Source organism: Daphnia pulicaria, chromosome 4 (genome assembly GCF_021234035.1).
Source record: "Daphnia pulicaria isolate SC F1-1A chromosome 4, SC_F0-13Bv2, whole genome shotgun sequence".
Lineage (NCBI taxonomy): Eukaryota > Metazoa > Arthropoda > Branchiopoda > Diplostraca > Daphniidae > Daphnia > Daphnia pulicaria.
In genome coordinates, this window is record NC_060916.1 from 18,314,011 (window position 1) to 18,417,680 (window position 103,670).

Below are 103,670 nucleotides of genomic sequence, written 5' to 3' on the forward strand. Positions count from 1 at the left end.
GTTGTAACTGTGCTAATTATTGCGCTACTTTAACTTTTTGTAAGCCTTACAATTATGTATATAAAAAGACCCCCGTGCATGTTAATGTACTCGACTAGTACATGAAACTTAAGTAAAATTGATATGTGACGAAATAAATTAATATACCTTTGCATGTATTTCAAGAAATTTGCATATGCCAATGAACGCAACAGATTCTAAATTGGGAATTTTCGTGGTTTTTATTTGACGTGGCGTACAGTTCTTATAAGTATGTCAAAAGGGTCAATAAACATCTACCATGGAATAACACCAACGGACTTGAGAATATTGAAATATCACTATGCAAAAAAAGAAAGGGTACTGTCCCTCTTCGTTGGGAAGTCAAGAAGGAAACGACTGATGCAAAGAAAAAACAAGCTTTTAAGTGTGTGGGATAAAATAAGATGAATAAGTGAACCCCCAACCCCCTCCCCCCCCAGAAACTCTTCCACTACAGGAAACGGAATAACTGAAAAAGGTGGATTTTGTATTTTGTGTCAAGATTTTTCAAAGAAATTACGCCTAATGAAAAGTGGGTACTAAGTGTGAAATTTCAATTATTGTATAAATTGTGTGTCAAAGACTACACGGTTTTTGTGTGTTATGGTGATTAATGGAAATTTGTGATTGGGATTTTATATTCATTTATTCTTTTATTTGTTAACATGTCTACCAAGAATATACATTTGAATCTTCAGAATCTTTATTTATTTAACGAACCAGTTATGAACTGTCACTAGAACTATTAGTCTATAAGGATACATGGGTCATCATGCCTCCATAGAAGAAGTAATGTTTGTCACTTGGCTAGCTCCTGGCTCTCAGCCCGTTCATTATCTCCCAGATCATTTTTTTATTCAAGCGCGGTCCCAAGCGCGACAAAGGTAGATCTATCAGTAGTTTTCAGGTGACCTTAAGGGAGAAACAAACCCCTCTGGTTTCTGACGACTAGATACTAGCGACAATTAAAAGTACAACGCCCTACTCCGGTTTTGAGTTAAAGTAGGTGGGACCTACGTATTCATCACCATTCGACCTATTGATGGCAGATCGATTGACACCTCTTTTGTTCATCGGACAAGTAGATACATGTCACATTACGGAATTATGCGCGCAGCACCACCGTCACTGTCGTGTTTTGTCCCGAGCTAACGAGCATGCTAGTGAGCTGGATTGACTTCATCAAGGTGCTGGATATTCTTCACGAGCGTTAGTCACAATCAAACTCCAACATCAGACTTCTAGTTTTTGCCGATCCGTGTCCCATATTAGATCGCCATATCCATCGCCAGAGAAACCTTTCCCCGGCAAGATGTTTATCTTAAAGGATCAGTCAAAACAGGTTTGTCTTGCATGATAAAGCCGACCTTGGAGGATTTGGTGACGAGTGGCGTCAAAGTGTCGGTTTCTGAAGCAACAGAGTGAGGGTCGCGTTGGTCGTGATGAAGACGATCCGCACCATCTGGATGTGCATCAATCAAACCCATCCGAACAAGCGTGTATTGACCCATCCATCCCGCACCAAGAGATATCGTCACAAAAATCAACAACGAGGCGAAACGGCCACGGGGAACACGCAGTCGGCTACTTCACAGTGAACGGATGTAGAAATTTTGCGTTGTATTTGATTGGCAACCTTCTTTTTGTCCGCAATTCTCTTTCAGAATCAAAAAATATTTTTGATTGTTGATATTTGATTGTTGCCATTTCCAAAGTTACTTATTTGGCGCTGCCATTTGCGTTATACGTACTTTTCGCCTCCCCTCCCGTCCAGCCCTTCACTTTTTCCATTGTTTTCTATGTATAAAATCCCTTCTGTATCGATATACAAGCCATTGATATATAAGAAACGGGGAAAAATAGATACATGTAATAAGGTACATTTAAAAAATTTAAGCTGAAGAAAAAGATACCAACCCCATTTTTTCCCAAGCCTTATCCCAAACCTATCAGTGAAACCTACTGTAAATGAAAATATAAAGTAGTATTCGCCGGTAGGGGTGGTCCAGATATTTAGGGAAGCGAGTGTATAAAATACATATGGAATCTGAAAACAACATGAAATACATTCACTAACATCACCAACATCATTGGATCATACGTATAGTTGAATAATTTTCTCAGGTAGTTCACACAATTCACAATATGGTTTGACAGATAAATAAACTGTATCAAAAGGTTTACTAGTTAATTCTAGATTGGACTTTAGTAAAGTATTATTAAGATGGTGAAAAGTATTTCATTTATGGAAAGTTAATTCACTTTTAATGAATTCTATGGAAAATTACGGAATTAAGTAATTGTTTTGTTAAATCAGTCAAAGAATTTTATCCATAGCAGTGGATTTCGTATATTTTTATAATCAACCAATTCTTTAAAAGCTTGAAAGTTAAATAAGTAACACCTGTTTAAACTTGCAGTTTCTTCTTGTGGACAAAAATTATTTAATGCTTTAGTTAGAACAAATTAATAAAGGAGTACGAGGAAATGTTATTCCTCTTTGATTTTTAACGTTAATTGCAACATTTCCGCTTCCATGATATTTTTTACTAATTCAATTTTACGATTGCCAATATCTGGTTCATTGATTAAGATTACTCTTTTTCCAGAGTCCCCATTTAATGGAAAAGAAATTCTTTCGTCAAAGTCCATAATGTTACAATAGAATCAAGCTGATTTTACAATGCTATTGGCGATTTAATTTTTTCCAACATTTAACTGCCCATAAAACCAGAGAGTATTAGTTAATTAATTTTGATAAACAATTTGTCAATTACGACTTTTTTTCTACAAGAAAGGATGTTTTATATCTTCCATTAAAAATTTAAATCTTATTAAGCCATATGACAGACGTTATGTATGTCATGTCATAAGAAGCATCATGTTTGTTGATGATGTTAATTACCATATTTTCCATAGTAATGTTTCCCAGTTAGACAACCTTAAGTGTTCACTACTAAACCAATTGCTTCTTACTTACTACCAAATACTTCCTTGAACTTCTTAGAATATAGTAACGCTTCGAATATCATGATATAACTCTAGTTTTGCTGTAATCCACTGTGGTAGCCATGATACGCCAGCTTGGCCTGACTCGTTATTGCAAAGTGCGTTCAATAAATGAGGATTTGGCATCGTAAGCTTCAAACGGGGTCTAACTTGGGAAAATAATTATCAAGGTTCAACTATACGTAAAACTGCCATATCTTCTATAAGCAGCTTTATAGTTGGGATAACGAAGCCAATGGTCATTATTTCCTCATCCTGTAAAAGATCCAGTTCTTGGATAAAGGGTTCCATTATACGGGCGTATTACGATATATAATTCTTTTTCCGTTTCCGTTAAAGGGAGAACTTTATCAAATGTTTGTTTTCGTATTGATACATTTGTGCACGCAATGCGTCGAAGAATGCATTCCATCTTGTTTCATTGCATAAAACGAAAAGTGAGCCCAATTTTGCTTCTATAAAGTCAGAGGCCAGCAAACTTTGAGCTTGCTTGTTCCAATTTTTTGAAATTATATATATTCAATTATGTTCACATACTGCACTGTCGTCAAGTTTCCTTCTAATCGACTTAGCCTTGTCAAGCCAACAGGACACATGCCTCCCTAAACCGATATGGATGTTAGGTCACTTCTCTTGATATTCAATATATTTCTTTTATATAATCTTTCCTTCTTTAGCCAACGGACTTGAACACGACCGCGAGATAACGACGACAAACTATTCTCGTCAATAAAGATAACTTGCCTCTAAAAATCAACGTGGTTGATGATTAGCATTTGCACGAAGGTTTGTCAGTTTTCCTGCCAACTTCAACCCAACGACGATAAATGGTTTATTAATGAGAGCACATTACCTATCCAGGCTTCAAAGGCAATATTGGTGCTGTTATGAAAGACGCTTTCAAGCGCTATTAAAAGAAGAAAGGAAAAGGATTCAAAATGTGAAGGGAACGGGAGACAACACAAAATCTTCCTCTTTGTCGGTTATATAAGGCCTTCCGAATTCATTAACATGACGTTTAATTCTTTACGATATAGAGGTGGATCCAACGCTTTCCAGTTTCTGGGTTTACTCCAAATCTCCGCTTTATTCTTATTTCTTAAGAGTTTGGACCAATTCATCTGGCTTTAATGGATTATTTTCATTCATTTAGCGGGCGGTCAGCGTTTTCCACTGTTCTAAGCTAAAACCTCTGCGCCAATTTCTATATCTTTCTCGCTTTCAGATGCGTCTATTTTAGATAAAATACTGGCATATAGTGTGTCAATTTTTCTGTAAAGATCATTTATTAATAATTGTAGATAAAAACAAAACAAAAAATTTGTTTACTTTTCCTCTTACATGTTTCTACATAATATATTAAACCCTTCTCTCAAATCAAACCCGATACAAACAACAGGGCAGTATACCATTATGGCTAACACAGATGCGTTGCGTTAGGCGCTTTGTTCGGTATGGATTACGTACCTCCAGTATCTAGTTCATTCCAAATTTCCGCAAATATTTTTTTTTATTTTTAAAATGGGCGTACCCGACACGAGCGCTGCCCAGTTGTATTTCCGGCATATAAGTTCATAATATTTACAATGATACATTCGGTCGGCAAGACTGGTAGGTACATAAAATTGGGGAAACTGGGCCTATCGGCCGTGTGAGTTCATGAAGTTCACCCGGTTACCACTCTCTCATTTTTCGCGTCTGCCCGGCATGGTTAGATCTTCAAGGCCGCCTCGGTGGCGGCCGCCGGTGTAGCCGAGAGAGAGAGGCACCCTGAAGCCCCCAATCCCTCACACTCCGATCTGGGGAATCTGACATTGAATGAGGAGTGTAAATAAAATACGAGAAGGAAGAAAGAAAGAAAGCGTTTGAAATAATTGACATGGAGGGCATTATTTCTTTCGTGTAAAATATAAAAAAGCAGTATTTCCAGTTGCTGAAATCAGATCAAAGACTCAAGTGGCCTAACGCGAGCACGGTTAAAAAGAAGCCTTTTGCTACGAGAAATAAAACGCGTGAATTCAGCCCACAATATAGGACTCTGAGGAATGGAATGCAGTGGAGGCGGCCACTGGGAAATCTCAGCCAAGGACTGTGTTTTGAAACCTGCTCGATCATAAAGGGGACAGACGAAAAGAAAGTGTTCCACGGACTCTGACTGATCACCACAACGACAAGCAGGATCAGCAAGAAAGCCGAAGCGATATTGATGTGCATTTAAGGCGCAGTGACCAGTGATGATTGGCACCATCCAAGGTTTCAAGTCTAAAGCCCCAATTACATGTGCGGATGCCACATCAGGAAAGAACAATTTAATGCAAGTTGGCGCGGATGATAACCATTCCTCATCCCACTCAGAGCTTAGAGATTGAGAGATTTGAGACCTGGCTACCTAGCCACCATTTGTCTGGCAAGCAAGACTGCTGCCTTGAATCCGTCGGACTCCGAGCGCAGACCAGTGAACACTGTAGATAAAGATTGAATAGAAACAAGCAATGAGAAGTTCTTGATTTCCATATCATGAAGCCTCCTGTTAGGGTAAGAAAAGAAAGGAGCTGTAGAAACAAAGAATTCAAAGATTCTGTCAGACGAAGAGCCAACGACTTCATGAGCAAAAAGTAAGGCTGAGTTAAGAGCGTAAGCGCTAACTCTACGTAAAGAGCATTCTAGTGGAAAATGACCATAGCTTGAGAAAACCAAACCGTCGACATTGAAACAGACCACACCGAAACTACAGTGCTTGACGTCTCGGAAAGCAACGACCTAAAAACGGAGCACCCTGTCATGAACAGAATAGAGAGAGACTGTACCATCAGACGGAATGGCTATGCGACTAAGTTCAATATTCCAGGGAGGATGACTAGAGAGTGGGGGTACGTAATCAGCTCAGTTCTTGGAGAGCACACAAGCAAGGGTAGCCTTTTATTAATGACACGACGAGAAGAAGGTGAAAACATTTGACATGAGACTGACTCAGCAAAGCAACAGAGGCTAAATCAAAAGCCTTTGCCTTTACAGGTCGTAGAGATTAGACAAAATTAGAAGGGGGAGCGTAGGTGCAGTTTTAAAAGCTTGTGTGGCGAGAAGCGCCACTGAGCGTTGGAAGGAGCGCAGTTTCTTAATCACACTTTTCTTACGTTCAGCAGAAATCTAGATGCTACAGCCATATAAAAGAACCGGTTCAACCACTGTTTTGTAAAGAAAGAGAATCCTCTTTCTATCGACACCCCATGTCAGTCGCAAGCAATTGTTAACATAGAACAGAGCCCTCTTCGCCGCAGCACATTTTTGAATTATATGTTGTTACTAGTTTAACTGGGCATCAATAAAAAAACCAAGATAGGTTAAAGTTTGCGAGCAAGGGATCGAGACTCCATTTATGAGCACTTTGAAAGAGGGTAGAGGGGCAAAGCGACGAGAGAATAAAATGACAACAGATTCAACAGCATTTAGAGAGAGCTTAACTCCTTCCAGCCATCCATTTATAGCGTCACAAGCTATTTGAAGGCGAGCAATTGCCACTGCCAGATCCAGGTGTGATGTTATGATTGCCAGATCGTCAGCATACGCAATAAGCAAATAAGGAAAAGGAAAAACGATGAGAAGAATGTCATCGATCATAACGTTCCATAGGAACGGCGAAAGTACACCGCCTTTTGGGCATCCAACTTCCACTCTCTTTTCAAATGACGAACCATTATGAGATAGAATTGCACAGCGGTCGCTAGGAAGCTGCTTACGATTTTTAAGAGGTATTGGGGGCAAGATCTTTTAGACAGAGCAGCAATAATGGCAGGATGCCAAGCAGAATCGAATGCACTCTTAATATCAAGGAAAGCGGCAACAGAGAAGTGTTTGATCGAGAAGCCATTTTCAACAAAAGAAGTAAGTGAATGAGTAGCAGTTTCAGTAGCTTTACCAGCCAGAAAACCATGTTGCTCCTCACTCAGCCAGTCGCAGTCTCTAGCGTGCCAGTTAAGACGTCCAAGTATAATTTTCTCAAGAATTTTAGCCAGATTGCTCCCCAAACTGATAGGCCTAAAGTTCTGAAGAGAATCATAGGACATTTTGTTTGGTTTGCCAATGATGGTTACCTTCACAGATTTCCATGATACTGGGAAGTAACAAAGTAGAAGACACGCATTTAGGATCGCAACAAGTCGAGCCCAAATCGAGGGGATACAAAGAATCAAGAGTTCGGCCTGAAGTCCATCGTTTCCAGCCGAGGAATCAGGGTTGAGTGAAGAAACAGCAGAATCAAATTCCCAATCACTTATTGGGGGAATAGGAGTCAATACCGGGCAAGAAAGCGCAGTCTCAACTAAACGCTCAGTTTCAGTGTGAGCAGCCGTGGACGGGCGTTTACTAGGAAAGAAATGATCCGCGCAGTGCTCAACAATAACCGATGAGTCAGAGACCGGTTCACCATTTATAATAATAGTCTCAGGGAGAGAGATAGAGTTGCATTTACCCGTAAAAGAAGACAAGGCTTTGAAAGTGTCACTTTTGGATGCCGTTTTACGGAAACAAGTCCATGTACGGTTTTTTGCCTTTCTTAACTCTCTTTGATAAATAGATTTGGCAGTTTTGTACGATGCACGGTTTAACTCACATTATTCATGCGACCAAACTTTAAAAGCCTTTCAAGTTTTCGTTCGAAGAGCACACAGCTCCCTGCTCCACCAGGGCATGTTTTTGGCTGAAAAAGACTTGGGCGCTGTTCGAATTCTCGCTGCGCGAGCACACTTCACAATAATACTGGTTAGGGTCTCAATTTCAAGGTTGACCGAGCTCTCGGACATAAGGTCCAAAGAGCCCGACAAGGTCGAAAGCTCATTTCCCAAAAACTTGTGAAAAAGCTGTTTGTCCAGTCGTGCGACCTTAGGAACCGGTCGGAAATGAGGCTGGTCAAGAGGATGAACATACAATTCAGTTTTGGATTCAACTTCAAAATAGAGAAAAGGGTGATCGGAGAGAGGCGAAAGGAAGGAAAAGCCATCTTGGCATTTTCACCAAGTCACCAGCAAGGGTGACATCAACAAAAGAGGTGCCACCAGGAATAAATTCAAGATGTTTCTTGTTGACATTTATAACGTTAAGCTTGTGCATCAAAACAAGAGACTCAAGTTCCACACCTTTTTGGTCTGTACGGTTGGAATTCCACAATACACTTTAAGCATTGGCGTCAATACCAAAAATAGAGCATGGGCTGGCGAGTTCAGTAAAAAGTTCATTTAAAGAATCAGAGAAATTGACCAGAGAAGGTCGTAAATAGAGGGAAATAAAACGATAGGTTCCAAAACGGGAGGAAACTTCGATACACGCACAGTGGTTGGCTCTGTGCATGAATTTGACACGACCAGAATCGGCAATGATCTGTCGTAGGAGAATAGCAGCACCATAAGCATGATCTGAGGATAGGGCATGAAAAGCAGCATACCCAGTGGGAACATTCGCCAGAGTTGGAGATGGACCGGAAATGGCGTAAGGCTCTTGAATTAACACAATGTCGATAGACAGGTCTAGCACTAATTGAGAAAGATTGGCAGACGCAAGTTTTGAGTTGTGAAGGTTGATCTGCAGACAGCGCAGATTGGGGCAAACAAGAGAAGAAGAATGCGTTGGAAGAAAATTACTCTCCATTTACTTATCGAGGGATGCGCGGTATCTGTCAACAACTTTAATCTGCATAGGACACTGTCTATCGCCGGATTGATGTCGTCCATTACAATTGACACATTTCCACTCTTCCTTCGCAGCATCACATGTGTTTGTTCGATGCCTTCCAGCACTTTTTCCACAAGCCAAGAGCTTAGCTGTACAGCCTTGTTGAAAGTGACCGTATCTTTGGCACTTTATAGCATCGTCTCACTTCTCTATGAAGATCTACTTCAACAACCCGATGAGGCCCATTGTCGCAAAATACGGTCCCTTTGCGCAAAATAATTTGTTTTGCCTCCTTAGAGATCAAAAAGATTTTTACATGACCGATTTTAGTGTTAGGTTTCGTATAGATCAGCTTGACAGACTGCATCTTTTTGGAAAACAAGGGATAACGATACTCAATCTGAGCCTGAAGCTGCTTCAGATCAGAGACATCAACGAAGTGGGCAACAACTGGGTAATAGATGTTCAAAGGAGAGACAGATTCAAACATCTTAGAGCACCCAGCCTGCTTTTTCAGGACATTTGCAGCCTTGGCTGCCTCTGCCGTATCATTAAAAGTAATCAAAATTGTGTTATCTCTTTCTCTTACGTTTTGGGGAACTAAACCGCTTGACTGAGAATCCATCATTTTCTCAACACTGGCAATGTTTAGAGGAACAGCTGGTTTTTCACCTTTGGCATAGCTGGCTACAAGAACAGCACCACGTACTGTGTCAGCATAAGAAAAGGTTTGAGGGGCAGGTGGGACAGAACCTCATTTAAAATTACTGATAACCTTGTCTGCGAATGCCAATTTGTTGTCAACCAACTCAGTTTTCAGCGTCTCAACAGTGCTTTCCAGTTCACTGATTCTATCGAGGTAGACAGAGTTATCGATCTCCAGCATATGAGACATACAAGATTTGAGATTATCAATGAGATCAGATTTGTTAAGAGAGGATAGGCTCACTTGTGACAACGTGCTAAGATGAATGCTCATCTCATCCGTTCCTTTCTTGAAGGAAGGGCCAGGCAGGGATGGTGACGAGGTAGGAGTAAGAGCTCTCTCTCTCTTGTGACCATTTTGCACAGAAGCTGTTGGCAAGGGAGTGCTGGGCTGCGAAAGTACGGTGATTTGACGTGTCACCATCTGTCTTGTTTCTGTTGTTGCAGTTGTTGCAGCTTTTTGGGTCTGATCGCTTTTAGCCAGCTTAGCCTGCTTGGCACAGTTTCTTGTACAGAATTCTAGATTTTGGCTGTTTAGTCTGGCCCTGAAAGGCATACAGCATCTTTGGCAAACAGAATCAGTTGTTTGTTTTGTTTCTTGATTGACAGCTGAATCATCAGCCAGAAAGGTGGCAGCGCCACCACCAGCAGCATCCATAGAGGGGAAACATCGATCCAGATAGGAATTTAAAACTAGATAACCACCAAAAACGAGTGGCTGACTGGATGCAGGATAAAAAAACTGAACACGGTAAGAAGACCAGGGATAAGTTGGCACAATTTGAGAATTAGATCTGAGGGAAATAACACAGACAGACTTTTTGAATATCAGGCATTACTCAAGGGAATCGTTTATTTGTTTCATATTCCTGAAATACCAATATCCGTTGGCACCAGAATTCAACAGTATTTTTTCTGTCAACTTAATAAACTCCATTGTTTCAAATTAAGATGGAAATAGATGCGATTCAGTTAACTTTCTAAGACCGGAAAGCGGTTTTTTGAAATTTTGCTGGAGATGTAAAGTGACTCAATATCGGAAAATATGACTACCTTTGTACGGAAACATAATAACATATTAAAAAGTGATTAAAAATTGTGAAAATGCGTATAGCACACGAATAAGTGACTTGCTGATCTTTGCCTAAGTAACACACATTTTTGGGCCGATATCGGCCTGATCGGATTTTTGGTCGGCAATATGTGGTGCAACGTTATGTTGCACCACATATTTCAACTTGCACCCTTGCACCCAAAAAGTTGTGATTTAATCATGTTGGCATGTTGGTTGAGATCGGGCCGATCTCACCTTTAAAAACTATCCCCTACTCAAAAACCTCAATATATTTTTATGACACACTAAGTATAGTATTAAAGTGCAGTCAGGAATTTCACCAAAAGAAAATTGTATTTTAAAACAAAAAGGTAAACGATTATCATGAACAATTCAATATAACATGAAGATTCCAACATAAAAATGTTAAACATGGTTGACTGGCATGACTGCTGGTCGGGCATTTCGGCAAAGCGTCTTGAAAATTAAAAAAATTAATGTTAATTTACTTTATGTAGTAAATCGTAAATATATATATACTTTCCTTTTTTTAATTGCCCATCCGTGTTTAAAGATTCTAGAAAAAGAAAAATATATTTAGTTTTTTTTCAATTTAAATCGTTTCAACTGTATATGTAACTTACTTTTTTTTATCTAAGTGTTGTAATAAAATTTATGGGAAAAATATTAACCTAAAATTGATGAAATAATGGCATTATGACAAACTTTGTGCAAAGTTTAAAAACCAAACATTTGTGAACAGAAAGCAACCGAGTTTTGGGAATAGATATTATCTCCCTACTCAACCAAATTGTCTGGAAAACTCCTACTGAACGAGATTTAATTGGTTCAATATAATAATCCGAAAATTCTTGAAAATGTTGGCCAAAACATGAGTATCAGTCACAGATGTAACCCTGACAAAAAATGTTTCTCTTAATGGAAAAAAACTGCTTTTGAATTAAGAATTATCGATCGCCAGCTGAAACCTTCTTTTCGTTTGTTATTGATAGGTTCATATTCAAATGAGTCGTATTCTGAAAGTCGGCGAGTTAGTTGCGTTAGCTCGTCATATCCTGATCTAACAATACCTTTAATGGATCCTAAAAAAGATTTAAACGGGTATGAACTGAATGATTCCAATGAACCATGGACTATGCAGCATTCGTTTGCCAAATGAGAAATAGAGTGGACATTGTAAAAGAATTGGTTTTCACCATATAAAATGCTAAACTGATCGACAAAGTATTTTAAGAGTTCATCAGCATACTGAATCTTTACTTTGGTAAAATTTTCAGATGTAAATAAGCAAATAGCAACATGTAAATTCAAAAAGTGTTCCTAACAACCTCCTTTTCCTAACACTTTTTTTAACAATTGGACCGACGTACAATAGAAACGAGCGGAAATCTACCACGTTCCATTTACTCAGTTTTTCCATGCTTCTTCTTTTTCTGTGAAATTCAAAACGATACTAATGTCTTAGTTTCAGTAAAATCCTATTAACCCTTCTTCTTTGAAAAGATTTCAAGCGATAACGACTTTTATTTGACCTATCACCTCTGCGAAATATAGTCACTTAGTCATCAAGTTCCGTTTGACAACACCAAGATAAACGAGATGCAGAGGATCTAGAGGAAAGTCAAAAATCATATCAAGACCGATCAAATCAAGGAGACGATACGTACTTATGATGTTAACTGTCATCCATTGAATGGAAGGAATCACTTGTTCGGAGATTCTTAGGGGGAATCAAAATATCGGGATAAAACCTTCTTTTCAAAAATTGAATGTCACGTTGACAACATCGTTCACAAGCACTATAGCCACCATGCCAACGATCCCCTTAACAAAAATACGTGCCGGAGCATCAAAAATGAAAGAAATCATTTTATTACAATAATGTTGCAAACAACCATATTCGATATTGGTAACATTTTGTCAGCTATTATGTTTTAGCAAATGAAATCAACCCTTTTATTGTGTACAGGTGTGTATGGCAATCATGGTGAAGAGCTCTTTGATAAAGGCCAACAACACTTTAGATCCATCCATGGAAAAGGCGTCCACAACAATTGTAAATTGTCATTTTTCATAATTAATTTTCTCTAAACCAAAATATTTTTAAAAATATGTTGCTTGGGTTTCTTAGATCATCCGTGACCGAAGACACCCGATAAATTTCACCTCTCTCAAGCACTTCAATTCGAGGAGAATATAATTTAAATATTTCGTTAACATTCTCGTGCCTTATTTTTTTAAAGACTCTGATTTACTTATTCGGAAAAAAACAAATAATTTCTGCCCTCCTAATGTTGTCAACAATCCTCAAAAGAGGTTTGCTGAGGCGATGGTGGAAGGTAAAAACCTAAAAAAAATAGAGTTCTATGTCTTTAGTTCTAAATGCTTTTTTAGAATCTGGTAGGCATGTGCAACCAGCCAGCACAAATTTTATGCTACATAATGAAATAATTCATAATTGAATTCTGTATACAAGATCATCTTTTTAGAGTGGCACAATCAATTGCTGCCAAAGGACCACAGAGCTTTTCAAAATGCAATGGCTTTTTTATTTATTAAAGGTCCGTTATGTGCAATCTTTAGGCTGTTGTAACCTTGTCGATTCCGCCAAGCTCTTATTTAAGGCATTGCATCGTCAAAGAAGTTGCTATTGAGTACAGCCAACAAGGAAAATTAATTTTTTTAAAAAGGCCTTTAATTAAACAAAACAAAGCTACATTTAAAAACTTAATAATCACTAAGTTTTGATTTTTCACATTTTTTTATTAGTTTATCTCCGTAAGTGCCATCTTAAAATATTTGACGGTTCTTCTGTTAAGACCCTGCATTGTTAATTCTTTAAGAGGTGCAAAAGACCTTAAAGGAGAGGGACCAGAAGACGACAGAAATTTGAAAGCCAAAGAGGGGAAGATAATGGTGGAAATGAAAGTGATGACAATGAAAATTATGAAAATGAAGACCAAGAAATTGAAGAAGAAACATCTGAATTAGGATTATAAGATTAGGTTACATCAGAGGAAGAAAATTAGTATTAAAAACTATAATTTGAAGTTTGTTGTGTTTTTTTTTTCTTTTTGGGTTTTGTTTGAAATATCTGTGTTAGAATGAAATACAAAGCTGACTGATCTCTAATTTATCTCCTTTATTGGTTAAAGTCTATTTTAGCCGACTAGATTTACTTAATTAATTACTTTATTCTTACTTTATTCTTACTTAATTAAGTACTTTTCACTTTACTTTCAGACTTAGTTCTTTTCCTTGTTGGCTTAATTTTAATTTTCTTCTCTTTCAAGGAAACATTCAAAGCGTTTTCTGGTACTGGCGCAATTTTTGACGTCTTCTTTGATGATGGAGTTTTCTTAGTGGAGAGCACTTCTTGGTTCATTTCAGCTGTTTCTTTTTTCTTCTCGGACGACAGAGCTTTCAAACTCTTCCCGGACGATGATTCCTTCGCGTTCTTTTTAACTGATGTGGCAGATTTAGTTTCCTTAGCTGGCAAAGATACTGGCGTAGAAATCGGGGGTTTCTGTGCTGTCTTTCATTTCTTTTCTGAATCGACTAGTTTGGTTTTCGACATTGGCGTTTTATTCTGTTTTACTGGTTTTTCTATAGCAGTCGAATCTGGAGAGAAAGCAAAACGACTACTGTTCAACACTTTTTGGATAAGAAATTCGGGATCAACATCAGAATCAGAGTCTTCTACAACCGCCTTCTTCTTTGATTGTTTTTCGACAGAAGTCTTTGATTTTTTATTAGAAGCTTCTTTTGCAGGTTGTGATGCAGTCTTCTTAGCCGGGATCTCTTTAGCTGGAGTCTTCTTAGCCGGAGTCTCCTTAGCTGGAGTCTCCTTAGCTGGAGTCTTCTTCGCTGGAGTAGCGACAAGTTTTCCTCCACATCAGTTTTCTTTGCCAATTTAGACTTCTTTTGTGAAGGGGTCTTCGGGGAACTTACAAAATCCTCATCAGAACTGCTTACTTTCTCAGATATAACTTCCGGTCTCTTTATCAATTTAGGCTTCTTTTCTGACAAAAGTATTTTTAGCGAACTTGTAAATCCTTCATCAGAATAGCTGCCTTCTTTTTCAGATTCAACATTCAATTTCTTTGAAAGTTTCGGCTTCTTTTGGGATGAAGGGATCTTCTGTGAACTTCTAAAATCTTTATCAGAATTACTTTCCATCTCAGATTCAACATCGTCATTTGGTTTTGAAAAAGATTTTTTGGGCGACTTAATGGGCTCCTCAACTTCGCTATCGTCTTCTTCCATCTTTCTTTTTTTTTTGAGGCTGTTTTCTCAGGTGACCACTCTCTGATTGAGCGTTGGCCAACATCCTCAAGGACTATTGTAGATTCTTGATTCTTTTCGGCTGCAATACAAGCCGTGACCAATATGCTTGCATCTTGATTTTTCTTTTGTTTGCGGGAAGGTGAACCACCAGAGTTTTCTGAAAACTTTGCAAACAAGTTAGTTGCCAAATTTAGCACTGGAACAATATCTTCACTGGCAGGTTCTCCAGTTCTATTATTAGCTAGTTTAGCTCTTTTGTTTTTGGGTGTCTCTTTTGTGGTTGAATCTTCAGAAAGGTTTCGCTTTCTCTTCTTATCTTCCTCAACGGCAACATTTTTAACTTCAATGGCAACAGTCACTGATGTCTTCTTTTTCTGAGATATCTTTTGGGTTAAAGTCTTTTTTAGCCGACTAGATTTACTTAATTAATTACTTAATTCTTACTTAATGAAGTACCTTTTACTTTACTCTTACTTAATTAAGAGAAATTTTTTACACAACCGTTCAGTTCTCTACCGTGTAGCAGACTGGCTTACTGGCATTTGGCAATATTATCTAAAAAACATTGTTGCCATAATTTCATATTCAATACGTTTACTTTAAATCTTTGTTATCATATTCTTTTCTAAATAAAAGCCGGAAAGCAGTGTTATTTAGTGCTGAGGAAGAGCACTGGTTTCCGAATACTTTAGTCAGTGATTCAATTCCAGTCTCTAATATATTTTACAGATGTAAATTTTAGTGTAGATTTTAGTAAAGTATAGTCGGGCTTAATGTTTATACTTTACTTTGTAAAACTATGTAGTTTAGTTAAGTTAGTTAATGATCAACTAAGTAATTTATTACTATTCTAAAAATAGTATTTATAAAATTATTCACGTAGTTGCATTTGTGAGTAGCATATTGGTAGCGTACTAGCAGCTTAGTAGGCTTACTGGTGTTATTGTATATCATACCAAATATTAAATGTGCCTTTGTTTTACTTTACTATATTATACTATATTGTAAATACTTTGTAATTTACTTAATTACTTAGCTTAACTTTTCATTTATTTTACTTTAAAGTAAAGTGAAGTGAAGCAATAAAGTAAACTACAGTTTACTTTATTTTTCTGTTAAATAAACATGTTTCATGTTCAGTTGTTATGTAAACTAACTGACTTAACTGTACTATGAAAAGATACTTAACTTGGGGGCGTATTATGCTACGTTATCGCAGAATTTGTTCAACCATTGCTAAAAATTGTTCGATGTTTATTAGATTTTTAATTTAACAAATCTAAGTGAGTGTAGAAACTTCAAAGAAAGCGTAAGTTGAAAAGGTGGGTTAATAATGAGGGATAAGAAAAAAAGAAAAAAAGGGGGATTTGGGCAAAAAAACCCACAAAAAAAAACATTTTTACTGTGATTCATTGCTAAACACTGCACATTGATAAAAAATCAACTTTCGTATTTAAATTCAATTTCATATATTGCGTGGAAAACTTATAACATTAAATTTTATTATTGAAAGTATAATGGCTTACAATGTGATGCATGCAACGTCGGAGAATTTCTGTAGCAGATGACACTTGAATTAATTTGATTACTGGCGGTAGTACTGAAACATCTCACAGAAATTTGACAGGTGGAATTTGATCAAGGTATTTTTAGCTAATAACGACTCAGTAGGCTAATCCGACTAGTATATTACGGATTGTTTGTGCATAATACTCGTCATCTCAACTGCAGAATTTTGGATTTTCTTTAATATGCAACTTACTTTATTTAATTATAGTTAAGTAACCAAGCGGGAATGAGCCCGAGCGTAGTGAAGAAATACAAGATTTTTGTGTGGGTAAAGCAATACAAAATTAAAGTATAGTAGCTATATACTTTATTTGCAAAAATATTTTGCTTTATTATACTTTACTTACCCCCTCTATTTCCTCGCTTCGCTCGGGCTCATTCCCGCTTAGTTACTTAACTAGAATTAAATAAAGTAAAGTAAATTACATAAGTAAAGTAAAGTGAAACTGTTCAGGTAAAATATTCTTTTACCCCTTTATTTATAAAATATAAAAGAAATTTAATTTTGAAAAGTGTTAGGGTGTAATGCATGTTTTCGATATCTGTAAGATATCGGTGGGGATATCGGACCAACCGTGATATGTGCGCCAATCTGAGCACCAGCTGGTATCGGTTTAGTTTGGCAGAGGATATCAGTTAGGTGTGAATGCCGACACGGTCCAATATCAGGCCGACATCATGTGTTACTTGGTGATTGTGAAGATATTATTTCTTATTGGTTTTTTTATGTGAGGTACATCAATGTCGAAAAATATTGCCTAATCGTCTAAGGTGGGGTATTCAAATGAACTTGACTCGTTATTGAAGAAATTGCATGCAAAATGCAATAGAAAAAATACAATATTCAATATCGTCATATTTTTTCTGTCACTATGGGGAGTTTTATATTGCCATTCTTTACTCTGCGCTCCATAGCAGATAAAAGATTTCACAATGGCATCGTCTTGATGAAGAGAAGAAATTTCCATTGACATGAGCTGCTGTATAACACTGATGCCTTGGTATAACAAACTTAACATTGTTGGTATAACAAGCAATAGGCTGAATCCAAATGTAACGAATTCACTGAACTAATGAAAACATTCGCTAGCAAAAAAATATTTTATCCAACCAGAAATACAACTATCACACGAGTTAAGACGAAGAAACATTATTCGATGTGAAAGCTGGTGAATAACTTGAAAATTCACAGACTATTAAGTTTAATTTAAGTTGATGGTTTCAGAGTACTAACAAAAGATGTGCGATGCGGCCAACATGGGAAACCCGATTTCGGGATTGCAGTCACTACAATTAAAATTTATCATAAACACGATAATTTAATTGATTATTACAGACGTATTTCCAAATGTCAAAAGAAATTCACAAAGGCTCCAAAAATTATGCAATGTGGAACCAAGACGGAACATTATTATCCCAATTTTATACTAGCAAGAAGAACGAAGCCGCTGAGGTTGGAAATCAAATTATTATTAATTTTAATTATTATTAATGTACATCGCTTCTGTTATGTAAAGGAAATCATATTAATAATAGGTCCAGAGTTCTTTTTGTGAATTATATCTTATGAATAACTGTGGTATGCTATGTATAATCCGAAAATCATTTTTGTGGTGCGCGTTATTATACTAGAATTTATAATTTCGTTCAATAAATATAAATAATACAGGGACTGCCCAATGAAGGCATTGAGCCATTATGTAGAATTAATTGAGGGAACTGATAAAAAATGATAAAGTTTTAGAAAAAGATAGACGAACTACAAAACGAGAAAGAAGGGGTCAAAGAGAAGCTTATCGTCATGGGCAACAGGGAAAAATGAATTTGTACCAAACATGGCGGATTCTGCAAAAGTGCGTTCACAAAAGTCGCTTCCTCTATTAAAAGAATTTTTAGTTTTATGTTTCAGTTTTTTCTCTTATAAAAAGGAAATGTAGCTTCCGACAGAGAAGGTTATGCATGACATGACATTATGCATTTACGAATGTTACTGCCAAAAGGGTCAATGTTTTAACAACGCGACAGAGAGTGTTTAATGCCACCCAAACAATATTGGAGAAAATCTTGTTTCATTTTATTTAATTTTTTTTATGATCATTCAAAAGCAGGCGACGGGCCCCATTCACTACTTAATGCTTATCAAACACATCCCGCTTATAACAAACCGTATACCACTTCCCTTTTGTTTGCATATTTCTTAGTTTTCTATTCTATTTTCTTCAATTTTGTTCTAAAGTTTCTACAGCCTTTTCATTACTTCAGGTTGCTTGTGTGAATTGCGTGTGTTTGTGTGTGTCAGTGTCAGTTGGCGTTTCTGTTAGTTGTTTAATAACCAGGCAACATTGAGGCCGATACCGATGCGCATAATCTGAGGCTAACTATTGTAGGGTCAGGAGTCTTATCGGAATGCCTACTATGACTAATCGCTCCATGGCGAGCAAGGTTAAGGTTAAGGTTAACGAGCTTAAAGGTAAGGTGGGCGAGCTCGAAGAGAAGGTTGGCGAATTTTAAGTCCAGAAATCAGCTTTGAATGAGTTGGCCCTGCAGAGCGAGAAGCAACTGAAGAAAAACTTAATTTCTCAAATTTAAACTACTGACTTGGTAGCACACTCCTACCCAACGTCCATCCTATGGGCGTCGCGATGTCCGTTCTGGATCCATCCCGTCCGATACGTAAATGAGACAATGCATGACATGATTACGACTACATTAAGCCCTTTTTATTTGGGATATCCTGTGGATGTACTTATGTGATCCGCAAGGACATCCATGACTGATTCAAAATCGGACGTTTATCTTCTATCTTATGGAGAGACGTACTTTTCTTCTGTTGTAAGAATAGTCGAGGGTAATTAATTTTGAATGAGGAGATTGAATGAGTTGTAACATAGTCACAATAATTTGTCATTATTTGTGAATATCTTTCGTTTTTAGCCCAACACAATTGGTGAAGAAGCCAGCCGCCATCAATCACAAACGTGAATTCTTCGTTTCCCGTCTTCGTGAGTCCTTCAGCTACCGGATCGTAATTTGCTTGAATTGCAATTTCTTTTGCAAGTTCCGACTTGTTGGAGTTTCGTAAGTTGCAGTTACTGTCAAAAAGCGAAAGGGGAAATGAGCAAAGCTCATATTTGAAGTACTTCACTAATGATTTTCTTCTTGATTTTTAGACGCCAACAAAACCATTAATGTTTGGAAAAGAAGATTTGGATCTATGTTGCAGATATTTTGACTTGCATCAGCATTAATGTTTTGACTCATTAACACACACTGGTCTTTTTTCCTGGGTGTTAACTGCTGAACGGAAAGCCCAATCATTTTCTTCATTATGTCAGTTCCAATATGCAGTGCGTCATCGACATTAACTACAGCCACTGCTGACACGCCACTTGCAATGTTAAAGAGTATCTCATTACCACCACTAAAAGGATTCTGGCTCTTCAAGTAAGTGATTATGATATTGAGGTCCAAGTTATCTCTTTTTATCCTAGATGATTTCATTTCTTGGTGTTGTTCACTAGTTCTAAGTTGAATGTCTTATAAATCCATCACTTGTGAATTAATCATGGAACATATTGACCTAGACAAAACCCATGTAAGTCTTTGGACTTCCCCATTCCTTTACGACGAGTTATTCAAACTTACAACAAAGACAAAGTTATTAATTTGAAATTAAAAATTAAAATTAGTAATTGATTTACCAGAAGCTTTCATAGACCGCATAAGTTTTTGCTCAAAGACTAAATCAGTGGACAATCCACCCCAAAATCTATCTGTTCTTCTTATAACGTGAAAACCGGGCATAAATGTTTCGTAAATGGATAAATTGTTGTGTCCAGCACTTTCAAAGTAGGGTAGCATTTTAACTGTTGTTTTTAAGTGCAATTTCCAGTTTCCCGTACGTTCAGATTTAATAAAAGACTTCAGAATATCAACCATTTCTTGATACAAATTAATCCATAGATTCCCTGTTTTTTTCGATTTTTTTACGATGCTGATTCTCACTAAATTTTTCACTTTTTGTAGTGTCTCAGATTGATTTATCTCCTTAAGTTTTTTGGAATCGATACCAGAAGACATCTGTTCAAAAAGACGCTGAATCTCGTCACCATCTTCTTTTCGTAAACAACTTGAAATGCCATTGGACATCAAAATCAAAACATGAACCAAAACTGAGCCATGAGGCCTAGTAATACATTAAAATCAATTAATTAAAAAGGGGCATGAAAAATTAGCTGCACTACTTGTTTTGTGCTGCTGCATTTTGGTTCAGACTTATAGACGGTTTTCTTATTAACATTTGTGAAGTTTGTTCAATACTTGGGATAGGATTTTTATATACTAGTTTTAGGGCATGTTCCACTCCAAGTGTAGGTTTTCATGAGTTCCTTCTTCATCACTTTCCGCCATATTCTTCTGATCATATCGTCTACGTTTTTTTTTTTTTCAAAGAAAGAACGTAGCATTTCCACCTGAAATTAAGAATATTAATTAGAAACAGTTGAATCATTTACGAGGGGTTTCACTACTAAAAAAATCTTTGCACAACTTGCCAAAAGGACGCAAATCTTGAGCGCATCTAAACGCATGTAATTTAAGCAATTACGCAAATTACGCAAATTTTCGTACACCCAAAACCTGAGTGGTGAACCCCTCGCTCATTTACAACATTTTGTAGGACAAGATTGTTTCGAACTTCAGATTTCATCAGTTCTTCCTCAAATGTTGAAAGTCTTGCTTGTTTTTTTCACGAAAGGCGAAAGACGAAAGGCAAAGTTTTCATACTTGTCTTAAGATTTCATTACTAATATGTACGGTATAATTGAAACTTTCTTCCAAACCGGAATCTGAATCCCCAGAATTGTTAGTCGTTGGTAACGAGGATTTATCCTGATTACTTTTGTGGGTGTTACACGCTTTGGTACTCGTTCGACACCAGCGTCATTTGTATCAATTTCATCGCTAACTCTCTCTTCAGAAACGATACTGGAAGTAGAAGATTTAGTTATCTGCTGGACTATTTTTCGTTGAGTTTGTATATTTATTTATCCTTATCAGATCTCATATTTTTCTTCAAGCTACTCAAAAAAACCCTGCTGAATACGAAATGCCAGATTCCTCTTTTATGTTTGTGGGTTTTTTAAATAAATCTAATAAAAATAAAAATAAATTATTTTTTCAATAGAGTTGCATACATAAATCACAAGAATTACCGTTACTCGAAAGAATTTAGCATTCATATACTATTTCCGTGACATCTTCAGAATCGACAATCCTCAGCCAACTTGCGAATTGATGGTAAGGAACATATTCCATCATGATACCATGTGCTAGGTAAGACTTCGTTTCCTCCATTCGTGTGAACTAATTTTACGATTAAAAAGGTAGTCATTTTAATCGTCAGAGAATTAGAAATGCAAAGAGGAAAATGTATTTGGGCTTAAGGAAAACTTAAATACAAGTTTTTTGTTAAGTAAAATTAGATCGAAAAGATGAGTATTTATTAAATGGTTCGGGAATCTCGCTTTGTTGCGTTACTTGTTTTTTTACCAATGTTGATATTCGTGATCTTGAAAATGTCGTCGGATATCAGTGTAATTATAAGTCATGTATTCTTTCACCAATATTATATAGATTGATATGTGATGTTTATACGAGTTTATACCGCAATAGAATTTGCCAGACATCCTCGATCCATTCAAAATTTCCTCTTTACCCAGGCCTCTGAATTTAGAATTTTCCTTTCCTTGGAATAGTAATTCTTAAGCAGTTTTTGTCAACTGAATATGTTACAATCATTTTTTTTTGCTCCATGTTGCTATAAAGTTACTATAATATCCGTCACCGATAATGCGTTTGATAATGCATATTCTCTCTAATCAATCGCAACCTCTCTATTCATACTTTAGTATGTACAACGTTCATGCATTATTGAATTTGTTTTCCGGCGTCTTGAGGTTCAGCCCGCTTGAAAACTTCAGTGCCTATCGCTTTGGAAGCTATTACGCGGAAAGATAAAAAATTACAGACAGACTTTCATTTCCCGCGATAAAATATTCAAGCTTAAAAATGTGTTGGGGTCTGTCAAATGTTAAAAATATTACCCCTAAATCCGCAAAGGCTCTCGTACTAATAGAATTTCTTGATAGACACAACATTGAATCCATCTTGGAAAAAGTTCTCGGTTTTCAATTCAGTTTAGTAAACATTCTAGGTGTTGGTCACTTCAAATCTAATCTAAATCTAATAAAGAGGCCGAAACTGTGTTATTAAAGACATGCATGTTATTTATTTTCTGACATTGTTAAGTGCCTTAATAACGGGTTTTTAATTGGAAAATATTTGAAAACCAACAAGATGCCTATGCATATCCCTATTGTTCGTCTGTATTCCAAGAATAAGAACTTTGTTAACTTCCAATTGTGGAACATAAGAAAACATTCCATGTGAGGCAGTTAGATTGCTTATTTTGGTATCTTTGAAATCATTTGTAGTTTTCCCATTAAATAAATTAACTGTTTTTGTCAGAAATTGAATAAGAAATAGTATAGTACGACGTTCAGGCCCGGTCATTCAGGCCCGCGTCTTTCAGACCGAACGTTGCAAAAATTGGGCCTGAAAGGCGGACTTGGACGGAAGACAGCTTGGCGACCAAGGTCATCTGCTAAGAATCAGAAAGGGGTCGATCCGGACCAGCGAGAAGTTCTGGATGGATAAACACCGATACAAATCGACGGTTACGAGGAACCTTCGGACGGCAGGTTGGGCACATGTGCCCGACCTTTCACTTAAAATGGGCCGTCAAACCATGACATTATGCGGCGGAACATTAACTACTTTACCATATAGGGAAGACCCCTTTTAACAAAATTCTTAGAGTTGGGACTTAGAAATATTTCAACGGCTCTATCGAAATGCTACACCCGGAGCTCGAGACCAATCCGATGTAGTAAACGGCTATCAACTCGGTGAGATAGCTGGAGAAGACGAAAGTCGGGCGGAGCACATCCAGCCGAATAATTAAGAGAGCAGGGGAGGCGGAGAGCATTCCGACGGATGGCATCCGTAGTCCCAGGATGGCCGGAAGATTGCAGCGTAGAAGAAGAAGCGGTTGCGGATTTTATCTATTGGGACTTGGATCGAAAATTGTAAGTTCCGGCACCGCTGAGTCCGAAATCACCCAAGCCGACAAACGGCAAAGCGATAGCCCGGCCGAAGCCGACGGCAAAAGAAGCGCCAGCCGCTAAAAGCACGCCCGCCAAAGAGTTGAAGTTGATTCTTCAAAGGTTCGACGAGGGGAATCCCGGTGTAACGCTGGTGAAACTCCCGAAGTCCCGGCAAAAATCAGCCATCAACCCTCCCTCAAAGGAGTTGGTTGAAACGGCGGCAAAACAGACGGTGCGGCGCAATAGCCTCAGATCTGCCAAAGATACTGAGCCAGGCTCCCAGGGAGGAAGAACTGAGGAATCCTCCCAGAACCGAGCCTGTGAACTTAAGTGGCGAACTGAATGGGCTGTTCGGTGATTCGGACAGCGCTGAAGAAGAGCTGCTTAAGGAAACCCCAATCCTCACTCCGGCCACGACTCAAGCCCCAACACTGGTGGTTGAACAAGCAGCCACAGCAGCGACGATCCAGCTACCCGGCCAGACCACACGAAAGGCACGCCGGAGAATCGACTCAGCAACCGAGTCGGAGCCGGAGTTAATCCTGACGGCCGAAAACGAAGAAGAGGAGCTCAAGAACGTGGCCCTGAAAACCCTCCCGCAAGATCAGGCGGTTGAAAAGATTGAGAAAGCGGCCAAAAAATTAGATTTGGCCGCAAAGCCTATGATTCATTGAAGTGTATCTTGTGTACGATCAAATACAATAACGCTGGTAAAAAAAAGTAATAACTGTTTCTGTTCTTTCAATTTGAATAAATGTTGCACTCAGATAAAAAAAGGGCCAGGCGGAAGATAAGTAACGATTATATACCCCAAACCTTCTGACTCTGCCGAAAACGCCAGGCAGGACTATGTCAGATCCGGCGATAGAAACGGAAAAATCCGTCAGGCAAATCTTAGCCGATTTTGAGCCCACTAAAGATACTGGAGCGAGGTCCAGGAGAGCACCAAAAAAGAACCCGGACGGCACGATGAATGTTTCGCGGAGTAGGCCGTCGAGTAGGGCCTCAGATAGGAATCTGAGTGGCTCACCACCGATAATAATAACAGAGGAGAATCCGAATAAACCCCAGTCACCGAAGATGACTGGGAGGGAGCACGGTCTACCAGGAGAGGTACCCAAACGCCATGGCAGCAGAATAATCAAGGGACTCAGAAGCTTCCCTAGTTTGCCGCTTGGATCGCGGGCGTAGCTTGGTCAGAACTCTTCAATGCTGCCATTGCCGCCAATTGCCGCTGGCGGCTTGGGGTGGGATTCCACGAATATATCGAGGGAGGGGGGAGAGGGAGACTGTGCAACACACAACAGCTGGTGGCCAAGCCACGCCCGCGATCCGAGCGGCATTTTGAGGAAGCTTCTAAGTCCCTTGATTATTCTGGCTGACGAAAGGGATAGGGCGTTTGGGTACCTCTCCTGGTAGACCGTGATAGGAGTGACGGTAGACGAATTACTAGGAGAAGCAGGCGCTCGCCAATCGCCAGAAATGCCACCCCCGAACTTGGAAGGATTTGGTACAACCCCAAAAAGAAAGACTTATCAGAAATGGTTAGAGAGGAATTTGCCAAGTATGACGCAGAGATACTGGCGATCGCTGGGTGACAAACGACTAATACCCAAGTGGCGGAGACGGTCACGAGACTGGACCGCCACAGAGACCAAATAGGCGTACTTAATCAGGAGATGCCGAAGATAAGGCAGAAAATAACACATCTCAGAAACTCGATGATAGAGGACACAACCGCACGAGTAGTGGCCGTAGAGGCAAGCGTGGCAACGACACTGCTAGCGCAAAAAATGCGACAGAGACACTGGAGGCCCGAATGGCCGCGCACATCGAACAGGCGGTGGGTCAGCTTCAGAACAGCTTGAACAAGCTACTGCTGGCTGAACCTTTACCGTTTGGACGCAGAGCTAAGGCACGTGGACTCAACGTCTACCTCTTTCGAAGTAGCTGCCTTTTTTTCTGCTCGCTGCCGGACGCCTTGGAGCCACTTTTGGTGTTTGCGCCTGGCTCGTCGAGGCCGATGGCGAAGGTGTTTGTGCCTGGCTCGTCGAGGCCGATGTCGAAGGTGTTTGTGCCTGGCTCGTCGAGGCCGTTGGCGAAGGCTGATTTACTGGGACTGAGTGCTTAGCGAGCACTGCCAGTATATCCCAGGTAACCGGGTCACTCACCGTGCCTGGTATCGCAAATTGGCCTGAGACGAGGGCCGTTCTCAGCTGGCGGAGGAGGTCGCCTGCTTGTATCGGGTGCCCGATTGGTGTCTCAAAGGGGTCCGTATTCAGGGCTACCGTGTTACTCTGATCGTCACGTGTAGTCTCAATAATAGATTACCGGACGTTTCGGCACCGACTAGTAGGTTAGTCACATTCGGCACTACCTACTATCATTTCGGCACTGTATTATTACAAAATACAAATTCGGCACTATGGAAAATGGTTTAATTTTAAGAAAATAAAATAAAAATTATACCAGGGGTACGCAATTACGCCTGGGGGAATTTGCAGCGGCAAAAAAATATCCCACTTGCGGGTGTGTTGTAAATTATTTAGGAAGATTGAAAAAGGGTAGCTTTTTATAATTAGAATTACTTTTTTGCTTAATTACTAAACTTACTGCTTCTACTGCTTAATTCATAAAAAAATAGTGATTCTTTATTTAGCCATTCAAATTTGAAACACATATTTACTGATACATTAACCCCCATTTCTCATTTACAAATTTTCAATTACAAATTTCTATACGATCCCACAAACCAATTTTGTCTGTTTTTTATTACTTACTTAAAAAGTAAATAGAAATAGTGCTCATTTTAAAAATTTAGAATTAAAATTTTTTCTAGGCATAAATGATAAAATGACTTTAATTCATTTGAACAGTCAAAAATTGACACCTGGTTGATTGGTGCCGAATCGGTAAAAAGACGGTGCCGAATCGTCACTACAAAGTGCCGAAAGTTTTTTTTTTACAATTCAGTGCCGAATCGTCCGGACACCCAATAATAAATAAACTACAATGACTATCGAGGGGAAATAAAAATTAAAAGATTACCTGATAACTAAGGAATGTAGTTATCCAATTATGAATGGAAACTAAAGACGACTGAAATGGGAAACAATAAACTAAGAATGACACCGCCGAAACTCCATAAGCCGCCATGCAAGAGTTCGTGTCCAAAATTTTTTCTTTGCTTTAATCGACTTGGCAACTTCGGACGTTAGCCAACTCTATTATTAACTTTGGGAAGGGTACACGCTAACCACTACGGCATATCCACTTGAATTTCTAAGGTCTTCTTAAACTAATTTCAAACCAACGCATTATTAATTTTAAAAAAGGAAATACCTTAACTTTGAACTGGGTCGTGAAGAAAATATGTTTTCTATTTTTTATGAACTCTTCTTTAACCGCAAAAGTGACCAACAGATGACATTTTTCTGTTTGGTTGTTTTTTTAGGATACGGTACGAACTACGATGTTGCGGTAAATAAAATAAAAAAAGAACAAGGAGGCAACGTCGCAAAAAAAGACGGACTAAAAAAGACAAAATATATGTCATTCCTCATTTGGGAATGAAATGTTATAATCCATCACTGTTATTTTTAAAGATATGAATAACAATTTCTAAAATTTTATTATTTTGTCCCTTTTTTATAATATTTATTGGGATACGACTAAAAAGTAAGTCCAAATTTAAATGTAAAATGTTATCGAATAATATCCCATCCCTTTACCAGTCATTTTAATTGCTAAACCAGACATAGCACGACGCTTTCAGCATTGAGGCATTCGAACAAAAATTTTCCTAAACTGTTAATTGTTTAACGGACACGACTGTTCCCGAGCGTTAAACCGTTAACATTATTTTTACTCAAATGCCCCACGGTAGATGGCGATAAACTCGAGGTACTGGAAAATTTTAAAACAGAGAAAACTACAATTGAATGAACCATAGCCATCAATTGTGGCTTTGCATGAAGTCTAAATAATTATTAAATCCTGCATGCTTAATAAATTTTATACTAGTCCCCCCTTTTAACAAGCGATCTCCGACCCTAAGCGTCCGAAAAAACCTTTTTGGCGGAGGCAGTTTTCAGGAAGAAATCCTGAAAGGAACTAAGAAAATCTGGATTCAGGGCTCTTGTGCAGAATCGCAAAACAATTCCAACCGGACAAAGTCCATATTCTTATCTTTTATAGTTCGCGAGATAATCAAGAACGAAAATCGTGAAATATCACGTAAACCCCAAGTCTCTCCCTCCGTCCACATCGCTTTTCGCCATATATTCAGCTCGTTTTGCGTATTAATAGAAATTTTTATTTCCAAAATTTGTAATTAAAATATTATAACATTTTTTGCAGTCACTTCCTTTTTTATTTGAATTTTGAATATTAATAAGGTTATTGAATATCGAAACTGTAATCAAATTGATTTAAGATTTGGAATACAAATGGGCTCATCAAAAAAGAATAAGTAATTTTTATCTTGTTTTTTATAATTATTTGAAAAATTTGAAAAAAAAATTTTTTTTTTTATATATCACCGAACAGTTTGGTCCCATAGCCTACCTACCCATATCTATCTTTGACGAGGGGTGATGAATAGCGATGAAAAACGAAAAGTACCATAGTAAGATGAACGAGAAAAGAGAATGAACCTCAAACTATGGATGAAATAGGATGAAATACGATCAGATACAACACCAAGCCGCTAGTTCTACAGTAAATTCGAACACTTTCGGGGAAAAGGGTTTGAAGGGTTTTAAATGACCTTTCTCGCGTTTACAAGATCGCATTTCAAATATACAGTATATCACTGTAATCTAGACTAGTTGTACGCCCTTTCTTTTCTTTGTTAGCCTGTTTGTGTGCTTCAGACCGCTCCCCTCTAAGTGCTTATTTTCAGCCCACCTTACAGTTCTTACACAGCAATCCACAATTTCAAACACATATTATTTAAAACTAAATAAGTCTAAAACGCGAACGTCGTTCGCGTCTGTCCTTCATGCAAATTTTTTTTACAGTTATTCAAACTAACTATACTTTACACAATCTATAGCGCTATTTCTATTAGATCCAAAATTAGGCTATATCTAAAATGAAATGCATGATATATGAGGAAATTTGGCATTGCCATTGGTTAAGAATCTCTGAATTTTAATAGCAAGATGCATAGCCTTTGCCTTGCATCCAAACTGCACATAACCCTAAAACGCATTAAAACAAATGATTTTTTACAAACATTGTGAATATAGGCTACATAGGCCTATTGATGCCTGTTCATTCTCTATTATCAAAAAAATAAGTTTAATAATTAGGCCTACACGTGATACAAAGTAGGTAAACAATAACCTATGTATATATCGATGATGGGATTAGAATTGAATAAAAACTGTTGAGATCTCTTTGATAGGCCTACTTTAAATTTGATCCTTGCCCTATTAGCTTGAAATCATAGTTCTTTATAAATATGGGAATAATTATTCCCCTCGAATCCCCTCCGATTTGTCCTGGAATTATCTACATCGTACGTAACCGTTTCAATGGAACTTAACCCATCATTGCTGGTTTCCCTACAACAAGTATGTTTCAGAAACTAATTTCAAGCGTATACATCCTATAGACCAATAACAAAGAAAAGCTAATAGAATTCATACTTGGAATAAAAATCTGGATGATACGGGCAGTAGTAGGCCTATGATATAAAAGTTAATTACTCCAAAATACTACGAAATAATGCATATGCAGCATATATTATTTTCGCAAATTGTTTTTTGTCTACATTTTTAATGTTTATAGGCCACGTTCTGTTTAACTTTCTAATTCAGGTCTAATAATCTTACCTATTTTTAACAATTAACAAATTGTATATTTACCAATCAAATCTAACCAATTGCCGATGCTGAATAATAGCAAGTTAGAATTCCTTAGTTGTATTGTATAATATCAAATAGATATAGAGAACTATTGGGCCACGTTGTTGCTTGCTTATTCGTAGTTTATTGTTTCGTTTTGGCCTGTTGAAATTTAAAGGTTGAATCGGGTTGAAGATACACAAGCATTGCAGTAAGAAAGAATCTTGAGTAATCTAACGAACGATAACGAACTCAAAAGTTAAAAATACTATTAATGATTTCTAAACTTCTGTCAGCGCTGTAATAACTTGCGCGTGCAGTAAATCATTGTAGAAAAGAGTAGCTATGGCACACACCAGTTGAACAAGTAACTTGCAAAGTTAGACCAATCAGCGGCGTCAAAATAGAGGATGAATTCCTATTGGAAGTCATGGATCACTGGCCCGCCCTCTTGGCCGTTCTAGCACGTTCTTGCGGGTTGGGCAATGGAAATGAAACGGGTCAAGCCTAAAGGAACAAATTCAACTTCTGTAGTGTGAGTAGCTATGTGCTCGTCTTCGGTTCATTTTTTAAAGAGAAATTTCCAGATTTCGTTAACAGTAGTGAAGTGCGTCGGATTATACCTGCATGCCTTGTCCTTACGGCATTTTGGAACAACACCTTGAAACAATCGCATCTGCGCAATGGGCAAGTAATCTCCCTTGGTCCTACTTCGCTTCCTTTTCATTATAGGCTCTACTTTACTGTGGATAAGCTCTCATCGAAAAAACCGGGATTTTGCCGATCGCTGATTGGGAGTAGTAAAGATTACGGACACATTTTACTTTTGCCTCACACCCAATTTGGACAAAAGGAAATGTTTGCCTTTCATTGAAAAGAGAAATGTTGCTGAGCTATCAAAACGGCGAGGGTAAAAGTCGTTAAAAAAAAAACAAGCCTTAACCGGCATTTCCTTTGAGCTAGTTCGTGACCTTTCCATCGATGGTTAGTGTTGATTTTACCATTTCGTCGACCACACGCAGCTTATTCTCTGTAAGATGTCACGACTTATCGTATGGCGCCTAGTTTATGTCTGTGTTGACTGGTTGTGTTTATCAAATCAGCAAATCCCGTTCAATTAGATATCTGGTTTAAATGTGCAGATGTTGCGGGTTACTGCGGTCTCTTGGTTAAAATTTATACACGGTTTTTCTTCTATTTTGGCCGCAACTGCCACAGTTGCTTGTTTGTAGATTTTGTGAATTACTGTAATTATTATAAGCACTTAAGCAGCGTGTGTTTAAAAAAATTACTTTTTGCTTTTTTTAAGCTTCTTAAAGAAATGCCATCATCAAGTCTTTTATTATTATTTATTTTATATTCATTACTTATTATTATTCCGTCTGCTAATTGATAAAAATTTAAGAAAATCAACCATTTTTTTAAATTTATTATTTTCAGTCCAATAGTCATCCATCATCTGTATAACTTTTTGCAGCAAAACAATTATATGTTGCCCAATGGTTACACTGAAAAACCTAAAAACATTTTCTCGTTAGTTAGAGAGTATTGATCAAGCATCACACTTAATTTCATTACTGTAGCTCACTTGAAAAAAAGAGAAATTTTATTTTGAGGTGATGGAGAAATAACTTCATCGCGAAGGTCATTACATCCACTTTCGCCAAAAACTCGTGACTAATCCATCGTGTATCGACAAGCGGCAATATAGCGGCATGGTATACTCAGGGATTTTTTACCAATAAAATTAGATAATAAATTAGATTTAAATTAGATTATTCATTTTCAAACGAGCCCAGTTGTAAAAATATAAAAATATAATTTTTTCAAGATCCACGCGATTACGGAAAATTGATATAGGGAGCAGGGAGCTGTTATAAGCAGCTGTTAGCAAGTCTTTATAGAACAATAACGATGTGTTAATTTTATTTCTTTTGTGAGAAATGTTCTCTCAAAAAAAGTCTCAAAAAAAGTCTCAAAAAAAGTCTATGTTTTTAAACAGCTTAAAATAAATATGCTTTTTTCTGAACTCTGTTACGAATTTCTGAATCCATAGCATTAGCAAGCATCTTTACTTTGTCTCTCAGTCAGTAGCACTCTTTATTTCCTTCCTAAAAAGAATTTATCCCGCAATTTTGTCTCTGTGCTTTTGCCAAGGATTTCGGAATGTCAGGATCTTTTGAACAAATCCCATCCACGACGACGACGTTTGCCCGTCTCATGCAATGCATTTTTTAGTTGAGTAGGACGAGAAAAGATTTCTTGGGAGCACGCGGCAGGGAGCACGTCAATGTCATGCTCGAAACTGGAAATGTTTGAAGTGTTACTTCTAAGGATATCCGCCACCCGACATTCTTCTAATTTACTCTCTTTTTCTTCTACTATGTGAGATTTACCCGGCAGGAAAAAAAAATAAAAATGTAGGCAGTTCCCATAGTTTTTTACGTGATGCCTTAGATTTTCGTCTATTAGTCGATATTTCGACGTCGAGACTTGAGACTAAAAACTGTGCGCGTTTTTTAAATTGTAGGAAAGTCCAATAATTTACTGCGACAAAAAATGTAAGAATTCTGTAGTCTCCGCTTTGCTATATAACCGTATTGAACCAAATTAGTCATTGTCATTTTCAGATAAAAACGAATCATAAGCCAATCCTCCGTATTCAAGAATGTGTACGTATAGGCCCAAAATACGGAAGTTTGTTTTTCCTTTGTACCGTAAAAAAAACGAGCACGTCAGCATGGTCATAATAACGCATAATATAACTATAAAAATTTATCTGTATGGAGAAAGGTGAAACTTGTATTAATATTTCGCATTTATTTTTTTATGTTGGGTAATAGGCGACACGCAAATATCGCAGTACGGCGAGGTAAATCAACTCGGTGGGGTGTTTGTGAACGGCCGACCACTGCCCAACGCCGTTCGATTGCGTATTGTTGAACTGGCCCAACTTGGCATCCGCCCATGTGACATATCGCGTCAGCTCAGAGTCTCCCATGGATGTGTATCCAAAATACTTGCTCGCTACCACGAGACGGGATCTATTTTGCCTGGTGCCATTGGAGGATCAAAGCCTCGAGTCACTACTCCCAAAGTAAATTTTAATTGAAAAAAAAAATATGAATCGTATTCTGAAACTAGTTTCATAGCATCCAATTTGTAAAAAAATAAAAAAATGCGACGCCCTTTTTAAAAAATATTTTCTAACATTCGTAGGTAGTTGGATACATCAAAGAGCTTAAGAGTAAAGATCCAGGAATCTTTGCATGGGAAATTCGTGATCGACTTCTGGCTGATGGCATTTGCGACAAGTATAACGTCCCATCGGTGAGCTCCATTTCCCGTATTCTCCGGAATAAAATCGGAACCATGGCGCACCTGACAGGCAAGTCCAATTTCTTTGTAAAATTGATAAAAGTGACCGGTAAAGGATATGCGTAGTAACGGTGCAACAGGTATACATGATATTACCGTGACAGGCAACGGAGTTGTGCATTATGACAAGCACCACCATCATCACCATCAAATGAGTACTTCTGGCGTGGGCAACCAGACTACTTCTTCGGGTTCAGCTCTGTACAATCCCTTGTATCCGCCATATTCCCCGTACGGCGGAGTCAGCGTCGGAGTCGGTGTCGGCGTTCACCATCAGTCGCCTATCGCCACGACAAGCATCGGACCTCACGCCTCGTCACGCAATAACGCTCCTCTGTCACCCAGTCGCCCATCTCCGGCCATATCTTGGCCTAGTTCTCACAGTGTCACAGACATCCTCGGCGTCGGTCTCAACATCAACGTCGGTCTTGGATTTCGACCACCGCAAGGGCCGCCCATGACAATCACCGCGCAATCCACTCCCATGTGCAACAGCTCAGAGCCATCCACCGCGCATAACTACAACTATAATTACAATTACTACATGTACCTTCAGTCGTGCAATTCCGCAGCGACGGCGCATCAGCACGGATCGTCCAGTTCCTTAGTGAACTCTGGCCACATGACGACTAGCGGTTCCGGACAATCCATCGTCAACAGTGTTCATGGCATTACAGCCTAAGATACATCTATAATACGGCCGTTTTCCAATTCAATGACGTTTTCATGTTCTTATATGCAATCAAGTTCTTGTGTCGGTCAAAAATAATGCTTTCAATTTTTTCATATTTGCACATTTACAGAGTGCAAAATGAAAATGTAAATTGCAGTATAGCATAGCTAGATGATTGCTTGTCGCACGTGACTTATAATGTTGCATAATGTTATATTTAACGGAATTGTTACTTTCTAATGTGTTTTCGAAGAAATTCATTCAACCCAAATATATAATATTGTGTATACGATCAACGTGTAATAACCGAATTTTCTATTTTTTTTATTGTTCTCACTTATAAATTGGCCGTCTCTTGACGTCTTGGCAATCTGTTTTTCAAATGTTTACGTATGTGTTTTTGTTGGATATGTGATGTAATTGAATATGAGCTCAGAAGATACATAATATTAGAACTGATTTGATTTCACATTGCAAATCTTCTTCATGTTTCTATACCCAAAGGAAAAATAAAGTTGAGCTGATGTGATTTCATTATAAAATCTCACTACTGCTGTTAAAACTCGTCTATTTTGTCGCTTCACACCAATTGATTTATTGGCTTATTGCCATTACTCACCAGCTTTAGTTTATTTGATAGTATAATTGTATATTATACTGGTTGATTGTTGTGGTGATTAAGTAAGTAAGCCTTAATCATTAGTAATCACTAATCATCAGTATTTAGGTACCTATACTGCTGTGCTACATGCTGGAAAGTTGTTCTTACTATAATATAGTTTTAGATTATTTGTACATTTTATTATTTTTATACCGGTACCATTCTTCTTTCAGACATTAGAAGTAATAGTTCAAGAATTTCACCAAATCTCAAACCGGTATGGATGTAAATTAATATTTTTTTAACAGAAAGTCAAAGTCGATTAACTTGACATTAGTTTAGTCACTCTTCTCTCGTAATAGCTGTTTAAGCTCTACAAAGCTAAGACTCACCATGAAGAGAGTTGAGATCAGAGTATAATCACAGCAGTGTTTCTCAATTACACCATTAGCGAGGTGAAGAAGCCGTTTTGGACTGCGTAATTGTTATTAGGCAAACGAATAGAGAAAGAGTATAGAGAGAAGGAAAATACCCGGCACCGCAAATTTGATAGAAAATGACCAGTGACGTATAAAGACAAAAATGATATCTTCTTTAATTGTTTAAAAACTTAATTAAGCGCCTTGAATAAAAAAACATTGGTTACCGGTCAGCTATCTGTAAGTTGACAACCAAATAAAAAGCAGAATCATATAACCCTAAATGAAGAGGCACATTTCACGAACAAGGATGCATTTCGGTAAAAAATTTGTAGTTCAAGAAATTTGTTTTCCCCTGCGTTTTTGTTTTACAGGCTTTGCTCCCATCCACGTTCAGGTTTTTGACAACGTTAATCATTCAGCCTGTCAAGAAAAAGTCGGAAATATCAAACATTGAAACGAGTCCTCTCCCGCCTCCCTCGGCATTGCTTTAGATAGCTCATGGCTGTGTAGGCAGGAACGAGACTGTAAGACGCAGTTGTGTTGAGCATTTTCTCTTTACGGTAAAATGTTTAATTAGTCAGGCTTGCGCTTATAATATCTTGAAGCAGACGGCGATTGAGCTAGTTCTTAAATATAGGTCGTGTAAATTTTTAATTAAAAATCAAATCAAATATTCTGCGTTTGCATTGCAAATCTGCTATTTGATAATCGTTGGTAATCTGGGTGGCAATTTCTGCTTGTAGCGGCACCAGAAATCTTGACTGGTCACAGCAGGTTCAAATTTTGAAAATTCAAAACGAATATTTTCTAGAAGCTAGCGGCTAGCCACTATGACTAGGAAATGATTAAATAAATTGAAATGAACGCAGGTCTGCGCTTTAACACATCCTTATAAGATATGCCTTATTATACCCTACATTAATAAAACGAAAAATAGCTCCCATTAATTATATTTCTACGAAAATATGGGAGGGAAAATTAGAAATTTATTGACCACCGTTGCGAAGATTTTAGCCTATCCTAATACAGTACGGGAACTTTCTAATGTGCATCAATCATTAATTCGTTCCTTCCAATATGTTGTAGGCATCACGTAATTTATTTTCCAACTTGTCGTCCTATTCAATAGTTCGTCCTAACCTCGTAGGGTCTACTACACATTGTATGTTGAATTGTTCTTAGAATAATATTTTTGGGCAAACTGAATGCATATAGTAGATCATAGAATACCTCGAGTTATAGTTTTGATCTGGTAAGTGGTAAAATGCAGTAAAATGATTTTTTTTAAGGCACCAAGGATGTGTTTCTTCGACCCTTTTTTATGTGCCGCTGCGGAGACGCTCGGATTACCAAAGAGACACCGTACAGCTAACTTTACTTTCTCGTGAGCTGTGGTAGTATATGGCGGCACGAAGGAGCGCACCATCAAGATTTGTTGCACCAACGATTCCCGATGATCGTCGCATATATTTTTATCTCTCGAAATATTTGTGTTTTTCTTCTTGTATTTCTTCTTGTATTTAATAAATCAATGTCCCCGAGCCGCTCGTTGGAGATGATCGATAGCTACGCAGTATACACAGTTACACACAGCTTCCTATTTTTATTAATAGTCATGCAAGCGGCAGCACGTGTTGTGTAGGAAGCTTCGAGTATTAGAAAGAGTGACGAGTTCCAGGCATCCGAAAGACATCGGCTAATATGAAATGCTAAGAAAATAGACTAGACTGTTGGCTCATTAGCCAGCCGTTTTACTCATATTCTCCTCTCTTTTTTTTGCGGCGCCGTTCAATTTTGGTGGGACCCCCTAGCCTCATTAGGCCTTGCCGCAAAAGGCATCAGTCCGGATGTGGGGATCAATTCCAACTCTTCAAGCACACACGCAGCATACACACCCTCACACACACCCACATGTAAATATGGAAGAATGTACTGCCAAGAATATTAACAACAGAATCTCAAATGCACTAAAAACATGTAGACGACGTAGTCGGTACTACAGCATGCTGTATACTAGACCCTTTGCCATCAAGAACAAATGCCGACAGAGTCAAATGTACTGTCTGGAATCACAGTTTTTGCTGGGAAGGAAACAGCGCGCTTCTCTTTGTAATTTGAACTTGCATAATGAGATCCGATGAGATGGAATTGTGGGGACTGATCAACACATGAAGTGCATACACCGTATCTATTCTATTCTAGACTCGCCATATTTCATTAGCTCCATTTATTCACTTTTGCCAAGCGACGTGTAACGAACCGTTTTTTTTTTCTTTAACCGTTCGTATGTTTTTATAAAACAGGGAATATCAATTTTGGGTGCCCGTATTTTTATTTGCAGTTGGTCGATGTTTCCTATCAAGACTGGAATCAAGTTGAATGGCGTCACTATTATTAATAAATCAATCAGCAACCTGCCCAAACGCAAACTGAACCTATTTTTCGGCATTCTACATCCTTATATTTTAGTGGTATTTACATCACATGTAAAGAAATTATGACTCAACAGCAGCCCTCATTTCTAGAGTTGTCGTAACCGCTGGTGTTCTTAATTACTCTACGTGCTCATGGGGCCAAACGAGCAAAGAGTAAAACGAGTGCTAATATTAGGCGTTCATAAAATGTCTTGAAAAATGCTGTAAAACAGGAAAAATATTGCAATTTTATGCAAACATGTTTCTTTGCTCAGTTCTGCGTTCAGTGCAGAGTTTATTTGGTAGGATTGCCGAATTTCCTATTTTCAAAATAAATTCAGATTCGATTTCGTGCCTCAAATCATTTGTGCATATTTCTGAATATGTCTTTATAAGAATGTGCAATCGTGTGCAGTTTTCTAGTTTGGCAATAGTGTTTGAAAATACTCAGTTTAAAAGCTGTAATTTACACGATTTAGAAAAAAGACTAAAAGAGAAGCAGCTGACAATTGATGAGAGGAAATAACAAAAGCCAACTATTTTTTCGGTGACGTTATGAAGTGCAGCAGTGTAGCTATTACAAACTGCTGCATGTCGGTCACTCCCGAACGTGTTGTTTTGCTCTCGTTTGCTCTCCAGCTATGAACTAGCTACTCGACAGTAAAATAAAATAAAATAAAATAAAATAAAATAAATTAAAAAAACGGCGCTGCCAATTTTTGTTTCAGTAGACACGTTAGGTTTCAACGTGTTATTGACTGACTGGTGTATAGTGTACAAGTTGGAAACGTGAGAGTTAATTTCGGAACCGGGCGATGACGGCTGAAAACGTTGAAGGCATCAGAGAAAGAAAGAGAAAGAGAAAGAGAAAGAGAGAGAGAGAGAGCTAGGAGAGTTGGCAGCTGCGTATGGCTGTCGACTTTTGGTATCGTGGATCGTGGGTAGCGCAGGCGGCTTTGATTGAAAAAAGATCACTGCCTGATAACCCTGGCATTCTTGCGGCGGCTGCGACAAGGAGGCCAGGAATTAGCGCCGATAAGACTGGCTGCCATCTTGCATTCTCACCAGCCCCTTTTCCAACCCCACCCTTCACCCCCCCTCCCCTTTTGAAACAGTCTTATACTCTTCCCCTACTCTTACCCGTATTCCATTCCTACATTAGCACTCACGTTCTATTTGTGTTATCTACCTCCAGTGAAATAATCAGAATCCATCAAACACCGGAATATATTCGCGAGTTAATTCATTTCTGACTCTTAGTTTTTATTATATGTCTATACTACTTCAAAGAGAAGTTAAATGCTCGTGCGTGCGTATTGCTGGCGGATCGGTTCACCAATTCCCGTACGTTTTTGGTTTTTATAAGTGAAAACTGTGGATAAAAATAATCAACAACAAAGTTCTATTTATAGATTTTAGATATTTTACAGACACAAAATTGGGCCCAGCGTTTATAGAAATAATCAAGGGAGATCGCAGCATATCTTAGATACTTCCAAGTTCAATTCGTTAAAAAGCGCAGCCAGTTCCGGCCAGTTTCCAAATGAAATAATTCATTAAAAAAACAGACAACAGAAATTTTACGTCATCGAATTATCTTAGAGAATTTTCTACTATGATCGCCTTCATAAATCATAAGTAAAGAGTCCGAAAATTATGAAGCATAGATCACTTTCTTCTCCGATATTTAAGGTTGTTAACGTGAATTCGTTTTGCTGTAGAAAAAGTAGATTCGACGGATTGGCTGTTACTATAATACTATGTGACTATCTTGTGTACCGTACCGTGGGTATAGCTATACAAAGCTCTTTCGTATTGAAACAATTTGTCCCAGCAGAAAACATTCAAAAAGTAAAATCAGTAAAATTGTTTTTATTTTGTTAAGTCCCTAAAGTGAGAGTGTAGGTGTATTTGATGACCAAGGTTTGGATAAGCTGTTCGTGGAATGGAAGGACAGAGAGACACGACAAATGTCACAGAGAAAGCGTCACGCATGGAAAGAAAGCCTTTCCATTTCACGCTCTGACTTTTAAAGCGAACTATCCCCCTTTCCAATCAGTGAATATACGCTAACTGTATCCAGGGTTGTACAGACAACTAAGTTCGGCCATAACAGTTGAAATCATTGCACGCGCAGCAATCAATTGTGAACAGATAAAATAGCTACATGCCAACTCTAGAGAAAAATATTCGGAAATGAAAACAACACGTGAAATATCCGAACGCAAAATAATAATTGTTGTAAAGTATTGAAAAAGCCACAAAACTGATTAGCACATTATGTATCGGACTTTATGAAGCGGAAGATTGAACGGAAACTAGTTAAGGTTCGACCCATTTTCCGAAATCAGTTCAATGTTCATGATTCATGATTCATTATAAATTGAGAGACAAGGGTGGCGGTCCATTAGAATTCCCTCCATTTTTTCTCTTTTTGTGCATTCAAAAGTTCATTGATGGCATTTATGCCCGCCGGTCAACTCCAATTCTCTCACGGACCCATTTCCGACTTTTTATATATTAGACTGGCGGTCCATTTAATGGCATGCTGACGCAATTTCAAGTTGTTCGCTACAGTTTGGGTGATGATGAAGCCGGTGGGGTCGGGAGAGAGGGTTGTTGGTGTCCATATAGTACCAGCCCCCCACACCGAAGGAAACACAGGTGCAGCACGAGTGGTCGAGTATTAGTCAGCTCTCCGACGGCCAAATCTCAAACTTATGCGTGGAAATTATTGCTCGGACACGATTCGGAAAGCGGCGACGGGAAAATTTCAGACGACATAATTTCACCTATTGCAGGCCGCGGCATTTGAAAATGTTTTTTCCTTATTCTTTTTCTTCTGTTGTACTACACAGTTTTTCACAGTTTGAAATACATTGAATATTAGAGCGATGTTGAGCGTTGCGTTGTATAATGCTAGCCTAGAGCCCTATTCAAGGTGGGGCACCTTGATGAAACATTCAAATGTACACCCAAGTTTCAAGTTTTCCCTTGGACTCTTGGAGACGAGCGCATAGAGGCGTCGGGAGGAAAAGTTGATGTCAGCGGCCGTCGAAAAGGGTAGCCGGTAGCCGGTAGTCCACTATATTCATGAGGGAATGGAAATGACACATTACCGAATGAATGGCGACACTGAGCGATTCAACATGCGCGGGAACGGTTAGAAAATACCGACAATTGGTTCTGTCACCAACTTCGCCGTGCCGCCGCTGCTGTGGTATGGTAAGAAATTTACTTCCAATGACTAGTGACTAACATTCTTCCGCCTCCCCCTCGTTGACTTTCCCCCCAGCATGGCATGGCTGGCTATATAGCTGTTTGACGGTATATAGTTGAGATTCCGAGATCCAGATGCTGAAGATTCCAGGCCGCTCGTTGCTGGCTGCGCTGGCTGAGCTAGCTGCGCTGGGGCTGGAAGTTGGCCCCGAGTTCCGTCCTGGCCGAGTTCCGCAGCAGCAGCCCAGCCCAGCCCAGCAGCAGCCAGTTTCCTGCGGTCGGAAAAGAAAAAGAAAAACCTACGGAATATACATCAACGCCATTCTTCAGAATAACGAGACACCTAAAGCAACAGTGGCTCACAGCGTCGGCATCTGAATCTTCCGAAAAGGCGAAAAGCAAGTCAAAACGAACATTTAAGGGTCATTTGAGATCCTCCTAACACATCTGAATATTATACACGTCAAGGTCGGTAGGGGTTTGGCTATTTAGCGGTTTTGCCATCAGCCAAGCAGCCATAGCGCTTACGACGTGATAATAAAGAAACGGGCTCTCTCCACGATATCGGAGGCTGCTAGCAGAGTGCTAGCTGCTCGCTCGGCTCGGCCTTTGTCAGGTGGCAACTATATAATATCCGCCACATCGGCAGTGTTCTACTGCGCACTCTGGTGGGCTATATTTAGTTTCCCAATAACTCAGAAAGAAAGCTTGTCCACTATAGAAATGATTCGGAAATTAATGAACGATAACGCCTAATGCTGTTGGATCACAGTTTCCTTGTACGCTTCGACATATGATTCGTTCATCGTTATTGCCGGAGAGACTAACATCAGGAACGTGATGTGTGAGCGATCATAAGCAGCGCACAAACACGCTGTGTGACTAGTAGGAAATATTTCCAGCGGGACGATAGTCGTCAAACAGAGAATCAAAAGCGGCAGCTGATGATGGTCTCAACAGACGCCAGTGAAGGCAGCTGACGCGTAATTGATACGGTGACGAAATAATATCTAAACATTCATGGGAATAAATGAAAGGGGTAGGCACGGTCGACATTTCTTTGCTTGCAGCGATCAATCCGTGGTATATAAGGTCTAAATGTGTATTGTAACCAGTAAAATACAAACAGCGTGGAGGAATACCATTACCGTCACTCATATCTTGAAGTAATATCTCAAGAGAAAGAACAAACATTACGATATTGAAGTGTGGATAGAATGGTTGCCGAATGGTAGAGAGGGTATGGCGAGGGGAGTAAGAATAGAGCGATAATATGATTTTGTCGGTTTTGTAGTGGCTAAAAGATATTCTAGATGAACTATAGTCAACATCTAGACACAAGTATAAATGGATATAAATGAGACACGCAATTCAAAAAAACAGACTATAGGAAAAAGAGACTATATATGTATGAAGAGATGAAAACAGCCGACCAGAAATCTCAGCGATAGCAAGACCACATCCAACTGGATGAAACTTCCCATTGTTCTTCTTTGTTTTGTTTTGGTTTTTTTTTAAATAATTTTTATTCGGTTCTTATTTTTTTTTATTTACCACATAACGATTCCCAAATTTCGATGTAATGAATAACGAACGCAATGCAGACGACCCAACGTAAAGTCATTCACGTGTAACTTATTACTTCTTTTTTCAATTATCACAACGAACAAAATAAAACGAAACTCCTCAAACGCCAACTTAGACCCCGCCCCCTCTCTCGCTTTGCACACATAGGATTTTGCAATTTTGCGTTCATTGACTTTTGTTTTTTTTTGCAAAGTTATTACGACTATCGGACCCACTTTTCCCCTGCCAATCATGGACACGGCAGCAAATTGTGATGGACCAGACTTGTTATTTTTCTTCTTCTTCTTTCTATGCATTTCGAAGGATTGTGCGTCCAACCAGAGAGCGAGTTTCAGGGGATGGCGCAAATTAAATGCAATTCCGGTATAAAATCAAAAGGAGAGAAATCAAAAAGGAAGCGAATGCAAGAAAAATCGAGTTCCCTACAGTCGCATTCCATTGTTGAAAATGTTGAAAAAATAGGAAGGTATAAAGCGATGGACGCACTTGTGAACCAAAGAAATCCAAAGTCAAATGTATCAAGTCAAACGGAATTTTGGATCCATTGAATCGGTTGGAGGAGAAGCGAACGAGTACGAGAAGAATAAGAAAGAAAAACCCAAAGTAATAACGAGAAAGGGGGGAGAAAAAAAAAATTAACCACAGCAAAAAAGAAGCATCTGTTGTACAGCCACAAGAAAATACAAAAGCACAGGAACATGAACTGTACATGTTAAAAAAAAAAAGAGAAATTAGATAACTTAAATGGCAGACACCATATGGAGAAAAAACGAAATACGAAACGGCTACGACGGGGTTCACAAGTGAAGAGTTGCTTTTCTTTTTTAGAGGGGAAGGAAAGGGAAAGGGGTGGGGGTGGGTGGGTGAATTATTGTGATGATTTTTGATTTCTGAAAAATTCGTGGTCGGAAGCGTTATTGCAGCAATGTGGACAAAAAATTCGAGAAGAAATCGAGAGCTAGAGAACGGGAGTAGTAAAGAAGTTGTCAAGCACGCAACTTAAGTTTTGTCGCCGAAACGACATGCACGAATAAAAGAAAGAAAAAAATTGTGACATTTTTTGAAAAAGTGAAACAAACACAGTCGAATATCCTTCAGTCTTAATCCACATTTTTCCTTCCTGCACCGACAGACTGATAAAGACGGTTTTCTGTTTGGTTTTGTTTTTTTGTTTCTTCCATTTTTTTGTTTGGTTTTTTTTTTTTAAAGTTTATTTTGCCAATCCATTCAATTTCATTTAGGCCTTCTTTAGTAATTGTCCAGCGCGCTGGTTGGCGACACCTATCCTGTTCTCGTTAGATTCACCCTGTAAATGAGAAGAAAAAAGAGAATATTAACAATCAATAGTAATTACGTCTATTGCCGCTCTAACAACTGCAGCTCTAAAATGGTTTCATTTTTCTGGCGGAAACGCGATTATTAGGCAATAAATAGCTAAGGACATGTCTAAATAGTCAGATATTCTGACAGAGAGCGTTTCAAAAGCGCGACGAATAATACGCAAAAACCCAACCCAACCACACCCTCCCTCCCCTCACCAGGAAAAAATGAATCAACCATAAAATCAAACAGCAAAGCCGACAACGAAATGAGGAAAACAACAAAAAGGCAGGGATAAAAATGTCAAATGTGCTTATTGTCCGTACTGCACATATTCATCTCGTCAATTGGAGCTTATTTCAGCAATTTGTCAGCAAGCTGGCTTGCTTCCGTGACGTGAGTGACGTTTGAATTTCCCTGTACAAAAACGTTTTCCACACAAATCACCAACATTTCAATAATTCAATAATCAAAAGATCATCCACCACGGTAGACACTGAACGAGTCCCACACGACAGCACGTGCTTGGCGCATCACAATTAGCCTAATTACCTTGGCGTTGATTCGATCCAATTGCCTGTTCTGGTTCTCAATTTCTGAGCCCATGTCGATGGCCATGTTGCGCAAATTGCCGATCATCGTGCTCACTTGGGTCATATTCTCTTCCATTTCACCTTCTCGGGCGTCCTTGCTGATCCTGTTGGGAGAGAAAACGAAATCGCACAATGTAACAAGACGACGACAATTCCACTCAAAATCGCCGTCAAAGCCACTCGAGTGGCGGACTTTGAGGCGTGTGGGGTCGACGCGTCTTACTTGGCAATGTAACCGCCTGCTGGACCGACTCCGTTGCGTTCATCCATAACTCTGGTTGGCTGATTGTTGACTATTTTGCCATCGTCGTTGCCTTTCCACGTCCCTTCGTCTTCCTTGAATTGCGACGATCTGAGAAAAGATGGAATAAATAAATAACAATCATCGATATTTTTAAATTCAACAAGTTTTCGTCCTGATTATTAGAGAAATCAGTTCCTGCTCAAACGGCTCGCTTCACTTGAAACTGAAAAACGAAAGGAAAGAAAACAAACAAACAAGGTACTCACTTGTTGCAGGGTAGGACGCAGAGTCCGCAACATTTCTCCATGCCCGCTAGATTACTCTCGGCTTCTTTCATGTCGGCATTGATTTGGTCCATGCCCTCTTCAATGCGATCCAGTTGCTCTGTATTTATTTATTAAGACATCTTGAATTACCATCGAATCAATAACATGTGTCTATATCAACGATTGGGACCGGCCTCATATCAAGAAACATGAAGCAAGATCGTGAACGAAAAAGGAAATAAAAATGGATAAAGATGACTATGAACAAAAAATCATTGAGAGCAAAGATTGTCGAATGGCACTGGCAGTTGTGCTGTAATTATGAATCAGACGAGGTGCTAGGTAACAAAGTGGAGAATCTCTCGGAGCGGTTAAGACTGATATAGGCAAGAAACGACAAGCTCCATAAGTGATCCGAGAGTTCAAATTACAGCAAGCAAATTACAGATGAAATCACCAATTAGCAAGTTTCCAGCATTGAGGATCACCGAGATTTCAAGTTGCTCAAAGCAATTCGAATGCAACACGAGAAACTGAAAATAAAAACAAGTCTTACCGCCTTGTCCGTGCAAATTCTCAAGAGTCTTGGCACCAACATCTTGGCTCTACAGTAAAACAAAATAAGAAAATAAAAAAAAAACTCAAAAAGCTAGAAAAGTGAAACCGAAAAATACAAGCAAAACCCAAATAACGAGCTCAACGAAAACGATAGTGAGACTCTATGGAAAAAAAAAGGAAAATAATATCAACACAAATATACTAAACAATTTTGGAGAAAAAAATAAATTAAAAAGACAGTTGCTTATTCTAGTGAGTGTAGTGTAAATAAACTACGCGATGTTGAAAGAAAGAGCGGGAAATTTAAAATTGGCACCCAATCAGGCATTGCGTTTTTTAAATTAAGCCAAAAATGATCCAAAAATACAACCTTTTTAAAAATGATAAAGAAACAAAAATATCGAAGATAATCTTTAAATAATTTAAAGTTGATTGTTTCACCACATCCTGGCTTTTGTTTTGTACTGAAGTTGTTTTGATTAATTTTCTGGATTGGACACCTCGTTCGGAGATTTTCTTTTAAACTTCATTCCAACAAAATAGAAGCATCCGATGATAAGATGGAACTATCACTAACAGTCCCATCTGCTAGCGTCTAACAATTTAATAGGATTTCCTCTACATCCATACGAAAAAAATAAGAGAGATCAGCAAATCAGAATCAATTCTTTCATGCACGAAGAGACTCTTTCAAGCGAGTAATGTACAGCTAAACAACAGTTAAAAAAAAAAAAAGAACTGGCGTTGTTTGAAAGCGACGGCTAATAAATCACGACCAAATCGGTATATGAAAAGTGATAAGGAGGCAGTATTGACATTTAGACGACAATAAAGAATGTTGTTGAAACCAATAAATATTGTGTTTGTTGCACATCAATGTACCTCCTTGGTCATCCAACGCCACAAGTGTCCGAATGCCGGCCTCTTTGCTCTATAAAAAAAAACAACAAAAAACAATGGCGACACGTACCGTTGATAGAAGATCGCCACCAAAGTTCAGAAAGAAAAAAAACACACGGATTCTAGACAATAAGAAAACCCAACATCGCCCAAGACCTCCTACGTGTCTGACATAGTGTCGCCTGTTGCTGTGCAAATTAGTGCACACTGATTGACTTATAAAGTTATAACTAGCGAGTCGGATGGGCGTATATTGGATTAAAATTAGAAACCAGAGTTTGCGTATTCAATGGCGACTGAGCTTTTGTTATTCGTAAATTATGAGAATAGTTCCAAGTCCAATGTTTTAGCTCGATGCGGAGGATGTTTGCGTTACGTGAATACCAAACCACTACAACGCACAGGCACAATACGAGTTGTGAAAATCAATAAGATCGCAGCGCTGTGCGAAAAAAACGACGATTACAATCCCGCACATCACTCTGCTTGGTTTACCCTGTGAACTTTAGCTTAGCTAAGAAGGAATTACTCATCTTGGGTTGAAAACTTTATATTTTTTTCTAGCGAAGAAAACACTAGACTTACCACACCCATCCATTCGCACATGTCTCATATAAACTCGTGTGCGACGCAAATATATTAAGTCAATAACTTCGGTCTTACCTCTTCGCAGAGCAGCATCATCCGGCGAGTACTCTCCAATGACTTGAAAAAGATTAAGAAAAAGAAAATTTAATTAAACTGATCTTGTATACAGTACACTGTGTGACCTACTAAAAATTAAAAAAAAAAAAAAATTAAAAATAAAGAAAATATAAAAGGCAGACGATAGTTTCACTTTCCACAGATTAAATAGGAATAAAGCCATTTATTTATTCGAGTGCACTGTAATTGAATTTTTGCCGGGAAACATTTGAGCTAGAAAACTTGATCTGGCAGGCGAATTGGGGTCAACAGGAAAAGGTCAGAGCGATATTTCGAAATAATTCAAGAGAAGAAGCTGAGGAAATCGAATAATCATTCCACCAGCTTCCAGACCAGAATATTTATATGCACATACTTCATTCTGACGTGACTAAGGATAGCTCGAAATAACCAAATAATGCTGTTTTAAAAAGAAAAAAAAAACGAAAATGGAGATCTGAAGGAATCGAACAATGACCCCACGGTTGCTGCTCGGCTGTTGACTGCATGAAAGTCGCCCGAAAATTCAAGCGACGATTAAGAAAATATGAAAGAACGTCGGTGAGAAACGTGGGCGTCGTCGGTTGTGTACCGTGTAGGAAACGACGGTACATTCATGAATATAGATTAATAAAGGAGAAGGGCGTCGGCCTCGAGAGTAGGCCAACAGCCCAAGACCAGATTAGGAGTCTTTACGTGCAGCGAAAACAAGATGATGATGGGAGGTAAGAGAAGACCGGCTCGGCGTCATTTCGCGTTTTAGGTACAGACAATAAGACCCGACAAGGGAGAGAGAGAAAAAAAAAACGTGTTAAAGCAACCGCAGAATGAATTTCACGTGTTCCCAGATAGAGAGAGAGAGAGAGTGGATTGCTTTTAGTGTCCTGGCAACGCCAGTTCATTGAAGTCTGAGGGGTTGCCGGGCAAGACTATTTTTTTTTTCTTCTTTTCTTTCTGACAATGACGAAACAGACCGCGGGAAGCCAACAAGCCTCAGCGACGGCGACATTCTGACGTGCTTGCCCATGCGCATCTTTCGTCTCGCGCCGTTATCGTCGCTACACCGGCGCCTTTGATGATCGGCACAAGGTTATTCCGGCCGTCCGGCCGAGTCACAACAAGACCAAGAAGAAGAAGAAGAAAGAAAGAAGAAGGTGTTCTAAAATTGGAAAAGGGGCAGCAACCTGGCAAATGACGCTAAGAGGCGGGTTTTCGACACACAAACTCGTCCACAGCTGCATGTTTCTCTATCTGTTCGGCATCTTTTCTGCAGCAAATGGACACAGCTGATGATTAGCACGACGCTAAATATGTCTCTCTGTAACTGCCCCCCCCCCCCTATCCAGTTGCCTCGGTGGCGTTTATCCATCTCTCTTTCAGTTCCGTGCTCAAGTATCCGCTGAAAGCATTGAAAGCCTTTCTCGGACCTTTTGAATAAAAAACGCTAACACGGACTGATGGATTGTCTGTCACCTTATGACACCAACCGACGTGTAAGTAGAGACTATGTGACACATCGACTTGAATCTCGCTATTGCGCACGAAGAATGTCCTGCCATTTCTTACTCTGTATCAAACTATGATATTTATTGTTTTATTCGTTTTTGGGTGAGGGGCGAGGCGGGTCGTATACATGATATATTCACCTCTACGGTAACATCTTCGATATCTTGTTGGAGTTGATTGGCAAACTGGCGGACTGGAGGGTTGGCCGGCGGGTTCTTGCCCGAGTTGGGTCCAGTAGCAGCCGCCGTCGATGAGCCTTTACTCTTGTTACCTGGCGCCGTTTCGATTCCCATGATTGCACAATGGTTGGACGTGAACACAACGCAATAGACAACAGCAGCAGCACACACACACACACACACGCTCAAGTTCTCCGACGATGATACGATTATCTCGTCTCTTTGCCTCCCAATAGCTTTGGCGACGGCTTACTTGTTTGTTTCTCCCCGATAGAATGTCGGCGGTTGGGTTACCTCCTGGAGTTCAAGTAGTTGGTTGTTGGTTGTATCTATTTCAGTGAACGAGTTGCATGGTGGAAGGTGCATGACGGCAGTCAGCTAACATACCGATACCAGTGACGTAGTCGGCGGAGTCATCGTTTCCCATGGTAACGCGATCCATACCTACGGGCGGCGGCGGCGACGACAGGCACCTCTAGACGACCATTTGTAAAAAGGCCTGGGAAATTGGTAGGCACACGGGATTTCCGATCTTTGCCTTTGGCGTCGATTTGGCACAAATTGTCGTCAGTTGTGCATTCCGATTGGGGAAATTCAGACTTAAGGCTCCGCCACTTCTCGACACTCCTCACGAGCTTGCTATCTTTCTCTTACTTTCGGAAAATCTTCCTTTTCCTGTCGAACGACGGAGAAGAAAACGCCGAGCCGCGCAACGAACGGATATGAAAAAGAGAGAGAGAGAAAGAAAAAAAGTACTGGGAATCGAAATAAGGGCAGGAAACGTCCGTTGTAGTGAAACGGTGACGTCCGGCACGCGACCAAACTATCAACTTGGGGAAAATGTCGGAGCACTCGTGCAGTCCAGTTTGACTTGTAGTTTCTTATTCGGCGCGGAGGATAGCCATCATAAATATCGACAGACGAGTGCGACACGCACAGATAGGACGGCGGTCGGGACTCTCTCTCTCTCTCTCTCTCTCTCTCTCTCTCTCCGATGATCGAGAGATAAAAGAAGCGCACACGTCAGATGGATGATGGAAGAAAGAAACGAAAGAAAGGCCAAGGAAGGGGCACTTGGGCGACGCTAATTACATCAACAAAACCACTGGAGAAAGGGGGGGGGGAGAGTTGGAAGTAACGTCAGCCAACGCGCGCAATCCCTGTGGGCAGATTTGACGAACTCCAGGGTTATCCGACTTCCAGGTAGTTCGGCGTTTCTCCACTTCCGCAATGCTTTCACCAGTTCAAATAGACTGAAAAAGGCACGACAACGATCTCTTCCGGCAAACAAACAACCACTCAAGAAGTGCAATAGGATATGATGAGAGTAAATGATGTGCAATTGGAAGATTCGATTTCAAATGTTCGGATGAGGGTGTGCGACGCCGTTACGTCGTCTATTGGCTCTCGGCTGGAATTAGAAGCCAACCGGGACGATGGAGTTTCACGATTGATCTAGGTGCTGGTGGTGGATTTGTCGGAAGCTCCGGTTGCTGCCCTTGGGAAGGGGTCCGACGGCAAAAAAGGACCGGTTACAATCACCCCCAAAAAGGAGACGGGAAGAAATGGAGAGATGTGGAGATTGGTCGAGCACAGCCACCAGCGATCGTTCAACAGCGTCGCCGAAAATAAGTTGCCACCTGATCGAAGACTGAGACGCAGCAGAAAGAGACTAATGAAGAAGACATTGGGGCCGTTGTTGACTGTGGCTGTAGAGGAGGAGGAGAAGAAGAAGAAGAAGTGACAGAGCACGTACGTCACGGTCGTCGAAAAAATACGTGACAATCGAGCGAGTCCGTCAATGAGCGAGTTTACAAGGAGAGGGGGAGAGCAACTTTTCTCGCCACTTTCACTTTCTGTTTTGCTTACTGTTTTTCACGATCGATACGTTGACACAGACAGCGTTGAAAACAAACAAAAAGAGGGTCAGACGTTACTCGGCTGGATGGCAGGCAATCGAAATCTCGGGTCGTCGGCGGTTCCAAGGAAAAAACGCAGGTGTCACGAACAAATTTCGGATTTACAGATGAGACAACTGGGAGGTCGAGACGGAGACTCGGGTGAGAAAAACGAAACAGCACCGCTTTTGGTCAGCTCAGAGTGCTTTCTGCCAGTGGGGGAGAAATAGGAAAAAAGGAAAAAAAAAAAGAAAAAACCCGGGATGAGCGGATCGATCGGGACGGCGGAAACAGGCTGCTCTGTAACGGCGCACCTGTCCGATGACACCGCTAGTCCGTTTCCGTCGCCCTTTGCAGACGAATAATTCGCACACACGCCAAAAGTGTTCCGCTCCGTGTGACTTTCTCTTCCTTCAAATTGTTCTCGACGAGGCTCTTCCTCTCCGGCCGGCCGGGCGAGTGCGGGCGGGAATGAGGTCCGGGCTAAACTAATTGACGCGATTGTGAAGATGCTGAATGAAAGATGCCGGAAATGCGGTCCCGTCTCCCGGAAGCGGACCAACAGCAACTCGCAACGGCTCGGTCGATCTGTCGAGATGCAATGGAAAACGCAGAGCTGAGCAGAGCTGAGCAGAGCTGGGTGTTCGTCAAGTAAAGCGGCGCGGTTGCATCAAGTTGAGCCCGTTCACGCGCACAACAATGACGTGAGGACCAAGTAGAAGCGGTAAGCGACTGGGAGGCGAAAACGGCCCGCTCGGGCAGGCACAAGACTTTGATCAAAAACGCTGGGGCAGCGCCGCACACAAAGCGCCCGCGCGCATCCGGTTTGACGCAGTTATCGAATTTCGAACTACGGTCTCGTGCGCTCAGTCTGTTAGATTCTCAAACATCCCCAAGTACCAACAACGAATTAGTTCCACCTTTACGCAGCAGCAGCGACATTTCCACATTGGCTGGCCCAGTTTTATGAATACCAAAATAACCAAAATAAAAAAAGGGCATTTCGCAACATTTTTCGCCCTGCCTTCAGACATAAAAACACACAGCCCATCAAACATGAATCCATTCTTGGCTTGACTCACTCCAATAAATGGATTTGATTTGCTGACATTGGCAATATATATACCGTTACGGCCAGCGCCAGCCTTTATTCAGTACTTTTCCGTCAATATTTGCAAGTTAACATATTCCAGCAGCAACTGGGCATGGCGTTGACTTGTCGACATCAACAGACCTGACCAATCAGGCACACACTCGCCTCTCGGATGTCGGAGACACGGGTGCTATCCGATGTCAAACGGCAATCTGCTACGGCTAGTTAAGAACTAGACGTACGAAAACTTGGCTGGCTGAAAGTGAAACGATCGTCTGCCCTCATCTAGAGAATGGAGTTGACAGGCTTACCTCATCGGTGACTTGGTTTGATTTCATCTGCAATTCCTGCAATTCCGTCTTGGGAGCACCACCATTTTCCACTGCGGCCGCCATCTTCGCTTCCTTTTTGAGTTAGTCACCTGTAACGAGAAGCGAGAAATTCGTACGTTAAATAGTAGAATAATAAGAGATGACGTAAAACGGGAATTCGACTATAGTTATGATGCTCTCAACATAATCACTGCGACACTGAGACACACTTCAACTCTGTCGCATCAAAGCAAGTGGTCTACCATATCCCCCCCCCCAATCCTGCTCTTCTTTCTCAGACAAAAAAATGGGCGATTTGATTAATCCATCGAGCTCCAGTCTGCGTCCGCAGGCTCTCGGTTCGATCGGTTCGGAAATAACCAACGATGAAACAGTGAGCTGACATGGTGACATTCGCTTGTGGCCGACGACAAATGCTACAAGAGTTGATCAGGTCAAAAGGGAACTTGATCTTATGTCTTCCTTGTATCTTCAATACAATTACCGCATTTCTTACATCTATGTTATTGCCAGGTTATGGCTATTTCAGCCACACAGATCCAACAGTAGAGATTCTAATGGACTTGTAGACAGGCAGGTTTCTTTATCGCTACGGGATGGTCAAATGTTATGGGTCAGCAACATGTTAAGATGGACCCACCATTACTCGCCGCTTCCTATTGGTGACAGACCGAGACGTTGGGAACAATAAGAGACGGACGGAGCGGAAAAGAAAAATCAAAAAAAGAAAATGTGGCGCTACAAAAGGCCACCTAGCGATAACAATAAGCATCGGGTTGAAAAATCCATGTACGGCAGCATGGCGCCGTTATAGATCAATACTGCAAGCACAGGTTACTTCCTACTTTCGCAAGTATGTTTTGCTACGTATTTGTGTTACAAATGTGCACGGCGTCGATAGAAAAGACATTCGGTGGCTCACACCATCTAGCGACAAGAGTTGTCACTAATGTCGGCACACACTACGGGGAAAGAAGAAAGAAAAAGTGAAACCCCAAAATCCCAACAACTAAGTGATTTTTGTTGCGAGTTGGCTCGATCTCCACTTTAGTAACGGGTGATGCGCGAACGGGAGGACAGCCACGGTTGGTTCACGCGGGAGAGTGAAGAGGGAGGAGGGGGTCGGTGTGGGCAATGGGGGCTGCTGCTACTATTGATTTTCAGTGATCCCGTTTGGTTCATCCTTCTTTGGCATCGGGTGGCGTCTACATGAAGGTCGCCCGCATCTATCCCGAGCCCAGTCTCCACCCACTGCGGTCTCTCTCTCTCTCACTCTGTCGTTATCTTGTGGCCCAACACACGCACAGTCAGACAACATTCGATTCAGTTTCGGCGGTTCTACGGTCCCGACCCGGCACAACAACGCAGTCTAGTGGCTGACTAGCCAAACGTTACGACTGGCGACGACGAGCAGGGACACCCGGACCACCGATAAGCTTTGCTGGACCGGATCCATCTGATCAAGAACCGTGACGACGACAATCGAAATAAATCCACCATCGAGACGGAAGAATGAGACAATCTAACATCAAAAGAACAAGTAAAACGGAGCACAGCAGAGTCAAAGAACCCCGGCAAACGAGAACTTTTCGCTGGCTAATTTTTGGTTAGAACTGCCCATCCGTACAACAAACCACTGTTCTCTAGACAGACAGTGTCATTATCCAGCATTTTAACTCGTGATACCTTCCAGCTCCAGCTCGCAAGCTGGCCAACTCTCTCCTTACAACAATTGTTCAAAAGTAAATTGGAGGAACAAAACGTACTTGGTAATTGCTTCCCGGAGTAAAACAAGTTCAATAGGGGAAAAAAAAAAACTTTTCGAAGAACCGCTATCGGCACTATGTGGAGTCTCTCATCCGGTGAGCGACACGCGTCACTAGCGGTGTAATCTCTGCCTCGCATACAACAACGCCAATTTTCAAAGGGAAAAAGAAGAAAAAAAAGGGGCAGAGGCGGGACCAACGTCATCATCTCATAGAATGGGTTCTTCTTTAAAATTTGCCTATTGACAGGCAAAGTCGTTTTAAGTCTTTTGACTGACACACCCGTCTACTTCTAGGCGGCTTCCGAGGTAATCGGGTTTTGTTAACTTATACACACAAAAAAATCTATATTATTATATCTTTGAAATCTCATTTGCGTTTCTGGCCGTCGTCTCTTATTTCGGAAGAGTTGGGTTCGCACGCAAACGATAATTTTAATCACGCAGATGTTCTAGGCCGTGGGAGGCAAGTACTGAAACCCATGACGATCGAGTTATGCATGAACCAAACAAAAGAAAAAAAAAGAAGAAAAGATTGCAAAAGAAAAAAAAAGAATGGCGTCAGCTGGAAGGAGGAGCAGCCGCCCGAAAGCCGGGTAGTGTACAATCTGGATCAATAGAAAAAAGCCCAGCCTTCTCCCTTCTCCTTCTCTCTGTTATTGCTTCACGCTGTTCGTTTGCAGTAGGTCCAACGAATGGATGATCCAGATCAACCCACGTCTCTTACTCAGAGAAAACAAAAGTAAACTGTCATTAAAAATTCAAGAGACGACCTAGTCAAACAAAGAGGTACAAGGCACATTGCGTGAGGGGTTTTACTTGTGCATGTGACGCCGATAACCTCCAAAGTATCACACAACGTTACTCATCGATCTTTCAGCACCGTTATCCTTTTAGAAAACTAAAAAACAAATAATGCTAGAATCAAAGACGATCCGTGAAGCTCGAGAATGGATGGCCTGAAAGTTAAACACTAACCATCATCGACGAGATGTGTTGAAGAAGTTGATTATTAGTCTTCAAAGATTGCAAAGTGCACTCGTCTTTTTTTTTAAGAGTTAGAACTTGATAAACAGATGTCTGACTTGTCAATATGGTACGAATGAGATAAAGTCAACATTAGGAATCAGTGTTGAGCGAGATATTAAGACTTTGAGGGACGGTGAAGAGCGTCAACGCGTCGGACAATAGAATGGACAAACAATCGGTCAAACTTCAGAAATGGTTTTAGTATTGATGGAAATAGGGTTTAGAGTTTTAGTGGATGCAAGAAGTTAAAGCAAAGAAACTTGACTTGGCGTCACCACTCAATGGTAAACCGTCGAACAAACAACTCCCCCCAACCACACACACACACACACACACAAATAAACAAGTATTTTCAGATGCAAACAACCCAAAACACTTCCTTTACGCGGAAATGATATACTTAAGTAGTTAAGCCTACCATTACGAAAGATATTTCAACTTTAAATTTGTTTTCAAAAGCCTGTCATTTCCCTCATCACCTATTTCGAAAGATCAAAAATCGAACAAAAAAAAAATCGCGGCAAACACTATGGTGGAACAAGATAATAAGCGTAGGCTTTTTTTAAAATTCCCACCAAATTTTACACTTCATAAATAAACCCTTTACGACTAAAACAAGATTTCAGTTAATCAGCAAAGAACATCCCACCTGGAATATTAAGCATTGGACTGACACATCTCTCCACAATATGCAGATAAATGGGAAACAAAATTTCGTCATTTTCGATCCAAAATGTAGCAGACATACTGCTAAGGAACTGTCAATTCAGCCATTTATAAACTGAAACATGCTTCGTAGCTATCATATCGCTTTGGCTTTCCATAGGCTGCTGGGATTTCATCTGGAGGGGGGGGGGTCTCCTGGCAACCAATTAACTCTAGAAAGGTTTTTTTTTTACTCTTTTTGAAAGAAACGAAAACGTAATCTGGTGAAAAAATTCTTTCTAATATGATGGGATATTTCGGTCCTTGTTTAGTTGCTTGATCGGTCACCACTGACGCGGCAGTCTGTAGGAAAGTCCCTAGAGGATTTATCTCACTGATCGACGCTTCCCTCAACGCAGATGTGATCCATCTTACAACGACCAGCGTTCATTCCCATTCCTATTCTCTCGCTTGCTTTACGGAAGCCTGTCCTTGCCATCCCCTTTCCTGGCGACGCTGGAACAGGTCCAATATGTCCGGCAAAATCTCCTGCCGTGGAGCGATTTCACTTTTTCAGCGCCTTTATATTGTACAATCAATTGAAAGAAATTATTTTGTAACAAACTAGAATTTAAAACATAATCTTGGGTTTTCCTAAAAATGGGTCTCCCTGAATCGTGAAATTCATTAAAAGCTCTACGAACTCACGTCTCACAAAAAGAATGAGTTCGATCATCAGAATAATGGAACTGTGCAAAATCTTGTTATCCGCGCACATGCATGAATAAACATTTAATCTATTTGGTATCACCATGAATAGACTACATGATTCATTTGTAAGAAGTAAACACAATCCTGTGTGTTATCCAAACAAAATAATGATGTGGACAAGAAATAATAGTAAATCATGTTTTTCATGATCGTAGTAAAATAATCCTGCATATGTGAGGTTTTTAATATAGGTAGAAACACGAATGTTAATGATACATTTTTATGAAAAGGATGCATCCATTTTTCTCTTTGGTGATCTAAAAAAATGCTGAAAGTTCTGTGGTAATGTTTGCAACTGGTTTTCCTTATGATAACAAAACGTGATTAAGTAAACTGTGTGTTTTTTTCAAAATGTTTTTGAAGAATAGAAAATTATTTGTTTGCAGTTCGACACCCAAACACTTATCCTGTGATACAAGATATGTTTTATAAGTGAAAATTGAATACTGCGATATCTGTATGAATTTAAATGACAGTACTATTGGTGTCCTTTTTCCCAACAAAAACTGTATAATCTTCAAGTAAAGCTCATACAAAGAGAGGCAGACTGCAGTGCTGGCTCACTCTTACTGTAACTACATAACTTTCTCACAAAATACTCCAAATATTGGTAATGTGCAAATTGAAATCTTACCTGTGTTCTGAGTCAAATGTATAAAGAATAACTTCCCGGTTGATCGGTTATCTCACAACTAAATATGACAGCTCGAAGTAACAACGTCCGACCAGTACGTCACCGCCCAAGCAGACGTAATAGTGAAGCGCCATGAAGGAGTAGCTAAGGAGTGTTAAAAATATTGATTAATACATTTTTAGATTAATCGATATGCAATGATATCGATGCTTAGTATTTAAGTTTCATTTGTGACAAATTTAAATACAGTATAATCTGTACAGTTGAATTAACAGATTAAGCACCTTTCATTGCTTCGGTATTAATGCAAGTTGAGAAAAGAAATTTTCAGAAGGTCGTGAAACTAGGTGAAACTGGTGGAACTCCCGCTGTCATATAGCTCCTGACACAGCTCCTTACATTTACTTCCTTGATAGGAGGAAAAAAACCCCGAAACATGAGATATAGCGCTCGATTGTTTCACAATGCAAAAACCCTCTTTAACAATTATTATGACAATTATTTATGCCTTAGAAACAAAGAGGCTGCTATTGCGTTGTATTACAAAAATTAATAATTAACCTGTCCATTTATTCGGACGCCGAACAAACTATGTATACGAAACCTTGACAAACACGCAAATAATCGCATTCACCATGTGTTCTCTAGGAGTTCCTGCACTTAATACTATATATTCCTTTATACATTATCAGGCTACAAGCACAAAATTTCAAAACATCGAAGGCATTGCGCTTGTTATTATTTTATTAACTGTACTAGTCATCCGAAACCAAGTTCTCTTAGCGCTGAAAAAAATCGTATAATTATACAACGCTTGATGTCATTCCATCCGTGAATTCTAAATAAAAAATAGAGAAACAAAAAGGGAAAAAAAGAACGTTTATTCATGACACTGAAGCAAATTTTAACTATTAGTTTTCAAAATATTTGCGAACTCCGAATTCTGACTTCGAGCCTTGATCAATTCTTGTAAATGTTTCGGTAGCAGAGAAACAATTAGCCTGTCGTTATCAAAGTATCCAGCAATAAATTCCACACAGCATCTATTTTCAAGATGTTTACAATCACATAAATTTATAATAATACATTAAATAAATGTACTAACCTTAGAAGAGTTTTAGGAGTGACAGACACCGACAACAGATTATCAGCATATATCTGTAAGACCTATAAATATTACCATGAAATGAATTAAATTTAAAAAATTAGTAAATTACTGTGCCGTCTTGCTGGTTGTTGTGTATGTTATTCCTAACTCCTCCTATGACGATCCAATCGCTATCGATTTTAACACTTTGGTGCCACAGTCGTTTATCGGATACCTTTAAAGGCATTTCCGTCCAACAATTGCGATCTATATCGTATATCCAACAATCTCCTGTTACAAAAAAAGGTCAATTTACATGTTTTTGTTATCACATTATAAAGCGTACGTTCTTTTTACACTATTTCATGTGAATTCAACAATGACTAGTACGTTCATTTTCTGATATTTTAACCTGCGATTTTGAGGCAGTGTAGGGGATTTAAGAATATTTTAATTGATTCAGGAGTTACTTCATGAAATCCTTGAATTAACACTGCCTAATAGCGACAAGCAAAATTTAGTGAAAACAACAATTTACAAATTAATTTTTGATTCTGACTGTTAACTCGATACTTATATAAAACAAAAATGATAACTTAATATATATTTGGCTCAGGAAATTCATTAAAGATTCAATACCCATTACTTCTCCTTCCGCTGACAGACCACCGTATAAAATTGCTTTAGATGATCCAATATACGTGAAAGAATGCCACGATCGACCACACGGGAAGAACTTGCCTGTATTTAAACTAGATTTGTAAACAATTAGTTGCAGTGAAACCAATGAATTGAATTTTGGATTTACTTTTCGCTCCACGACATAGACATTAAGTCTAGAACGTACAAATCATTTAACCGTGCTCCTTGAAGTCTCCCGCCGAATACATAGACACGAGATCGGCATTGAAATCCAGCTAAAGCTGCACGAGGACTAGGAGTCTGTCCATTCGTTTCTGGCCTCTCCCATTTGTTGCCGTCAATATTGTATGCAATTAACTGATTATTCCATCCTCTTCCCATATACCACTGATGGCTTCTATCAGGAACGTATTCGTATTGATCAGCATTGCGATCACCGTCCGCAGGAGGGGTACCAAATCCTCCAAAAAAGAAAACCCTGAAACTCAAAAACTGGTATGATCTATTTAATGAGTGCAACTATAATTTTGGTGTTTACTTGTTATTGTAAGCCCAACCAATTAGCTTGTCGCGATGAAGTGGTTTGCATCTTGTTGAATCAGGTTCTAGCCTTGTCCAAATCCAGGTAAACAGATTGAGCTGATAAATATTATTACTATTTCCTTCAAGATCAGGGTCTCCAAAATATCCTTTTTTTTAACAAGAGAAAATTATGTTAACCAAATATTTATCAAACATTTAAATCAAGTACCAAGTACCTCCATAAATGAACAAAAGATCCCCAACAACAACTCCACAAGCACCAGAATTTGCAGGAGGTATGTGACCCTTGGTTGATTCTGTTGTCCTAGTTTTTTTCAATGATATATATACTGAGAAAATGATTAATTTTAATAAATTTTAGATTTACCATTTTGCAATCACAGGATCAAACAATAGGATTTCACTTGGATCATGGTATTTTTGTTCAACTGTGTTTTCAGTAGGGTTTTGCTAATCAAAAAATAAATTCAGTTCAGTCAAATATAGATGTTTACTCTAACACCTTATTTACCATGTAACCACCCCATACAAGCAATAACTGCCCATTGAATCTTTGAACCTCCAAAGCTACATGACCAACTCTCAGAAGCTTATGATCAACACCATCATACATCTCTTCCCTAATTCTATAGAAAGCTACCAAATCAGTTGCGTCAGTCAGAAAGTTTTTTGATTTCAGATCAGTTATCTAAATAAAATAAAATAATATTAATTTTTTCACATACATACAGGATACTTATTTTTATATTATGATTTAAACTCATTCATTATTCCTACCTAATTTTGCAAGCAAATTTTTGCTTCAGTCTTCATATTGAGAAAGAATTGATCCAAGTTATTTAATCGGTATCGAATGACATAGATTCACATACACGATAGATGGTACAATTTCAAGAATGATATGTATTTACTGATTAAATTTCAGACAGTCTAAAATTTTCCTGTATAAATCAAATACTTTGTACGAGATTTTGAGATTTTGCTTTTAATTTGTAACTTTTGAGACATCAAGCAGACGACTATATAGTTCCGTTTTCTTCCACTTCCACCAGAGTGCTTCCTGCTGTGTGTGCAATACGGGTTGCGATGAGCGAGCTCAGGCGGCGTTGAACGCGCGCTATACCATCCCGGTTTCAGGGTAAACGTAAGCCGATTTTCAGAGATTTTAGGGCGGGGCCTGTCAGAATTTTGAAGTGGAAACTGGAAACAGAGCCATCTAGGCTCTCAAAAGTAGCTGAGCGTAGTAGCTGACACACTCACTAGAGCGCTCATTCCAGTTTCCAAATCGGCTTACGTTTACCCTGAAACCGGGATAGGGAAGCCAACACAGCCGAGAACCGACCAGGCATCTATTGCTCTGGCTCTGGCTCTGCTGATATTTCATTTTTTTGTTGTTTTTTGAGCGATCTGGCAACTACACTCGTGGGCCGACAGTTCTTTGCTTCCGTTCTTTATCTTTTAAACCGTTCTTCGCAAAAAAAATGGCGTTCCATTAAACGGCGTTCTAAAATTATATGGATATTTTTTTTTTGTAAGTGTTATTTTTATAAATAGCTCAGCGGCACCAGCTGCCTATTCAAACAGAAGCTTGTTAAAGCTATAAAAATAAGGTTGGGCTTATTGGCCCCGGAATCCGGGGGAAAGCTATTGGCCCCTGCCGCTAGGGGGCCTACGGGGAAGGGCCGCGCCTACCAGCAGGCTTTTGACAATTGACACATTGAATCAAGCGTAAACACCTTAAATCTGCCATCTTGTGTGAATGAACTTCGTTTGGTTTGAATTGTAATAGTGCGGGTCTTTATCCATTTTAATCATTTTTCTTTGTATTTCCTAAATTTTTAAAATGAAATGATGGAATGCCTAGATTCTATGCGAGTTTTTTTTTTCATTTTAACCAAGGACTTTTCTTTGGCAAGGACTTAGAAAAAAAAACAAATTCAGATTTTGTTTAAAAAATGAGAAAAAAAAAACTAGCATTTTTTACAGAATCTAGGCATTCCATCATTTCATTTTAAAAATTTAGGAAATACAAGGAAAAATGATTAAAAATGGATAAAGACCGTCACAGGTTTGAACCTAAAACTACTCTAATGGGAATCCACCGCTATACCCAATAGGCTACTAATTACTTACTCAGTTTGTAAAAATTGCTAACGTATGAATTCGAATATTTCCTTCGCTATCCCCTTTCAAAACTGGCAATGCTGTGTCAGAAGGACAGGATGCCTTCTGGCTAGGTTGGGTGGGTGGGTGGAAACTTCCCCAACTTTTGCAGCGGCGAACGTACGTTCGCTGGCCGTAACTTACGTAGGCTATGGTTTAAAGGCACAGGCAGTGACTTCAAAAACAAAAGACTGCTGTGAGGCGCGATCCTTTCCCCGAGTCCCCCTAGCGGCAGGGGCCAATAGCACTTTTGGCTATTGGCCCCCGAAATCCGGGGGCCAATAGATTTTTCCTAAAAATAATTTTGTTATTCTTGTCACATTGAAGTTTGGTATCCTTAGATTAACTTTTCCATAAAATTTATGTTCTTTCAATATCAATGTTATTTTTCTTTATTGTAATGTGTTTTTCTTTATCTGTGGTTTATTAGGTAACAATCAGAATACTACCATATCACTAGAAGGATGTCAAATTTTCAAGATTTCTTATTTCATGGAATACCTAAATTCTGCAGGAAAGAGTTCGAAACACTTCATTTTTACAACTGCCCAAGCACTGGTGTTGATAAAAGACGCCTGTTTGAAGCTGTAAGTTTAAGAAAAGAAGGTACTGAAGCTCACATTGGATTTGGAAAAAAACTGTTTTGTGACAAAATTACTGTGAATCCTTTAAAAGTTGACAAACTTGGAGACATTCCAATTCCAGTTTCTGTTCAGGTATTTCAGGTGTTTCAAAAAGTAACATGGCAATTTTTTAACTCTTTGTAATTGAACAGGATATTGAAAGGCTTAAAGAAATATCTAAAGTAGGATATTGTGGAAAAGGATACAACAGGGTTTTGGACTGCTCTAAAAAATTCGCCTTACAAATAGATGCCTCAAAACTTGTGTCAACAATTTCTGATGACCTTAGCTTGACATCTATGGTTATGCATCATCTAGACCTGCCTTCTGAGTTGATGAATGTTCAAGCAAAACTTGATCAGTTGATCTTGTATGAGTCTGGTGGTCATTACCAGTGTGTCTTGGAATCAGGGAAAGAATATGGTATGTAAGAGATGTTGCGTTTTTGTTGTTTTAGGATATCGATTTTTTTTTTTTTTTTTAAGGTTCGTTCGGTACTATGATTCTTCAATTACCAGTGGAAGGTGGTCATGAAGGTGGACGTTTCAACGTGGAATATCAAGGAAAAGAATTATTGTTCGAAAATGAGGAGGACAGCGATCGAAGTTTTTATACTTGCGTATTTTACGAAAACTGTAAACATTCAATGGAACCCGTAAAATGCGGGGCAAGATTAACACTTCAATTCAACCTTGTTTGGTCTAATGCCAAGATTGTCATTCCACAAGATTTCCCTTTTTTTCTCACCGCCCTTAAGGAGATAAAAGAAACGCTCTCATCTTGGATGTCCGATGGAAGTGCCGACCCCCAAATCAAGAACATGACAAATATGACTATATCGAAAGAATCACATGCAGTATCCAATACGGAAGCCATCGACATCGACGACGTTTTGCATTTTGTTCTCGAAGAGAAATATGACGCAAAAGACTTTGGATTTCGTCGACTTCGTGGAAAAGACCGGGAGTTGGCTCAGCTTTTTCAGTGTTGTTGTTTTCTTGACGTGCATTTAGCAGTCGTTACACAAACTGTTGCAACTATTCGTGCTGTAAGGGATTGGCACAGTCCCCTTTTACGCCATTTGTGCAGATGCCAGAATTACAAGAAAATCAAATCTTCTACAAAAATTTCGCGATGGTTGGACTCGGAGGATGTGCCCAGAAAGTTAAGTTGTGATTTTAATCTGGAGAAGCATGGTGTTGGACTTCGTCGGAAACTTCCAACATCAAACAGCATTGAAAATTACTTGGAAGATGAACGTCTTGAGTGTGGTGAAGATTGCTATGGAAATTTCAACACCATCTCTAGCAAAAAGTACATCCAGCACTTCATTTTGGTTATTTGGCCTAAGCGTGAATCGTTTCGGATGTATTGTCGCCATGGCCTTGATGCGCTCCTGAAAGAATTGGAATTTAAAAGTTCATCTAGATGGCTTGAAGATAGCGTGCAAAAGGCCACTGAAGATTTAGGAAAGATGATTACACTCTGTTCTTCTGATCCTTGGCTTACTATATGGAACCAAACAGCATTAAGAGAAGGCGAATTGACAGAAAGATTACTCCGTCTTTGTATCGACTTGCAAGCGCGCGAAGAAGGCCTTGCTCTCTTAAAAGTTTTAAGTTTAGACTTCCAGATACCACAAGCAGAACGAACCAGCGACTGTCAAGAAATTTTCGAAGGAATCAAAACTGAACAAGTTGCCGAGGCGATCGTTGAATTCGAGTGTCGAGTCACTGGTAAACATTATTTCGAATCCACAAATTCTTTTGCATTTATTAAAAGTGATCTTCTGTTTTGTAATAGGGTGGAATGACTGCGCCGATGCCATTGAGAAAATTCTTTCTCCTAATCGAATCTTCCAACAGCTTGTACCTGTAATGAAAATGGCTCGATCCTTCTTGAATGTCGATTGCTCAGAAGGAGCCAAATTAGTTGGCGACTGCATTTCTTCCGCATTCAGCGGCATCGACAAATCGCAAGCCCTGAGGATGGAAAAGGCTGATATTCATGATTGTATGGAGTTGATCATTTTACTGGAAGCAGATCCCAAAACTGCCAATCAAGAAAGACAGACGTCGGTAGCATCTTTTTTCTCCAAATTGGAATTATCAATGCAGTGCGACCTGGTGCTAAAGTTGGAAGCTCGAACTCGCCCGCAATCCCACAATTCGGAATCTCGCAAAATGATGTTCCAGGCCTTATGCAAAGCTCTGACCTATTGTGAGCTTGGTTCTCCCCTTATCAAGGAGAACAATGTAGTTGACTTGATTTTCTGTTACTCCCGCATTGGAAATGCAGAATGGCTTCAATCTTTCCTATCCAACGTCGTCCGTGCTCAAGTCACCTCTGAGAAGAGTAACGATCTTCCTACGAAAACATTATTGCAAAAAATTATTTCATCTCCTCGAATATTGCAGCTAGATCTTTCGTCTGACCTAGGCGAGTCTTTAATGAAAGTGCTTGTTGATAGCCAGTTAACCTTGAATATTCATCAGTTAACCACCATCTTGATTGATGTTTGGTATGATACCAGCCCCATATTTTTGAGAAGGCTTCCTTCCACCGTCACGATTATTTCTCATTTTTGCTCTGTCATCATTTTGCGATTGAAGAAAAACACAACCGAAATGCTCAGCCAGCGAAGAATTCTGGAGGTGATCAAGATTTTTATTGAGTTGGGTAACGCATCATTAACAAAATCTTTACTCAAGCAAGTATGTGCCACAATAAGTACTTGGGGCAATCGAGAAAAGTACAGTTTGTTTGTTGACCTAATTTTTGTTTCGGACGTGTGGGGAGCATTGAGTTCCAAATCGAAGCTGATCACCATGCAAACCTTTAGTTCACTTGTACCAACTTTGATCATGGGAATGTGTCGTCCTTGTCCCGCTTCCAAATCACCAATACGGATCGAAGTCCTCTTCAATTGCATAAATTTTTTTTTCTTAATCGAATTGAACGGATTTGAAATTGAACCGAAGATCAACGCCCAAACCTTTGAACCGTTAATTGCCAAACTACCAGTTTCATTGCTCATGGAACTTGTTTTGCAGCTCTACAAATCGGAAGCCAAAAAAAGTCAAAATATTAAGACACTTCCCGTCTGCTTCAATTTCTATCGCGACACATCAAGGCTCTTCTTTACATTGGAATTTGTACCGCTTGTATCTTCAAGGACAGCAACCCCAATTTTGGACTGCCTCTTGTGGCTGGAAGATGAACAGTGTTGGCAATCATTTGCCCTGAGTGTTTCCGCAGCCTCCCCATCTTTTTTTCTGCGGGTCTTCTTGGAAGATCTTGCTATCCAGCGAGCTCTTAAAGATTCTTGTCCCGCTGTAGCTGCTTTCCTACTCATCGTGGATAACTGGTCACTCAAATCAGCGTCTTGGAAGGAACCGCTATTTAGCTGGAACCAGCCTAAAGCTGTTCTGCCGGATCATCCTGAAGTGGAGGCTTTTCTTCATTCGTCACTAAAGTCCATGACCTACAAGAAATTTACTCGAATCGCTGAGGCTCGTGATTTCGCCAAGTACCTGTCTTACAACTTTAGTGTTTCGGTTGTTACGTCTGCAAGTGGAAAACAGTCGCAATGCATCATTACGAAAACCCGTAAACAGTACGAACGGACTCTATTTCTCAGAAAAGCACAAATGGTAGAATTGGTGAAGGAATGCCTTGGTCAAGCAAATTTGAAAGCAAAACCACTGCGCCGTCAGCTGCCCGATTTTGTCCGTAACAGATGTAACCGCTTTTAACCGTAATGATTTACTTCTGGTAACAGATGATGTTGTCTGTGTCGTCCCTCCACCTAAACGCCCCAAGCGCGACTTACTTCTATAGTTGACACTTGACTTATTGTGAAAATTTTTTGTTTGTTTTTAACTTGAAAAACTTTTGGTTTCTTTTCATCTGAATTCACGTCACGTCCTATTATTTTATTATCATTACCATCGAGTGTATACCAAGAAATAAAAGAACCCCTGTTGCGAAGTTACTTTTTTTTTAAAACTTATATCGTCGATTTCGATTTGCTGTTGATTTCTACCGCAATTATAGCCACCAAATTTCCGGACCGCCCGCTAGAAGGCGGGGGCGAGAGACTGAGAGAGCACTTATTTTTGGAGAGCACGCTGCTACCTAATGCTAACTTTGGAGTTTGGAGCAGTTAATTTTTTCTTTTTTGTCCCTTTGGCGTTCCATAGTTTTGGGCTCCCATAATATTTTTTGTTCCTAACTTTGACTTAGACAATCATAAACAATATTATCCCATCGTTTAGTACAAGTATCCACCGTTGCCAGTTTTTCAAGGACTTGTTTGAAAATGGGAACAAATGAGCATCGATGTCAACAATCAACAAAAGGTGAAAAATAGCGTCCAGTGCTTTGGATGGTCTTCCTAAACAATTTGTAGCTTTCAATGAAAACTCTTTTAGATGTTATGGACGACAGAAATACTGGATTTGTTAAACTTACAGGTAGGTGTTTGTGTGTGTGTCATTCAGAATTTGTCTGCATGGCTCTTTCAAGTCTGCTTTGTATGTGTTTGTTTTTGGTCACGAAAGCATGATTTTTTTCATTTCTATATTTGCTTGCCTATTTGCATACCACCAAAGATTTGGAGAATTTTTTGAGTAAAGAAGGCCTTGCTGGACTTCCTAAAGCCTAAAGGTGTGACTGAGAGCTTACATAAAGTGACACCCTCATCTAGCTTGCTTTCATTTGAAAGGTTTTGTGCTGGTCTGAAAATTTGTCTGCTTAGGTATCAAGTAATTTTCAGATATTGAAAAGTTAAGATTCACCTGTACTTAATAATATGTATTTTATGAAGCATTTCTAAAGTCTTCTACAATTCTAAAGCGTATTATCAAAGCCTGGCAGACGTCAAAACACCGAGTTGCGGCCCTTCGCCGCTAGGAACGCTGGAAATAGGGTGCCGTGTACGCGCTCACCCCCGCCTGAGCTCGCTCACTGCAACCCGTGTGCTGTGTGTGTTTTTTTTTGTTGTTCCGCTATTAACTTCTGCTTTTTTGAGGTTAGACCATGTCCGCTTCAAAATTTTGTTGTTTCGATGATTATAAAAAATGGGTCATTACAAATCCTGAAAGGCTGTCACAATTGGAAACAACTGGACGCTTCATTTCGTATCTAATAGCAGGTTTTTAAAATATTAGCTTTTTGAATATTTTGCAATCTTAAAAATGATAACGTTCTCTTAGGTCGAATAAAGACATCACCAGCATTTTCAGAGTTGCTCTACTCGGCTTCGAATATAATCAGTACCTTTAACAATTGTGTGGATATATTACTAAATTCAAACTTCTAATATGTAACTTTAATTCATAGTATTTTTGAATGACCAAATTCTACTAAGTGCAACACGACAGAAAGAAATAGGAAGATTGATTAAAACAAACTTGGAAAAATTTAGAGTATTGTTTACAATATTGGAATATCTTCAAGTTTTTTTGGAGATCACAGCAACAAAAATTTGGGGTTCACATGGAAAATGGACTGCCATAACTATTATTCAGTCAATCAAGTATTAAATTGAAGACACATACTCTGTTTGAGCTCAACAGTTTCATTTCCATTGTTACTAGATGTTTATGGCGAATTGTTTTGTTGTCCCAGAAAAGTGGATTGGCAACATCTCGCTCAATTCCACCTCTCAACAGGAAAAAACTTAAACAAAACAACTTGTCTGATTGGAAAACTGGTTCAGATGAAAGACACAACAGTCTTACGTTCTCTCTAAAGTCTGGACGAGTAATTCGGCAAGTGAACGGGGCACCTCATATTAATAAGCGGAATTGGAAGCTCCCCGTTTCCCATTCATTTGAAATCAATGATTCATCAAAAACCAAACTTGAAGGATATTCTTTATTGGGAGAAGTTAGTCATTTCTTTTTTAATATTTTGAAATTTGCGTTCCCTAGCATTATCTCACTTTTATTATAATTATAAGTGAGCATTTATGCAGCTAAATTAAAATATTTTGTTGTGGCATGCAGGTACTCTACACGTTAAAACCTCTTTGCCATCTGGCTGCAATGAGCCGGTTTGGAACAAAGTCATGGATTCCTACATCTTTAGCATTCGTTACCGATATCGTTAGTATAACGCTCGTAAAATCCAGCCAGTTAAGTAGCAGTGATGCAAAAGAAATTCAACGACGCCAGCTAACTTTACTTATGTACCTTCTTCGTTCGCCAATCTACGACCGATTTAGCCGAAATGTGATTTTACAGATTTTGACTTCTCTAAGAAAAATACCATTAATCGGAGTTTTGCCCCATCAAATTCTTCAGTACATGTTGTTCTGGCAAAATGTATACTTTTACACTTGGGATTAATTTAAATGACTCGGAAGAGATCATCGTGAACAAGTTTAGCTCTATATGCCTATAAATTGAATGCATTGTGATTCAAAATTTGTGTGGGATACTTGTGGGAATAATTCTAAAATACAATTTCGTTAATGTATATTTGTGGTGTACTTTTTGTATGGCTTAAGGAAGGATAGATATTAAGTTGCAAAAATGATTCGCACAACAAATTTTAGTCTTTCCAATAATTTTGAACAATTTTTCCGCTATTTTTCACAGCCGAGATTTTATTGTGTTTTGAAAGGGTAAGAGGCTGAAACATGGACGTGAATCGAATAAAAATGAATTTTTGGTTGTCTGTATAGTATTTACAGCATGGTACTTTGTTCATTCGCGGCGTAGGTTGTTCAACCTAGCCTGTAAATCCGCATCAGCATCGATTGTACCTCCTGCCGCAGCAGCTGCAGCTTGCGGACCCCCTTTGGCGGCAATACCAGTAGTTGAAGCCAATGAACCGGAAGCGATTGGTAAACCAGTTAACTGATCAGTTAACTGAAGACCAAGTTCATCCAAGACCTGTGATACGACCGCGTCACTACAGAATACAAATATTATACATTTAAAAATACTGTCGAACATTTAATTGAATAAATATTAACCTTTCTTCCTCATCCGCTTCGTCGCCCATCGCATCATCAATCGCATCACTCATCATTTCTTCTTTCATATCCATTATCTCTGATTGTTTTTCAAACTCCTGCATTATTTTTTGAATCTGTGGCAGTTTTAATTGCCTGTCAGATTTCATACAAATTAGTAAGAGCACAGAGATGTAGAATATATACAATTATAATTCTTATACTTGTTCATGCTCTGCATTGCTTTGGTAACACCTTTCATGGCTTCCGCCATAGCATTTTGTGATTTCAGTGTTTGAATCTTCAAAGAGACTGCCTGAATGTTGGCTCTCATCAAAATAAATTTCTTGACATAACGTCGTGTCCTCACCAAATCTAAGGCCATGATTTTAACAGCATCCTACAAAAAAATGGATAGATATATACTGATTACTACTATCTTAAATCAACAGTATGTTTATGAAGAAAACAGTAAAATAAGGAAAAATTTGTAAAGAACACAGAAGTTTTGATTTATAACTTAGCTGGAACACAAATTTTGTGGAAATCTTTACCATTTGATTATCTTTAGCCATTTTTTTAATGTCCGCTATAATTTTTTTTTCCTGTTGTTCCATCTTCATTCTCTCCCTGTCCAAATCCCGAATAGCTTTGTTCAAAGACCTTTGGTTTCGACGGAGCATCTCCTCTGGAGTAAGGCGTTTACCGAATAGCCATTCCATGTTTGAAAACTAAAAATGTTTATCCTTTGAAACACTTTTAAGGAAATGACTGATCAGATGTCTTTTCAGTTGGTTTTGAATGGAATAGAATTCGAACAGCGATAACTATGTCTTTCTCTGGACTATCAGACCATCAGCTTTACGAAAATGTTATGACTTATGAAGAAACAATGAAGATTTCAACATAACGTAATCAGGAATTGTACAAAAGAAAAAAGTCAGTGTGTCAATTGTGAGTCACTTAGAAATCGATTATTTTGATCAAGTATCGAACGTCCTCACGTATCGCGATTAAATTTCGAATTATTTTTTAAGGATTCAAGTCATTCAACGCATTCAAGGTTTGCAAAAATGATTTCCTGATATGTTACTGAATATTAAAAAATTTTTAAAGCAAACTTAGAACATATTTTATGGTTAAGCAGTTAAGGTTTTATGTTCGGCCACTAAACAGCTTAAATCCAGTACAATACGCATGATTGTCGTCGAACCGACCCGTATCAGACAATGCTGCTGGTGATGGTAATTTTTATTATGTATATTATACAGTGAAGTCCTGCTGCGTTATTGACGACATCAACCTCACTGAAACAAATAATACGGAAAGATGGGGGCAATAGCAATACTGTGTCCCCATATGTCAAAACCCGTATGTCATCCGCATGATGTAAAATTAAAAAATGGAAATGGGGAAAATCCTTTATAACACGGTTAGATGGTAGTTTTGCGTTCAGTTGTCACGCTCAGTTGTCGCAGTTGGACAGAGATCAACTTATTCCTGTTACAGTGATCATGTATCGAGAGCTTATAATGATAAAAGGTTTTTATATTTGAATTTAATTCTTGCTTTACAGTACAAAGTGAACCAACTAATGTCGTTTTGTTAAATCAAGGACTGTTTTTAACGTGGCTACTGCTGGCGTCTGCCTTATCAGATCCCAGCCCGGAACCGTTTAATCCGAATTATAATAGGTTTCGACAAAAGATTCCTCGAATCGGCCGACGAGGTGAAGGAATCATCGCTGAATACATGAATTCAGAATCTTTTCCTCACGAAGGAAGTCTCTCTAATTTTTTTCTGAAGGCATCAAAGGCGGTTCCTCGTTTGGGTAGGCGCAAGGATATTTCCACGGAGGTGTGTAGTCCACAGTAGACGTAAAAAATCAGATAATTATTTCTAAACTTAAAAAAAATATATATATCTTTCGAAGTCTGGTCGGGCGGCAATGGTTGGGGAGGAACCTTTTGGCCGTATATCCAATGAAATTCCCATTATGAATCAGAAGCAAGATTTGTGGCCTAATATGAATATTAGTAAATATCTTTTTTCATTCAAATACCTTACAGTGTCTAAAAAATGTCAAACTTGGGAATTTCCTGTAAACATACCAATTATTTTACTTGTTTAGATGAACTAACAGGCGCATTAAATAAAGAATTGAATTATCCGGGACCGCGGATACCCAAAGACCTCCAAGACAATTACATCCAAGATTTGATTCATAGCTGGATCAATCAATATGAAAATCTCAACGAAAATTAAAGGACCCATGACGTTAATGTTTTTCTTTTGTTTTTTTTTTTTTTTTCCGGGAGGGAAGAGGGTTGGAATATACTGTAGTCCAATCAATTTGTTTGTTTATATTTTTCATGAGCACAAGACATTGGTCATTAAACAATGTAGTTAAAAAAAGCTTCTTTTATTCATGTGTTACAATAGTTCTCCACAGGCGGACATAATGACTTTGTCAGTCGGTTTACCAGACTTTGTTCCGTACTTCTCCACTTTACGTAAAACATCTAGGCCGGCAAGAAGTTGACCAAATACGACGTGCTTGTTATCCAACCTTTGAAAATATACAGATGCTATTAGCATTATAACTATGTTATTTTAACAGGGAAAAAACCTACCATTCTGCTTTGTCAAGGGTTAGAAAAAATTGGGATCCATTTGAATTTGGGCCTGAATTCGCCATAGACAGAATACCAGGACCGTTGTGCTTCAACGTAAAATTTTCGTCTTCGAATTTCCCGTTTCCACCGAAAATTGATCGACCACCGGTTCCATCACCGTTAGTAAAATCACCACCTTGACACATCTTTTGCAAAAGGACGTTAATAAAAATAAATATTGATTAAAACTAAGCTTTCCGCTTACAAATCCTGGAATAATACGATGAAAACTGGAATTCATGAATCCATAACCTTTTTCATGAGTGCAGAGAGCAAGAAAATTTTCAGATGTTTTAGGGGCGACATCAGCTCTCAATAAAATAATTATTCTGCCTAAATTGATTTTTCCAGCTTTAAGATCCATGTACACTTGAGGGTTGCCGCGAGGCTTTTTAGAAACTGCTGACTTAGTTTCAGATTCAGAAACATTGTCTTTCCCTTCAGTTGATTCCTTATTGTTTTCCTCCACTGGATTTTTATTTTCTTCTGTCTTTCCAGCATATTTTTGCAACCAAGAATCCTCTGACCAAACTGGTCTAGAATATCCTTCCTTAATTTTCCGAGGTCTTGCAATGTTTACAGTAATTGTTTTGCCAAACAACTCAGAATCATTCTGAAAGAAAGGCATCCATGATGGCAAGTAATTAAATATTTGTTTACTAGATAAACTGTAAGAAATTGTGAGAATACCATGTTATCAATTGCGGCAGCAGCATCTTCAGCTAGTTCATACTCAATAAAAGAGAAACCTCTATGTTTTTCATGATTTTCATAATCTGGAGGTATTTCTATATTAACAATTTCTCCGAAAGGAATAAAGGCTGCACGCACTACTGATTCATCTGCCTCATCAGGAAGGCCACCTGTTAAAATGAATCACAGTAAGCATTACATTTCGTAAGACTGAAATATGTTATTTGATCTTACCGACATAGATGTTTCGCTTGGCATTGTTAGATGACATGTTGTGGCACAAATTTGAATGCACCACAAGAAAGATTATCAAGAATCGAGGTTTACGTGTTCAAAAACTTTACGTAAAGTATTGAAATTCTCAATGTTCAAAGCATCCCCATAAGCTAATGAGTAATATATAAATATCACTGTCTATGCCTTCCTTATTATTATGCACAGTGAGGACAATAATAAAATACCGATTCACAGGTTGCAGACTAACTAATCAAACTGAAAACTGGCGTGGGCAAACAGTCAAACACGTTCGTCAGAGTGCAGAGACTGCAGACAGCATGTTTCGCTTCGTTATACGATCAGTAGAGCTAGAACCAAAGTGGCTGTTCCGCTTTTTAGCGACTTTTTGGAGATTTTTCCAAATTCAAATAGCCCATCAGATTATTTTATTTGAATCAAAATAAATTCAAATAAACGCAAAATAAAAAGGCTACTCCAAAACTAGTAAACTTGTTGCTTCTTCGCTGCTACTTTAAGGTATCTGATGGGAGAGGATCACGGAATTTTTTAAAAATTGAGACTAAAGCACTAAACCAAAAATTTAAGAAAAATTTAACGGAAATCGACGTGAATCTGACTGTTGGTTTTGCCAGTGATATAGGAAAAATATACATCTCTCTGGTATACAGTATAATAACTACAACAAGGAATTGGATCTAATAAATCCATTGACATTAACCCGCGGATTTTATCTCAAAATATATAATATTTGGGCCGATTTTCTTTAACGACAAAAGAGATCGCATAAATTTTAGAAGTAGATCTTAATAACGCGCACTTCTTTTTCGTTGACGTCTGGTTGTCTCAAATGCAAGTTCCGCATTTATTTTCAAATCTTTCTCTTTTTGATGAATAGCGTTTCAGTTATTCAATTAAAACCGAACCTGTTTTTTCACACTTCCGTTAAGGGATAGTGTACCTGCGTACGAATAACGGTTTTCTTTTTAATTAATTTGGAAAGTTAAGGGCTTAAGGCTAGGCTATCATAGAAAATGATTTATGTCAAGTAAAAAAATTATTTAGACGTATCTACTGCTACGTCTCTACTCTCTAGGCTTGGGGGAAGGCAACGTCCTTTTTAATGCATTAGGGAGTGCTGGATAGCATTTAGTATAAAAAGAGCTGTCAAGCGACAAGCATTAGTTCGTTCACTTCGTGGGCATAGCGCCTCTAGTGGCGTGCATTTTGCCCTAGGATCCAAAAGATGTACTAGAAATCAAGCACTTCCTGGTGCGTAAAGGGCTACATCTCAAACCATACATATGAAAGCGGACTAGCCACTTCGGATTCAACCCACCCGTCCCTATTCCTGTCACTGTCAACTCATAGTCGTCTGATCACTCTGATGTAAACAAAATGTGTTAAGTGTAAACTCAGTAAGATTTGAAGTCAAGTGTAAGCAGCCGTAAATTTCATTTTAACCAATTGTTTCATCTCTATTCGAAAAGAAAACCGCCGTGAGTTTATTGAAAAACTGTGAGAATATGAATGTGGTATAAAGTTGTGGTGTTAAATTAAATATATTTCCATTATAAAAAAACATGGGACGAACATCTAGAATCCGAAACAGGTTGGTTCGAATTGTGCATTCTCGCCCACTTCGGATTGATTCACATTCAGAATTCGTTGAACTTTGTAAATGGATGAGTGCGAATGGTTGGAATGCTGTGTCAAAAAATTGTTTAGTTACAAAGCCAGCTCTGTTTAATAGCACTGGACGAGGTCTCATGGCTATGTCTAACATAGCTCCTAACCATCTGCTAGTCCAGATCCCCCAAAGTCTTCTTATCACTAAAGAAAAAGTTTTGGCAGAGATTCCTGACTTACTACAGTTCAGTATGACTACAGCAGAATGTCTAACTTTCTTCATTTTGAACTCCAAGTTTAATGGACTGTACTCTTCATACATTTCAACATTACCAAAGAGCTTCTCAGTTGGTGGATTGTGTAAAAGCCAAGAAATAGCTGTCCTGCCCAGCTTTCTTCAAGAGAAAATAATGTGTAATCAAAACTTTGTCTTAAAAAAATATGAAAAAATCTTTGCAATATGGAGAAAGATATACGGCTCAACCCTCTCACTCGAACTTTTCCAGTGGGCTTGGTTTTGTGTCAACACAAGAGCAGTCTTTTATCAAGATTCTAAACAACACTCACATGGATTGAACAAGGTGGATGGAATGGAAAATAACATGGCCTTAGCTCCATATTTAGACATGTTTAATCACGACGCAGAAGTAGTCGTTGAAGCTGGTTTTAACAAAACTACCCAATGTTATGAAATACGGTCAGATAGACACATCAAGAAATATCAACAAGTTTTCATAAATTACGGGCCGCACGATAACATGAAACTTTTTTTAGAGTATGGATTTTTAGCAACCAAAAATTTACACAAAGCTGTGGAATTCGATATCGACGTTCTCTTCGATTTGGTCCTTGGTTGTCCTTCCAAACCATGCTGTTTGCAGACTAAGCAGATCGCCCTTCTCAGACAACTCTCCAAGATGGGGAATTTATTTTGCAGCCAAGAAGGATTCAGCTGGAATGCACAAATAGCACTGACGATGATCTCCTTCAACGACACGCAATTATCGAAAAAATTTTGTTCTCCTCTGGAGATTATACCTGATGAAAAACAAATCAACGTGTTAGGTCGGAAACTAGTCAATTATTTGATTGTGAAACTTAGAGAAAGTTTGAACCAAGCTCATCAGATTCCTCCAGATTATTCATCTTCAAGTTTTAATGTTGCAAAGTTATTAATGGAAGATATGATCAATATACTTGTAGATTGCATTTTGGTAACTGAATAAATTTTGAAATAAGTTTTTTTCCTTATAAGGTTTTTTTCTAAATTGTTATTTAATCTGTAAGTATACAGCTACGTATATAAGTATATATGCACTTTCTTGAATGTTGATGTGACTTGTTTAAACTTTTTAAATCTAAGCGCTGTCACTCGTAAGTGACTGTTTAAATAATTTTATAAGCCACGGGTGTCATTATGGGTAATTAGCTTTACATGTGCTAATTGTGCTAGGTCTGACCGGTCTGATTTGGATGGCCAAGGTATCCTCTGAATTGTATGCAGGATTCATGGAATACTACTTAAAAAAATAAAATAAAAAATATACTAAAATAAAAAATGCCAGCTAGGTACGTAAGTAACGACGATGTTCGCACTCTCGCCAAAGAGACGAGTTAAGTTATTCGTACAAATAAAATTAATGCTTCAAATATAGACGATAGAAAAAATGTAACTTTCTTAAACTTAAAGTGAAAATTTAACCGCCTAAATCCTTAGTTGTCGCAGCGCATAATGTATTAGTGTTTTCATATAATTTTTTTTTACTCAGTGAGTTATGAGGAAGAAAACTAAGTGCAATGTGTAGTTTACTGAAAGATAAATTCTATATAATATTAAACAACAAACGCAAATGGAGGAGACAATCCATTTATTTTTAAACGTTTTAAACTGATGATTAGGTTACAAAAAAGTGAAAAAGTGAGTAAACATAAACAACTATAATTTGAAAATCCAATAATAAATAGGGTTACGAATTTAACTTATCAAACAATTTCGCCCTGGGTTCCGACCGGAACCGAAAATGAAAACGAGATTTCAATATTTAAAAAATCCAATTTTGATTGTGTGTTGGAATATGATGGTATGCCAATATGATGACGTTCTTATAGATATGAATCACAAAGCTATGTTGAATAAACAAAGGAACTAAAGCAAAGTACCGGTACCGAAGCGTACCGAAGCTTGTTGCCTGCGCCCGATTCTTTAAACGCATGAACTGTTCCCTATATTGGCGATGTCATTAGCACTTTTTCGTGTTAATCGAAAAAAAAGCTTCCGCAGTTCAAAAGGGAAAAGACCACAGCTGTTCTTCCTGAAAAAATTTAAGCAAGTGTATTAGGAACAGTTCTGGCAAAGTTCCAGCAGTAAACTGAACAGTCCATTGTTGGATTGGAATAGAATCAGCGGCGGTTTTTCCTGCCCGGTCAAGTTATATTACCCGAAGCCAAAACAATTCGTACATCTTCTCGCCCAACCTAAGTTCACCATCACTGATCAATTCATTCTGTTTCATGATGCACATGATGCTTCCTGGAGTTCCCCTTTTCCCTTGTAAACAGAAGGTGTAGTCTTCAGTGAATAAAAGAGGAAAGGAATCGCAAAAAAATCAGTTCGTCTACAACAACTATTAACAGCAGAAGACTTGCAGCTGAGAAAACTGCCTGAAATTTTTGCGCTTCTATTTAACAGACTACATAGACACAGCATGGTATGTAAAATATAACACAGTAAAGATTAGAGAGACACACATAAGTTTCCTTTGTCCGTTTAAAATACCAGTAGGCCTAATATTTAACGTTGAATACAATAAGCTAATAATCGAAGGCATGTATTAGCCTTAAGTTTATTAGTAGACGGTAAGCTGAACACATTATAAAATGGATTGTATTCATTTTTATTGGTAAATATACCATGAAGACAGAAATAGTTATGCTGATGTGCCTGGTGACTCTGTCAATGAGAGATATTTTCAAAGTTCACCAGAATGTAATTGATGTCGCTGTGAGAGAAGTAAATCAACCATCTGTGACCGAAAAACGCCAGCCAGCGTATGTTGCGGTATGTTGAAACAACGGTAGAATCCGACAGGTCGGCGGCCGAATCCGTTAAATTCGCAGAATCCACCGAATCCCTTGAAGACGCTGATGACACGGAAACTTCTGCCACCTTCCATAAACGTTACTAATACGGTAATACCAAAGATCTTATTATTACCCGCATTATTATCCAACATATATTAATCGAGGTATCACTACCCGCAATATTATCATCAGCCTGCTACCAGAGATTACACTCGTCCCAGGACTCAATACAATACCAACCAGTAGGAACGGGGTCATCTTTGACAAACATTTTATTTTTCGATTATTTCGTTTTCGTATTTATTTTTTATGAAATATTTCTTACATCCAATATAAAGCATCCTCTTGGCTACCTACCCAATTTTTTATTAATTTTTCCGTTTGAAAATAAAGGAGTTGTAACGGTTTTAACAAATTCAATTTTTTGTACCTTCGTGAAAAATGGTGGGGTAAAATTTGACAGGCTATACTATGGGGCTCTTCAGGATCTGTTTTCTTTTGCCGTTTTATCTGGCAACGCAGCATGGCTGTGCACTTTTGTAGCGCGAGAACGGGGAGAAGAGGGAGAATGGGACGAATGGGAGGGAGAGAATATTCGTCTGGTGGTGGCTGAGGACGGACGTAAGTTCTATAGAGATATGGTCCGCTATCTCAGTACGGAGAAGATTTTTCTCCAAACACCTGCCTCACGGTTTATCTGGGTAAACGTTGAAGAGCCTCTGAAGTCCGATTTGCATCTTTGGTAGTTGAACTTTTCCTCTGACGAATTATTTGCGGTTGTTGGAACTGATTTCAATATACTGGTCTACCTAGATAAGTCTCTGGTCTTGGGTAATTTCCTTGAAGTGGCTGCTTGGTGGCGGAGGCTCTTGCAATCCAGTCGATGGTGCAGCGTCCCAAAGACATCGTTAAAGATCCCCAATGTTGTTGTATCCACTTAAAAAGTTTCTTCAAAGAAGGAAATAGTGTCTAGGTGTTCGAGATGGATGCTCTGAAGGGGATAAATTCTTCTTCGATAAAGATCGACCGTTGTGACACATGCGGTGTTGGAAACGAAACCCGTTCCCAACGGCCGACGACAAGATCCGGCCGTATCACTATGTCTCCCTGCTCATCTACGGGAATATGATCTGGGGGGCCCCGATAGGTGGCCCCTCGTACAAGCCGCCCCATTAAGTGTCTCGTTGTGTCCCCCCTTCCTGCTATGCTGTCATGGTTAATGAGAGAGTTAACGGTCCTAATACTGTAACTGTGTACTACGCAAAACCTTTCCATGGCTAGTCTAATACAAACAATCGGGCGCAAATCAATTCTCCTGTCTCTCTTCAATTCTTCTCATCAAAATTCGGTATAGTTAATAAGACACGTAACCTATTCCGAAAATGCGGTGTAGGTGTTTCTTGATGTGCAAATTGTCCTGTTGAAGTCGATGGCGTAGATTCTTTGAGAATGGGTTGCTCTAAAGAAGATGGTGCTGCTACAGGTGAGTCGTTTTTTGTTCAAAGTGATGCACAAGAGCCAATTGTAATTTCTGCACTCTAAAAAATCGACGCATCTTAGGCGTCTTCGCGAGGTAAAGTGGAGAGCCAGCTTTAATTTTTCAGTTTTTTTTTCAGTTTGTTATTACTATTATTAAAAACTAGTAATATTTATAAGCGTTAGTGGTATAACGGTTAGCATTGTTGCCTTCCAAGCAATAGACCCGGGTTCGACTCCCGGCTAACGCACGATATTTTTTTTTTCATTTTTATAGAAATAATACAGATTAAATACCTTTTATTTAGGCCTATCTCCAATTATATATATATTTTTTTAAATTACACACCGGTATGTTTTCATCAAAATCTGAAACTTGGCTCGAATTTGATGGCATTGTTTATACTTAGATTATCATTAGATTTATATGATAGACCATTATTATTAGACGATAGATAATGTAATGAACCAATATTAGATAATCTTTTACCAAGTCTTTTACTTTATTATTTCGCTTTATTTAAATAATAAATACTCGGGTAATAAAAAATAACATTTAGAATTTGAATTGCTCAGCTTATTTTTAAGGGGACGTTTCCATTGTTGATAACGGCATTTTGCAGGGTGAAAATGGTTACCCACCTGCGTCTGGTCGGGATCGGGAACCTGATTTTTTCGTCCAGTCTGGGGGGGGGGGGGCATCAGAAAAAATTTTACGCTTTCTTTTGTTTTTATCCCTGGTAAAAAATTTATCCTTTTGGGAAATTCCTGCCGACTTCATGAGCCGGTACCACCCAGAGGAACCTTTTGAGCCACGGCAGACTTGCATTTCCCCCGATTAACTATTGAGACTTAAATATTTTTCGGGGTCTGCCAAATGTTAAAAAGCTTACCCCTAAACCCGCGCGGGATCTCGGACTATCGGAATTTATCGGGAAATTGAATGGTGAGTCCGCATACAAATTGCGTTTGGTTTTTTGTGGCTGAATGCTGAGTGAACTATAGCGGAAACTGCGATTTTTAAGCTTAGCTAGTCCCATTCAAAGATACGTTGAGAGTCATTCTCCAAAGGTGCGACGAGGAAAAAGCTGGTCCCACGCCGGTGAAAACCCCGAAGCCCCGAAGGAAATCGACGTTCAGCCATCCGTCAAAGGAGTTGGTAGAGGCAGATCCGAAACAGGAGGCCGGGCAAAAAAACCTCCGATCGGCGAAAAGGGTCGAGGTGAATCTAGCAGACTCGGCCAAAAATCTCTTCGGAGAAGATTTAGAAGAGCTGCCTAGTGAGAAGGAGGACGAACTCCTCAAAGAGAAGGCCCCAGTGCCGGAAGCAGCCCAGGCGGAAGACGATCAGCAGCAACGCCCGATCCCAAGACAATCAGGCAAACGGATCGACTCAGGCGACAAGTTAGACCCGGAGCTGCAGTTGACAGCCGAAGACGAGGAAGCGGCACTCAAGGAGGCGGCTCTCAGCACCCCCTTAAAGCAGCCAAATAGCCGTCTTAAATTGTATCAATTCCAGTGTTTGTCGAAAATAAAAACACTTGTAAAAAATTAAACTGTTTCTGTTTTTCATTTTGCGATAAAAAATGTTGCACTCTGATAAAAAACAATCAAAACGGAAGGGAAGTAAAGACGATACCCCTAACCGGCTCGCGCTACCAAAAGCCAGCAGAAATCTGTCAGATCCGGGTGCAGATGACGAAGATATCGTAAAGCAGATACTAGCAGAAAGCGAGCCCGAGACTAGAGCGAGATCCAGACGAGCCCCCAAAAAGAACCCCGACGGAAAGCTCGACCTAAGAGGGAGTAGGCCGTCGAGTAGGGCCTCAGATCGAAATCCGAGTGGCTCGCCACCGGTCTTAAGACTAGAGGGAAATACGAACGAACCCCAGTCACCAAGACTTGGATTAACGGTGGATGAGTTGCAAAGACAGGCAGGCGCTCAGCCTTCGCATGAAATACTGGCATCGAATTTAGAAGGGTTCGTCCTAACCCCAAAACATAAACTCTGTCAGAAATGGTCAGAGAAGAATTCGCTAAGTATGACGCGAAAATACTGGCGATCGCTGGGCAACAGACAGCGACAGACGCACGAGTAGTGGAGGCAGTCTCGAGACTAGACTTCCACAGAGATCAAATTGGAATGCTCAACCAAGAATTGCCAAAGATAAGGCAAAAGATAACGGGTCTCAGGAGTTCGATGACGGAAGACACAACCGAACGAATCGCGGCCGTAGAAGCAAACGTCGCAACGATTATGATAGCGCAGAGAGATGCGACAGATACTCTGCAGGCCCGAATGGCCGCGTGAACAGGCAGTCGGCCAGCTCCAAAACAGCCTGAACGAACTAAGGCTGGCAGAACCTCCGGCGTTCGATGACGCGGAATTAAGAGACGATCTAAGACACCTGGTTGAAGCCCAGGATGTGGAAATTACGAGCGAACTAGCATAATCGCTAGGTCAGCACTAAGATGGAGTAAGTCGTGCCATCGTAGACATCAAAGTAAGATTGTCAGGGATGGAAAACAGATTAAGGGCGATGAATAGAAATCAGCAGGCAGAAGCCCAAAGACAGTAGTCTCGGCAACAGCGAAATGTTAGCAGAGCGCTTTGGGACGAAGTCTCAGACGAGGAGTCAAGTCAAGCTTTTTTATCGCAAAATGAAAAACAGAAACATTTTAATTTTTTACAAGTGTTTTTTTTTCGACAAACACAGGAATTGATACAATTAAAGACGGCTATTCGGCTGCTTTAGGGAGCGTGCTGAGAGCCGCCTCCTTGAGTGCCGCTTCCTCGTCTTCGGCTGTCAACTGCAGCTCCGGTTCCGACTCGTCGCCTGAGTCGATCCGTTGGCCTGATCGTCTCGGGATCAGGCGAGGCTGCTGATCGTCTTCCTTCTGGGCTGCTTCCGGCACTGAGGCCTTTTCTTTGACGAGTTCATCCTCCTTCTCACTAGGCAGCTCTTCCAAATCTTCTCCGAAGAGATTTTTGGCCAAGTCTGCTAGATTCACCTCTACCTCTTCCACCGATCGGATGTTGTTTTTTCCGGGACGCCTTTTTCGTACCTGCCCCTACCAACTCCTTTGACGGAGGGTTGAACGTCGATTTCTCTCGGGGCTTCGAGTTTTCCACCGACGTGGCACCAGCTTTGTCCTCGTCGCTCCTTTGGACAATGACTCTCAACGTATCTTCGAATGGGACTACTACTTTTTTTAGCCCTAAAGCGTGGTGTTTTGTCACGGACCTCGGCCGGACTAGCGCAACATCCTGGCCTGGCATATTTAACTAACCACGTGTAAAAGTGCTTTCTTTCTGTTAACAGCTGGTTCTGGTCAGCAGCGAGTACTTCCAGTTTTTTTTATCTGGGACAGAATTTTTTCGATACCAGTCACGGTTTCACGTAATTCTTGTTCTTTTTGGTCTAGCTTCTCGGATCCAACGCTCAGTGAAATATACTCTTCTCTTCCTGAAGAATGAAAAACAACAAAATTAAACAATTTACAATTTGTTTTATGGGACTCTCGTGGATCCGACTGTGTTCGATTGCCAGGTTTTTCTTTTCACGCTCACTCAGCTTTACTCGCTAGGTAGCGAGTCTGAACTCGACTTCCAAGGTGGAAAAGATGTTAACTCTAAGGTACTCATTGGAATATTGGTAAACGAAACGCAGGGTCCTACTGATGAACCAAGTGGACACTTTTTTACATTTAAAACAGGGACTTACTAGTGTCCCCCCTCTCAATATGCAATATCCCATTGCAATTTGAGGCGACAACAGCGAAGCAAAAACTAGGGAGTTCTCCTGATAGTTGAATACATGCCACCAAAATATGTAGCGTATCCATGCCACATGGAAGCGGAGAGACCACCAAGTTTCTGGGTAAGAGCTTACGCCTGAAGTTAAACTGTCATGGGGTGGGGACTAATAGAGAAAACGTCCCATTGGCCTGATCTCTAAATTTGAAAACCTGGACTCCGGTATAACATCTTTGAGAAAAGTCCTGACTTGAGAGCAGAAGAGCAGCTAGACCGATGTCGCAAAGCGCAATTGGCATCAAGTTCACCAGAATCAGGAGTGACGCTGTAGCAGTACGTGGTTTTGAAAGCTCTGGTCAATAGCAGACAAACGGTTCTTTGGAACGATCTTACTTGCTTAACGATGGCCTTTCTTTTTAGCGCTGAAAACCAGACAGAGCAGCGAGCAGCCATATGTTAAAATAGTAATAAACTGCGGCTGTATAGAGAAAACATAAGTCAATTTTGATCGGCTCCCAAAGAAATCCGAATACAGCTGTTGATGGAAAAAAGAGCCCGTTTTTCTGACGTGTATTTGGCTTTGATATGCTTCGTCCCTTTTAGATGGAGGTCAATTATGAGTCTCAGGAAGGATGTTTTTTGCGAGGGGTGGATGAGGCTACCGTTGACAGTAAGAAAAACTGGAGGTAGCTTAATTTTCCGTTTGGAGAAGACAAAAAGGACTGTTTTGGGCGTATAGATTGAGCTTGATATCACGCAAAACCTGATTAATAGCATTGAAATAGTTTGCAGGTTATTATGAACTGCCTGAACAGGGTCGAGATGGGAGGTTGCAATCGTTAAGTCATCAGCAAAAGCAAGGATAATGAATGGGATTGAGAAGGTGGTTCTCAAGATATCATCAATCAGGATGATCCACAGAAAAGGATATAAGAAACCCTCCTGAGGACTGCCCAAATTGACAGGCTTAAGGATAAAGGCGCCGTGTTAAGACAGGTAGGCCAAACTATCGTTTAAAGTTAAAAGCCGTTAAAATCCCAAACTATTACTACTAACCGAATTGGACAGTTTTTCTTCAGAAGAGAAGTAATGATGGCGAGAAGCCACACAGTATCGAAAGTGCTCTTAATATCAAAAGCAAAAGCGCATAATTTCTTTTCAACAAATCCGTTTTGTATGTTGGTGATGAGAGAGTGTGCTGCTGTTTCAGTGGATTCGACATCACGGAACCCATATTGGTTGGAGCACACCCAATCATTGACCTTGGCCAGCTACTGGAGACGGCCCAGTATACTCTTTTCTAGAATTTTGGAGAGGTTTTCCAAGCTGATCGGTCTGAAACTCTGGAGATCGTTATAACACTGTTTGTTTGGTTTCTCAACGAAGGAGACTTTTGACATCTTCCATTTATTGGGAAAGAAGGAGGTAGCCAGACAAGAATTTAGAACTAGCAGAAGATGAGGTTTAATTAGTGGTAGACAGTGAAGGACCATCTCAGCCGAGAGCCCGTCAAACCCAGCTGCTCAATTTGGATTAAGTGAACGGATCGCTGCACCAAACTCCCAATCCGATGTAAGTGGAACCTCTTCGGCTGAGTTTAGCGGCCAGTTTGGCCCTGCCCTGCCATGCATTTTCAGCATCGTCATGAGCGCTGTCAGATTGGGTGGGAGAAAGAAAGAAGAAGTCTGCGCAACCTTTTAAATGTGATTAGGGTCCGAAGTGATATTTCCGTTTATGTGCAAAGAATCTGGGAGCAAATTTTTTTTTTTTATGAGTGAAATTAGAAAGGGCATCAAAAGTGTCAGCTGTAGTCGCCGACTTACGGAATTCTGCAAACGATCAATTTTTTGCTGACCGGGGGGGTCTTCTGGTAGGTTTCATTAGTGATTGATTTTGATTGAGAATTGTCTGCAGCGGGGTTGAGCTGAGCTGTGCAAGTAGCGTAGCTCATCTGACCACCACGGCATGTTGCCTTAGGCTTAATCAGTGGCAACACGAGGTTTCCTAGCATCATTGGCGCACTTCGCAATGGCCAACATATACTAGACTTTACGTCTCACAGGTGGTTGGGAGATAGTCCAGAGAGGGCCATCGTTCAATTTCTTTTGAAAAACATTATACGTGTCAGTGAAAAAACTGCGATAGACTGAGCTTAGTTTGGGAATGCGTAAGACAGATTGACGACGCGTACTCGGCGCTGGGGAATTAATGTTGACAAAATAGAAAATGTAAGGATGGTCCGAGAGGGATGGAGCTGATAGGAAAGACCAAGAGTCGATGCCTACAAACCTCAAAGCGTCACGTCCACAAAGGATGTACTGGTTGGGACAAAATTAAGTGACTTGGTGGGCGCGTTTGCCACTGAAAGTTTAATGCTACGCAAATGAAACTCCAGGTCCGATCCTCTGCTGTCCGCCTTTGCGCTGTTCCATAATGGATTGCGTGCATTGGCGTCAAGGACATAAGCTGTGTTGCTGTTGATTGCTGTTGATGCACGCAACGTGATTATCAATATACCTGGCAAACAACTTATATTTCACAGCAATTTTGGTCACGAACAACAATGGACGAGCCGAAAGCATGCTCTATGTTTAGTTTGTGATAGGATGAATAGCCACAAGGAATTTTGGGAATGACTGGGCACACAGAATGAACGGCATAAGGTTCTTGTAACAAGATAAGGTCAATGTTGAGGTCGATAATAATTTGAGCAAGTGAGGCAGAGGCCAGCTTAGAATAACGCAAATTGATTTGGGAGCGTCTGAGATGGCTTTGCGATACGGAAGGTTTGCAACGTGATGTGTGATCTGCAGCAATAATACAAAATAGGGAAAAATAGTGCGTAATAAATATAGAAAACATTCAGTCTCCAGAGGGCTCATTTCTTATCGGCGACGCCATTCTCCCCCAAGACTAATCCAGCGTCTCCTTCGGCGAGGTTGCTCTCAGCTAGTTCAAGAAGACAAAGTCGATGGATTGGCCGAGTATAAACGCCGCTAGCTGTTTCCACTGTGACGACTTGGACTAATCCGTCAGCTCCAGGGTAAGTTTGTGTGACTTTTCCCGTTGACAACCGTCTTCTTGGAAGGTTAGGCTTCACTGCTAAGACGCAATCGCCAACTCGAAAATTCCTCTCTTTCAGCTGCCACTTGCGTCGGGCGACGAGGGATGGCAGGTAAAACTTGACCCACAAATCCCAGAATAAGTCCGCCATCTTCTGGACGTATAAGTAGCTTTGATGAGGTAGCGCGCCCGTCGGGTCCCACATGGGTAATGTGACGCCATTCCGCTTGCCTAGTAAATCGTTGGGAGTGAGAAGACTGCAGTCTCTCGCATCTGAACTACACTTCACCAAAGGGCGGTCGTTTAAAATGGCTGCTACTTAACTTAAAAATGTGCGCATCATTTCTTCAGTGGGGTGGCGTAGCTTTTCTCCTTCTGTCTTTAACATACCATAGAGGGAGAGTTTGATCACTCTCATTAAACTTTCGTGAGCTCCGCCAAAATGCGGCGCGCTTGATGGCTGGAATTTCCATTTGATAACGGATTGTTGAAGCGCTTCCGCGAGGATGGAATATTGATTAAACTGATTGACTGGAGAGACCAACTCTTTCTCCGCTCCAACGAAATTGGTCCCGTTATCGGAATGGATCCGGCTTTGAATAAAAGGAGAGGAATCTTCTTAGCAGTAGAAGAAGTTCTTCTGATGACAATGATTTTCTGCTGTTGACAATGATTTTTCCAAATCTATATACACCGCACACTTCGTCAGTCAGTTAATAACGCGCCATATCGCTTGACGGTCCGTCCTCTTTCACATGTCACTTCCAGCGGACCGAAATAATCAACGGCTTTATGATGGAATGCTGGGGTGAATACGGCAAATCTTTCGATCGGTAGATTGGCCATCATCTAAATCGCTGGCCACGCGCGCCTTCGGATTCAGGATGGACACATCTTCGCCACTTTCTTTACAGCTTCCTTCCCTGTTCCCTCTGATCGGCCAATAGTAATCTCGAACGTGGCTGAGTTAGAAATCGGTACCGCAGTGGTTGTGTTTGTTGTGGAAGGCTCTAATAAGCTGGATTATCAATTGATGCTTGGCTGGTAAAATGACAGGTTGAAGGTTTTCGTTTGGCAACTGAATCCGTCTGACACGGCTGCCGACTCTCAACAGGCCTTCTTCTCCAACACATGGTGATAATTCCAGCAATGTGGACGTTCTTTTCACCTCTCCCTTTTCTTTCAATACCTCCAATTTCTTTTGAAAATGACTCAGCCTGGCAGCGTTTCAGTATCTCCAGCAACTCCCCCTTTAACTCCGTGTAGCTCCGTACGTCGTCGGGATCAAAGTTGACGCTCGCCCAGTTTACTGGCTCTTGATGTTGCGTTAGATGGACTCGAAAATCGTGGCTGGACCAGATCTCTTTTTTCGGCATCATCCAAGGCAGGTCGATAGGCCACTCCGTCTCTGGATGCTGCAGGAAAGCCGGGCCTTCCGTCTAACTTGTAGGAAGGATTTCTTCTACATCTAGCGATGACCTAGTTACTGCATTTTTCGGATTTAGTTACCCGGGGAGAAACCGCCACTCCTTAGATTCGGTCAGTAGCTGAATATCCCCGATACGATGACTGACGAAAGGTTCCGAACACACGAGCTATCTGTCCAGAAGTATTTCTTATCTATCGGGCGGTTTAGGGCATCGCACACGTATCTTGCTAGTCGGGAGCCAAGCAGAGTGGCTTGTAGCTCTAACTTGGCTACGGAGATAGTCTTCTTTTGTGCAAGCTTGGTTTTTGCCATGACGAGGTTCACACGAATTGTTCCGTTTTGGTAGATCTTAGATAAGTAGATTAGTCAATCTGGTCGTCCAAATTCAAACCTTTCAAACTTAACTTCCCTAACGGAATCTTGGCTTTAATAGTAAGCGGATAGAAAATCCGGGAGGATTGTAGATGGATGCTAATCGGCCAGCCAATCCGCGTCTCTTTTTACTTCTTTCTGGTAACTGGCGGATGGAAAACGACAATAAATCTGCTGCTCTGCGCCACACAATGCCGAGCACGGTTGCTTCCTCTTCGCTCCCCAGTTGAACTTCTGGTTTGGTCATGCACCGCCTTTCAGGTGCTATTTCTTCTATAAGCTGATTCGAATTGGATACCCAACCGCGGAGTTTGAAGTCGCCTTTCTCAAATACCCGTGACTTGTCCTTTGCTATCAGTACAGCTTCTTTCACGCTTCTGCGGCTTTCTAGCCAATCGTCCACGTACGTATCGTCGACGACGGCTTTTATTACTTCCTCCTTCTCCTCTCCGAAGTCCAAGGCAGTCCGGCGGAGCGTAAAGATGCCACAACAACAGGTCTTGAATTTCAGCAGTGAATTGCTGAGCCTCCCGCAGGGCATCTTTTAGTTCCCGATAAAATTAAATAGAGAGCAAATGAAACACACTGAAGTGAAGCCAAAAATAACAATAAGGTGAACTCTTACTTTTTGACGGTTGGAAGCCTTTTCAACCAGATCACCCCACTTTTTATTGAGCAGCACTAAACGTTGTTGAGTTTTGTTGGAATCATCCGAGCCCTTGTCAGTTTCAACCAATTGCCGACCAGCGTCGTTCAACGTGTCAACACTGGTTTGATGAGCCTGGATGTCATTGATCAGCACCTTCAACTTAGCCAATTCAACTTCAATGACACTCGGATCTCCGAAAACGGGTTTCAATTCATCCAGAGTGCTGTCGGTTCGTTGGATCCAAACCAGCAGTTCATTGAGAGCATGCTGAAACTGTCCTAGACGCAACAGAGCGTGCTCCAATTCACGTTGTCTGTCGACAACTCCACGCAAAAGATCTTCCCAACGCCTGTTAACTTTGGCTAAGGACTCCTTCAAACGGGCCGCCAGATCGGGTGAAGTACGATCTTCGAGATCAGCAGCTTGCCTGTAGAATAGTTTAATGAAAAAAATTACTCTCTCTTCTAACACTGAAATGAGACAGCATCAAAGCTAAATAGCGACGGAACATCGAAAGAAGACAAGAAGTTGAACAAAAACAAAGCGTCAATTTTTATCGGCTGCTTAAGACGTGCAGCGGGTCTTCTTGACGGAAATTATTTTATAAAGCGGTTGTATGCTCGTCATTCCTTAGGGAGGAAAAATGACTTGCCTGTGTAAATTCCTGGGAGGGGTTAATTTGAGGAGGGAACCAAAACCAGGAAATGTGATCAGTGATAAATTGTTGATTATCTTAGATCATACTCGTATTGCTACTAGATGGAACAGATTTTTGCAACTCGGCTTCAAAGGCAAAATCGTTAAATCCACGTAACGGACTCAATCCACTTTCTGGATTCTTGAGTATCGGGAACCATAAAAGATTTCTTATAACTACTTAAAGGATTCCAAGGAACAAGAACTAAAAGAACGAAGAATTTCCCATATTACTGGGTAAGTCCTCAAAACGGGATCCACTGCCATTGCTTTGGTAATCCCAAAGCAATGTAGTACAAAGGAAATGGCTGTTTTCGCTGTGCAAAGCTGACTTCAACGGAACAACTTAAAAAAATCTACTTAAACTTTACTCTTATAACTTATTTTATACGAAAAAATGGGTTTCCCGAAGCTCCCAAGTTTATCTTTTCCCAAGTTTATCTTTATTTATGCGTGTGTTTATCTTTTTGTTACGGTGTTTACTTTCCCGTCCAACAATTAGAGACCAACTGATCGTTGTACCAGAGAGGAGGATGGGGTAAACATTGCCAGATCATCACAGGGGCAAACGTTGCCAATTCATCACACAAATAACCAGTTTGGAATTAAGTAAGTTCATTGATGTTTTATATTCGAAACTGTCAAAATTCGTCCCATTCTCCCTCTTCTTCCCGTTCTCGCGCTAAAAAGGAACGGCGCTATGCTGCGTTGCCAGATAAAACGGCAAAAGAAAAAAGTATATAGGCATTAGGCTCTACATATAGGCACATGCCCTCTTGCGGTCGCGTACCAGACCGCTTGCGGTTACGTCACGCAAAGGGGCCTGTGCCTATATATCACACGCAAGGGGGCCTAACGGCCCAAAGAATGAATGTGAGCATTCAAATCTTGTGATTAATCCTCCGTAGATGGCGTCTTTCAAATTTTTGCTTTATTTGGATTTTCTTTCTTTTTCAAGTTTGACTTTGAAAGCGTGATTGAACGAAAGCGATAACCTTTAACCACGCATTTAAAAAAACTGTACAATAATAATTTTTTGTATCACTTTTTTCTTCTCTTCTACAACGAAATCTTTTTTGGGTAGGGTGTTCCATCATCATCGTAAAGTGAAAAAAAGAGCATGAGACGCCCTATGGTCTACTGTTGAGATGATGCGCCATGCACTATTGTCCGTTTCCCATTTCCTTGGTGTATTCTTCACGAGTATTTTTTCCCCCTATTTTGGTCAACTTTAAGGATGGATCTGGTTAAACAAACTGGCCCATAGTCATTTTTTTATCGACTCAAATCGGTATATTTGGTTTCTTAAATTTCCATCTTTACAACGTTTTTCATCGTCTCTTAATAAATGAAGGAGGATGAAAACTTGCAGATTATACGAATTTGCTTCTTGATTGCCGCTGGATGTCAGAGTAATGATATAAAAGATTTGTTTTTCAACATCCAACACTGGTCGCTCTGCTTTTTTACGGTTGTGCTGATGGGATATATATCTACTTAGTGAATCAAGATCGTTATTGAAATATTTTTCCCTTTTCCCTTTTTTCTAGCTATTGCGACAGGAGAAACGACAGGAACACGCTTACAAGACATTCAGTTGAATGTTTTTATATTCATTTCTCATCAGCTATCTATGCATTCAGCCTCATCCGTCAAGCCAAAGTGTGTGATTCTTCTTGCCGCGGTTAAGCTCAAACGTCGCCGACTCACGTACACAAAAACAAAACCAACCAAAAAGGGTATCTATTTCTGAACGAGAAAGAATAAAAAAAAAATAACCCCAGAAGAAGAAAACAATTCTTCGAGCAAGTTGAGAAGAGTATGTGTATGTCGACAAAGAGGGGTCCTTTCATTTGGATGCTGGTATGTTTCTACAACAACGGGAGAAATAGAAAAGGGTCAGTAGCCGAATAGACTGAATTGGCTATAGACTTAATTGGCTATAGACTTAATTATAATAACCCCCGTTCACGTACAGGTTGAGAGCATGCAATATTTGTGCTTTGCAATTCTTGTAAAAATATATTGGAGAGCCATAAAATACTGTCATTATTACCAAGAGGCCAGCTAATGCTGTCTCGTGTAAGGATCTACGCTGAGATAAAGGGCTTCACAAAGAACATATGTAAAACCATCCAAAATTAGTACAAGCAGATAACATACATAAAAGTAATTTAATTGGTAACCTCCTGCTTTTAGTTCTGGTAGCTCTTCAACTTCCAAATTAAAATTATCGTGTTGAGGCGAACCGTTAAACCTTTTGAGAAAACAAATTTATTGGCACTGACGGTGTTGTTAACAATTGACGTGTGAAAACCTACATCAACACGAATTCATTTGTTTAAGATTGGTTATGTAATATACCTTATTATTCTAAACCTGTTGAATGGCAGATTGACCAGTCGGTGCTCCTTCATTTCCCTTTTCCCTTCGAGACCTTTCGGAAATGTCATGTCGCATCTATTTCCCTCCAAATTCTTAATGTTACAACATACCGAAATTTGAATTAATGCGAAAATGGATTATAATTAAAACCTTTAAGAAAAAAAGGTTATATTTATTTACTAGATTATCAAGACCTTTGGCCCCTACCAACGTTTTTACGAAAGCTTCGGCCACTTACAATTTTTATTATTGATAATGTATCAAAATATGAGTGAATTTATTATTGATAATGTATCAAAATATGAGAGTTCATAACTGTAATACAAGCAAAATAGCTACCGTCCTCCTATTCCGAATCGTGCCTCTTTTTGTAGGTCTCGAGTTTAGCGGTCAACGTATCCTGTTTCTTCTCCGCATTGTTCATGTCGCCCAGAAGCTTCGCCTTCTCTTTCAAGTCGCGTATAGCGGACGCTCGAAGTCCTGAGATTTTACTCTTTAAATCAAATACTGCTCCACGTAGCTTTTCGTTTTCTTTCTTGAGGCCATCAATCTCCATATTTTTCTTATTCAACTCGTCTTGCAGACGTTCTTTTTCCATCTTGTGAACCTTTGCTTTTTACCTTGCCAGTTTCAACTTCTTATCTTTGGGCACTTTCTCTGATTCAGTTGGGAAATTCTCTTTATTTTGGACCTCCATATTGCCAGGGTCTTCATAAACCAAATGATCCTTTGCAAAAGCTACAAATTGTTTCGGCTTCCCACCACCAAATGCCAAGTCTTTCGCCTTTTCCTGTGTACCATTCAACTTCTTAACAGTGTTATAGTTTTGATTGAACTGTTCTTTGCCAGAGCCAGAGCCCAAAGCACTCATAGTGAAAGATGCAGAGTGAAAGTTTACGAGTTCAGGGCTAGTTGAAGGCTAGTTTCAGGTAAACGTTGATAAGTAACGTGATAAGTAAGTACGTTTCGATGAATACACAAAATACCGAAAGGGAAAAATCAGAGTGTAGTGAGAGAACCTTTCTCTTAGCGTGGTCAAAAAAAAAGGTAGTCGATCATTTTCCCATCCACAGTTTTTGGTATAAATAAAATATTTATCATATCCAATTCGTTTCAATAAAAGACATTTCATCTCGCAGTCTTTTTAAATACATTCTGCTGGCGGATTGCGACTGGGGGTTGCGGCATGATTTATTTCTTCTACCTGTCTTACTTTCACGATACAGTATGGCCGAAGCAGTAATTGACAATCATCGGGTAATTTTACTAGGTAGCTGGGAATGATTTTTGTGTCTTTGGTCGGTATATAACCGTTTTAATAAATCAAAATTAAAGCTTCCCAGTGCCAAAACTATGACTGGAGCCACACAAATAGATTGGAAAAAAGGTAAAGCAATTAAGCTTTTTGGTTTCTTTGTTTTTGAAATTTTGCAAGAAAATGTGAATGTTTGAAATTCAGGTACGCTGTGACTTTGTTGACTTTGTTGCCAACGAGAATCAAGAATACGAATCCAGCTCTGGCTGACGATTCTCCCTTCGGATTCGTAACCGAGGACAGAAAAGAAGCTATGAGGATCCATCGAATAGAAAAGCATAACAAGAGGTAAGAAACAAATTCTGGAAACTGTATTCGAAAATTACGCTGTTTTGTTGAGGCCGAGCATCCTGCAAACTAACGAAAAAGATATGAAGGAAGAATTGAGAACGGCTAAAGCAAGAAATACTGAGCTACAAGGCAAGGTGGAAGAGTTGAAAAAGACGACAGGTGAGTTGAGAACAAAAATTCCGAAATCCAAAAGAAAAAGGACGAACTGAATGAGGAGATGTGAGAGCTGAAAAGGAAAGTGGTCGAGTTCAAAGAGAGAGAGAGCACGCAAAAGAAGAAGGTTCCCGTCAATTGTTGGTTAGATTTCTATGTCAAAACTATGATTGTTCCTCTATTAGTATTACCTGTTGTCTCTAGGAAAAAATGTAATCAACGCGAACTGCAATGTAAGATCGTCTTTAGGGTTCCCTCCGAGGAAGGCATCGACATTTGAAAAATTACGTCAACGAGAACTCTTGAGTTTCTCAAGAAAACAGACTTGCAAACTTCTTGCAGTCTATTGGAGTCTAAAGCAGTGATAAAACCATCATTTGCCACTCCCGTGTCTTCGAGGAATGTTCCACAGGAGTTTGACCGGGTCTCCTCCAAAGAAGATTCCCAAGAGGCAATTTTTCATTTTAAAACATAATAACTATAACTATTCGACAGAAAATTTTATTCTTTACAATGCGGTTATAAAATTGAAGTTTTAAAGTAAAATTTCCCATAGTTTAACTAAAACTCTAATTTAGTATTTCAATAGGGCTCATTAAACAATGCTTTTCGCAAAGGGCTTTGGATAGATTTTAATGCAGATAGTTTTATTCAATTTATATCAATTAGCATCCTCCTTTCCCTTCATAAATGACATGAATAAATATCATATCTATATTTGAACCATGATTACATTACAGTAATTGACATTTTTGTACATTTTATTCATTGAAAGCAAAACTTTTTCCACTGTCAATTAACGATATATCCATGAAAGGTATTGGATTATGACCTAAGGTATGATTATTTTTCATTTAGGGATCATTGCATCTAGTGTTAAAAGCTCGTCCTATCATAATTGTTAACAATTAAAATAACTATACCTTTTGAAATAAAGTGAAATGACCGTAGTTTTTTTCTGTTGGGACGATAAGGCAAACCCATTCATTCGTGTTCGTTTTGCTTAAAGTTTAGTGATTCATGTTTTAGTGATCAATACATTACCACTGACCATTCACTTATACAGTTCGATATTATTGAGTATTAGTGTAAGTAACGTGGTAACAAAATCCGCATGGAAAGTATGGATTTGAAATTATTCACAGAAAGGATACTAATACTGATTTTTCAGAGATAAAAAAATAATTTTTATAATTATATTTCGATTTGAACGAAATTCCCCTCTCGGTGATTTTGAGTAGCAACGCAGGCTGCAATCTATTAGTCATTGGCTTTTTAGATGTTGAATGGTATTGAAGTACCTCATTCTTTTATGCTTTTATTTTTTTTAAATTGAAACCTCGACTTGACCGAGGTTTGAATCTCGGTCCTCTCGGATACCAAACTATGCTTCTTTCCATTAGCCCAACCATCGACTTGTTAATTGAGCTGCATGGTATTCAGAAGGGTGGTTGAGGGGGGGGGACTGCGCGCACCCCTTGCAGAGGAATCAATGAAGGGGGTTTAACTGGGCCGTGCGATACGGGCTCTTGTTTTCCCATTAGCTCCTAATTAACGGTGGTGTAATGGGCAGCAAACCGTTCTTCAAATTTAATGGACCCAGTTTCGAGAATCGGTTAAGTTTTTAAGAAAATTAAACAACATTGGAAACAGTTCTTTTAGTATCTGACACTAAATCCTAATTATTTTGATGGAAAAACTTTATGAAACAAAACAATTGTCTTTTAGATCAAATTGGTGAAATCCGAGTGGAGGAAACTAAGGTTTTTTTATTGTTAACTAAAAAATATTTCCGAAAAGTTTGGTTCATCAAACCCAACGTCTTGGGTTTACTCTGCTCAATACCCAAATAAAAAAATGTTATTAAACATTCGGATGAAGAGACTCTATTACATGAGACAAGTCCAAAACGTATCAAGATGTAAAAAAACCTCCTCACAGAATTTTAAAAAATCAAGATTTTTAGAGCACTATCCCTCTCTTACCCAAGTCCAAAACATTCAATTATCAACATGTATTTTAAATTTTATGTGTAATTTGAGTGTTTTAGTGATAACTTTTTTATCTCTCTTCATTTCCCTTTATTATTGATTTCTTCAATTGACATGAAATGGGTAGGAATACCCAGTAGGATATATGTATGTTTGGGTTTCCCTTTTTACTGTACGAATAAGATTTTTGGGGCATTCCCTCTTGAGATGTTAAGATACTTTTAAAACAAAATCTCCCAAAATATTTAAACAGATAAAGTTTTTCAACATCTACAATTACTATATCTACAACATTAATACAATTAGTAAAGTCGAAATTTTTGTAATGCACTCCCCCTCAATCCAATACTTAGTTCCTCCTGCACCCAATGCCTGCAATGCCAAAATATTCAATTGCCAATTTTGACCTAGCGACCACTTTAGCAATGTGGGGAAATTTCCGGTCCAATTCAACGAGTCCCGGCTTCATGGTCGCTACTCCGTCGTAGGGACTTAGGAAACCGGTAATTGTAAGTGGACCTTCGGCAGATGAGAGGGTCAGTCCCGACTATGTGACATAAAGGTCAGAACCATTGTGAAACATTTTCAATATGAGCGCCACTTTTGTACACAAAGCAATCACCTAATTTCAAACCATAACAAAAGAAAGTAGAAACAGTCACAAAGAAGAAAAGAGCCTTATCGTCGTTTCAATCGATTTCAGTTAACACTTTCTGAACTAAGAAACAAGTCTTCCTTACTTTACAGAGTATTGCAAATCTAGATACATTTCCAGGTGAGACGAAAAAAAAATGTTCTTTCAAAATGGTTTTCATTGTTTGAATCTTTTCATTTGAAAATTCATTCGCCTTTAATATGTTGTTTTTTCAACTTTTGTTTTCTATTTGAATAACATTCAAACTCAAAATCTGTCAATTTGCTTAACTGCTGGCTCAAATATTCCATTGCCTCTTCGCAAAACAAGTCTTTGGAGTGGTGAATTCAAGTTTGAACATGAAACAGTTTGTGTGTTTACCTCAGACTTAAGTAGCATATAATCGTTATGAGCCTAATGAGAGAAGCAATAAATCACATCTGGCATCCAGCATGGAAATTAAACATTACCAAGTGTTAACAGGACTGACTCATTCACTGCGTACCTACAGAAAATGAGCCTTTTAATTGATTTTTTTTTAAATTAAACTTTACATTACTAGTTTACTATTCTTAGAAATTTTGGATGTGAAGGGTTGACGATTTCCAGTTTTGAAATCAGCAAAAGTGTTTCATTCATTTGGACCACCTGTAAAATTAATAAATGAAAATTATGCGTAACGTTCTAAATTTTTCATCCCTATTTCTTTCCTTTTTCTTTGATCGACAATAATACTTGACTGCAGATTGGAGAGCCAATCTTAAGTTTGGAATACATTTTTAAACTCCAAAAACATTCTGTTTCCTTTTAAATGCTCAAATTTATCAATATCAATAATTTTAATTGACGATTTAAAAAAAGAATGTTAACAATGAAATACAATGAATCATAAATACCTCAATGACATTTCACACAGCAAAATTCTCAAGCAGAAGCCACAACAACAATGGAGCCATTCCATGGATTTTCATTTTTTTTGTCACGGTACCTCGCCAATAAAAAAAAAATACTGCATGTTGTCAGTCTTGATTATATTTAACTGTAAAAATTTCAGATTTTTTAGATCAGTGGTTGGGCGTGAATTCTCGTTCCAATTTCCCGGTTTTTTGCGGAAGCGTAGTGCGGAATTTTTTCTAAAACGCTAATAAAACAATAATTTATTATTGTGAAATTAGAGAACTGCAAACTAATTAACAACAGCTTTGACCTTTTTATCACATAATGATAACTACGTCCTTAATGCGTCATGTTGATACGATTTTGAGCTTGGCCGGCGCCAACACCAGTGCTTTCTTTCCCCGAAGAAAATCGGCAACGACTATCCTGAAGCTACACCTTTCCAATAAGGCCATCCAAATTCTATCTGGGAACTCATTTCTTAACTCCCATCAACATCGTTTTGATTTTAAAAACTCGCCTGCTTGTGGGTGCGATTCTCCCCTCGAACCCATAGAGCATTTTTTTTACTGCCCCCGTTTCTCACTTCCATGCTCTCTTTTCCGCGCTGCCAATATAATCTGGTAACCTACTCTCTTATCGATCCCAGCAAATTGCGCTGTATGGGAAGCGATGTGCCTTTTTATCCACCAAACAAGACGTCTTCGCAGGGGCTCCTTCTAAAGTTGCCCCGCACACTGCACAAATTGGGATCTTCTCTCCTCTTGTTCTTGTAGGCATATTTTTGTTACAACTATATTCCCTGGTTGGGACCCTCGGTTGTCTTTCTGGGCACTAAGACCTTCTTAGGCCATCTCAGAATGAAACGAGCAGCTCTCAGTGCAGCTTGGGATCATGTTTATCTCCTTTTGCACACTCGTGGGCAGAAAAGCATGAGAATCTGTATCTTCATTATTACAAATTTTATATATTCTGATTTCCCCTCCTCAGTTAGTCAAAGTTTTCTAAATAACATGTTGCTAAACAGGTCTCGAGTATGTTGATGATAAGATCCGTCGGCCAGCTCACGTTAGATTCAAGATCAAGGGTGGTTTTGTCAGCAACAACGTCGAGACATGCACAAGATGAGGAACGGCAAAAGAGGAGATTCGAGACACGATAATATTCTTAAGGCATTCCGGGGATGTGCCAGACGCAGTGAGATTGAGGTGTGACAAACCAAAACGAAATAAAAATTAGAATTGATTGGCCGCCTAGAACATAATGGAACACACGCCATAAAAGAACCATCACTGCAGGAGCAACACGAAAAAGATGGCAAAGAAAAGATCAAATGAAGCAGGAACACTTTCAAAACACAGAAAGGACCGAGAGCAGTTTTCGATGCAGCCTCTGTGAACGCAGACGATGCAAGTAATAATATAATAACGTATGAAAGTTGATTTTAACATTTGTACTTGAAAAATGGTAAATGAAAACTTGATTACGCAAGTTACCAAATGTTATTAGGATGAGAGAAAGAGAAGGTGGTAGACTTCAGCTTCAAAATAAGTAGGGTGACATGTATTTTTCATGTCCTCGATATCTTTGTATGATGACCTACTGTTAAATAAGTGTAGTTCTTTTATAAATAGCGTAAAAACCTATTGCCTGCTACACTGACAGAATCAGAAGTCCACCCTAATTATCTGGTAATCAGCTTTGGTGCCCGTCACTTTCTCGCCAATGGACATCGATGGACCAGGACTATTTCCAATTGGAGTATCTCCGATTAACACTTTGCCGGTTGTTATCAGAGTTGAAGCTCGGGTGACAGGTTCATCGGGTTTCATTTAATCAAACTTTTTTCGAGTGTCCTTTTCTATAACTCCCGTTGAAGATTTAAGCAGCAGGTTTGGAATTATTCTGCCACTTGCTGAAGATATAGTAGATTTGCGACAGCCACTAGCGATCCAAGATGGCTTGAATAAAGATGATCTCGAATCTAGACGATGAAGAGCCAATATGGCATATCAAGGAGAATATTTTGAACGGCATACAAGGCAGTGTTGTTACCTACAGCCCAGCTAGTGGGCGCTCCTTCCATCTGACTCAGCCTTTTTATCGGAACATCAAGTTAATAGGACTGAAACCATCTTATCAGAAGGAAAGTCAGACTCGCAAAACCTGCAGGGAATTTCTGTTCCTCAATGTGCTGCCAGCGGAAAAAAATTGATAGAAGATTCCAAAGGATCGCTGAAGACAGACTTATGCTACGATTCTGCAATTACATAGAAACGACTTACATAAGCAGTACCATTCGGATACCCAATAAATAGTACATGTTTTTTTTTCAAAATGTGAGTACAAATTGTAAAGTCGATTGAACTCACAACAATGTGAAAGCTGTTGCTGTGGTTCGTTAAGTGAAAAATGTTTCATTTTTCTAGTCATTTTCAGCATTGCCAGATAGTTATCCAGATATAAAACTATCTGGAATTTGAAAATTATATATAAGTGTTGATAGAAAAACAGTATAATAAAACATAGCCCAACGAGCTCTCTTTTCACATCATCAACTACAAATATTTCTTTTTTAGTTGACAATTTTTGAATCAAAAATTTAATTCTGCGTAATATTAATTTTGCATTTTAACTTCAAAATCAAATTTCACTAAAAATTTAATGTCAAATTGAAGTCAAATCAGTTGTTTCAAAATTTTGCTTAGAAACATAGGCATGAATGAAGTAAAGAGACATCAGCATCTTCGCATAAATGTCTTTTTTTAACAATATTACAACAAAAATTCAATATTTATTGTTCATTATAATTTTAAAAATCTATCCCTACGAAATCAATGTCAATTTTATGTTAAATTTATTGTTTGAAACTTTCGTTTTCAAATATTGGCATAAATTTAACATAGTTTTGACATTGTGATGTAGATTTCATGTTCATGAAGACGAGAAAGGAAAATTTTCAAGTAGGAAAAATTAATAGCTATTTTTATGCCCGCGGCATAGCCTTGTTAAATAGGGAAGGCGAAAAAGAGAGAAAAAGTCACTTTCTCCTTTTTTCAACATACCTCCCCTTTGTCCTCCATTTCATAAGTCTATTCCGCGGGTAGGAATGCGAGAAGTTGTAAACAACTGCTAGGAAAATTAAAATAAATCATAAACGTCAATTAGTTACTATTTAAATAAAAAAACATGGGCCGGTTAATAAAAAATCATCGTTTTCAGTTTCACGATGAAAATCCGGAAAAAGGCCCAATAAAGCTTTCCATGTGTACTTTTGCACTAAATCGAATACCAAAATATTTTTTTTTACTAGATTTGCATTTGATTCTTTTCTTTTTTTCTACCCCAATTCATGCTTGCTAAAACAAACAAAATTATAAGTGCAGGAATGCCCAAAAAAGAATTCTGATGTCAATGCAGTAATAATCAGTTTGAAAAATAATTGCAGCGCTATTACAAAATTTCAACAATTGGGGTTATATCGATTATAACGGTATCTTATTTAATTTTCATTAGTGTAGTGGTGCAAACTCCAATCCACTCATCATTTGTTTTCTATTCAATAGTTTAAATGAAAATGTTAGGCCTATGTGGAGTGTTCACTTTGGGGGACGAACAACAGTCAATCAATGACTTTAAAGACATAGAGTAAATATATATGTTTGAACTTATAACAGAGAAATGACATCAACTAATTTTTATCGTTATAGACTTCCTAAGCAAATGTGGAGGCTTAATTGAAGAAATCAAAGGAAAATTTGACTCAGCAGCTTACGAACAATTTCTTGAGAAACATGTCAGTTAGATGGGATGTGATGTTCAGCCAAGAATTTTTCTACAGGACAATTTCCCTGTCCATTTAGCTCCTCGCATACATAGCTGGTTTTCCAAAAACGAAGCCTTTAATATCATTCGTCTATCAACAAATTCCCTTGATCTCATGCCACTTTGTCAGTTGCATGAGATGCTATTGGCAGAGCTGAACAAACAAGAAATCGTCTTTTCCATTAATTTCTGGAGAGATTTGAACCAGTGTTTCAAATCAATTTCTACACCCCACATTGTTGAAACTTTACTCCTTAAAATTCCGATTACCCTCAAGTACATTATTGCAAACAATGGAGAATTGAGACATATGTGAAACTCCAGAAAAATACAAAACGGCAACTTTCATTACAGTGACAAATGGAACTTTATATTTATTTATTTGTTTAATTTACAAACAATCAAAAGCGTGTGTGCCCGCATTTGGCAGCGATAACGGCAAGACAACGATTTCTCATGGAAAAATATATTACTTGAGGGTTTTAAGTGAAATTCTATGCCAGCAATTTTGCAGTTGTTCAAAAAAATTTGTAAAACTTACACATTTTTCGGACGGCAGTATCAAGATGGTCCTAATTAAAAATAAGACTGAGAAGATTACAATATATTGGTTCAGTTATGTTACAATTATTACCAAATTTGCTCAGTTTGGTTTAAATCAGGACTTTGGGGTGGCCAGATCATGTTTGTTATTTTGGAATGGTGCCTATGAAAAATACGGAAAAAAGTGATGGACCAATAATATATTTGCTTAGTACAAATGATTGAAATTCTGGGGGGAAAAATCGAAAAATTATCATAATTTTGTGTGTTATTTAGATAACGCATGACTCTCTTTTCCTTGTGCTTTGAGTCGTTATCTTGTTGAAGAATGAAATCCTTGCCCAGCAAACGTTTGCCATCAGGAAGTTCGTTGTATTGTAGAATATTTTTCTAAGCTGTGGAATCCATTTTGCCAACAATTAGCTTGAGTCGAGTCACCCCGTGTACGCAAATGCCACCCCAAACCATCACATTTCCATCACCATGCTTCATGGTCGGTTTATTTACTTTCATCCGTAAACAGAACTCTACTCCATTTCTTTTCTGACAACTGTTTACATGTGCTTTAGCGAAAGCCAGTCTTTTTTATATGTTAGGCGCCCTTAGCCAGGGGTTTTTGGCAGCAACCCTACCACCTAATGCAATTTTAATAAGTGCTTTGCCTATTGTAGTTTGATAAAAAAACTTTCTCTTCTTCCTTTCTCCCACAATTTTATTCTTTTTGAAGAACAGGAACTGTTTTAAAACGATTCCGTTCCGCCATTAACGAAACGTAACGGTTGTCTTTTTGGGTCATTGCATTTGGCTGGCCTGATCTTGGACGATCTTCCAATGAATTTGTTTCACGTTAGCGGTCTAAAGTCTTTTTCACACAACTGACACTACAACCAACGCTCTCACCTATTGCACGCATTGACATGGCCGTATTTTGTCTAAGAACAATTATTTTTGTTCTATCTTCTACACTCAGTTCTGTTCTCTTCCCCATATTCAAATATGCACAAAAGTCACTGTTTGTAACCGATATGCACAATTTTAAGGTGTCTGAGGTCTCCCAGACTAAAAATTCAAGTGGCATTTACTTTACTAAGTATCAGAAATCAATGTTCTCAAATCGTCGGTCTAAGTTTTGGGCTGAAAAATATTTAAATTTGAATTGGTCACCCTTCCCCCCCAAAAAAAACAAAAAACAAAAGCTACTGAAAAGCTTAAATGAATCTTGCTTAAATGAATCTTGCTTAAATGAATCTTGCTTAATTGAATGGCAAGATCGGACTATAATCCAATTTTCCCCGCTAGACGGTCCGATCTAGACGACAACGAGATCGGACTATAGTCCGTTCAGTGAAAACATGAAGGAGGAATAGAGGAGGAGCTGGTCGGGCAAATTTTTGAAGCGATAATTACCCGAAGGGTTTCTATCCACTGCGGCTGGTTTAGTTGGCGATTTTGATACTAGATGGCTTTAGTTTTTTGTTAGTATTTTTTGTCACACTAGATGGCTTTAGCGATTGTTTTCACACTAGGTGGCTAAAGCTAATGAAGTTTTTACACTAGGTGGCTAATCAAGCCAAAATACAAAAAATAGTTTTAATGTTAGAGGATTCGTGTAAATCTAAAAAGCGCCACTTCTCTTTTGGAATGATGAAAGTGTAAATAGAATAGAATGACCGCGTAGTGACATCGACTTTGAGTTTGACTTTGATTTTGAAACGAAACGAGTAAACGACCATTACAGTACATTTCAGCCCATTGTCTGGTCGTCTGGTGTACAGTCCATATTCGATTTTTTAGTGTCAAATAATTTCGAGCAATTACATTTGTTTTGGAAAATGGGTCGTCATAAGAAAGTGGATATGGATCCAATTAAAAGTGCTCGTAGAGATAGGATGCGTGAGCAGAGAAGACGAATAGGTAAATATAACAATGAAGGAATCTCTTCAGAAGTTTTCGACAAATATTTTTTTCTTAGTGTGGATACTGTTGATTAAGTAGGATGTCTATTGTACATATGCTATAGAATTTTGACGGATTATTACTAAATAATATTTATCTTCTGGAATTAGGGAAACCTCTAATGGGACAACAGGAGAACTTATCAAGGACGGTATTATATAATAAGATTTTTAAATTACTCACATTCACTAGTAGTAAACAATTATTTTTTCTTAAGGAGATTTATCTAAAGAACTGAATTTCGTGAGGTATTGTAGTCAAGAAAAACGGAACTTAGACCCCATCACTCTCCGGCCTCTTTATTCACGAGTGAAAAACCCAGCGAAGAATGGGCAGTAGAGTTACGAGTTTGCCAAGCTTCTGCAACACCACATTCAACATCGAAGAAAAAACAAATTTTTTGTACGTCATACGCTATTTTGATCTCTTTTTAATGAAAAAAAAATCGCAAATATCCCTTCGGGTACCTTGATAACGCAGGTAGCTGACAATGATATCTGCGTCAGGGGAAGGATTCGTTCCTTTTTCGGCCACCAGATGACGGAGAGTAGCGAAATCTGTGAAAATCTGGGCTTTCGCTGATTGCTATCGTTACGGGTTGGCGCAGTCTAGCAGATGAAAAGTCCGTAACGTTGGCAACCAAAATAAAGCCTAGATTTTCACAGATTTCGTTACTCTTCCGCATCTGGTGACAGAAAAAGGAACGGAAATTCTTCCTGAGGCAGATATCATCATCGGCTTAAAATATTTCTGCAGAGCCTTATGGGAGCAGCGTCTCCTCCTTTCCTCCTTCATGGTGAAAAAAAAATCTTAACACTTTTTCTTTTTCCGTTGTGATCAATAAGGTCCAGTATAGGGCTAGATCGCAAAAAAGGTCTAGCCCAAAAACGGGCTAGGCCGCAAAAAGAAAAAGTGTTCAGATTTCCTTTTCACTATTTATCTTTCACAGTTTTTAACATAAATTTAACATAAATCGATAGATCCCGACGAGTATTGGATTATAGTCCGATCTCGCAACACATTTCAGCGTTCTTTCACCAGAGGCTCTAATCGGACATATAGATTCGTTCTCGAAAATGTTGAAATCAAAACCGATTATCATGCAAAACCAATGCTTCATTTTATTCTTCTTTTAACCTTTTAAATAATAATCTCATAAAAGAACAAAATGGCAAATAGCACTATGGAGGAAAAAAATTATTTGCTGCAGCTACAGCAGATGCTGCCTTATCTAATAATAACAAACCTGCTGCAACATGGGATATGGGGAAACGGTGGGATGCCATGAATTCTATTGAAAAACTTCAAGATAAATTGAGTACAATGGGAGTTCATTCACTTTTAATTATGGTGGCAGAAAATTAAACAAAAAATAAAAAAAAAAAACCAACAAGAAAAATGCGTACAACAGAAGGGTTGAATGAACTGATCCATAGCAGTGCGATTGGGAAAGCATTTGCTGTGGAATTGCTGAAGTTTAATCCAAAATGTTTATGAAATTTTAACTTATTGCTACTTATTCTATCTTTGTATTGCAGGGTGTTAACCTGAAACTTTTGTAAGCAGGAAAAGAAAATTGGTTGACAATCCACATCCTGATTCAGTCCAAGAGGCTATTAATGATATGAAACCATGAATGCTGATTCTCAGGTAGGAAACTTATTCCTCTTATACTGTTTTTGTATTAAACTAAATTAATAATGACTCTTCCACGTTACAGGTTGTGGTTCACCAACGAGAGGCTACAGCAAACTCAAGACCAAACAACACTGATTCTCAGGTTGGAAATCTCTTATTCTGGTACTGTATTTGTATGAAACTAAATTAGTTACTCTTTCACATTAG

General features: G+C 39.2%; 9 protein-coding genes, 2 long non-coding RNA genes and 1 other non-coding gene across 22 annotated transcripts; 6 read left to right on the plus strand and 6 right to left on the minus strand.

The window, feature by feature from the left end:
• Positions 1-21,150: 21,150 nt before the first annotated feature.
• On the minus strand, positions 21,151-29,654 carry LOC124335964. The gene is made up of 3 exons (XR_006916970.1): positions 29,370-29,654; positions 21,544-21,694; positions 21,151-21,480 (listed from the first exon to the last, which is right to left on the minus strand). It is a non-coding gene; the product is annotated as an uncharacterized LOC124335964 (long non-coding RNA).
• A 214-nt stretch (positions 29,655-29,868) lies between these two features.
• LOC124335992 (paired box protein Pax-1-like) lies at positions 29,869-33,858 on the plus strand. 3 transcript variants are annotated; one of them, XM_046789495.1, is made up of 4 exons: positions 29,869-30,039; positions 32,192-32,445; positions 32,568-32,736; positions 32,807-33,858. In XM_046789495.1, exons 1-4 carry the CDS (start codon positions 29,976-29,978, stop codon positions 33,406-33,408), a joined length of 1,089 nt encoding a protein of 362 aa, XP_046645451.1. In that variant the 5' UTR covers positions 29,869-29,975; the 3' UTR covers positions 33,409-33,858. The 3 variants fall into 3 exon arrangements, with proteins under 3 accessions (XP_046645451.1, XP_046645452.1, XP_046645453.1); XM_046789496.1 differs by having other exon boundaries at positions 29,870-30,039; positions 32,831-33,858; XM_046789497.1 differs by having other exon boundaries at positions 29,904-30,035.
• Positions 33,859-41,143: 7,285 nt separating this feature from the next.
• On the minus strand, positions 41,144-56,186 carry LOC124338078 (synaptosomal-associated protein 25-like). Of its 6 annotated transcripts, none has more exons than XM_046792132.1 (8): positions 56,060-56,186; positions 51,195-51,304; positions 46,187-46,228; positions 44,622-44,670; positions 44,066-44,183; positions 43,779-43,907; positions 43,515-43,659; positions 41,144-42,948 (listed from the first exon to the last, which is right to left on the minus strand). In XM_046792132.1, the coding sequence occupies exons 2-8, from the start codon at positions 51,276-51,278 to the stop codon at positions 42,880-42,882; spliced, it is 636 nt and encodes a 211-aa protein (XP_046648088.1). In that variant the 5' UTR covers positions 51,279-51,304; positions 56,060-56,186; the 3' UTR covers positions 41,144-42,879. The 6 variants fall into 6 exon arrangements, with proteins under 6 accessions (XP_046648088.1, XP_046648089.1, XP_046648085.1 ...); XM_046792133.1 differs by lacking the exon at positions 44,622-44,670 and adding an exon at positions 45,506-45,554; XM_046792134.1 differs by lacking the exon at positions 41,144-42,948 and adding an exon at positions 43,276-43,379.
• Positions 56,187-56,921: 735 nt separating this feature from the next.
• Positions 56,922-59,391, minus strand: LOC124338054 (kelch domain-containing protein 2-like). Of its 2 annotated transcripts, none has more exons than XM_046792094.1 (10): positions 59,109-59,391; positions 58,843-59,019; positions 58,699-58,781; positions 58,547-58,635; positions 58,327-58,477; positions 57,955-58,266; positions 57,786-57,898; positions 57,277-57,437; positions 57,165-57,226; positions 56,922-57,102 (listed from the first exon to the last, which is right to left on the minus strand). In XM_046792094.1, exons 2-10 carry the CDS (start codon positions 58,942-58,944, stop codon positions 56,964-56,966), a joined length of 1,212 nt encoding a protein of 403 aa, XP_046648050.1. In that variant the 5' UTR covers positions 58,945-59,019; positions 59,109-59,391; the 3' UTR covers positions 56,922-56,963. The 2 variants fall into 2 exon arrangements, with proteins under 2 accessions (XP_046648050.1, XP_046648051.1); XM_046792095.1 differs by having other exon boundaries at positions 57,165-57,217; positions 59,109-59,390.
• Positions 59,392-59,602: 211 nt separating this feature from the next.
• Positions 59,603-65,107, plus strand: LOC124335875. 2 transcript variants are annotated; one of them, XM_046789366.1, is made up of 5 exons: positions 59,603-59,868; positions 60,925-61,210; positions 61,270-61,540; positions 61,603-62,853; positions 62,921-65,107. In XM_046789366.1, the coding sequence occupies exons 2-5, from the start codon at positions 60,959-60,961 to the stop codon at positions 64,870-64,872; spliced, it is 3,726 nt and encodes a 1,241-aa protein (XP_046645322.1). In that variant the 5' UTR covers positions 59,603-59,868; positions 60,925-60,958; the 3' UTR covers positions 64,873-65,107. The 2 variants fall into 2 exon arrangements, with proteins under 2 accessions (XP_046645322.1, XP_046645321.1); XM_046789365.1 differs by having other exon boundaries at positions 59,603-59,862.
• A 648-nt stretch (positions 65,108-65,755) lies between these two features.
• On the plus strand, positions 65,756-67,602 carry LOC124338174 (peroxisomal membrane protein PEX16-like). Its single transcript, XM_046792247.1, has 6 exons — positions 65,756-65,883; positions 65,946-66,272; positions 66,334-66,393; positions 66,461-66,656; positions 66,718-67,009; positions 67,129-67,602. Exons 2-6 carry the CDS (start codon positions 66,158-66,160, stop codon positions 67,468-67,470), a joined length of 1,005 nt encoding a protein of 334 aa, XP_046648203.1. The 5' UTR covers positions 65,756-65,883; positions 65,946-66,157; the 3' UTR covers positions 67,471-67,602.
• A 108-nt stretch (positions 67,603-67,710) lies between these two features.
• On the minus strand, positions 67,711-69,041 carry LOC124338176 (charged multivesicular body protein 2a-like). 2 transcript variants are annotated; one of them, XM_046792250.1, is made up of 5 exons: positions 68,636-69,041; positions 68,306-68,481; positions 68,103-68,237; positions 67,826-68,038; positions 67,711-67,756 (listed from the first exon to the last, which is right to left on the minus strand). In XM_046792250.1, the coding sequence occupies exons 1-4, from the start codon at positions 68,801-68,803 to the stop codon at positions 67,831-67,833; spliced, it is 687 nt and encodes a 228-aa protein (XP_046648206.1). In that variant the 5' UTR covers positions 68,804-69,041; the 3' UTR covers positions 67,711-67,756; positions 67,826-67,830. The 2 variants fall into 2 exon arrangements, with proteins under 2 accessions (XP_046648206.1, XP_046648205.1); XM_046792249.1 differs by having other exon boundaries at positions 67,711-68,038.
• Positions 69,042-69,385: 344 nt separating this feature from the next.
• Positions 69,386-70,433, plus strand: LOC124338178. Its single transcript, XM_046792251.1, has 4 exons — positions 69,386-69,623; positions 69,697-69,938; positions 70,015-70,117; positions 70,213-70,433. Exons 1-4 carry the CDS (start codon positions 69,596-69,598, stop codon positions 70,344-70,346), a joined length of 507 nt encoding a protein of 168 aa, XP_046648207.1. The 5' UTR covers positions 69,386-69,595; the 3' UTR covers positions 70,347-70,433.
• Positions 70,430-72,009, minus strand: LOC124338175 (peptidyl-prolyl cis-trans isomerase E-like). Its single transcript, XM_046792248.1, has 5 exons — positions 71,684-72,009; positions 71,447-71,619; positions 70,962-71,369; positions 70,715-70,902; positions 70,430-70,650 (listed from the first exon to the last, which is right to left on the minus strand). Exons 1-5 carry the CDS (start codon positions 71,718-71,720, stop codon positions 70,515-70,517), a joined length of 942 nt encoding a protein of 313 aa, XP_046648204.1. The 5' UTR covers positions 71,721-72,009; the 3' UTR covers positions 70,430-70,514.
• Positions 72,010-72,918: 909 nt separating this feature from the next.
• On the plus strand, positions 72,919-74,305 carry LOC124338097 (SET domain-containing protein 4-like). Its single transcript, XM_046792163.1, has 2 exons — positions 72,919-74,009; positions 74,087-74,305. Exons 1-2 carry the CDS (start codon positions 73,267-73,269, stop codon positions 74,196-74,198), a joined length of 855 nt encoding a protein of 284 aa, XP_046648119.1. The 5' UTR covers positions 72,919-73,266; the 3' UTR covers positions 74,199-74,305.
• Positions 74,306-78,048: 3,743 nt separating this feature from the next.
• On the plus strand, positions 78,049-78,120 carry Trnag-ucc. Its single transcript has one exon. It is a non-coding gene; the product is annotated as a tRNA-Gly (tRNA).
• An 11,710-nt stretch (positions 78,121-89,830) lies between these two features.
• Positions 89,831-90,234, minus strand: LOC124337489. The gene is made up of 3 exons (XR_006917397.1): positions 90,215-90,234; positions 90,022-90,152; positions 89,831-89,943 (listed from the first exon to the last, which is right to left on the minus strand). It is a non-coding gene; the product is annotated as an uncharacterized LOC124337489 (long non-coding RNA).
• Positions 90,235-103,670: the final 13,436 nt, after the last annotated feature.

Bases quoted from the DNA above. Each gene is read 5' to 3' on its own strand.
- LOC124338178 (XM_046792251.1), top strand. From the start codon at position 69,596: ATGTATCGAGAGCTTATAATGATAAAAG. The intron at 69,624-69,696 runs GTTTTTATATTT...TGTTAAATCAAG, and splicing joins AGAGCTTATAATGATAAAAG to GACTGTTTTTAACGTGGCTA. The intron at 70,118-70,212 runs GTAAATATCTTT...TTACTTGTTTAG, and splicing joins GTGGCCTAATATGAATATTA to ATGAACTAACAGGCGCATTA.
- LOC124338175 (XM_046792248.1), bottom strand. From the start codon at position 71,720: ATGTCATCTAACAATGCCAAGCGAAACATCTATGTCG. The intron at 71,620-71,683 runs GTAAGATCAAAT...TCATTTTAACAG, and splicing joins CAAGCGAAACATCTATGTCG to GTGGCCTTCCTGATGAGGCA. The intron at 71,370-71,446 runs GTATTCTCACAA...CCTTTCTTTCAG, and splicing joins CTGCCGCAATTGATAACATG to AATGATTCTGAGTTGTTTGG.
- LOC124338097 (XM_046792163.1), top strand. From the start codon at position 73,267: ATGGGACGAACATCTAGAATCCGAAACAGGTTGGTTCGAATTGTGCAT. The intron at 74,010-74,086 runs GTCAGATAGACA...AACTTTTTTTAG, and splicing joins ACCCAATGTTATGAAATACG to AGTATGGATTTTTAGCAACC.
- LOC124338078 (XM_046792129.1), bottom strand. From the start codon at position 48,006: ATGGGAATCGAAACGGCGCCAGGTAACAAGAGTAAAGGCTCATCGACG. The intron at 43,908-44,065 runs GTGAGTACCTTG...ATCTTTTCTCAG, and splicing joins TGCGTCCTACCCTGCAACAA to ATCGTCGCAATTCAAGGAAG. The intron at 42,949-43,514 runs GTAATTAGGCTA...TCTCATTTACAG, and splicing joins TGGATCGAATCAACGCCAAG to GGTGAATCTAACGAGAACAG.
- LOC124335992 (XM_046789495.1), top strand. From the start codon at position 29,976: ATGCCTTGTCCTTACGGCATTTTGGAACAACACCTTGAAACAATCGCA. The intron at 32,446-32,567 runs GTAAATTTTAAT...TAACATTCGTAG, and splicing joins CTCGAGTCACTACTCCCAAA to GTAGTTGGATACATCAAAGA. The intron at 32,737-32,806 runs GCAAGTCCAATT...ACGGTGCAACAG, and splicing joins AACCATGGCGCACCTGACAG to GTATACATGATATTACCGTG.
- LOC124338174 (XM_046792247.1), top strand. From the start codon at position 66,158: ATGTCCGCTTCAAAATTTTGTTGTTTCGATGATTATAAAAAATGGGTC. The intron at 66,394-66,460 runs GTACCTTTAACA...TTTAATTCATAG, and splicing joins CTCGGCTTCGAATATAATCA to TATTTTTGAATGACCAAATT. The intron at 66,657-66,717 runs GTATTAAATTGA...CATTGTTACTAG, and splicing joins ACTATTATTCAGTCAATCAA to ATGTTTATGGCGAATTGTTT.
- LOC124335875 (XM_046789366.1), top strand. From the start codon at position 60,959: ATGTCAAATTTTCAAGATTTCTTATTTCATGGAATACCTAAATTCTGC. The intron at 61,541-61,602 runs GTATGTAAGAGA...TTTTTTTTTAAG, and splicing joins GGAATCAGGGAAAGAATATG to GTTCGTTCGGTACTATGATT. The intron at 62,854-62,920 runs GTAAACATTATT...GTTTTGTAATAG, and splicing joins ATTCGAGTGTCGAGTCACTG to GGTGGAATGACTGCGCCGAT.
- LOC124338176 (XM_046792250.1), bottom strand. From the start codon at position 68,803: ATGGAATGGCTATTCGGTAAACGCCTTACTCCAGAGGAGATGCTCCGT. The intron at 68,238-68,305 runs GTATAAGAATTA...GAAATCTGACAG, and splicing joins GCAATGCAGAGCATGAACAA to GCAATTAAAACTGCCACAGA. The intron at 68,039-68,102 runs GTTAATATTTAT...TGTATTCTGTAG, and splicing joins GAAGCGGATGAGGAAGAAAG to TGACGCGGTCGTATCACAGG.
- LOC124338054 (XM_046792094.1), bottom strand. From the start codon at position 58,944: ATGTATGATGGTGTTGATCATAAGCTTCTGAGAGTTGGTCATGTAGCT. The intron at 57,899-57,954 runs GTAAATCCAAAA...TTACAAATCTAG, and splicing joins TCTATGTCGTGGAGCGAAAA to TTTAAATACAGGCAAGTTCT. The intron at 57,438-57,785 runs GTATTGAATCTT...TTTTTGTAACAG, and splicing joins AGCGGAAGGAGAAGTAATGG to GAGATTGTTGGATATACGAT.